The sequence below is a fragment of the Amphibalanus amphitrite genome, unplaced genomic scaffold, assembly GCF_019059575.1.
Source record: "Amphibalanus amphitrite isolate SeventyFive unplaced genomic scaffold, NRLGWU_Aamphi_draft 000579F_arrow, whole genome shotgun sequence".
Taxonomy (NCBI): domain Eukaryota; kingdom Metazoa; phylum Arthropoda; class Thecostraca; order Balanomorpha; family Balanidae; genus Amphibalanus; species Amphibalanus amphitrite.
In genome coordinates this window covers 272330-414400 of record NW_024882073.1, presented here as the reverse complement: position 1 = coordinate 414400, position 142071 = coordinate 272330, and the positions used below count along the sequence as shown (strand labels likewise).

At 48.0% G+C, this 142071-nt stretch overlaps 8 protein-coding genes across 13 annotated transcripts in view; 5 read left to right on the top strand and 3 right to left on the bottom strand.

Annotated features, from left to right (window-relative positions):
- The window catches only part of LOC122394197, a gene marked incomplete at its 5' end in the record, with an annotated part of 14068 nt that extends 11569 nt beyond the window's left edge, over positions 1-2499 (top strand). The window contains one exon of the mRNA XM_043390919.1: positions 1-2499. This exon is cut by the window's left edge and continues 282 nt beyond it.
- A 46331-nt stretch (positions 2500-48830) lies between these two features.
- LOC122394212 (translation machinery-associated protein 16-like) lies at positions 48831-53109 on the top strand. The gene is made up of 5 exons (XM_043390943.1): positions 48831-48987; positions 49857-49939; positions 51692-51832; positions 52418-52572; positions 52875-53109. Exons 1-5 carry the CDS (start codon positions 48985-48987, stop codon positions 53084-53086), a joined length of 594 nt encoding a protein of 197 aa, XP_043246878.1. The 5' UTR covers positions 48831-48984; the 3' UTR covers positions 53087-53109.
- A 497-nt stretch (positions 53110-53606) lies between these two features.
- Positions 53607-62787, bottom strand: LOC122394211 (tetraspanin-5-like). 2 transcript variants are annotated; one of them, XM_043390941.1, is made up of 7 exons: positions 62462-62787; positions 62154-62348; positions 61660-61833; positions 60803-60931; positions 60199-60249; positions 57681-57797; positions 53607-56099 (listed from the first exon to the last, which is right to left on the bottom strand). In XM_043390941.1, the coding sequence occupies exons 1-7, from the start codon at positions 62546-62548 to the stop codon at positions 56031-56033; spliced, it is 822 nt and encodes a 273-aa protein (XP_043246876.1). In that variant the 5' UTR covers positions 62549-62787; the 3' UTR covers positions 53607-56030. The 2 variants fall into 2 exon arrangements, with proteins under 2 accessions (XP_043246876.1, XP_043246877.1); XM_043390942.1 differs by lacking the exon at positions 57681-57797 and adding an exon at positions 59281-59397 and having other exon boundaries at positions 62462-62735.
- Positions 62788-69469: 6682 nt separating this feature from the next.
- Positions 69470-83556, top strand: LOC122394209. Of its 2 annotated transcripts, XM_043390936.1 has the most exons (6): positions 69470-70073; positions 79287-79510; positions 79935-80155; positions 80843-81044; positions 81444-81566; positions 82014-83556. In XM_043390936.1, exons 1-6 carry the CDS (start codon positions 70041-70043, stop codon positions 82771-82773), a joined length of 1563 nt encoding a protein of 520 aa, XP_043246871.1. In that variant the 5' UTR covers positions 69470-70040; the 3' UTR covers positions 82774-83556. The 2 variants fall into 2 exon arrangements, with proteins under 2 accessions (XP_043246871.1, XP_043246870.1); XM_043390935.1 differs by having other exon boundaries at positions 69747-70073; positions 79935-81044.
- Positions 83557-83630: 74 nt separating this feature from the next.
- LOC122394210 (pre-mRNA-splicing factor RBM22-like) lies at positions 83631-104701 on the bottom strand. Of its 3 annotated transcripts, none has more exons than XM_043390938.1 (10): positions 104355-104701; positions 91773-91826; positions 91379-91477; positions 90974-91051; positions 90395-90481; positions 90002-90219; positions 89509-89615; positions 88722-88848; positions 88088-88248; positions 83631-85128 (listed from the first exon to the last, which is right to left on the bottom strand). In XM_043390938.1, exons 1-10 carry the CDS (start codon positions 104406-104408, stop codon positions 84932-84934), a joined length of 1182 nt encoding a protein of 393 aa, XP_043246873.1. In that variant the 5' UTR covers positions 104409-104701; the 3' UTR covers positions 83631-84931. The 3 variants fall into 3 exon arrangements, with proteins under 3 accessions (XP_043246873.1, XP_043246874.1, XP_043246872.1); XM_043390939.1 differs by lacking the exon at positions 104355-104701 and adding an exon at positions 104160-104251; XM_043390937.1 differs by lacking the exon at positions 104355-104701 and adding an exon at positions 95596-95748.
- Positions 104702-104731: 30 nt separating this feature from the next.
- LOC122394208 (histone H2A.V) lies at positions 104732-107492 on the top strand. The gene is made up of 4 exons (XM_043390934.1): positions 104732-105000; positions 105110-105187; positions 106395-106508; positions 106878-107492. Exons 1-4 carry the CDS (start codon positions 104998-105000, stop codon positions 107076-107078), a joined length of 396 nt encoding a protein of 131 aa, XP_043246869.1. The 5' UTR covers positions 104732-104997; the 3' UTR covers positions 107079-107492.
- Positions 107493-113004: 5512 nt separating this feature from the next.
- On the bottom strand, positions 113005-121103 carry LOC122394207 (adenosine kinase-like). The gene is made up of 8 exons (XM_043390933.1): positions 121025-121103; positions 120705-120784; positions 120030-120293; positions 116003-116148; positions 115640-115810; positions 115136-115286; positions 114612-114692; positions 113005-114345 (listed from the first exon to the last, which is right to left on the bottom strand). The coding sequence occupies exons 1-8, from the start codon at positions 121042-121044 to the stop codon at positions 114218-114220; spliced, it is 1041 nt and encodes a 346-aa protein (XP_043246868.1). The 5' UTR covers positions 121045-121103; the 3' UTR covers positions 113005-114217.
- A 267-nt stretch (positions 121104-121370) lies between these two features.
- Positions 121371-129497, top strand: LOC122394206 (outer mitochondrial transmembrane helix translocase-like). 2 transcript variants are annotated; one of them, XM_043390930.1, is made up of 9 exons: positions 121371-121547; positions 122319-122487; positions 122638-122762; positions 123371-123544; positions 124460-124584; positions 124912-125108; positions 126090-126195; positions 126621-126708; positions 127311-129497. In XM_043390930.1, exons 2-9 carry the CDS (start codon positions 122341-122343, stop codon positions 127489-127491), a joined length of 1143 nt encoding a protein of 380 aa, XP_043246865.1. In that variant the 5' UTR covers positions 121371-121547; positions 122319-122340; the 3' UTR covers positions 127492-129497. The 2 variants fall into 2 exon arrangements, with proteins under 2 accessions (XP_043246865.1, XP_043246867.1); XM_043390932.1 differs by having other exon boundaries at positions 121380-121547; positions 122336-122487.
- Positions 129498-142071: the final 12574 nt, after the last annotated feature.

Below are 142071 nucleotides of genomic sequence, written 5' to 3'. Positions count from 1 at the left end.
CTGGGTCGACTTCAGTTGTGTTCTACTGAATTCGGTATAGACGCCGCGCGAGAAGGAATGGTCTGCTGGAATGACGCTTGTAGGGTCTGATGAAATCGGTAGAAACGGGTGGAATGTGTACGACGGAACGTTGATGTGATCCCTACTCATTGCTTGATATGGGTTAGCAGTTGTTGCGTTCATTGAGAGAGATATTGGTAGAAGGTACCGGGTGTTTCTAACTAGTGACTGATGCTCAGGCGCTTAAGGCGTCAAGAAGGTAAACCTCAGGCCAGACATGAAAAATCTCGGGAGCGCAGAGCGACTACGGACGGGCCAGGCCTTTCGAACATACCGTGTATCATCCCACGACTGCTGAAGGATCTATGGCACGATTTCAGTCAGTTGGTCCGCGTAAAACGTGCTAGAACATCGAGCGTTTCACTAAGCAGCCACATCTCTTCACCACTGGGCGAGGAAAGAAGTGTGACTGACGCGTCCATTTCAATGTCACGCACACGCGAATCGTCAGAGATGTGACTCTGCAGGGATGAGCACTTTTCTGACTGTGGCTGATGGACGCTCAGTGCTAGGCTAAACACTGAAGTCAGCTGAGATAGTCAGTGAATAGGAGAGGATGAAGTCCGTTTCTATCAGGAAACTGACAGTTTTTATGTTATTTGACCGGTACGGATGTCATCCTCGATAGAACGTGTGAGGTCGTGTGGCGTTTTCACGAGTGGCGGGTCGATAAAGGACTCCAATAGATGACGCGGGCGCCATCTGTAGCTGATTGAAGCGCTTCACGATCCGACGATGCGCGCAAAGTGTGTTTCGCGGAACTGCTGGTCCGAATTGGCGGAGAACCTCACGACGTCTGTCGCAAGTGGGCTTGAGGTCTTGGTTGGTGAGAATACCACTGTAGTGCGGACCTTAAAAAGATATTGTGTGATGAGGTATGATAAGGATACGTCGTGATCAATCCTCAGACGCGAACTCTTTGAGAAGAATCGTACTTGTGGATGTATGCGCTCGTAACAATACAGTGCGTAGCTATTGCTGAGTGAGTGGTACATTGATGATGGCTATTTGAGCTCGTAGCAATACAGTGCGTAGACATTGCAAGTGAGTGGATGTTGCAGTCTTGTATCATCCTCGTGTATTGCCATTGACCTCCGTAACAGCAGTGTGTGACTGAATGAGCACGTGAAATTGGTGTGACGACAGATATTGATGTGAATGGCGGACGGGAAGTAGTGTTTGCTTAGCGACTGTTGTCGGATTTTTGGAGACTATCAATCGCTTTAAGCGCTTTACTTTAATGAAAAACGCACGTCAAGCCTCCTCAATACCTTTAACCCTGGAAAGCTGAAAATATCATCTTACTTTCCTTTTTGACTTTCTGTTTATTCATATCGCTCGTCTCGTGCCGTATTTATTTATTTTTCACCTAGCGCTGAGTCAGGCATAAAAATCAGACTAATTATATGCAGTTACTTGAACTTTTGGAACTCACCGAAAATGGCTATTTTTATATGGTAGTGTAGTATGTGTTGCACATGAATTAATTATCGTAAATCATTTATAACGGGTGGAATATGTGTTCAAGGGTATATGCTGCGCTGCCCGTTCAGTCAGAAGGAATGTTTTGCAGATAAACTCAATGCAGACGCAAAAGTTAGCATAAATCAACTGACGCCCGGTATATGATTGTTAGGCGTTGCCTAGCGCTGGACCGTCCGTCCAACAACAGTACTCCAACGTATGGCACGAGACTGGGCTTCTTTTGACTTCTTTGTCGCTATTTTTGAGACACTACCAACGCCGACGGCGCTGATTTTGGGAAAACAATAGGCCACCAATTGGCAAAGGTTATCTGTCAGTTGATCACTTCATGTGGTGGATGTTTGCGAGTGTGCGCGTGTGTTTATACACGCGCACACTCGTGAATGTATTTGTGAATATGTGCTTGTGCATGTGTCTATATTTGTGAATGTGCGTGTGTATCTATATTTGTGAATGTGCGTGTGTATCTATATTTGTGAATGTGCGTGTGTATATTTGTGAATGTGCGTGTGTGTTTGTATCGTATGCGTTTGATGTGAGCCAGCAACAATGCTCACGCAGAAATGGAAGGCGGGATTTCACTCAGCTTATCATCACCGTATCTACGCTGGTTTATTGACTATGGTGTAGTATCTGGATTTTTACTGGTTAATCTATAAACAGTGCTGGCGTTAGGCTGCTTAGATATTTTACTCAGATGCAAGAAAACTTATTTGACGTCAACCTCTACCCCAGAAATATGATGAAGTAGACTCGTTCACAAACGGATTATGTTATGAGCATTGAGCATCATTTTTAAACCCGTTAGTACTATGCGCTTTTTTGCTCAGTTCTCTTGGGTAATTGATTCTGGACTAATATATTTATTCAGGCACACTGCGTGGGTACCTATTTCGTTGCTCGTGTCATGAATTGTCACCACTTGTTTTTCGCATGAAATAAAGTTGCAACTGATCCATGTGTTACATGCGTGTTCAGTTATTTATTGCTGAGAGCCACTTCATCCACAAATTACGAATAAGTTAAATTGATTCAATATGGATACATGAGAGCTCAGTAGCTTCATTTCTCAATTTGAGTGAATTCATCTAATAGAAATGCTCGACTACGTCTAGAATCAATAGCTAGATTCAAAGCTCCTCGTCTTTCATGGGGTATAAACCTGAAGAGGCAATGCTGGGCATTGCCGGACCGCAGGTTGTTTGAAAAAGAAAACGTCAGAAAAGCATCAGGGGCTGTTGGAAGCAGGAACTGATCAGTTCGCGACGCTCTACTAACCGTTCTCTAGCAGTGTGCCAAGGTTGAGTGAGATCGGACAAAGAAATGGACGCCTAGAGATGGAATAAAGTACGATTTTGGATGGAGTAGATTGGGGTGGGTTAGGTTGGATGAGGTTAGGCTTAGTCAGTTAACAGGTGAGGTCAGGTCAGCTTAGGCTGCTTTTTATCGATGAGTGCTTTTATCCTTGTGTACTTTATCGCCTAACGTACACTTGCGTAGGAACATTTGCGTACGTACTTTCACGATACGTACTTTCGTCCGAAAATCGAAACAGACTGCAGACATGCCGACTGCAGCGTCATCTTCATCCGAGTAGCCTGGCTGTCGAATTGGTGCTGCAGATAGCGAGGAAGCTCAGCTCCATTGAGCTGGAGGCCGCAGGTAGCGGTGCCGCTGTAAGTCAGCTGACATAGAGGGCAGCACTGAGCATTCACGGAAACTGTCAACATATGATAACAGCATTAGTATGTACAATATCGGTGGCCTAAGGTCAAGTGGATTTGCGACTTCTCCAGTATAAGTCAATGGGAGAAAATTGAAAGGCACCTCTTTTGGACGAATGTCATAAACACTAAAAACACCGAAATACAGGTAAACATGACACACTGAACCGGAAAATGACACCCGTAACCTTTTTTATGTCTGTGAGGTCATCCCAATCACGAATGATATCTAGCAGTTTTTTTCGCTAATACTTTTTGATAGAGGCATGCTAGAGCAATGAAAACACATAAGATTTGTTCAACTCAAGTTGACGTCAAGTGACGATATGGATCGCCAGTGATATGCAACACGACCTTTTCCGGTCAGGTCATGACTTTGGCCTGAGGTCAAATTTTCACCTTGATCATTCAAAATCAACTTATAGTCAATGAGATGCCTATCAACGGGAGAAATAGGATGCAGGTTACAGTAAGCAAGTTTTGTATGTATTTGTATTTGTTTTTGCGTCAGCAGACCCGCCCAGTACCCGGAATTCGGTGAAGGGTAAGTAGACCAACTATACCCTCCCAGAACTATCTCAAGCACCGCACAGATAGGGTCCAACGATATGAAAGGGGCAATACAGGGCATCGCCGGACCCCGCAGGTTGTTTGATAAACGCCAAAAACGCACCGCAAACAACGCAAAAACAAAAACAAAAAATTGCCCGCACCTGCCGCCCGCCACCAAACGCGTGGATTATGTCATCTCCATCCTCCCGGTGGGGATGCGGAACTGACGGCGCAGAGCGGGTTTCCGACCGTCATCTCGCTTGTCTGATTAATGACAGCCACCGTTCCGTGCTTCTATCCTCAGGATACTGAAATCCTTCTCCTCCACGCCGCAACCCACCTCCGGGCTGGACAGGCATCTTTATCTCATGCGGGCTGCTCCCTTGGGGCGGCGCCGCTGCTCCCGAGGGGCGCACCCCGCAGCCGGGTGCAGTGAGTGCCTTGGGGCTGGGTGGCCTGTCCTCTGGACGGGCTCAGCCCCGGCGACTCACTAGGGTGCCTGCCCAGACCAATGTCTCCCCCTAGTTCCTATCATCCCCCCGGCTCTGAAATGGTCTTGCCAGACCGAAAGGGCCTAACCCAACAAAACAAAAACAAACAATGACAGCCGTAATCCACCTGTCACCGATGTCTGCCGGATGGCACCTACTGAGCGGGTAAGAATGGGGGGGGGGGGTTAACCTGTCTGCCGATGGTTAAAACTATGGTTGCGGGTAGGTACCGGGTTATTCACCGGTATAAATTGTATAAATTGTGATAAATTGTTTTCAGCGTGCTATCAACCGTAGCACAATTGTGAACGAACCGGTACGATGGCCGCGTATAGTCTGTTTCAAATCAAGCTTGTGGTCGGAGTTCCTTCAGTAATTCGCTCCTCCGTTCAATAATTTACGTACCTATTTGAATGTAAGAATGTAATTTACGTGTGCAGAAATCACGTACCATGCTTTCAGCAGGGCGCTTCGGCCGCAAGCTTGACATGGAACAGACTATAGTACCTAAGCTCAGAGTGTAATGCTATTTATTTCGCAGTGGTAAGCTCTCGGCTTTTACTTCTCATAGTTACACTGAAACACATGAACACTATTTCAACCCACGCTGAGGAGTCTCTGTTTCTCATCCACTCTGCAATTATCAGTGATGACTTCACAAAAATTCAACCCATCCGGCCTCATTACGTTGATTTCATGCAACGGTCCTTCTGCGTGGCTAGTCATGGTTCCAATAAAGGACGACTATAAATAGCACTATTTTCAGTCCAGTCCATTCCACCAATGTCGTAATCAGCATATACATAATAGCGGGCGTCATGCTCAAATGTTATATATGATGCATAACTACAGTTGCTGCTGCGTGGTCATCGCACCGCAACTGCGCAGTACGCGCTCCTCGAAACAAGTGTCCAGGCGTACCGGCACGCACACCGCTCGGGCAAATCAGTGGGACTTTGAAGGGAACATACCACTTTTAACCCGCGCCCCGAAGGGGGGGGCGAAACGCCCCCCCCCCTGTCCTTTTCCGTCGATATCTCCTAAACGGCTGCAGATATCTCCACCAAACTTTCAGGACCCCTCCGGGCATCACTTTTACACATCGTTACCAAAAAAAAATCCAGAGGCTATGATAGGTTGGCCACAAATGACGTCAGAATGACATCATATTCTGCCATTTTCGACCGAAAAAGAGCTTCGCGAGATCTGTCAGGCCTACAGCTTTGAAGATACAGAAAAAAAAATGATCAAGACATAAAGGTGTAGAATTGACAGGGCTACAAAACTGCTGTCTCGGAATTTTACGATTTTTGAATTTTGACCCCCAAAAATAAAAAGTATTTTTTTGGATATATTAGCCAAAAAATCAAAAAGTTTTTGAGTTTTGAAAAAACGGAATATATATATATGATAGTACCTACCGTCTTCTATATACGTTCTGCATACCAAATTTCAGATCAATTTATGTCAAGTTTTAGCAAAAAAACACTTCAAAAATGAAGACGTCAAATTTTAAAACTCAATTTTTGGCAATTCTGGACCACGTAGGGCAACAAAAAGACCACCATTAGACTCCCCGTGACGAGCTGCATCGAATCGATACCCATTTTTTTATGCAAAAATACCAACTTTGAAATTTGACCTAATTTGACCTGACCTTGACCTGATCTTCTCCAGAGCGTAACTTAACCCTCGCGGGCCCGGGGGGCGTTTTTCGCCCCCCCCCCTGGCGAATATTTGCGATAGCTCCCGAACGCTTAGGGATAGGAAGGCGAAACTTTCAGTACCTTTTCTCCCATCAATTTGACATCTTCTGAAGTAAAAAATTTGGACCTAGCCCCCCTGATGACGTCACAAGGTCCATTTTTCTAGACCCCTGCACGGCAAACTTCGGCGTCACAGACGCAAACTTCAAATAGCTGCTAAAAATAGAGTTTTAGAGATAAAGACAAATTACGAGCACGGTTGTGTAGCGTTTGACCTAGAGAAAAATAGAAAAATAGTTTTGGTGACCTGAGGTCAGAGGTCAGGTCAACGACCCCGAAATGCGGTTTTAGTTTTTCGCAAATAACTTCGACAAAAATAGTCCTAGAGCTACGGCAGTGGTACCATCGCATTCGCCTTGTCAAGCCGCGTCGAATGATATATATTTTGTTCGGAAAAGGTCAAATTTTATGTTGACCTCATGTGACCTCGAATGACCTCTGGTTGACCTTGACACATGAAAGGTCGTTTATGATGGATTTGTACCTGCTGAACACGAATCTGGCATCTATTTTCCTCTAAGCCTTCATTTAGAGCTTCCGGATTGCAAAATTGTCTTATTTATTATTACTAACTTGAATCAGTGAAATAGCCTCTAGCAGGGGTACTCTTCTGTGACATTGACCTTTGAGCAGCCTTGTATCGTAAGATGAACCACAAATAGGGAACTGATAAGCCTCAAAACATTTCAAAACATATTGGAAGTTAGCACGCAAGATATGCGAAAAAGTGCCAAGTTTGAGGTCAATTTTGAGCGTGACCTTGACCTTGACCTTTCACTTTGAGCACATTTTCAGAATCCTCAGATTCTCTTCTTTCGTTTGACAGCCAATTTTGCCGGTTTGATGCAGCCTGCCGTCCTCTAGAAGGCTTACTTTGAGATCACTACACATGTGGCGGTTTTTGCCTTTGACCTTGACCTCTGACCTTTAAAATTGACCTGAGGTCAAAAATTTTAGGTGCATTAGAATCGTCTCGTAAGCACCTTTCGTTTGGTATCGCTTTTGTTTCCGTAGCTCCCTTATTTACGGAGTTAGACAGGGGGGGGGGGCGAAAAACGCCCCCCCCCCCCGGGCTGCGGTGGTTGGGATTACCCCCCGGGCCCGGCCGGGTTAAGCTGGCTCAAAGGCTGCTTGACCAACAAAATCGCATTTTTCATGTAAAATGGACCATAAAACATGTATCACACGACACATTCATATTATGACCCCCAGTGACCTGACCTGTGTCTGACCTGGTATCAGTGACCTCAGATAGCAAAGTATGTGTTTAACGAACAATTTACTATCGATGATTTTCAATAAATTACCAATTTACTCGATTTCACAACACATTTCTTGAAATGCCTGTGAACGGTGAAAATCCGACTTTTGACCTGACCTGTGACGTCGTCAGTTTGACCTAGGTCAATGAAATTTGGTCACGAGGTAGTTCCTCGGTGGGGCTATCGAACGCAGTTTGAATTTTGAAAATCGGCCGGTAAAATTCCGAGATATTAGGGGGGGCCGAAACGCCCCCCCCCCCTTACGGGTGATAGGGTCCGCCGATAGCCCTACGGGGCGCGGGATAACACGGAGTTTGAACTGGAATAATAGTTTTGTAAATTGAGCTGCGACTAGCACAAAGCAGGCATTTTTAGGGCCCAACGATCGACATAGGCAAACTGCAAAGATATGTTCGCATTAGTTCGATTCAGCAAATTTCTAGTAACAGAGTTCTTGCAGGAATGTTAGCTCGGCCTCTAATTTTAAATCAATTTTTGTTTCGATCCGGCAACCATAATATTAGTCAGGGGAAGGAGGCCCAATTTTGGGCCAAATAACGCAAAATTGGGTAGAGCTTAGCAAAGGGTGGTTTCTGGGACAAAAATGACCGCTGAATCCGAATCTGACCGGTGCGCACCTCTAACTAATGTTGCACCACTTTCAGAGCACGTGCAATTGCGTGGTTCATCTTTTTTGGAGAATGGTACCTTTTTAATGAATTGCAGTGTAACGTCGTTGATATTTGAGATATTGTTTTGAGATTTTGTCCCTGTGCTACAAACTCATGGCGTAATTGAAAGCTGAAGTTTTGCAATGTTCGGGCAGCCGATGACGTCACCGTGACGTCATTTACCTATAAATGAGTTGAAAAAGTCGTCTTGTCCTTAAAGCATTTAACTTTATTCCCGTCGTATGCAAATCAGAGAAGGGAAAATAATCAAACATGATCTATGAACATTTCTGAGTCGGATCATGCTAAAATCGTTTTTGCAGAGGTACATGTGAGTCACATTGAGAACGTGACAGTCCAAGTCATCACCTGACAAATTTGGTCAAACTGGATGAAGTAGTACAGCAGATTAATGAATCATATATGATTCTGGGTTTTGTGTTCCAAGAAAGCCATAAAGAAAAGCAAAAACAAAGTCCCAAAGTCCCAAATCGTCAGTTGTAAAGGCTTGCGTTGCCAGGTAAGTACAGGTCATTTTCAGCACTACCGTCATTGGCCGTAGACCTTCACGCAACCTTGACACCCACCATACTGAATGGGACCAACATCATTGCACATGTTTGAACGTATAAAACCGCAAAAAGACTGCGAACGCGCGAATAATGTTAGGACATGAGCACACAGCCGAAGACCTCACCCAAAGCGAGCATTGATAACACCGGAAAAGGCTTCACCTTTTTGTAACTTGTTCGCCATTTCTGTCGACACCCGCCTGCTACTATATCCCAAACTTCGTGCCCGTTGTTCTATATGCTCTGTGTGGAAGTGTCCTCCCACGCGTGTGGCGTGCGCACGTGAATACTGGGTTCAAACTAGAGATGTCAATCGGATACCAACTTCTTGGTATACCTACCGATATCAAACCGATACCAACTCGGTATTTGGTATTTCAATCCTAATGTGCTTGGTATTTTGCTGGTATCATGAACCCTCGGTAATGTTTAAGAGGCTAAGAAATCGGTAAAAAAGATGGTATTTTCGTCATATTCCCAACTTGGTTTGGTTTCGGTATTTCTCCACGGTTTTGGTTGGTATTTGGTTTGGTATCGGTATTCCGATTTTTCGTAATTTACATCACTAGTACAAACTGACAAATCAGCACGTAATTGGTGAACTGACAGAGCTGAATGAACAGCTCGTCCCCGTGATGCCTTTCATCCCTTTATATATCGACAACCCTCGACCGAATGGCAAGCGGCCTTGAACGTCGGATAGCTTCATCTCTTCAATCATGAATGCATGATTCCTGAGCCCTAATGTTATTGATGCATGTGGGTGGCCTACACTGCACGTGTCACGTGTCAAGTCAGAGGTGCTAAATTTTTCCACTTTCAACCATTGGCACTCCTTTTGGGCGACAACTGAGCGAGCAAGCTAGTGAGCCCTGCACGTGCGAAAGTACAATGCTAGACCCCAACTGACTTCTGGGGAGCGCCCTGCTAGCACGTCCCTTTAACCAAATTTGAGTTAAATCGTCTCAGCCGTTTTTAAGATGTTTAGAGTGTAGAGTATACATGGTAAGACTCATTTAAAAGCCAGTACCGTAAACGGGGGTGACTTTGCCATGTTTTCAACTTTAGACGCTTGTATTCTTAAAACTTGTTAACTTATTGGGATGACTCTATGTTCAAAACACGGGTGAAGATTAGCTCTTTTGGTTTTGCTAATATCGTATCTATATCTTGCCTAAAAATATAAATTCTTAAGGAAAATGAGTCGTGGCAAAGTTAAACTGAAAAGGGGTGACTTTGCCACTATGCCAAATAATGTTTTTGTAACGCTAGCTGAAATACTTTTCAAGCATTTTTGTTCCATTGTATGAGGAAGGACAACCATCCTTAATTGTTTGATAGGAAAAAATAAAACAATTCGAGGTTTTTTGCTTTTAAACAATGTACAAAAAAGGAAAGATGCCTTACTTTTATAATACATTATATTTGTTGAAAATAATAGAGATTTGATAGTAAATAGAAACTGGAAAATGGTTCAGAATAGATAAATAACCAAAGATTTTATTGTATCGGTACTCTAGGACCTTTCCGCTTTTTTTCCAGCGGCAGAAAGAGGACGTTCTTGCGGGAACATACCGACACCCTTATTATCAGCGTTTTGATCTATAAAATGATACAGATTTCTTCAGCCAGTTTTTGGGCAAACTGTTGTAGATGATCATGGCTGTGCTGAAAAGTTGGGCCCAGCTTCATCCAGTTTTTTATTTTGGTAATTTTTGCCTTTCTATACTCCCACTGTGCATTCCTGTGTTAATGTTCAGCATATGAACTTTTACGTTTTAAAAACCAGTTTGGAGATCAAAATGATGCTACATTTAAAATTTATTTGGAATTGCATCGGATAAGTATTTCATTTTTGCATTGATAACATGGTGGCAAAGTCACCCCATGTGGCCTGCAATTCACTTGGAAGAATCGCCACCAAAAATGTTAGCTAAATGAAGTGATAAAATGCCAGTTTTGTTGGATATGCTAACTTAACAGCCTTGTCATGATCAACCATACCAAGTTTCAGCATCACAGTTGGTCTAGAACATGGTTAGATAATAAAAAGTTCGGACCTCTTCAAATTTGACCATTTCAATGACTCAAATCAAATGGAGCCCAGTTAGGTACCTATTTAGTGGTAATTTATCTCTCATTGCTGGTTATGTTGGAAGACCCATCAATTATCTTTCATTTGTACATAAAACATTATTACATTCTTCGTAAAATATCACTGGAGATCACCCTAAAGCATTTTTTGAGAAGCGTGGCAAAGTCACCCAGCAAGGCAAAGTCACCCCCGTTTACGGTATATATGTAACAGGCAATGTGTGGAATCAGACATTCTATAGAATGCCGAGGCTTTTATAGAATACCTGACCGACGAGGCAATCTATAGAAAATCCCTAGGCATTCTATAGAATACCAAAGTATTCTGATTGTCCGAAACAACACTTCGAAATTTAGGGGTCAGTGGCAGTAATACTATTTGTTTACCCAATTTTCTTTGTTGGCTTGGGCAGGTCGTCACATGAAACCATTCAAGGGCAATGAGATGAGAGGAAGCTAGGGAGAAACTGGGCTATGCCGACCACCAAATGGTGCGCCGCAAGCAGCAACTGATCCAATCCCGTTGGCACGGGAGAGCCACGGCGCTAGGGACAGGCCAACCAGTCGCTCATTTACCCTCGGAGGATTATGCTGCTACGGATGCGAAGCTGCACTAGTAGAGTGTTGGCTGGGTGTGTGGACCGTAAGCTAGAGTCGAAAGTGATTGCGAATGACAATGGGTTTGTTCAGATGTTAGAAATGACGGTGAAGAATATAACAAAAAGTCACACTTATGTCGCCATATGCACTTCGTGTAACTATTCTCAATACATATACATGGACACTGGACAGCTCAACCTACACTGAAATGTCAGGGAATAAACTGAATAAATGGTTCATTATTCCACGCCCGGGCGGTAGCCCGGCCGTAACAAGAGCTGGATTAAGTGTTGTTCGATCTCCCCTTCTAAATTGACTTCTGAGCTATGCGGTGTTCGAAAGGTGGTCAAAGTTATGAAATTTTACCTCAGTAATGCTTTTGCAATGTTCGAAAGGATGCCAAATCTAAAACAAATAGCAGCTAAGCCATTTTTAGGTCAGGTCAATTTTTGCTCATTTTTGACACTGTTTTCTCCAGTTTGACCTTAAATCGATGGCATGTCTTCCAGAGAGCAAAACTTCCAAAAATGGACGCTTTAGCTTTTTTGCACGAATTTTTTACCGAAGGCGTTTCCGATATTTACACTACCACCATGGTCTTTCTAGCGATAAGATCAATACTCTGTACTCTCAGAATGAAAGCTTCAAAGATGCTCTACATTTTGACCTAATAAGGTTAGACTGAATACGTTACCGGAAAATTTGAGTGAATGAGCATTTAAAAAAGCTGAACCCAAGGTAGCCTGGCGGAAAACAATAATGTTGCATATCGGTCTGTACTTAAAATCTTTTACAAAATACACTCATTTGTTGGAAAGATGCGTGTATATCCCAGGCAGTCTATAGAATGCTTGAAAATCAGGCATTCTATAGAATGCCTAGGGATTCTATACTCTATAGAATGCCTGGTGAGTGGTGGGTCAGGCATTCAATAGAATGCTTGATTCCACACATTGCCTGTAACTAGTGATGTCAATTACGGAAAATCGGAATAACGATACCAAACCAAATACCAACCAAAACCACGGGAAAATACCGAAACCAAACCAACTTGGGAACATGAGGGAAATACCAACTTTTTACCGATTTCTTAGCCTCTTATACATAAGTGAGGGTTTATGATACCAACAAAATACCAAACACATTACGATTGAAATACCAAATACCAAGTTGGTATCGGTTTGGTATCGGTATACCAAAAAGTTGGTATCCGATTGACATCTCTACCTGTAACATGCATAGTTCGACCCTACCTATATAAAAATGAAAATGAGGGATTAACTGATTATCTAAAGCGTTAGGCGGCACGGGTGGACATCGATAGCAGCGCCTCTAGCGGTCACTAGGGAAAGCTGGGCTGTAGGCGACGAAATACCGGCTGAGTTGTTACACGTTGAATAGGTTTATAGACATCCGTCTTGTAAAAAAAGTTGAACTTTTGCCTTTAATATTTCTAAACGCAATTTTAGAAGTGATCTTCACATCTTGCAAAACCGTTTAGATTATTGTATTCACTTCAAGCCTTCCTTATTGTTCTTGATGATGCTGGAACTATTTATAATTAGTGTTAATCTAGCTTAGTAAAGTAATATATTGTGCAAACGATGGAAAAACACAAAGGGAAGTTTTTAGATGCAATTTTAGCTAATAATTGATGGTAGAATCTTTACACAGCAAGGAAAAGTTGCATGCTAACTGGTAATTTAAAGCTCTTGGGGCCAGATGTTTTCTTCTTTCCTTACGTCGCCCCAATGGCCGCGAATACACTTGTGATAACGCCTATCGGCTAATTCACTTTAAAACAAGGCTTTTAACGAAAAGTTCGAGAAACATCATACGATTTAAATTGGGTAATTCGGATCACGAGTGCCCATGGAAACGTAGTCATAACCGCAGGTTGTTTGAATTAGACAAAAACTATTCGTTAGAATGGTGTTTTTCTATTGCAAAACAACCGTAGATGGAAAGTGTCCAAAAATAGGCTGAGCGACCTCTAGCGATGGTCACCTAGCCAGACGATCGGTGGGCGGCAGCTCGATTCAGAACATACACACCCTGCGGGCAACGGTACTAAGACAACGCCTATAGACATTGCCAAGAGTTACTTTCCGCCCGTTGCGTCATTGTGTAATTTACAATGAACACGGCGGTCTGGGCGCGGGCGGAAGCTCGCGTCTTGCCAGTAGCGGCGGAACACCTTCAATTAAGGGGGGGGGGCACTGCCGACTTTTGGTCCCATTCTTTCCATGCAACGCCCATAGGGCTAATGTTAAAATTTGTGCCTCGGTGCCCTTCCCGTTCCGCCGCCTATGGCGTCTAACGCGTAGACTGCAAGTCACCAAGGCACGCCGTGCGCGGGCGGAGGTCCGAGAGCACTGACCTCACCGGATGAGTGCCCTTCCCGTTCCGCCGCCATATGACGTCTAACGCGTAGACTGCAAGTCACCAAGGCACGCCGCGCGCGGGCGAAAGTCCGAGAGCACTGACCTCACCGAATGATGGCCGGTGTGTGAGTGTAGGTAGACCGGGGCAAGTCTCCCCGCCGAGGTAAAACGCCTCACCAATGTTTCTCGGAACTGGCAGGGTTCTGGGAAAACATCATCTCTTCTATAAAACGTGCACTATATGATCATTATATGAGCAGACTGGAAAGAAATTGTGATGACTCTTTCGGGAGATATAGCCAAAAATGTGTTTTTTGAGTGATTTTTATGTTTTGTTGTCAGATTATGAATCATGGCGTTCTTTTATGGTCCACATTAGGTTAACGATTTTTATGTATTTTGAACAACTATTGTCTAACGCTTATCATGCCGGGTTGGTTCGTGTTAAATTATGTCTTACTGGAGTGCAAGGCGTTGTTCTCTGACCGAACTACGTGATGGGGTAAAACGCCCCAGTAGGTCGCGGGGCAAAAAGCCCCTGGGGCGTTTTACCTCTTGTGTTGTTGGGGCTACCCACTTTCTAATGTTCGGTAGCTGGCGAACAGTAAGTTTCTGTGCCTTTATGTGTATTTTTCTCAGCAACTGGATGGCAAAGGAAGTATTTTGTTAACATTTGCATTGCAATAATTTATTATTTGGTCTTATGAGGTAGGTGAAAAACCTGCTCATACAACAGTGTCATATGCTGAGCACCTGACAGGATGGAATGTGCTAACTTCAGTGCCGTGCCTCCAGAGGTCTAACGGACCTCTCACATAAGATTTAGCCAACTACCATGTTAAATCTTTAATCTAAGGTATGGGGCTACTTGCCCCAGGCCGTGGGGCGTTTTGCCCTGGGGTTGGGGCAAAATGCCCCATTTGCAGTTGCTTCACAAATCACTCCCTAGCTTGGAGTCCGATCATAAGTGAATCAATTTGAGGGGTGCAATTTAAAGTAAAATGTCCAAAGAACGCATTGAGCACAAATTTGGCCTTACAGGTGATGTGGGACAAAATTTATGTAGCAAAATAAATTATCTGGGGCGTCTTGCCCCAGGCTACCCTACTATAGCCTGACAAACCTAAAAAAGAACAGAGCTAAAGGCCGCCCCACACTGGAACTCGCATGCGGGTTGCGAGTTTTCGGGTTTTCGGGTTTCTTCAAGATCAAATAATACAGTCTAAGCTGAGTGACCCACACTACCATCTAACAAGCGAGTATGCATGTTTTTAGCTTGCGAGCGACCTTGCATCGCATTCCAAAAGTTGATTTTGAGTCAACTTTCAATTTTCCTCGCTGCGAGGTCTGCGAGTTCTGCGAGGTTTGCGGGTTTTTCGTTGGAGTCGAATTTTGGTTCATTGCGCTGGTATTACGACTATATGTAATTTTCTGAAGGTGTACTGGCTTCACTGCATTCATGAAGTTACCATAAGGGAGCGGTCTAATCACTCTATGAATTCAAGTACACCTTTTTGCAATTGAATTTAACCATTGGCCATAACTGTTTGAGGAGCCATTTCGACAATCGGCATTGAACACAACTATTCCGGCGTCGTGTGTTTCATTTCAGCCATTCGACAAAACAGATTGAACACTGAAATGAGCGATCTGCAAAACAGTTTGACACTTCGCCATGACTTCGGCAATAAGCAAAACTCCTCGGCATTTGGTGATATCACTACAGCAATGTTCAAAACAGAATAAATGGATATCCAGGCTGTTCCATTCTTCGCAACTTGAGCGTGAGCATTATGGGCATTTCTTAGCAATAAGTCAGCCGTTCTTTATAGCTTCTTTCTAAATGGAACGGTACGGTAATTGTCAGTCAAGCCATGCAGTACGTGTATCTTACCGGCGAGCAATGCCAATCAATGCCGCCGACATTTTTGGCTTAAAATTACCTTTGACGTCATTTAGTCAACAAGAAAAAAACAATGTGCTCCTCTCGGGTTTTTGTTTTTGCTTGCAATGTTTTGCTTGAAATGCTACACATACAGCTGAAATCAATGTGTGAAATGCATGCATTGAAGTCATTTCCGTCAATGCACCATACAATTCCAACCTAGCACGCCTACGTTGGTCGTTGGGCACTTCATTACACATTTTTTAATTAATTCGCCTATTCAAAGACGACCTCTTTATTGACACATCGAATAAACGAACTGTCCTCATGGCGGAAGCTGATGAACACCATGCAATTGCACATCTGCCATGACGGTCGCCTTGATATCCTGGAACTCCCTTATGAGGGCAAGGTTTCGCCAATTCATGAGGCCTATCTCATTTCGAGCCCCAGGGCAATACCGTTCACCTGACTTAGAATGAGCGTAAGGTGTTGTTTATCTGTTTGGTGTGGGACTTACGCTCACAAGGAAACATGGTGAGCTCCCGGGCTCAGCCGAACGTACATATATGCTGGGTGTGCCGGCTGAGTTCGGTCTTGTCCAGTGAACACTTACTGGCCGCCCGGTGTGCTTGTTCCATCATCCACTCGGTTATATGAGGGACATGTCAAGGATTGGGCCCCATGACCTGCTCCGTACCCCCTGCGGCCGCCAGTGCACGCGATCATTTGTTTCGATCATTGCTGATCTGTTTTTCTGAATGCTGAAATTTCCATAGACGGTTTTGGCCAATCATGAATTTCCGGCTGCTCAATGACGAATAGTTTCGACCATTGACGATTTGTTTTGCACAATGTTGAACCATTCGCTCAATGTCGAGATGTAGAGGAGGATCGCCGAACAGTTTTGCACAATGGTGATTCTTTGTGACCAACCGCCCATTTGTAGCGCCATCTATATGGCGAATGTGTACAAATGTTTTGCCCAATGGTCAAAAGCTAACGCAAAAAGGTGTGTTATGCCTGCAAACTCAAAACCCGCAAACTCGCAACCCGCATGCGAGGTCCAGTGTGGGGCGGCCTTAACACTATTTCTGGCGGGCTCCGCCGGGACAAGAAACTGGCGGGGGGGGGGGCGATTCGGCCCCCCCCCCTTCAGATCTCGAAAACTACACATCGCAGCGACAAACGGCGAACGGCGTTTGATAGGTCGTTTAAAGATCTACAACTTTTACATAAAACATTTTCAGGTCAGGTCAATATTGAGGTCACCAGAGGTCATCAACGATAAAACGTTTTGGAATTAGTTACCTATATAACTTTTAAACTAAGAAACATAGAGACATAAAACTGATACATTTTTTGTTGCTCTCGCCGAGGCGATGCGAAATAAGTATGTGATGACCTTCACAGGTAAATTTGACCTGAGGTCAAGGTCAGGTCATTCATCAATGAGGTTGTGGGGTATGGTCATGCTGCATACCAAACGACGCGCCTTGACCAGGCGAGCAGTTTGGTACCACTTACAAGTCTTTAGCACCATCATGTCGTGATTTATTGACAGAAAAACGATTTATGACGTCACATGACCTCAAATGACCTTTGCCGGTGCCCCTGTCAATTAGCGGCACCAGGATCATCACCGATGAGATAATCTTCCATAATACTGAAAGAATTGGGTGGTTTTGACTCGTTTACACGAAGCAGGAGGCGTTTCAATATTTTCCTACATGCCGGGGTATGTCTTAAGCACAGCACGAGCCGGGCAGTAAAACTATGACCAAGAAACTGCCGGTATCAAAATGCCATGTTATTTGATAGGCCGGGCAGGAAACAAAAGTTTACTGCCTGGGTTTACTGCCCAGGGCAATGACCTCTAAACTACAGTTTATCGCATTAGCTCAGAGGTATAATTGACAGGGAATGTATAACTGACATCATTTTTGCATATTTGCCGCGTAAAATTAGAAAACTAACATTTTTTTGGTAAACATACTATATCTGCTCTGCTTATCAAGGGTTTTGAAATATTTTGTATTGGTTACAAAGCCGAAATTATGGTAAGATATGCGCCTAGAAATCCATTACCGCTTGTTGTCTTATCTTTGTTTGATATGTCCACTGATACCTTGGGCCTTGCCTTGGGCCTAAGTTATTGCGTTATTATTTGACAGTTGTAGTCCTTTCCTCGAAACAAACACGTAAAATATGGAAAATATATAATGTATTTCACGAAATTCTAGCCATAGGGCATCAACAAAGTACGATTACATAAATAAAAAAAATGCAAGAGCACTGGAAAATTCACGTTTAATCACTAGGAATATTATACCTTCTTGTTCTTATGTCTTGGCAAATTATTCATGTATTATGTTCCTTGGATATCCAGTTGTGCCATTCTGAGTTGATATTTTCAGACGCGATTCTTTTTGAAGTAAGGTATTTTGATGCATTTTCTTCTATAAATTTCCTTTATCCACAGCAGTAGCGCAATCACTGTTAGGAAATTATGGACAAAACAATTGTATAAAAGTGTCGCCAAAACCTGTCGAAACTACTTAGGTATGCGGCATGTAGGAAAAATCTTACTGACCTCAGCCGTACGAAATTATTTGGAAACTCGGCTTGCAAAATTTGACTCCGGCCCTCGTGCTCCGCACTCGGGCCTCCGTCAATTTTGCAAACCTCGTTTCCAAATAATTTCGTCGGCCCGGTCAGTAATATATATTCCCATAGGCTTGCAATGTAAAGGTCACGAGTCTGGCCTGACCTCAGGTCACAGATATGAAAATTCTGAGATATACAAATTGCACATACTGGTGCCCTAACTAAGGCCTGAAGAGAAAAAATTGATCGGTCAAAAACTCTAGCTCTGGCGTGATTGCAAACTTTTCTGAGGTAAGGTCACCAAACCGCCTCTGGTGACCTGACCTGAGGTCAGATCAATTCAAAATTTTCAGAAATGTTGCGTAAAAGCCTTTTAGGAAAAGTCAGAAAATTTGAGTTTCCTAGCTCAAAGCGTTTGGGAGAAATAACCAAAAAACCTCAGGGGGGCTCCTGAGGCCCCCCGCCAGGAATAGGGTTAAAGCGCCCGAATCAGTTAGCACGAGTTTTGATCACTTCAAATGCATATTAAAAAAATGTGTGAAAATATGTGAGAGAAAATCACTGAGAAAATATGTTCTCACAGTATAAATGCGCATGCATCAACGGCTGTTGCACTTTGAATCCGTTCTTTCTTAGGTTTGTCGGACTATAGGTACGTAGTACCTACATCTTTTGGCGTTTGCTTTTGACAATTGGACAAAATATTCGTACACATTTGCTATATAGGTGACGCTACAAATGGGCGGTTGGTCGCAAAGAGTCACTATTCGGCGGTCCTCCTCTGCAACTCGACATTGAGCGAATGGTTCAACGTTGCGCAAAACAAATCGCCAATGGTCGAAACCATTCGTCATTGAGCAGCTGGGAATTCATGATTGGCCAAAGCGGTCTATGCGTAGCTCAGCATTCGGAAAAAAATAGATCAGCAATGAACGAAACAATTTATCGCGTGGATTGTCGGCCGCAGGGGGCGTGGAGCTCGCGGGGTCCCTGCCAGTTCCCTCATATGACCGAGTGGATGATGGAACAAGCACAGCCGGTGAGTGTTCACTGAACTAGACCGGCCTCAGCCGCCGGCACACGCAATAGTGTAAGTACTATACATACATAGTGGTTTCTTACTCGCAATATTTAATGTAAGCTCCGAATACACCGTTATTCAGAATGATAATTACTTTCCTTAAAATTAAAAAAAAAAATTGGTGGACAATGATGCCATACACGTGCTTAGATCGAAATCGGATAACTGTGGCCCCTGCCTGCCGCAGCCTATGCCTGTTGGGTTCCAATTTGAGTAGCAGTACTGACGAAGGTAGTGGGCACTGACCAGGGCTGCGGAGTTGATGAATTTTTGGTAACTCCGACTCCAACTCCGACTCCAGCTTTCAATACCAACTCCCATTCCGGCTCCGGGCAGAGCTGTCGACTCCTACCGACTCGAACTCCGACTCCGACTCTGCAGCTCCGCCAGGTCTGCGGAGTCGATGGATTTTCGGTGACTCCGACTCAAACTCCGGGTTCGGTTTCCAAAATTGACTCCGACTCCGACAATGACTCCAGTCAAAATTGTCGATTCCGACCGACTCTGACTCCGATCCAACTCCGACTTCGAAAGACTCCGACTCCGATTCCTTATATCCGAATCCGACTCCGCATTCCTGGTACTGACAGTACCACAGAGTAGCAGGTTCTGACACAAGTGTGATCTCAGGATTTTGTGCTTGGCTTATGCTAGAATGCTCTTTTGTGTATATGTGTGTTGAAAACTTGGCGAAGTGGTCAATACAAATTGTCTTTTTAGGGATTTGTGTTTTTTCTTTCTTTCTTGAAATCGGTAACTCGGTAAATTTTGGCGAATCAGACTCCGACTCCGACTCCGACTCCGACTCCGACTCCGACTTCGCAGCCCTGGCTGGTCTGTAAGCACTGCAAACAAGGCCCTATATACCACTGCAAATGCTGCTTTTTTGCTCAAATAAAATGTGTATTTACATACGAAGATGTTCTAGAAAACTTCCAATTTTAAAGAGACTACAGTAAACTAAAAAAAAAAAAATAGCGCTTGTAAGGACCCAATAGGTGGGTGCCTAAAGGGTGTCTCAAAAGTTCGTTGACATATTTCCAACGACAATTAAACAAATAAGAACAAGCAGAAAATCTAAGGTGTTGATGTCTTTGTGTAAACTTGACAAAGATGTATGCTTTGACAGCTAATTAGGAATGCTTGATACCAAATCCTGCGCTGTAGCTCCAAACATATGTGCCCATACCGAATTGCGTCGCTCCAACAGCTGCCGGAGGCTGTTAAAAGGTTTCCTGCTTTTAAGCTCTTGCTGGGGAATCTCCTGCGTCCGAGGTAGGCTTAACGAGCTTCTAGGCAGCATCTGTTTCTCCCTTAAAGCTGACAGCTTGCATCGACACTATCCATGAGTATTTTGTAGCCTTGTAGGCATTCTCAGGAGCCATTTTAATCACGAAGATTGGCATCGATATCCCAACCAGTAAAACGCCTTTTGGGCGAAGAACGAGCGAGCGAGATAGTGAGCCCTGCACGTGCGGAAGAGCGAGAGGGTACTTCCAACGGGCTTGTGCAAAGCACCCTTCTAACCGGTCGCTAGCGGTGTACCAAATTTGAACGCGATCGGCCCAGCCGTTCCTGAGATCTGAAATCGGCATTCTGCACGTGCGCACGTGCAAACGGGGTTCAAACTGACTTTTGCACGGCGCCCTACTAACCGGTCCCCAACCGTGTACCAAATTTGAGCGCAATCGGCCCAGCCGTTCTCGAGATTTGGAAGCGCCCCCTGCACGTGCGCACGTGCAGTAGCACCCTAACCGCAACACATGGGAATGCATTGCCTGGTGGGTGCCTACCTGTATGCCAAGTTTCAGCGAAATCGCCCCAGTAATTACCGAGTTATTGAAATGGGAACAAATTTGGCACCTCTTCTTTTTGTATTTTGCACGTGCATTGGGGGTCACTCACATAGATCAAGAGTATCCGACCTTTGGTAGAAGGGATGCAGCTACCCTACAAAAATTACCGCGAGACAATCGCCCAAGCGGCTGCTGAGATATGAGCCTCTCAAAATTACGACTTTTGCAAAACAGCCTGAACACCCTTGACTTTTCACGTGGCACGTGCCACGACGGTCACTGAGTTGTATCAAAAGTAGTCAATTACGGGGTAGAAGGGATGGGGCTACCCAGCAAAAAAGACCGCGGGCCAATTGGTCCAGCGGTTGCTGAGATATAAGCCTCTCAAAAGCGTTACAGGCCGGGCCGGGCCGGGCCGCTCATACTGAGATTTTTCCGTTATATTGAAAAGACTTCGCTTCGCTCGCTGCGCTCGCTCGCTCGTAATCAACCGTTTTGAAGGGAGAGGTCAAAAGCAGTAAAATCCGTTTCAATAGCCCTACTTTACGGTACCTCTTTTATCTCATTCATCAACGCAGCGGTAATCAACTTAGCAATTAACGATTTTTCTTTTACAATTTAGCGATTTGTTGATTGCTGTATATACATGGTTACCTACTCTGGCCCTTCGCATTTTCAACCACCTAAGTTTTTGTTGCTCGCTCATATCAGATTTGTTCATGCCTTCAGTAGCCCTCGAGTGACCGCTAGAACACAATCTATGTAGGTATGTTTCGGGTCAGTCACCTACCGCTAGAGCGGGCCGCGGGCGGCCCTCGCACGCATATTAGGTGTATGTACAAAGAGGAACGCACATCCGCCGGCGCGACCGGTCGGTCGCCGGCACCGTTCACGCATAGCCGCAGGCGAGTCTAGGCACCGTTATGGAAGGACAGCCGGGTCGCGGGGGTCACCCCAGGCGGCTGACACACATGGAAGACCCTGAATTATAATTGGAAAACAATTGGAACTTTTTTGGTTATATTACTTTAAGTTGGCTACACATGTGTTTCGATGTAAATCTTTTTCAAGCCATAAAGACAAAATAAACTAATGTTATACTTTTCAGAGTCTCAAGAGTAATTGTATTTTTTATTTAAATGATGGCAAATATTTCGACCCCCATTGAGGAGCCTTTTTCAATGCCCTACATGGAATAATGGAATTCCATGTACACATGGAATTCCATTATTACATGGAATTCCATGTAATTTCGCATTGAAAAAGGCTCCTCAATGGGGGTCGAAATATTTGCCATCATTTAACCCGCGCACCGACGGGGGGGGGGGGCGGATATCCGCCCCCCCTGAGGTTTTTCGCGAATAGCGGGAAAACCGCGGCGCGTAGCGCCGCAAAATTTGGTATGACTATTCCCTTATCAATTTTACACATGGTGTGCAAGTTTGAACCTCCTACCTTTTAAGGTCAGTTCACCAGGTCACTTTGAATGACCCAACCTCAAGTCACTTTTTTGCAACTTTGTCACCGTGCCAGAGCTACAGTAGATGTCGGAGGCCTTTGAAAGTCGCAGGATGTTATTAGGTCATAAGTAGCTACAATTTGTATATCTCGGAATTTTGATATCGGTGACCTAAGGTCAGGTCAATTTCGCGACCTCCCCATTATAAGTCAATGGGGGAAAAATCAACTCCCTGTTTTTACCACTAAAACGGGTCGGAATGGCCCCATTTACCATACATGACTTCATATACGATCAACCTTCACTACCTTGAGGTCTGTTTTGCTGTTGGGCAGCTGTGAGGTCATGTGACGTCATCAAAGGTCACCAAAGGTTTTTGGCCAATAACTCCGTACAGGAACAAGATACAGACGCTTGGATGGTCTCATTGTGTTCAGCTCGTCAAGACGCATCGAATGATATACATGATGACCTCGAGGTCACGTGACCTGAGGTCAACCTTTGACCTTGACCTTTCGAGGTCAACATATATATCATTCGATGCGGATTGACGAGAGGATCACGATGATGCCCTTAGTTTGTTCCTATCTTGACTAATTCGAAAGTTATTCGAGAAAAACTCTCTCCATATTTAGCGCCGCCATTTTGACTTTTTCGACCCCTGTGACGTCATCTTTGACCTGACCTGAAAATGACCTTAGTAAAAATTGTAGATCTTGACCGTGCGTATCCGATGCCGTTTACCGCTTGTCGCTATCTTGCTTCGTTCTCGAGATCTTAGGGGGGGCGGTCATCCGCCCCCCCCCCCCCGTCGGTACTAAGTTGGCGCAGACCCCCGTCGGTGCGCGGGTTAAATAAAAATACATTTACTCTTGAGACTCTGAAAAGTATACCATTAACTTATCAACCTGAGTAAAAGATAAAATGACTTTAAAGTCCCACTTAACAAAATAAACTGTAAATAATTCGCCTAAACATCAAAGTTCTTTGAGTGATGTTTAGGCGAATTATTTACAGTTTATTTTGTCTTTATGGCTTGTAAAAGATTTACATCGAAACACATGTGTAGCCAACTTAAAGTAATATAACCAAAAAAGTTCCCATTGTTTTCCAATTATAATTCAATTTGTCTATCTATATCAATGGAAGACCCTAGATATTCAGTGATAAGAGACCAGTACAACGCCTTTTGGGCGAAGAACGAGCGAGCGAGATAGTGAGCCCTGCACATGCGGAAGGGCGAGAGGGTCCTTCCAACGGGCTTGTGCAAAGCACCCTTCTAACCGGTCGCTAGCGGTGTGCCAAATTTGAACGCAATCGGCCCAGCCGTTCCTGAGATCTGGAAGCGGCATTCTGCACGTGCGCACGTGCAAACGGGGTCCAAAATGACTTTTGCACGGCACCCTACTAACAGGTCCCCAACCGTGTACCAAATTTGAGCGCAATCGGCTCAGCCGTTCTCGAGATCTGGAAACGCCCCCTGCATTTGCGCACGTGCAGTAGCACCCTAACCGCAACATATGGGAATTCATTGCCTGATGGGTGCCTACCTGTATGCCAAGTTTCAGCGAAATCGCCCCAGTAATTATCGAGTTACTGAAATGGGAACAATTTTGGCACCTCTTCTTTTTGTATGTTGCACGTGCAGTGGGGGTCACTCACATAGATCAAGAGTATCCCACCTTTGGGAGAAGGGATGCAGCTACCCTATAAAAATTACCGCAAGACAATCGCTCAAGCCGCTGCTGAGATATGGGCCTCTCAAAATCATTACTTTTGCAAAACTGCTTGAACACCTTTGCAGGCGCGTAACCACGAATCTGAAGTTACTGGGGACCACATGGAGGGCCGCGAATACCAAATATGATATTTCAGGATCAGCCTTCGCCGGAATGCGTGTGTGTGTGTGTGTGAAGGGGAAGGGGATGGGGGCGTTTTTGGCCACACCTGCCAACTTTTTTTGCGCATGTAAGGAAAACCGCGGCGCGCACCGCCGTGAAACTTGGTATAGCTTATGATATATCAATTTCGCATCGTGTGTGAAAATTTTGACCCCAAGTCACCTAAGGTCAGGTCACCAGGGCAGGGCAAGTAAAGTAACCATGCCTCTAAAAACTTTGTGACTTTGTCATTCCTATAGTTTACATCCCAGAAGTTTGAAACTCGAGCTTTTACGTGAGGAAATCAGTATGAAAAATTCGTATACCTATCTCAAAGTTTTCACATCGGTGACCTAATGTCAGGTCAATTTTACGACCTCTTCATTATAGGTCATTGGGAGGAAATTGAAATACTTTTCTTTTGGCCGAAAACACATTCAAAAACCGTGACACAGGTAAACATGACACACTGAACCGGAAAATTGCACCTGTGACCCCTCTATGCCCCTCAGCTCATCTTAGGTCATGAAACATCTCCAACAGTTTTTTACCACAACTTTAGGTAGAAACATGCTAGAGCGCTGAAAACAGCATGAATGTGTTCAGCTCAACAATACCAATCAAATGGCATGCAACATGACCTTTTCCCTGTCCAGGGGTCAAATTTTAAAGTTGACCTTTTCAGGTCAACTTATAGTTCATTCGACACGTCTCGACGAGACAAACGCGATGCCGGTAAAATCAGCGTCATACAAGTTTTAAGTCCAAAGCTATGATGCAAAAACCTTTTCCGCAAAAACGCCAGCCTGGAAGCTAAAACGTTGACCTTAGGTCAAGTCTGCGAGCATTACTCAGAAATGCTTTTGAAAGCGCTATCGAATGCGCTTTCCCGCAGCATTGCAACTCTATTGGTTCCTGACTTATGCGCCGATTTGTGAAAAGTTGTCAAAATTTGGAACAAAATTTCGTGAAAATTTTACAGTTGGTGACCTGTAGTAACCTCAGCTATGACCTGATAAAAAAAATGATGTAGGTAATTCTGGAAGATACTGTAACGAGCTATCTGTTGCTTCTCACTTCGTCTTTCTAGCTTGCTTACTTTCCGATATAACCTGGTGTGGCCAAAAAGCCCCCCCCCCATGGCGAAGTTGGCTGAGAGGCCCACCCGGGTGCTGGTTAAACAAAACATCCATTAGTTTTGTCTTACGCTGACTACATCTTTTCACGTCGATTTAGAGACAATATGTCGCTATTTAAGCAAATTGAGGTCGTCAGTTTTACTGGGGACGGTCCCCAGTAACCCAAAAGCTACTGGGGACCGGTCCCCAGTGTCCCCAGTGGTGGTTACGCGCCTGCACCTTTGACTTTTCACGTGGCACCAGGCGCGCACACAGGATTTTTGAATGGGGGGGGGCACGACCTTCGAACTGGGCCCCCCATGCCGAAGGGCCCCCCAAAAAAAAAATACGGCCCACGGGGCTATATTTCGGTTGGTTTGAAGCTTGAGCAATTGGTTTGTCAATGCATGGTAGGTAAAACAATTATTTCGGTACCAGCTTAATTTTCAAAACATATATATTTTTACGCTAGCATGTTTTTTTTAGCTTTTTTTTCGCGGACCCCGGGCCCGCGAGTCACCCGGTGGCCCGGGGTCAGCTCAGGCAAGGATGTATCCAGGACCTTTCGATGGGAGGAGGAAGGCACGGTGGGTCCAGTCTCACTGGCAGACGGGTCTCTTTAAAACGGTCTTTGCATGAGAAAATGTGGAAAATCGGCAAGCAAAAGTATCATTTATGCCCGAGGAGTGTGCCTAATGTACACTAATGCCTAATTTACATGGTATTTTACGAGCGAGCGAATCGAGCGAGCTCCTCAGAGTCACCGGTGTGTGGCGCGCTCAGAGGTGCCAGTGAAAGGCCGTCAGATGCGCTGGTGTTGGGTCCTCACAGGCGCCGTTGCGGGGTCTTAGGGCTTAGAGACACTGGTGGGGCCATCATTGGCATGTGTGTGGCCCTGCAAAATGGCCTGCAAGTGGAAAGTGGCCCGTCATAGGCTGGCAAGGACACTCGGAGGCTGGTAAGAGGCCCTCAGAGTCACTGGTACGTGGCCCTCAGAGGCGTCGGTGTGGGGACTCTCAGAGCCGCCGATGTAGGCCCTTAAGATGCGCTGGTGGGGGTCCCTTGGAGGTGGGGCGAGGGGCCTCGCAGGTGCCGTTGTGGGTGCCTTTAGAAACACTGGTGTGGGCCGTGTGTCTGTCACAGACGGATGTGGACTGTGGAGCCATAGCAGCCAATCCCTCGTTGGCCGTTACTAGGGCCCTGAGCGGCCGGCGAGGTCTCTCAGAAACCGGCATTGGGCCTTTATGAAGATAATTGTGGCTACATAGGAGCCAATAACGTGCCCCCACAAGCCCTGTGGTGTCCTTCCGAGTTGAAGTGCGGCCAGCGCGAACCCTCTGCACTAGCAACTGGCGCCGCAGAGCCCCTCGGTTTTGAAGGAACCCTAAACCCGAGAACGGGCACGTACCCCCTCGCTCCCTTGCTATGTCACTGAATCCAAGTGATTAGGGGCCCTTTAGGTAATCAGGGGCGTTTCAGATGACCAGGGGTTTTCAATTGATCAGGGGCCCACCAGGTAACCATGGGCCCCTCTGGTAACCAGGCGTTAAGTTAAGTAACGAGGAACCCCATCAATAACCAGGGCCCCTCAGTAAACGGGGGCCACTCAGGTAAGTGTAGGAGTCCCGCAGAAGGGCCGGCAAGGTTTCTCAGGTCCGTTTTTTGACAAGGCTCTTATTGACTCAGGTGCGAGCCCTTTGCCATCAGCAGGGGGCCCTTTCAAGCCTTTTGAGGGCCGTTTAACGTCTCTTGAGTTCCCATTGAGGCCTTCTAAGGGCTCTTTGAGCAGTCGAGGGGCCTTTGAGGCCTTTTGAGGGCCTCTTGACGTCAGCTGAGGACCGTTGGACGCCAGCTGAGGATCGTGTTTTTGGGCCTTCTGATGGCCATTAGACGCCAATGGATGACCCTCTGACACCAACTGGGGCCCTCTGACACCAGCTAAGGGTACTTTAAGTTTGACGCTAGCTCAGGGCCCTCTGGCATTAGCTGGGGGGCCCTCTGACGCTAGCTCAAGGCCCTTTGACGCTCTTTAAGGCCTTCTGAGGGCCCTTGAGGTCTTCTAAGGGCCCCTTGAGGTTTTCTAAGGGCCCCTTGAGGCTTTTTGAGGGCCGCTTGACGCCAGCTGAGGACCGTTTGTGACCTTCTGATGGCCATTTGGCGCCAGCTGGGGGCCATCTGGCACCAGCTGGGGGCCCTCTGTCACCAGCAAAGGACTCTTTAGAGCCTTCGGAGAGCCGTTCGACGCAAGGGCATGGCCCTCTGACGCCAGCTCAGGGACCTTTGACACCCTTTAAGGCCTTCTGACGTCCGTTTGACGTTAGCTGAGGGCCCTTTGAGGCTATCTGAGGGCCCTTTAAGGCCATCTGAGAGTCCTTTGAGGTCATCTGAGGGCTCCTTAAGACCATCTGAGGGCCCTTTGACACCATCTAAGGGCCCTTTGACACCAGATGAGGGTCCTATGACGCTAACTGAGGGCCCTTCGAGGCCATCTGAGGGCCTTTTGAGACCATCTGAGGGCCCTTTGTACACGGTCTTCGGTGGTCTAAGGATTAGTCAGAGGCCCATTTGAGGCCGGGCCCCTTCCTTCGAGTTGGGCCCCCCCAACTCGAATGGGGGGGGCACGGGCCCGTGTGCCCCCCCCCCCCTTGTGTGCGCCCTTGCGTGGCACGTGTCACGACGGTCACTGAGATGCATCAAAAGTAGTCAATTACGGGGTAGAAGGGATGGGGCTACCCAGCAAAAAAGACCGCAGGCCAATCGGTCCAGCGGTTGCTGAGATATAAGCCTCTCAAAAGCGTTACAGGCCGGGCCGGGCCGGGCCGGGCCGCTCATACTGAGATTTTTCCGTTATATTGAAAAGACTTCGCTTCGCTCGCTGCGCTCGCTCGCTCGTAATCACTGTTTTTTCTTTTCAAAACGACCCCATTCTATTAAATTGAACTACCCATTAAACTATCCATTGAACGACCCTATTCCTGAACAGATGGGAAGTGCAAAGTGTAATTTTTTCGCAGCATATCGTAGCAGATTATATCTCCCATCCGTTACACATCTAATACACACTACATCTATACATCTAATACACACTCTGCAAACTATGTAAATAACAAACCCTCGTCGTTGCCCATGCATAAACATTCGCTAGCTTGTGGAGTCTTTCCCCAAGAGGAGAGCTTCTGCTTTGTAGGCAGCTCAAGCCTGTGTACAAGGTGTTTTTTTTTTTGTCTGAAAGAAACATATTCGGTTCAGTTTGCTTCTTGAAATTTTTAAAGATCAAACTGTAAATTTATTGACGGTTTTTGAGGGTCAATTGTTTTAGAATATAAAGATGTTGTGTTATTTCCCTAAAAAAATAGCACTATAGATGTTACGAAAAATGTTAATCGATGTTTTGCAGGCGCGTAACCACGAATCTGAAGTTACTGGGGACCACATGGAGGGCCGCGAATACCAAATATGATATTTCAGGATCAGCCTTCGCCGGAATGCGTGTGTGTGTGTGTGTGAAGGGGAAGGGGATGGGGGCGTTTTTGGCCACACCTGCCAACTTTTTTTGCGCATGTAAGGAAAACCGCGGCGCGCACCGCCGTGAAACTTGGTATAGCTTATGATATATCAATTTCGCATCGTGTGTGAAAATTTTGACCCCAAGTCACCTAAGGTCAGGTCACCAGGGCAGGGCAAGTAAAGTAACCATGCCTCTAAAAACTTTGTGACTTTGTCATTCCTATAGTTTACATCCCAGAAGTTTGAAACTCGAGCTTTTACGTGAGGAAATCAGTATGAAAAATTCGTATACCTATCTCAAAGTTTTCACATCGGTGACCTAATGTCAGGTCAATTTTACGACCTCTTCATTATAAGTCATTGGGAGGAAATTGAAATACTTTTCTTTTGGCCGAAAACACATTCAAAAACCGTGACACAGGTAAACATGACACACTGAACCGGAAAATTGCACCTGTGACCCCTCTATGCCCCTCAGCTCATCTTAGGTCATGAAACATCTCCAACAGTTTTTTACCACAACTTTAGGTAGAAACATGCTAGAGCGCTGAAAACAGCATGAATGTGTTCAGCTCAACAATACCAATCAAATGGCATGCAACATGACCTTTTCCCTGACCAGGGGTCAAATTTTAAAGTTGACCTTTTCAGGTCAACTTATAGTTCATTCGACACGTCTCGACGAGACAAACGCGATGCCGGTAAAATCAGCGTCATACAAGTTTTAAGTCCAAAGCTATGATGCAAAAACCTTTTCCGCAAAAACGCCAGCCTGGAAGCTAAAACGTTGACCTTAGGTCAAGTCTGCGAGCATTACTCAGAAATGCTTTTGAAAGCGCTATCGAATGCGCTTTCCCGCAGCATTGCAACTCTATTGGTTCCTGACTTATGCGCCGATTTGTGAAAAGTTGTCAAAATTTGGAACAAAATTTCGTGAAAATTTTACAGTTGGTGACCTGTAGTAACCTCAGCTATGACCTGATAAAAAAAAAAATGATGTAGGTAATTCTGGAAGATACTGTAACGAGCTATCTGTTGCTTCTCACTTCGTCTTTCTAGCTTGCTTACTTTCCGATATAACCTGGTGTGGCCAAAAAGCCCCCCCCCCCCCCCATGGCGAAGTTGGCTGAGAGGCCCACCCGGGTGCTGGTTAAACAAAACATCCATTAGTTTTGTCTTACGCTGACTACATCTTTTCACGTCGATTTAGAGACAATATGTCGCTATTTAAGCAAATTGAGGTCGTCAGTTTTACTGGGGACGGTCCCCAGTAACCCAAAAGCTACTGGGGACCGGTCCCCAGTGTCCCCAGTGGTGGTTACGCGCCTGATGTTTTGCTGTTATTATTGCGATAATCTGCTATTTTTGAAACTGGGTAATTGTTGTTTTCGAGCTTCTTGCCAATATCTAATAGTTTTGAGCGCATTTTCAGCTGCTTTCCAGTACACATTTCGCTGTCGCACCAGCTAGTCGTTCAAAACGCTGTTATTCTCGCATGGTTTGGTCCTTCAAAATGTCATACACTTGTGTTTTGGATGAACATCATGTTGTACACATCCTAGTCGACAATTTGCTATGTTGCAGTTCCGACATAATCATTTCCATTGCTCCTAAAACAGAGAGTTTCACAACCGACCCGATTTTGCGACATCCATTTTCATGCCTGACACCGTCAGACGTAAACCTTTTTTGTGAGCTCTTGAAGTTTCGAATGTAGTTGAAAACAATTATGGTTGAGGACGGGTGTTACCAATGCCCATGCAAATTTTGACGTTGTATTTCATATTTATTCAGAATTGTTGACGAAAAAGCAAGGCTGGTACGTGTCAACGAACTTTTGACTTTTGAGACACCCTGTACTGTGTAAAGGCGGGGCCGGTGTGTTGCGGTAAAGGTGTGCAGGCCGCCCGCCGGCGGTATCACGGCGCTTCTCTGAGATGGAGGACAGCCGGCGCCAGTCGGCGGCCGGCTTTCGATCGTCTTCGAGTTAAATCGTCTCAGCCGTTTTTAATAATCTGCCTTTCTAAATTAGCCATTATCAAGAAGCTAAATTCCCTCATCTGCGGCATGGTGAGGGATTGCTCATCAAAATATTTTTATCCTTATAGAAGAGGTTTATTTGCCATTGGTTCTACACTCTACACAGTCTACAGTGCAGGGATAGGTATTGGTATCTCGCACTGATCTGAGATGCAAAGATAAGAAATATATAATTGTGCATGGGTCTGCCGAGAAGATGAAAAATTATCAGCGACTGACGAGTGTGGTAATCTTTTAAGGAGGGACCGACCGAAGGTCCCGAGGAAAAGATCAAGTGATCTTTTCCCGGGCGGGGAAAGATCAACTGTTCTTGCCAAGAATGCTTAATTAAGATTTATCCTCGTGTCTTTGGCCAATGGATCTTCCGATTCGGTGTGTAAGAATTTGTTATCTTTGCATCCCTCTGAGATGCAAAGATAAAATCTCGAGGCTCATAGCCAAAAATCAAGAGCTCAAGTGATGGTGCGCCAATAACCGATTCAGTTTTAACCCGCGACCGCCTGGGGGGGGGTCGGATCCGACCCCCCCCCCTCCGTTTTTCTTGAATAACTCATGAACCACTTTCGCTATCTACTTGAAATTTGGCATACCTTCTCCCCCATCAATTTGACGTCTCCTGTGCAATTTTTAAGAAAAAATTTCCAAAAATTTTGGAGATATATCGATTTTAGTAATGTAACTACATGGCGTTTTTAGTCAAAAAGTGGTAAATGTTTAAAAAATCGCCAAAAATCAGGGTTTGAAGCAAATTGCAAAATAAAGACATCAAAAGACGCAGCTCAACGAGTTCTTTAAAATGGCTATCTCGGATTTTCCATAAAATGCGTTTTTCACCCCTAAAAATTCAAAAAACTATATTTTTTGGAAAACAGCTAATAAAATCCAAAATTTTGGGAAGTTCCAAAAAACCGGAATATATGTTGTAGAGCTCTATTAAAACATTAGATGCCCCAAATTTCAACTTTCTATCTTGATTTTTGACCCCCAAATTGTAAAAAAATAGCTCCAACATGCATAGGGCATGGTGACGTCATAAGCATTTTCGTGAATTAGAGGCTTTTGTGAACATCGCATGTGAAAACAAATGGCACCACTAGATTCCTGGGACAAAGCTCATTTAGAAAAGTGCATTTTTATGTCAAAAATAAAAAGTTGAAAAATTGACCTCTTTTTCTTAGCCCTCGTTTAGTTATGTATAGTATAAACGATTTTTTATGCTTTCAATGCACACTTATCACCAGCACAGTGACTTGGGGTCACATATAACCATTACCATCGGATTTGGCGTGAAAAATAAGCCATAAAACATATGTCGCACGCCCATGTAACAGAAAGTGAAAACCGTGACCTTTCGTGACCTGACCTGACCTTGACCTGTACCTAGTATGACCCCTATACGCACATGGTACCTTCACTAGGCCTTTGAGGTCATTTTTGGTGAGTTTCGAGCAGCAGCTATCGATTCCGCTGTCCGTAAGCCGATTCATGCAAAACCCCTGAATTTGACCTTTGACCTGACCTTGACCCGAAAGTTGACCTCAATCTTAAAATCTTAAGAGTGCTTTGGGAAGGTCTCGTAGAGACCTTTCGAACGCCGCCTCGCGGGGCTCGATACGACCATTGGTTCTCGAGATAACAGGGGGGGGGGGGTCGGATCCGACCCCCAACCCCCCAGGCTGTCGTGGGTACGGAAATAGCCCAGGCGGTGCCGGGTCACTGGCGGATCCAGGGGGGGGGCCACGGGGGCCATGGCCCCCCCCCAAAGGCCCTAAAGTGGCCTGTTTGGCCCCCCCCCCAAAACGCCAGAAAAATTGCTAAGAAAATATACCTTGATGGAGGTTTTTAGCCACTTGGTGAAGTAAAGCTTTCCACAGCATAATATAGAAGCAATATAGTAGCAGTGAGGGTCAGTCAAAAGTTGCGCGAGCGGAGTCGACCTTAAAAAAAAGACTGTTGTTGGCACGTGTTTATGGCGCGGCAGCTGGTAGTTGGCGGTGTTTCGCGTGGTGTGGCATCACTGGCGGATCTGGGGGGGAGGGGGGGGGCACGGGAGCCTGATGTGCCCCTGACAGGCCCGTGGTGCCCTTGCTAGGCCTGTGGTGCCCCTGGACCCTGGCAGGCCTGTGGTACAGTCCACAGCAGAAGTAATGTGGGGTTTCAGTCATGGGTATGTTCTGCTTCTGAAGCTTAGGAACGATTAGCCAGACTACAATGAAACTTTGAATGTAGCTTATATGTATCGTCACCCTTGCAGCTGCAACTTTAGCTATTGACATCTTCTTTTCAATCACTTCGCATTAAACAATCGTCAGTCAAAGCCAACCGTTGAGTTTGGTAAAACCCTACATTACTTTAGCCGTGGGCTGTACCTCTGGCGGGCCTAGGGTGCCCCTGCTAGGCTGCTGATGCCCCTGGGACCTGACAGGACTGTGGTGCCCCTGACAAGCCTAAAGTGCCCCCAACAGGCCCGTGATGCCCCCGACAGGCCCAAGGTGCCCCTGCGTGATGCCGTGATGCCTGCGAGGCCGGTGGTGCCCCCTGCGAGGCCGGTGGGGCCCCTGACAGGCCCATGGTGCCCCTGCTAGACCGGTGGTGCCCCTGGCAGGCCTGTGGTGCCCCTGCTAGGCCGCTGGTGCCCCTAGGCCCTGACAGGACTGTGGTGCCCCTGACAGGCCCAAGGTGCCCCTGCAAGGCCGGTGGTGCCCCTGTAAGGCCTGTGGTACCCCTGCTAGGCCTCTGGTGTCCCTGACAGGCCCATGGTGCCCCTGCGAGGCCGGCGGCGCCCCTGGCAGGTCTCTGGTGTCCCTGACAGACCTGGGGTGCCCCTGACAAGCCTGTGGGGCCCCTCACAGGCCCGTGGTGCCCTTGCTAGGCCTGTGGTGCCCCTGGCGGGCTGGTGGTGCCCCTACTAGGCCGGTGGTGCCCCTGACAGGCCTGTGGTGCCCCCGGGCACCAAGGGGGTCATGACCCATGTGGTACCTTGGATCTGCCACTGATGCATAATATATTGATTTGTAAAGGCGTTATGGCTTATGCAATATGCAATTGCAGGCACTTGGTATCCCTCACTTATCCCTCATTGGGGCTCTGGCGGGCTCCTGAGGGCCCACGTCTATCTCCGGGAGCCCATATAGACAGGCTCCTTTGGGTCCTTTCAGTACACTATAGCATAAGAGGTCTCCATGCGAGTCCTATACATACATCTGAGGGCGTACCCTGATGTCTGAGGTACCCTGTAATGTCAGCGACGCCTGGGTAGGACTCAGGTGCAGCCGCCGTCATGGGACGGGGCTGGCCGCTACCCCGGGCCGGTCACGTCACATGCTTTCGCCTCGGACCGCTTAAAACGTAGCGCTCGCCGTCTATCGGAGGCTCCGTGGCTGGCAGCGTCCGAGGTAGGTGACTGCTCCTGTTATTTGGCTTGAGGGTTGAATTCCCTCACATCGGGTAATTCTTGTCCAAATTTTAGTTGCGCGTCTATTCTTTAACTGTTGCAGTCTGTTTGTTGTTTTGGCCCTATGTTGTTTTGAATAATAACGTCTTCTAAATCTTGTACATCTTTTACTACGGAGAGCCGGGAGTATGGAAGTATTTGACGGAGACGCTAAATCTCGCACGGTTCACCGTTTATATTTGGCTTAACCGGAATTAGCTGTTAAAGAGCCTGAGAACTGACACCAGCCCGATGGGACCGCGACCCACCGCGTGGTTCAAAAGGCGCAGCATCCCACTGGAACCAGAACCGATCGATTGTTGTGCACTGCACTGGGTGGCAGACGGTGCGGCACACACTGTTATTAGAGTTGCAGGCGTGTCCTAGACACGAGCCTCGTTTAGCAACAACGTAGTATGGTAGGAACCCACCTTCCGTGTTATTACATAATGGTGCGTCGAGCCGGGAAATCGAAGGTGTCAGCATTCGATGACGGCACAGCTAGCAATGGAAGGCAATGAGCGATCACCCTTTCTTGTGAACCTGTGCTCGAGGTGTCGCACTGGATGATGGACAGCTTGTGTCAGGGGCTATGAGCGATCATGTCTCTGTGTAAATCTAAGCCTGAGGTGCCTCGTTCATTTCTCTTAGTAGATCACCGCCAAAATTGATGTGTTCGACTGAAAAACCCTTAGTTAGTCCGCTCTAATGGACATTTTGCAGAAAGGGTTTAAACTCGTCAGGTCAGGCATCCCTCGTCCTAGACAATAACGGGAATGCACTTAACGACCCCTCTCATTAAGTCAAAGCCTTAGAAGCCGTCCCTGAGCGTCAGTAAGTCGAACACTAAACCTCCGTTAAATGCACATATTTCCTCAGGGAAGGGAGGGAAAAGCGCTGCCAGCCGACCAAATTGCTAGGAAAATTTTGCATTGAGACTGCTTGGGCAAAATTGGGAGTGAATGAGTGAGCGAGTGAGTAAGTAAAGATGTAACGATCTGTGTAACAATAAGTATTATGTATTAATGTGTATTGTGTAATGTTATTGTTAATTTCATGTCCTACCTTACGTTGCTAAATTTCATCGCTTTAATTATCGTTGACTTTCTCGACTGTTACGATGAATTATTGATATTCTTTGATCTGTCTTTGTACCACGATGAGCGTTGCAAAAAGAACTTTGTCTGCCGATGCTTTGTCCTTCTGCAGGAATTCATCGAGCCGTCTTGTTACTGCTGTCATCTCAGCGGTTAGTTTTTCGTCACTTCCTGGGTATTCATTGCAGATGTCAGGCCAACACTGAGTGAGTACCGCAGGGATTTACGATTTACAATAAATTCGCCTTCATCAATCCACTGCCTCAGCGCAGTCATGCATTTATCTCTGCAGATTGTTTGAGCTGCGCTAATTGGATCTCATTTACTTTGTCAAAATTAAAATAACATTTTCTGGCTCTTCATAATAGTTTGCGTTGCATCTCTGTCGGTCAAGAGGCTCGGTCAGATCATATTTCCATTGAACGTTTCTTTGCCATCGTGGTGTAAAGAAAAATAGCTACTCGCTCACTTTTGAATGGTCGCAGACCACCCTTTCAGTGGGAGAACTCTGCCAAAACCTTTCCCTTTTATATGCCGAAGAGTTCTAAGTTTTGTGTTTTGACTTTTGCGATGAACAGACGGTCATCAGACGTTTCAGTGAAATTACTCCGTTCACCGTTTAATCTGGTCTAATAGCAAATCGGTCATTGCTAGTTCCTTCTTTCTGTTAGTGTCAATTCATTGCACGAAAACTGTCTAACCGTTTCTAAATTTTATTATTCGCCCCTTGCCTATAATTGCTCACCGACGGATTAGCCCGTGGTCACCGGTCACCGATAATATCAGTAGGAGAAAATTGCTCTCGTGCAACGTTTAAATTAGCCTGTCTGTTGTCTCCTATGATTTCCTTATTGCCTATTCATTTTAATACGTCGCTACTTACTTTGGGTTTGCAGGGGTTAATCTCAAACAAAGGGTGCTGTCTGTAACCGTCTAATTTTGAACCGTTTCCAAATCTAAGCAGCATTGCTAGTAAATGTCAAATAGTTACGCCCATATATTTAATTTGAAATGTTTCCGGGTCTCAACCACAGTAGCCAGTTACTTTGGGTTTCAACGAAACTCGTCGTATAGTCGTTTATCGTTTGTCAAATTGTCTCTAGATCTTCACAGTCCGTTAACAATTTTATGTCCCCCAATTGTCAAGCCGGTACTTCAGTCATTTCCTTGCGTCTACCCCAAAATAATGTCACTAACGATGCGACAGTCATTTCAGCTCGAGTCGCACGCAATGTTCTTCCCGATAGTGCCGGCTAAGCCGTCATTATTTTGCTCGTTTGAAACATAAACGAATATCACACGGCCCGTTTAAATGATTCGCCGATTTAAAATTAGCCAGCCTAAAGAACCCCGCTCGCGCTTCCGCTGTGCGACGCCGAGAAATTGCTCCATCAATGATTTAGTTCATCTCAAGCCTCTTATAAATAACCGCCTCGCCGCCAATATGCAGTTCGTTGGTAATCCCGCCACTGAAATCATCAAGGTGTCTGTTTACTAATAAAGTCTTGCTGGTTTTTGCGGATCGACATGTCAGTTGGTTTCCTTGGCACGGTCATTGGCGGATGCCAATTGCCAACCAGGCTAAGCAATAAGCATCTTTTAATATTCACCATTCAACGGCTGAATGCAGGTCTACCTACACCGTCTGTGCTTGCATTGATTAGAATAGTGGCCAAGAATTTTGCTCACGACAATGACGCCCATTCGCCCAGGAATAATTAGCTCTCAAACATTCCCATTTGCCCATTCTGTGATTTCATGCGTGTCTGGCGCCGAGACTTACTGCACATATTATCAGAAGAAAGACCAACATTAGTCTGTCTCCTTTCGCTGCTCATTTGCTAAAATAGTTACCGTTTTTCGTTTTATATGACTCGCTTCCCTCCGCTTCTCGAATGATACGGAAGCGCACAAAAGGTACTACGGTCTAATAAAAAGATTGTGACCGAACCCTTTCCCGTGCCACTTAGCCTATCAAGTAGGTTCTCTTGAAATATTAGAAACGTTTCCGTCTTAATGAAGACGCCCATTTAGGATTATACTTGATTGGTTAACCCTTTAAATTTAAAGTTTGGCTTTGCATAAATTTATGACATATCAATCGTTTCCAATGACTGTGCTGGGATTTAAACTGTTCGTAATGTAAGGTCAACTCTGCGATGTCGTTAGGAGGAATTTTCAGTGATGATTCAATATTTGTCCCATTTGACTTTTGATTATTGTCTCAGCATATTGTTAACTGTGTGCTTTGCCTAGTTGCCATTCAGGCAATTATATTTCGGACAAAGCAAAGGATAAAGTTGACGGTAAATCGTTAAACGTGCTTACTGCAAAATCAAGTGCATACTGATAAAATCGCTAAAACATGGGGTGCGCCAATCACTGAAGATTGTCATACTTGCCAGGTGCTGGCCACTGGTCTGAACAATTCTTCTTGCATTTCAATTCTTTTAAAAGTAAATTTTTAATCCCCTCGGCCCTACAGGCTTGCCATTAAAGTAGTGAGCTCCGAACTGTGAACTTTGTCATCTTCCAAGTGTCAGACCCACAAGTCAGCAATCATCCTGCCGTGTGGCTCTCTCCCGGAGTTAGCGCTTCTCTCCCCGTTATCTGCCATCAAATATAATCGGTTGGTTGGTCCCTCGCCGTTCGCTCCACTGACGGTTTCAGAGGAATCGAGTTTCACCAACCTCTCTCACCCGGTCCGGCGCGACCCAGAGTTGCCTTTTTACCGCTCGTATCTCGGTCACAAACCAGAAAAACCGGTCTTAGTGCCCACGGCGCCCAGCCCGACCGGACGGGCGGACCGCTAGCCGGTCCCGACCGGTGCGGCTAAAGAATGTGAGCACCGGCCGCATAATCGGTCAAACTGAGTCAGCACATTTTACCTTTGCTCTGAATTAATTAACCGAATGCCACTTTAGGCCTCGCATCATTCAGTCTCTGGACCTCTTCTCAGTCGTAAATACGCTGTATATTTAAATAGCCTCTCACTCTCCCCACCGTATCGGCTGGCACTCTCCACCTAAGCCCAAACTAGCCGTTTGTTGGCGGTTCTGGGAGCTGGACCGCGCCACTCTGCCGCCGCATATGCTGACTCGGTCGGAACGATAATGATAACGGTCTCGCCGACCTCGACTAGTTGGCGGCCAACAGGGATGGGTGACCTGGAAACCTTGGTCTGGTCCACAGCTTGGGTCGTACTTGTACAGGCTGTGCTCGCTTATGTAATCTCTGGCGACACTCTCATAAGTACATGATCAAGCTCTTCGTAGGTAATCCCCCAACTCTCACATTTATCAATTGCCTTCTGTTCTCTCTTTCAAGTACATAACTAGAATACAGGTTTACGCGATAACTGTATAGGTTCGAGATATATTAAGGGGATGATCAGTTTGGTTGTCAAAACTTCTAGGTTTAATAAGTAGAGTTTGGTAGTTTCTTCATTAAACTGTATAGTAGGTGTGTATGGCTTTTCGAGGAGCAATGGAGATCCGAATGTTGGGACTTTGAATTGTGAAACGCCGCCCGCCCGCCGCAAAACGCAAATAACGCAAAATGCGCCAAAGGCACGCCCGAAATGCCGACGCAAACGTCGTAAAAAAATAAGGAATCGCCCGCCCGACGCAAAAAAAAAAAAACGCAAAAACGCCGCAAAAATAAAACCGTTCGCATCGCACGCACGCTAACCGCCAACCGAAAACGCCTAAAAATCGCCCGCCCGCCACCAAACGCAAACACCGCAAAAAAGGCGTCCACTCGCCCGAACGCAAACACCGTAAAAAGGAAACAAAAAGCGCCCGCCCGACCCCAAACCGAAAAACGCGCAAAACGCACGCCCGAAACGCCAACGCAAACGTCGCAATAAATTAAAACAAATAAAAAATCGCCCGCCCGCCGCAAACCGCAAAAAAACGCAAAAACGCCACAAAAAATCAAAACCGCCCGCACCACCCGCCCGCCCACCGCCGAAAACAAACACCGCAAAAACGCAAACAACGCCGCAAAAAAACGCCCGCATCGCACGCCTGCCCGCCGCCAACCGCAAAACGCCGCAAAAAAACGGCCGCCCGCCGATAAACGCAAACACCGCAAAAACGCAAACACCGCCGCAAAACCGCCCGCATCGAACGCCTGCCCGCCGCCAACCGCAAAACGCCGCAAACGCCGCAACAAAGGAAACCGCCCGCATCGCACGCCCATCCGCCGCCAATCGGAAAAGACGTAAGAGGCCCTACCGTACCCTACCAATATACATACCCAACCCATACCCTAGTCCTAACCATACCCTACCCATACCCTACCATACGTTTACCTTATACCATACCATACCCAACTTTACTTTACCATACCCAACTACCCTACCCTACCCAAACGGCAAACCCACCTCTACCCTATACCTTACCATACCTATACTTTACCCTACCCTACCCATACCCAACACTACCTCCATCCTTTACACTACCCTACCCATAAAATACCCTACCCTACCCTACCCATACGTACCCTACCCTACCCTACCCTACCCTATCCAAAGCCTACCCTACCCATACCCTACCCTTCTCATACCGCACCCTACCTATACCCGTCATACTCATGCCCTACTTATACTTGACCGAGGGGTTTTACAAAATGTGAATCCTATCGTCCTACCTGTTCTTGAGATATGTATAAATAAGCCCCCGCACGTGCGCCCGCGCTTACTGAGACTCCAGATGACTTATGTGAGCCACCTGTCTAAATTGTCCCTAACAGTGTACAAAATTTGATTGAAATAGACCCAGGGATTCATCAGATGTAGAAGCGGACACCCTCACGTGCGCACGTGCGTGAGTCCACCCCACCTGTGACACATGGACCTACATCGCTTGGTGAGTGCCCTGCCTGCCGACAGTCCAAGTTTCAGCGCAATCGGCCCAGAAACGGCCGAGTTATATGCAAATACAATTTTCAAGGGTTTGCAATATCCCTAAGCGGGCGGTGCCTTCTAGCCTATGCCGTGCTGACTGATTGGCAAAAGTGCAATGACATGCCGGCTATAAGCCATCGATCGGATTTCATCGGAAAATATGTCTAACGTTAACAAAACACGATGGAATGCCTGAGTCATTTTCACGGAAGTTTATTGACTTTTTGATAATGTTTTGTGTGGATATTGGTCACAAAAGAATGCGCTATCCGAATATGTGTGTTTTATGGTCAATTTTCAACGTTTTCGATACGTTATCGTGTTATAAACGACAGCGCACTCGGCGCGCATCAAACTTTCAAATAAATTTTTCATTATTAAGGAAGTGGTAGTTGCAATCACTTTTTCTTTTCATCTATTGTATCACACGTGCAATTACCTAAAAACTGGTACCGCACCGATTTCATTCGGTCAAACCGTTTTCAAACGGCACCGATTTTGCCTCCACGAGGCACGAAATCGGTCATTTTTTCACAACAATTGGTCCTGATGTGCACGTGACGCGACCAACGTTGTAAAACCATATCAATACGCTAGCTTTATCTCTCCTCTATCGATCGGTGGCAACCGCGTGTCGCTGTGACAACTGGTCGTCAAGATATAGGCCCGGAAAGGAGCACGCGTCGGACCGATTTCGGCCGACGGCGCCGTTTTTCGCGCCCCGTGTTAAACCAATGGCGAGCGTGCCTCGTGCTCGCGACGCCGCCAGAGACGCACCCCTGGTCGGATCGCGCCCAAATTTTGATACGATCGTTCGATTTGACCACGCTTGTCGACTGCCAAATTTCACGCTCCTACATGGCGCCGTTCCGGCGCAAGACACCCAGATGTGGATGACACTTTTCTTTTGTGACACACAGACGTACAGACCGACAACTTCTCTTTTATAATATATCCGACTAGAATACAGGTTTACGCAATAACTGTATAGGTTCGAGATATATTAAGGGGATTATCAGTTTGGTTGTCAAAACTTCTAGGTTTAATAAGTAGAGTTTGGTAGTTTCTTCATTAAACTGTATAGTAGGTGTGTATGGCTTTTCGAGGAGCAATTGAGATCCGAATGTTGGGACTTTGAATTGTGAAACGCCGCCCGCCCGCCGCAAAACGCAAACACCGCAAAATGCGCCAAAGGCACGCCCGAAATGCCGACGCAAACGTCGCAAAAAAATAAAGAATCGCCCGCCCGACGCAAAAAAACGCAAAAACGCCGCAAAAATAAAACCGTTCGCATCGAACGCACGCTAACCGCCAACCGAAAACGCCTAAAAATCGCCCGCCCGCCACCAAACGCAAACACCGCAAAAAAGCGCCCGCTCGCCCCAAACGCAAACACCGAAAAAAGGAACCAAAAAAGCGCCCGCCCGCCCCTAACGCAAAACGCACGCCCGAAGCGCCAACGCAAACGTCGCAATAAATAAAAACAAATAAAAAATCGCCCGCCCGCCGTAAACCGCAAAAAAACGCAAAAACGCCGAAAACAAATCAAAACCGCCCGCATCGCCCGCCCGACCGCCACCAAACAAACACCGCCGCAAAAAACCGCCCGCATCGCACGCCTGCCCGCCGCCAACCGCAAAACGCCGCAAAAAACGACCGCGTGCCGATAAACGCAAACACCGCAAAAACGCAAACGCCGCCGCAAAAAACCGCCCGCCCGAATCGCACGCCTGCCCGCCGCCAACCGCAAAACGCCGCAAACGCCGCAACAAAGGAAACCGCCCACATCGCACGCCTAACCGCCGCCAATAGGAAAAGCCGCAAAAGGCCCTACCCTACCCTACCAATATACATACCCTACCCATACCCTAGTCCTACCCATACCCTACCCATACCCTACCCTACGATTACCTTATACCCTACCATACCGAACTTTACCCTATCATACCCAACTTTACCCTACCCTACCCAAACGGCAAACCTACCTCTACCCTATCCTACCCATACCCAAAACTACCTCTATCCTTTACAATACCCTACCCATACAATACCCTACCCTACCCTACCCTACCCTACCCTACCCTACCCATACCCTACCCTTCCCATACCGTACCCTACCTATACCCGGCATACTCATGCCCTACTCATACTTGACCAAAGAGTTTCACAACATTTGAGTGCTGTCGTCCTACCGGTTCTTGAGATATATAAATGGGCCCCTGCACGTGCGCACGCGCTTACTGAGACTCCAGATGACTTATGTAAGCCACCTGTCTAAATTGTCCCTAACAGTGTACAAAATGTGAGTGAAATCGGCCCAGCCGTTCTTGAGATGTAGAAAGGGACCCCACACGTGCGCACGTGCATGAGTCCACCCCACCTGTGACACATGACCGTACATCGCTTGGTGAGTGCCTTGCCTGCCGAAAGTCCAAGTTTCAGCGCAATCGGCCCAGAAACGACTGAGTTATATGCAAGTACAATTTTCAAGGGTTTGCGATATCCCTAAGCGGGCGGTGCCTTGCAGCCTATGCCGTGCTGACTGATAGTCAAATGTTTAATGACATGCCGGCTATAAGCCATCGATCGGATTTCATCGGAAAATATGTCTAACGTTAACAAAACACTGTGGTATGCCTGAGTCATTTTCACGGTAGTTTATTGACTTTTTGATAATATTTTGGGTGGATATTGATCAGAAAAGAATGCGCTATCCGAATATGTGCGTTTCATGGTCAATTTTTAACGTTTTCGATGCGTTATGATGTTGTAAAGGACAGCGCACTCTGCGCGCATCACACTTTCAAATAAATTTTTCATTATTAAGGAAGTGGTAGTAAAAATCACTTTTTCTTTTCATTCATTGCATCACACGTGCAATTACCTAAAAAATGGTGCCATACCGATTTCATTCGGCCAAACCGTTTTCAAACGGCACCGATTTTATGTCTACGAGGCACGAAATCGTCCATTTCTGTACAACAAAAGGTCCTGATGTGCACGTGACGCGACCAACGTTATAAAACTATATCAATACGGTAGCTTTATCTCTCCTCTATCGATCGGTGGCAACCGCGTGTCGCTGTGACCACCGGTCGTCAAGATATAGGCCCGGAGAGGAGCAGGCGTCGGAGCGATTTCGGCCGATGTCGCCGTTTTTCGCGCCCCGTGTTAAACCAATGGCGAGCGTGCCTCGTGCTCGCGACCCTGCCAGAGACGCACCCTTGGTCGGATCGCGCCCAAATTTTAATACCATCGTTCGATTTGACCACGCTTGGTGCCTGCCAAATTTCACGCCCCTACATGGCGCCGTTCCGGCGCAAGACACCCAGATGTGGATGACACTTTTCGTTTGTGACACACAGACAACTTCTCTTTTATAATATATCCGATTAGCCATCTGCCCTTTGCATTCAAATGGTGGTTGCTTCTTGCTAATGGCCACCCTATAAATAATTCCTATCCTCACACAACCCTTTTGCGATCCGAGCCAATCCGAGCCAATCCAAGGAAAGTACGAAGAAAGTTCCTAAGAAATGTCCTACAATTTCAGGTAAGTATGTCCACGGTCCGCTTCACGGCCTCTAGTCACTGCTGCCCTTAAAATGAATTGAACGTTCAAGCGTGGATTAGCCATCTGCCCTTTGCTTTCAAATGGTGGCTGCTTCTTTCTATTATTTAAACCCCTTTATATTATTCCTATCCTCACACAACCCTTTCGCGATCCTCTGCCAATCCGAGTTCAATGAAATAAAGTTCCTAAGAAATGTCCTACAATTCCAGGTAAGTATGTCTACGGTCCGCTTCACGGTCTCACTGCTGCCTGTGCAATCAATTGAAAGAGGTTTTGTCCTCGACTTTCGGTAAGGCAGTCAGTCACAAAATTGACACTTTTAAGTGAACTGTTTTACCTACTTGACCATGCCCTACGTAGCGGAATTTTATTCGTTTTGGCGCCGTTATTGTTCGGCATAACGTAGCAATTAACTCCCTTCCCGGCTGACGTTCAGGCCTTTAGTAATTTCTCCTGGGGTTTGATCCTTATACCGCTACGTTCGGAAAATGGTCTTTAATGATTTCTCTTTCAGGTGATCTTCGGCGCTTCCCAGGCCAAATATTAGTCTTGTGATTCGTCAATGTCATCAGTCTCGACTCTGCACTTCCAATGTCAATATGCCTCTTCGGTCTTCAATTTCATATCGCAGGTGTCTTAAGACACCTCTTTCAGTATTTCGCCACTGTGCTTTCTCCTACTCAAAAACACTTTATTCACAAGTCTTGTTAGTGTATGTTGATGTGTGTAATGTATATGTATTGTGTGAGTATGTATTGTGTGTAATGTATTTGTGTTAGATGGTAAAGTAGATTTCTAGCCCGCAGACTTTCGTCATGACGGTTCTTCAGCGGCTCGTCCTGGTTGGCTCCGAGACTGCTGCCAGCATTCGCCGCGGATCTCGCCGGGCGGCTCCGAGGCTGCCAGGCCGGCGGCTGACGAGCAGGCCAGCTGCCGCCGGAAGAGAAAGAGAGAAGCCGTCGCGCCGCCGCCGTCGTCCGCCGCCCGCCGTCCGCCGTCCGCCGCCCGCCGCCCGCCGCCCGCCGCCCGCCGCGAAGGAAGAGAGAGGTGAGAGAGAAGCGTCGCCGACAGAAGGTGCCGCCCAGAGGGTGTCGCCTGCCGCCGCCCGCCGCGGAGAAGAGAGAGATAGAAAGGTGTCGTCCGGAGGGCGCCGCAGTTGGTGTCGCCATGAGCGCCACCTAGCGCCGCCTGAGGAGGTGTCGCCAGCGACGCCTGTTGGTGTCGCCATGAGCGCCGCCAGAGGAGGTGTCGCCGCCAGAGGAGGTGTCGCCATGAGGGTGCCACTTAAGTGTCGCCCTGAGGGCCCCGATGAGGGCGCCGCCACGAGGGGGCGTCGACGCGAGCGCCGCCAGACGGAGAGGTCGCCGACGCGAGCGCCGCTCCGCTGACGCTCGGCGCGCTCCTAGCGCCTCGCACGAAGCCGCCAGCGCCTCAGCCGCCTCTCGCGGCTGTTGCCGCCGCGCCCTCTGCGGCGCTGCGACACGCTGCTAGCGCCTCACGCGGCTGCTACAGCCGCGCAATCTGTGAGCCGCTGCCAGCGCCCCACACGGACCTCCTCCAAACCGGTGTACTGGGTGCCGTCGATCAGGATTGCCGTCAACACCGCTGCAGTGGGGTGAATCAGAGACATTCGACATGCTGCTTGCACCCCACGCGGCGGTCATGCACTCTGTGCCACGCTGCCAGCACCAACGCGCGGACCTGCGCTCGGTAGCGCCACCCGCGGCTGCTGCCGTCGCGCCTGCTGCTGCGCTACTAGCGCCACCGCGCGGACCTGCGGTGCGCTGATGGCGCCTCACGCGGCTGCTGCCGCTGCGCCCTCTACAGCGCTGCGGTACGCTGGTAGCACCTTGCGCAGCTGCTCCGCCGCGCCCTGCTCGGCTCAAGGGGGCGACCGATCCTGTCCGAGGCCTAGAAGCTGCTGGAGCTGCGCTCCTCCCGCGGGGCACCGGGCGCTCAGTGCGGCACCAATGCGGCTGGAGGTCCGACGGTGTACGGAGACTGCAAACCGCGCAGCTAGTGGGACGGCAAAGTGGCCGACGGGCGACACCGAGGAGGACCCACGCCGGTTGCCTCGCGCAGTCGGTGCTGACTTGACATGGGATATTGTAGCTCAAAACAAAACAAAAATGGAATAGCTAAATAATGTCATTGTGTGTTTGTATTCTTCACGTTTCATTAAAACAAAACAAAAAAATGTGATAGCTAAATAATGTGGTCATTGAGTGTCTGTATTTTTCACGTTTCATTGCTGTGCTTCATTGAGGTGTCATTAACTTGCATTTCGTACTTATCGCTTGTCATTATCAGTTGTATGCTATATTAATTTGTCTTCATTTGGCCTCATTTTATAGCGTTCTGCTTCTGTTTTAACTCGCTCGCGTTACAATGATTCTTGTAAACATTGCATACATGCACCCTCCCCCGGAGTAAGGGGATTTAAGCCCCCTCCCGGAGAAGGTGGTATGTATGTAATGTCAGCGACGCCTGGGTAGGACTCAGGTGCAGCCGCCGTCATGGGACGGGGCTGGCCGCTACCCCGGGCCGGTCACGTCACATGCTTTCGCCTCGGACCGCTTAAAACGTAGCGCTCGCCGTCTATCGGAGGCTCCGTGGCTGGCAGCGTCCGAGGTAGGTGACTGCTCCTGTTATTTGGCTTGAGGGTTGAATTCCCTCACATCGGGTAATTCTTGTCCAAATTTTAGTTGCGCGTCTATTCTTTAACTGTTGCAGTCTGTTTGTTGTTTTGGCCCTATGTTGTTTTGAATAATAACGTCTTCTAAATCTTGTACATCTTTTACTACGGAGAGCCGGGAGTATGGAAGTATTTGACGGAGACGCTAAATCTCGCACGGTTCACCGTTTATATTTGGCTTAAAGGAAAAGGGCCACCTTTAACATGGGGATTGAAACTGAGATAGCCATCTTGTAGCCCGTGTCCGAAAACCTATCTGTTGAACTCCTTACGGCCGATTTCGGCCTCCATTCGTAGTTATCGGCAATTTTAAAAGAAAATACGCCAGGAATGCGTCCTTATCCCAGGAATGCGTTCTTATCCGACAATACAGCCACCCGCGGCGAGGCTTTGGTTTTTTACCAATCAGCTCCAACCAGCTCAGCTTTAACCAATCAGCTTATCTGACACAATCAGACGAGTCTGTCTTCTGAACGCTGATTGGCTTGAGTGTGACGTCATCGCTATGCCATCATACAGTAGGTGCCGTAGAGAGTATCAACATAGTACCAATATGTTAAATAGTTTTAAATACTTTTTCGCGAATTGTGCACTTCTGGCACCAGTTTTAAAAAGAAAATGAAAAATAATAATGTCAAAATGAAAAACAACGATATCTTCATATTTCACGAAGGTGGCCCTTTTCCTTTAACCGGAATTAGCTGTTAAAGAGCCTGAGAACTGACACCAGCCCGATGGGACCGCGACCCACCGCGTGGTTCAAAAGGCGCAGCATCCCACTGGAACCAGAACCGATCGATTGTTGTGCACTGCACTGGGTGGCAGACGGTGCGGCACACACTGTTATTAGAGTTGCAGGCGTGTCCTAGACACGAGCCTCGTTTAGCAACAACGTAGTATGGTAGGAACCCACCTTCCGTGTTATTACAACCCAACTGCAGCTCCAATGGTCTCTTCTTACACTGGCGGATCCAGGGAGGGGGCATTTAGGGCCATGCCCCCTTCCCAGAGGCCTAAAGTGGCCCGTTTTCCCCCTCCCCCAAACGATAACGAAACATAGTTCAATCAGGGCGTGGCCCAGGAGCCGAGTTAGACAGGGCTGTTTTACCACCTCCGGCCCGCAAAGGGACCCAAGCACTGACTCGAAGCGGGTTAAAGAGACACTCCCACCTTCAAAAAAGTTAATGAATTGGCATGAAAGTGATGACGCTAGGTTCAGAAAGGGCGAAAACGAATATCTACCAAATTTTATTGAAAAATATTCACCGGTTTTCAAGAGATTAGACTTTTGTTTTTGTTTACTTTTTGGGATATCCGCTGCTGTTCCTAGCGACTTTATTTGAAAGTGCGGCATTTGTTGCGCGCAAAGCAGCCTATACCACCGCATGCTACCAAACGTTTTAGTAAAATATTAAAAAAATCATTAGATCTCCGCTGACGTCACACATTCAGAGGGGTATCCAAAAGCATTAGCCCCTCTGAATCAAAATGCTGCAATTTGAAATTCAATATTTCCGATTTAAGGCATTTCTCGATGTTGTGAGTGCGTGCCGAAACCGGTAATTGTGAGCCAGGGACCCCATTTTGGCTATCTCAGCTCAAATCTAATGTTAAGGTGGGAGGGTCCCTTTAACTGGTCGATAAAAACAATGGTAAGTGTTTACAAAGTAATATAAAGGCATGGGTCGGGTGGGCTACCATTTATATATTTTTCTTTTCAGTTAAAAAAAATCATAGTGTCAGGGCTGTGACGAAAAATAAGTGGCCTAAATCCGATGAGAAAACAGGATTTGGGGGTACCCTAGGTTTGGCTCCTGCATGAGTTGGCCCCCCCCCCCCCAAAACGCAAGCCTGGATCCGCCAGTGTGCCGGGTTAAGGGTTGTAACTTGATTAACTTGAGTTGTGATGAAACTTTTGAATTAAAAACAAAATACTCCAATTCTGTTTTTACCTAAAAATACATTTGAACATAATACTATATAATCTAAAAAACAACTAAAACTGAGAGCTAGTGCAACTATATACCAAAAATCATCCCAGGATATGGCTGCGCTCAAGCGCGGCGTAGCTGGCGCTCGTGTTTCAATACATTGGTACCGCGCAAACCACGCGTCGAATGTCGTTCATCGAAGTTGTCCACGCGGTGGTTATAGAGCTCCTCCGAGAAGAATGTATATAATTTGACATTTGAAATATTAAGAAATTAAGAAGCAAAGAATCTCTTGAGTAGCACACAACATAATGGTAAGCTGTCTGATTTTGTCATCTTGCCGAATTGGAATGCAAGGCCGTTCAAATAAGTGCTGATTGCGTTGGTATATAGGTACCTAACCTAGCTTGCCTGTTTCCCTTGTGGGTCATCACGTCATTATTCGGTCAGGGTGATCAGGTCATATAGCATTGTGATATACATTAATTTTGTAGCTTTTCGATTTTAAGCTACCATTAAAGGTTGCAATGTATCAGTATACATCATTACCACCTACAGGCTACATAGCACTAACCAGTCAGAATTTGGGGTATTAGTAGAGCAGACGTCACATGAAGGTTTTCCAAATAAGGAGAGGCGCTATACCCGGAGGTGCTTCTTTCTAACAAAACCTAAACAAACCACACCGAACGTGACCTTACCTAACATACAACCTACAACCTACAACTGACAAGCCTACAACCTAAAACCCTATACAAACCTACCCTACAACCTACAAACCAACAGCGCATATCCTTGGTTGGAGGACTTTTGTGTGATGTCTGCTCTACTAATGCCGAATTGGATACAGTGCTGCCGTGCTGTCATGGTTCGGGGTGGCACCTCCTTTGTGTGAAGCAGATAAAACCTGCAGCAAGGTTCTTTGGGCAGAATGAATCATATCAAAAATAGCTTTATTTTGTCTTGCAAGCATCGACACGAATGATTTGGAAAGCATTGCCTGGGGACGAGAAGGCAATGTGCTGTTCCCAGGAAGGAAACACCAAGTCTTTACAGGTGGATGTAGCATTCTGGATGGCTAACAAGGAATTCGCCCCTAGCCCAGACCAATTCCCTCCACTAAACTCATTGTCTGGGGGTGCTCTCTACTTTGCTGCTCTGCTCATTTTAATTTATTTTACAGGGCAAGCTTGAGAAGAAAAAAGAGCCCAAGCTGGTTCACCCCAATAGTAGAAAGGCTGCTGCAATTGTGAAGAAGAAGATAAAGTAAGTATACCCAAACATGCATTGTTAGGTACTTTAAAGTAATCCACACTCATAAGATATAGCACAAGCTTTTAACCCTTCATTCAAAAGGCATTATACTGGTACTTTTACAGAGCGGTTTTTCTTGAGTTCGACCCTCACTGCCTCACTGGACAATGTCTTTCTTTTTTAACATAGCACACAATTTGCCGAGAAAATGAGTGGGAAAATTGGTCGGTGCACTTTGTGTGAGACGAAAATATTGTCAAAAATTATTTTGAACACCGATAAAGTAGCGTGTAGCTTAAATACCGTGCAATTGAATATTGATTGATGAGTTAACCCGCGCCCCACTGGGGTCTGCGTATAACACGCCCTACTGGGGGGGGGCTATTCATAGCCCCCCCCCCCCTTCTAACTCCGAAACTAAACTACTGTGCCGATCGTCAAAATTCAAACGGCGTCTGATAGCCCCGGAAAAACTGTCGAGCGAAATCTAATTTCATTGACCTCGAGGTCACCGATGACGTCACAGGTCAGGTCAAAGTAAAAATTATTAGCATTTTGGCTTCTTCACGTTTTGGGCTCTGGCCGCCGTCTTACAAGTCAGATCAGGCTCATTTTTGGTTCACACACTCGTGAACAGATGCTCTAGATACTCTGAGGGTACCAAACTTGTACTTTGATTTTCAGGTCAAGGTCAGGTCATCACAGGTCACGAAAATATTATATCATCCGTCGGTCACGTGACACATGTTTTATGGTCCATTTAGGCCAAACATTTCGAATTTGATGTCGTCTGTGTCATTCGAGGTCATTTTGAGTCAAATTTAGCTTAGGTCAGGTCACTTTCAGGTCAAAAAAGGTCAAATTTTGAAGTTAAAATTTTTCAACAAAAAAGGTGTCTGTTGGATGCAGTTTGAGCTCAGGAACACGATGGTGCTATTTATATTGGCGTACGACGTCGAATTTGTGCTGAAAAAATTGATTTGAAAAATTAATAATTGTTAATTTTTTGCAATAATGCGTATAACTTGGCCATTTTTGAAGATATTTGGCTAAAACTTGCTAGAGTTAATCATAATAATGTGTTCTATCACATATATTCCGGTTTTTTCGAAAAGTCAAAACCTTTTTGAAAAAAATGTAAAAATATAAATTTTGAATATTATTATATAAAATTTTCGAAATTTTCAAAATTTCCAAAATCCGAGATAGCAGTTTGATAGCGCAGTCTATTCTGAGTCCTCTCATGCAAAGAAATTGGATCTAGCTTAAAAACTGAGCTCTTGGGAGCGATTGCCGTGGTTCAATGTTTTGCGTCGAAATCGGCCGAACATGACGTCACTGACGTCATTTCCGGCCGACCTATGGTAGGTACGAAGTTCAAATTTTGACACAAGGTGTCAGATTGATGCAGCCGAAGGTACTGAAAGTTTGGCGTTGATACGTCAAACGGTTTGGAAGTTATTGCAGAAAAACGGGAGGGGGGGGGGGCTATAAATAGCCCCCCCCCCCCCCAGTGGGGCGCGGGTTAAGTGATGATTCTCGACAAGTAGAGTATCGCTGTGATATAGCCAAATACTCATTGTGAGTCCGGGAAATGGGAGTCAAATACAAACAGTTTTGAACAGGTTAATCAACATCTGTAAAAAGCAGTGCACGCTAACCAGTTTTCCAAAATTATCTAACAAACCTTGTGTCTTGTTTAGAGTGACGATTACAGTGAGGGTCGAACTTAAAACGAACGATGCATCTTTTGTTGCCGCTCAGGACAGCGCGCAGGGAGCAGAAGAAGGAGCGCGGACACCAACACCTGAGGTTGCTGTCAGAGAGGCTCGTCTGGTTCAGGGACAACCTGCCAGCTGAAAAACAGAGGTTCACGGTGGAGCAGACACATCAGCTCATTGAACAGTGAGTACCTATACAGGCAGGCGAGGGAGTAAGAGGTAGGGTAGAGTAGAGTAGAGTAGAGTAGAGTAGAACAAAGTGAGTGAATGGTCGAGTGTAGTGTATTGGGTGGATTGGGCGAGCATGCTTGAGTGAAGGTGTAGGTCAGGTTAAGGAAAGTGGGTAGAGTGAATAGGGAATCCCCTATTCACGCACATAGTCAGCACCATCCCGCCACAGCAGGCTTACCCCCCACCCCCCACCCCAAGAGAGTAGGAAAGCATGAGGGTGCAGGGTTTAAGAAGGTTGAGATGGGGTAGGGTGAGCATCTCTTCAACAAGTCACGTTTACTCGGAACGTAATGGGCTGGCCCATTTTAAAGTGAAATATTGCAATGCAAGATAAATGTCAACCACGGTTCATGCATCCTTCTGTGTATGCGTGAACTGCATGCTCAAATTTTCATATGAGATAATGAGAGTCTACATCATCGTATCATGATAACAAAACCAAAACTTTCACATCACTTACTATTCACGCACATAGTCAGCACCATTCCCCTACAGCGGGCTAACCCCCCCCCCCCCCGCCCGTACCCCCTCCTTACAGATATATCGCGCGCCACACTGCTGAGCTGGAGCAGCTGAGGGGTCGTGCTGCACCCCGGGGACCCGCCGGACGGCGCGCCAAACCCCCTCAGAGGCTGGCCGCACTGGAGGCTACCCTGCGTGCTGAGACAGACGAATTCACACAGGGCGGCATTGGTGAGCGACAGGAGGAAAATTAGGGGTTGGTGTAAAACTAGGATTAGATGGTAATGAGAATATTCTCATGAGCCTGTCATGAAAATATGATGGCTGAAATTAGGGTAGAATTGGGAGAAAAAATGTTGGATTATGGTTGGTTGAGTTTTGGCAAATTAGTTATCTAATCCTATCGAACATGCAAAAAGATCGCCTTTGCGCGCTCATTATAAGGAATTTTTACATAAAAGAATGCCAAATTACCGATTACGTGGACTGGCCGCAAGTGATTCGGCTGACCTTGACCTCCCGTGACCCTGCAGAGGTGGCTGACCTAACCAACGAGGAGGCTGTTCTGTACCTGCGCGCGTGGGACGGACAGGTCAAACTGGTTCCGCAGATCAAGACCCGACGCTTCATCCGTGGTCGCCTGGCGGAACCAGCAGCAAACAAAGCTTCGGAAACTGGCCAACAGATGGCAGAAGAGGCTGTCAGCGGCGAGTCTGAGACCGAGGAGATGAACGGCGATAGCTGATAACAAATATAGAACGACATATGTAAGTCTGTGTGGAATTGCTGCAATACGCGATGTAAGCGTCATGAGCTGAGACAATGTTTCGATTCCTTGCTGTTGATTGGAGTTATGACACTTTGCGGGCGCGCCGGCCGCATCCATAGCCGACCGTGCTGTTTACAGACAGCTCAGAGTCGCAATTCGATCATGGTTGATCATGGCCCAGCCCGGTGCGACGCCCTGAATCTCGATAAAGCAAATGGAAGGATCTGCACCAAAGTGAGTCCCAAACCGATCTCCCGATTGTGATTCACGAACGGGACGACTAGGTTATTACGGACAGGAAATGAACGTTCAATATCTCAAAATTGACAGGTCTCGTATCTCAATGCATTTACAGGAAATCGAGTCTCTAAATTCGCCCTGATCAAAAGAAGCAAGCTAGTGCTTTAACGAATCTTCATTTAACAGAAGTTCTTGTTTTATCAAAGCTTTGCTGCATTATGACTCGTCCCCTTCAACAAAACAATCACAAGCAGCATTTATCTCGACCAGTGCATGTATTATATAAAAGCTGAATAAACTACCAACACGACACGGTAAACCAAGTTCTAAGAAGCTAGGCGCACGGGCATACATCAGTGAAAATGTGCCATAGAAATATAGAATAAAGCAAAAGTGAACCGGTTATCACCGTACCCATTGTAGTGTGCGAAACTAACGGAGTTGATCTTAAAGCTAGCATATAGACACTTAACTAGACATTTGTAAATAAGAATCCGCAACCAAGCATCCAGCAAACGTTGTGTCTGTCTTATGATTGATCGTAATCGTTTGACTTTAGCCCATGCGGTAAAACAGTCAATGAAGCGAAATACACATAACTTAGGCCCTTTAGAACGACGGCGAAGTAAAAACGTCGAGTGTTTTCTGCGCATTCGTTAACATTTTTACAGACATCACAGCAACACGTCTCCTTGATGCAGAGTTTGTGCGAACGCTAATATCTACACCGCTGTACCGACGCCGCGTTTGAGTGTATCTAGCTCCATTCACACACATTGCACTGGGACATTCCAAGGCCGTGAAATCATCTGCGACCGACACTCGGACGAGGCTAGACCACGCCATCGGCGAATGATAGGTACTAGTGAAGTGCAAATGTGAGTGTGCATGTGGTTGTTTTCGCAGCGGAGTGCACCACGAGGATACCATGCAGTGTGGCGCGTCATTCGAGCACCCCAGAAGGGGACGGGCGCGCACACATCTCCAGCCACACACGCAAACGGAGATGCAGACAATAAACGCTCACTTAAACCACGACTACGGACTACGCATCGGACGAGTGGATACACCCATTCACTCGCACGGCATTGACGTCACGCTCCAATTCAAAAGGTTAGGCTGAGTATAACTCCGCGATGCATGAAACACTACCAAGATTTGGGAGAAGGTCCAACCGAAACGCTTACATCGAAACTGCGGCGATTCGGCGTTAGTTTTTCGGCGCCGTTCGGGAACATTTGAGCGGGAGGTCACTCTCACTAGCTAAACTCACACGCTTATGCTTCGGGACGTTGGCATATACAGAGCTCACACGATCTACGCTAAGTAGTACATAATCTCAGCGACTTTACCCTATACATCGTGGAGCTCGACACGAGTACGATCTCGGACATTGTTGTCATTCGTACAGCACGTGCTCAGGTCAAAACACGACCGTTTTAGTACCGTTATTTTGCGTTAACCTAAGATAGGCGCGTAACGCGCGCAAACCCTCACTTCTGACATGTACTCAGACATAATGTTGTCAAGCACAGTTGTTTCACACTCGAACGCCTTTTCAGATGATCAGTATCTACCAATGGACACTCAATGCTCGTCGCGATAAGTCCAGCGCTGACCAACCCCAGTTTGATTTTTGTCGGTACGTCTTTCCACGAGTTGTATCCACCACGAGTACCATTCAGAAGATGAATTCACCACGAATATCATTCAGAAAGCTTGGCGATGAAACAGCACCCTCCTTGGCCACTTCCGAAAGGAATGAGATTCGACTGTTCTGTCACGCCATCACTTTCCACCAATCACCGAGCAAGGACTCGACCCGCTGACCAATCAAAACTCGCGGCAGTCTATCCCGACCAATCCGGTCGGCAGATCTGACGTCACACTTTGGCGATATGAAAAACATCTGCCAGAGCGCCAGCACATACTCGAGAGTAGAGAGCTTCACGTCGGTCACAGAAGAAGTTTCCTGGAAGACAGGAAGCTGGAGTGCTTCCGTAACGAGATAAGAGTTGGCAGCAGACCATCCGGCGCAGAGCAACGAACATGTGGAGGATGGATGCAATGGAAAATGTCAAGGACAATGAGAGGATAAAGTTGGCGTAAAAACGTCCCCGTAAATATAGAACGGAAATTGACCCAGTCCACTAACGGACATAAATAACTTCAAGCACAAATAATGCTTGGATGGGCAAATGCTATGGCTAAATGTACCCCGAATAATGGAAATATTCACTTTGTTGACTCAAATATTTAAGCCGAAAAGTATAAAGTACTGGATGATGGACAGATTTGGTAAAAATAAGCTCAGAGCCTGTGGAACAAGTTCCGCTTTACGTAAATTTTGGCTTTAGATATCCCATTGAAAAATTCCACTAGTACCATAAAATCCAATAAAAATTTTCCTAGCATATCAATATCGCCTTTAAATCAACCAACAAAAAAAAATATATTGAGCGATTACTTATTCATCATCCCAGCGGCTGGGCGGCGGCCGGTCAGCATGCTGACCCCGGGACAGGTCAGGACAGAGGAGTAGAGTCGAGGGAGAGAGGTGGAGCGCCGGCGGGACCACACGGGACCATGGGGCCGGTCACGGGACCATGGGGGCCGGTCACGGGACCATGGAGACCGGTCACCGGACCATGGAGACCGGTCACGCCCGCGGCACACACCGTCAGCGCCACTTGGACTTTTGGGCGAAAATGTCCGCGCGTAGATTCTGCGCAAAGCAGATGCCGAGAATCTGAAAACGGGGGAGCGGTGTCAGCGGGGAGTGCTACAACCTGCGAGTGGGGACATCTGCTAGGGATGGCTAAATTTGGTGAAATGAAGGCGATTGCTGACACTTCACGTAAAACGCAAAACCGTTCGGGAGCCCTGTGCCAGGTTAATGTATTTCACGGAAATTCGGTAACGTAATTTTCCGATACGTAAAGATTAAGAATTGCAATTACAGGTGACCACTATAGAGCAAGCTTCACCCATCCATATGGTCTATTACCACGTGGTCTCCATGTGAACAGTACGCTTCACACAGGGCAACGGTTGTGGGTAAATACACACAGAACACCAAACTACAGTACTTCTACCAAGCACAAACTACTACAACCAGTAAGCAGGCAGAAACGTTATACCTATTGCCTACCAAGACGGCGCTTTGGTGGCCCGTGAGGCTCTGTTTCCTTCGAGTCTTATTCGATGTCTTAACCCGCGAGTTGCTGGGGGGGGGGGGGGCGTTAAACGCCCCCACTTTTTTCGCCGGGCCATAGCATAAAAACGGCGCGCCGCAGGCGCGCCAAATTTTGGGTACCTGTAGGGAATTGATTGAAGTTTATTGTGACAAAGTTTCAAAAAAATCGGTCGGAAAATTTTTGAGATATCGAGGTTTTAGTGACGTCATGATTTCTGAGTTTTCGACCAAAAACGGCATATGTTCAAAAAATCATATAAAATCACAGAATAGACATACAGACATGCCGTAAACGCCATTAGACTGCCAATACCATGATCAATCAAATGGCTATCTTCGATTATTGATTATCGTTCCGCATTTTCCATAATCTTGAACTGAATCTTGGCAATTTTTCGTGACTTCTTCACGACCATGATACACGCATTTCTTAAATTGAACTTTTTGAGCCAAACACGTACAGATATGATAAAATGAATGTCACCATCGTGTTCTACGCCTCAAATTACCTATAAAACATGTGTCACAGGCTGCGAATATCAGTTTTGATTTTCGGGTATATGTGCCTGCCCGGTTGACCTGACCTTGACCCTGACCTATGCTTGACTGACCCCTACATGGAGCTGACACTCTTTTAGGCCTTATATGATGGATTGTGCACCGTTTTGACAGAGTTTATGACGAGAGGTGCCCATTGGGAAGTCCTGAAGTCCATGCTACTGAAAGCCCGATTTCAGGTGTTTGACCTGACCTTGACCCGACCTGTGACCTCAAAATTCAACTTTTAAGTACTCCTCTGAAGCGTCTCGTCGCGCTCTTTCGTTTGCCGCCTCGTGCGTTTCGCTGCGCCTATTGGTTCTCGAGTTATCGGCTGGGGGCGTTTAACGCCCCCCCCCCCCCCCCCCCCAGCAAACGGTGGGTGGCGAAATACCCCAGCAACTGCCGGGTTAAGTCGTCACACTCGAAGAAAAATTACGTATTCGCTATCGATTCCAAGCATGCCAACTCTCCAATACCTAGCAGATAAAAACGCGCTTTTCTACGCCTACAGGAGTCAAAGCCACGCCCATTCCTACTTACCAGAGATACAGCCACTCCCATTCCTACCTGGGACGAAGCCACGCCCCTACCTACCTGGAGGAACGCCACTCCCACAGCCACGCCTGCTACAACCAGAAGATTTCGTTCGACCCAAGCTTCTCCGGCCGGTAGACAGCCCGTTTGGTAGATCTTATTGGCAGCGTCATGCGGCTGAAACAGCGCCGACGACGCTCATTGGCTGTTCAGACGGCTGGCCGCCGTTCATTGGTCGACATCGGCGCACGACGGTCGCTGATTGGTCGGGAGATGAGTGATTCGGAAGACGATTGGTGAAAGAGGTTGATTCTCAAGATATGATTGGACAAGGAATGCAGACGCAGGATGGGAAAATCACGTGCAAATGAATGAAGAGTCGCCGCCATGCAGAGAACCGATGAGACAGATTGATCCTTTCATGAGAACCAATGCGCGCGGGGAATAACCGAAAGAGCCCTTGTTGACGTTGTGTTAGTTGTGTAGCATGCAAGGAATGCAAGGTGTGTGGGCCATGTGGGCCAGAAGTATGCGGTTGGGATTGGATGCATGCGGTGTACGGTTCCCTACCTCTAACTCGGAAGAAAAAAGAGGTCGTACCCGTGGATATTCAACTCTTCGTATCCGAAATCGTAGTTGTTGTTTGTTGTTTACCGTTTTACCTTTTTACCTCTGAAGTAGGTATTTGACGCCATTCGTTGGTTTGTTCGTGCCTTCGACGCGAGTATCTCATAAGTTCGCCACTCAAGACAAAATTCCATCGGCTCTCTTCGTCCTCATCAATGTCTTCTTTTAACGAGCACATTATTGTCCTTCTCTCACTACCCGGTGACACAGCCGGCGACTGTCAAAAGACAAATCTGACACCAGCCCCGTGAATGGGTTGATGGCCCAATCCACTGTTCAGTTTCCATATCTTCTGGAAGAAACTAAATGCAAAAGCCGAGCGTAATTTTAAGAACAAGATTCGCAATTCGACAAGGAGAGGAAAACCTTAAGTTCTATCGCTGTCTATACTTCTGAGAGAATCTTCATTTCAGGATCATACTGCTCGCGCCTCAAACGAAGAAAGACAATGGTTGTGGACAAAGATCCAATTGAGGCGATCCCTACGTAGTGCAGTGCTTCGTTTTCCAAATACTGCAATGGTCACGAAGTGACTGAGTCTCGTTGAACTTCTGACATGCTTACGATAAAGAGTTGACATCGCATAAGGAAAACATCATAACCTAAAGCATGCTACATTCACTATCAATTTAGATTTCATGGAGTTACATTGTAGCCAAATATGCTTGTTCCATTTACAAGAACATAGAAGACAGCAAATACCTCAGCAGAACGAATTCTAGGAGAGCATGAGAGCATCTATTCGGAGCCAAAACTATGTTCAAAAAGAAAAGATCGCGAACATTCAGAACGACCTAACCTAACTGCTAATTGTCAGCCACCAAGAAGAAAAAACAAACAAAAAATAAGCCACAGCAAATTAAAGGATACAAAGCTCAACAACCGCAGAGAAAGCACAAATGCCAGGAATTAGCAAGCACAAAAAGGCAAGCGAGCGAAAAGAGTGCAGTCTCCAACAACAAAAGTCAACCGGTAGCCCTGGTGGCGGCAGCTCATAACTGAGTTTCTCTTTCTGTCCGACAGATGCCAGTACCTGCAGCACGGCCATAGCGACCGTGGCGCCGGCGATGGGCACGAGGTTCCGCTCGGCCCACTCCTCGCCGGCGCGCAGACAGCCGTTCTCGTGAATGACGGCGCCGCGCTCAGATTGCTGCCGAACGAACCACAAGTTCGCCGGGTCGCCAACAGAGGGCAGCAGTGCGGTTAGTGCGGGGAAAGCCCAGTAGGCGAGAAAGCAAGCGTGATATTGGGCGAAGTTAAGACATGTTATTGGGGGAGTTGCTATTATAGCGTGTGAGTATAGAGGGAAGTGAAGGGGACATTTCACCGAGTGAGTGAAACGCGTATGCCTATGCATTTATTCTGCATAGCAAGTGAAGTGCAACTCCTAAAGCATGTGCGTTTTGTGCTTAGGGAAGAAAGGATACACCTGAAACAGTTGTTAAAGTTGGGGTGAATTATGAAATATTTATGTCTAAAAGATGAGATGATGCACTTTGAGCTGTAGGACAAGGATACACCAGTATGAAACATATGGTACGGTAACCAAACAAGCACAATGTCAAAGCGTCGCAAAATAACGATACTTATTTGCAAATTGCAATTGCTTTTCCCGCAAGAATGAGCACTAAATCTTAGCTTGCAATTCAAAATACGAAAAACATGATGAAGTTTACTGTTGTAACAACAACCACAAAGCAAAGTTCTTAAGAAAAATGTGCAAAAAAACTATCGTATTCTATCAACATTCAAGGTGTATGATCAGTGTAAATACAAATTGCAGATTTTTTGTCGCGCTTAGCGCTGTTGTTTGCTTGTCATCAAAACGTATCTAAATCATTCATGCATCTCCAGTCCAGCAAATATATCGCCCGAAAATCCTATCACTTCTATTGGCCAACTAAACCTAACCTCTCTGCCCAAATTAAGTGAGTGACAGATGTGTACTTACATAGTCGGGGCTGCGCACCCCATATCCGCACTGTTTGTTGCGTATTATCTCCTGTGGAAGGAAACGCAGCATCAGTCTCACTCTCAGTCTCAGGCCCAGTATCAGTGTCAGTCTTACGTGCTCTGTGACGAAGGATGGAGTTTGGAAGATAGAGTTACGCACACGAAATAGTAATGGACTTCGTACAGGCTTCTTGGTTCTTTGGGGCTTTTGACATGCTTTCCCAGTTTCGCATATTTAGTCATTATTTGCATCGTTAAATGGTTCTACACTACAGGTAGGTAGGTATATGGAATCGTTGTCAGAGTAGAATGTGCCACCAAAAGGCCTAGCACCCATAGCAAAGTACACATGTATTATGTGGTGGGACCTGAGAGTTGCGCGCGTTGTAAGAACTTGCATTGGTTAACGTCACACGATGCAATTTTCCTCGGAAGTGGTATGTCATACACTACCTCAAAATCATGACATTGTCACCAGACACTCTATTATACATGATCATCCCCGTTTTTAGAGCAGACTGGGAGTTACCTTGGACTAAACCACCAAATCTCCCTGTGTGGATGGAAGCTCAGCTAATTTTCCGTTTCCGTTCGGCACTCACGTTTTCATCTCTGACGCAGCAGCTGAAGGGCACGCCGCACGCCTCGCTGCTGCCCACTTCGACGGCCGAGCAGTTGAAGTAGCGGTTGCCGTCCCAGTCCTTGGGGCCCTCCACACCGCAACAGTGCAGCTGCAGGGGAGAGAGAGAGAGAGAGAGAGAGAGAGAGAGAGAGAGAGAGAGAGAGAGAGAGAGAGAGAGAGAGAGAGAGAGAGAGAGAGAGAGAGAGGAGAGAGAGAGAGAGAGAGAGAGAGAGAGAGAGGAGAGAGAGAGAGAGAGAGAGAGAGAGAGAGAGAGAGAGAGAGAGAGAGAGAGAGAGAGAGAGAGAGAGAGAGAGAGTCATTTTTCTGAACAACAATGGTTTGACGAGCATTACATACGGACTGATGAGTGATGTGATACCCATGGTTATCTGTTCACATGTCAAACAGCGGTATTTTGGGAGCAGCACAGTCACAGATAACATGAGGTAACAGAGGCATCCAGTCAGAAGCATTTGGGTAGCATGAATAACTCCTGGAGCACATAAAGATAACCTATAAATTTTGAATCCAGTGATGCATGCTGACAACAGCAAGTGTATCCCTCACAATGCACCCATGATTATTCCCATAGGATTATGCCCTCCTGGATTCAGTGTATCCATTTTCAGTCTTGGATCCACATGTATCCTTCCTGGCTCACTGATTGTTCCTGGATCCTATTTATCCCACTAGACCAGGGATCTGGTGTATTCCTCTCTAGTATTGAATCTGTGCTCCAGTATATTCTGATAGCTGGATTCAGTATCCCCCACTCACCCATCCCTCCTGGATCCAGTAGGTATATTCTCATAGCTGGATCCAGTGTCCCCCACTCACCCATCCCTCCTGGATCCAGTCAATGAGGTTCTGCTGATCCGGATCATCCCGGTAGTGGACGATGAAGGCCCTGAAGCCCTCTGTGGCCTGCTCCTTGAACCAGTCTTTGAAGATGAAGCACAGGATGCCGCTGGTCATCTCGATCAGCAGCAGGATCGCCAGGCAGATGGCGTACTAGTGACAGAGAGAAAGTCAGGTCAGATGAGACAGGTCAGACCAGGGGGCACACTGTGGGGTAATGGAAATACAATCCATTTCTGCAGCCAGGTGGTCCAGAATACTCTGTTCTCCTTAGCAAATATATATCTACTCTGACAGCCACAATACCTATTCTCCATTGGCTTGGGCCATTTAGCTTCATGTTGGGATAATTATAAGTGATCTGAGCTCTTAAAAATTAGCACTGCCTTTTAGTCAACTCATTGTTCTAAAACAGGCTGCCTCCACATGCTGGCACTTGCTTAGGTTAATACCAACCAAAGCTGGGTACTCACAAAGGCCAAGAGGCAGGTGTTTTCTCGAAGGGCTCCGACACAGCCAGTGAACCCAATGATGAAAGTGATGGCGCCAACGATGATGAACGCAAAGGCCGGATCCATCGGAATATGTGTCAGCCGGCTGAGGTTGTTGAATGTGTTCTTCTCTGACCACGCCCATACTCCGATGGCCAGGATGGAGAAACCCAAGAACTGAAAAGAGGAAAATGGTCAGATTTGACTGAGTAAGACATGACAAAACCATGACTGAATAACATTCCTAGAAATGCAAAGCCATAAGATGTTAAATAGTTTAGCAGACTCACCCAAAATATGACGTTGAAGCCAAAAATGACATATTTCAGACAGCAGCTGACTTCTGTTCTGTCTCGTCTTCGCCTGTGATTCGCCATTGCCCTAGCTTCGGGCTGCTATAAACTAGGCTCGAAAGCCCGGAAGCAGACTTCTAAATGATGCGTATTTCAGCCAGGTGAATGAGCTGTTAAATGACGAATAAAATACTTATTTCACTATATCTTAGCTTATGCCTTATACGACAGCTTCCAGTAACAACAATTCCCAGCACAAACAAGGAAATGCAACGAATGCGACGCGGAAAGTGAGTAAATGCCGCAAGGTTGAAGAAAATCGTGGCTGCTATATTGTAAAGGTGTACGCTTGAAAGGCAATTTTGCGATTGTAAAGATTTCAATGAACTTTGGTTCATTCTTATTCAATAAAATGTTTTACAGATAGAGTGTGTTAGAAGGGTAGTATCCGTAGTAAACAGTCTACCAACGTCATTGCTACATTTAACCCGCGCCCTGCTGGGGGTCCTGGATTTCCACGCCCTGCTGGGGGCGTGTTTGAACACCCCCCCCTTGTAACTCGGCTCCTGGGCCACGTAGCGATACGCGGAAGGCGGCGTTCGAAAGAGCGTCAAAAATAATGACGAAATCACTTCGGTCAATTTTTTGGTCAGGTCAAAGGTCAGGTCACCAGAGGTCATTGAAGGCAAAATTTCGCCGATTTCCAGGTCGAATGTCGAAAATTTCCAAGAAGCCAACGCATAACTTGGGAACCAATAGAGCTACAGCGCCGCGAAAAAGCGCATTCGATAGCCCTATTAACGCCCTTTCTGAGTAATTCTCTCAGATTTGACCTAACGTCAACGGTTTTGCCTGCAGGGGGCAAAAACTGCAAAAATAGCCGATTTTTTCGAACAGTTTTTCTGCAATAACTTTTGACCCAAGCCTTGTACGAGCTTACTTTTACCGGCATCGTGTTTCTCTCGTCAAGACGCATCGAATGAACTATAATTTGACCTTGAAAGGTCAACTTGAAAATTTGACCTCAGGTCAAGGTCATGACCTGACCGGAAAGGGTCATGTTGCATATCAGTCGATCCGTATCGTCGAGCTGAACACATCTAAGGCGTTTTCATCGCTCTAGCATGCCTCTATCAAAAGTTATTTGCGAAAAACTGTTAGATACCATTCGTGACCTAAGATGACCTCAGGGCATAAACAAGGGTCACGGACACCATTTTCAAGTTCAGTGTGTCTAAAACACTTGTAATTCGGTGTTTGGGAGTGTTTATAATGTCTTTCATCCAAAAGAGGCGCATTTCAATTTTCTCCCATTGACTTATAATGGGGAGGTCGCAAAATTGACCTGACCTTAGGTCATCGATATCAAAATTCTGAGATAAACATTTTGTACATGCTATTGCTCTTAGCAATCGCTGAAAGTTTCAAAGCGATCGGTCACTCGGTGTAGCTATGACAGACATTGAAAGTTTTTATGAGGTGAGGTCACTTCCAGTGACCTGGTGACCTGACCTTGAATGACCTTGGTCTGAAATTTTCACAACATGTGTAGAATTGATGTATGATAAGGTGTACCAAAAACGGCGGCGCTCCGCGCCGCCGTTTTTGAGATATTCGCGAAAAACCACAAGGGGGGTGTTCAAACACCCCCCCCCCCCAGCAGGGCGCGGGTTAACAAACGTTGGCGTGGGTCTTTTCGAACTGAACCCGTACGGCTACCGTAGCAGCCAATAGGTAGCTCAGTTGGCAAGATCCAAGACTGATACCCTAGTTTGATCGGATGCCCCCCACCACCACCACCACCACCACGGGGTGCTGTAGATTATCCGCCTCGTCAACTTACATTGATGGATTGTGGTCGATTGTAGTAAGTAGTACCTAACTATACCGTTTACGGCCTATTGCATAGCGCTAGACTCCCCGGGCCAAGTTCAAGGAGAGCCAGATTTCCAACTTTAAATAAATCAAATGTCCCGGCGCTTGAAGATAAGATTCCTGATAAGACATTAGTGAGTGGCTGTCATAAAGTCATTTGCGTCATCTAGGGGCGGTCGCAGACTTGGAGTTTGGGGGGGGCCAACTTGGCAAAGGGGCCCCTGCGCTGACCCGGGGGGCCCGGTGCTAGCTTAAAGGGGCCCACGGGCGTAGTGTACGGGTGCAGAAATCTAGGCCATGGCCGGTGAAGCGGGGGGGGGGGGGGTAGGGAGCGGCACCCAAGCGGAGGCTCATTGAGAGCTTTGAGGGTGCACCATGTCGAAAAGGTACCGAAAAGTGCATTTTGAAGCACTGATTATGTCAATAATTCACGCAACTGTGAATGGACTACCGCAAAAGTAAAGGCGGCTAACTTTGCAATTTTCTTTGCAAAAAAAAAACTTAACCATTTTTTAAGATCATCGTTCTAAAACTTTTAACAGTGGCTCATCGGTATCTGTTCACACATGTGCTCCGACTTCCGTTTAATCTTTTTTCACTTGAGCACAAATGCAAATTTTGAAGACCATTAGGTACAGTAGCAAATGCTTCGAAAGACGGATAGTGGGCAAAATATCCTAAATTTGTCGTGCTGCATGGAAAGTAGTGTTGCTGAGGAAAGGGGGTTTTGTTCCAGATTATTGTGGATGCAGAATACATTGTCTGCACTCACTGCAGAATTATTGTTGGTGCAACTGCGCCCACTGCACCCATGGTTCCTACACTTATGGGCCCATCGATAGCGCTTCGGCGATACCTATCGCCTAGAGGCTGCAATGGGGCCCTTAGAGTACGGTGTCAGACCCCCAGAGGCCGGCGTTGGACCCAAGGGTCAGCGAAGGGCCTCAAAGGCCCCAGGTAGGGCCCCAGAGGCTGATGTGGGCCTTCATAAGCAAGTGCGTGACGCCCAAAGGTAAGGTTTGAGCCCCCCAGAGAACATGATAGGGCCATCAGTGGTCGGTGTAGAGACCTCATAGGCCAGTTTGCGGGCCCCTCAGAGGCGTGGGGCCTCAGGTGTCGCTATGAGGCACTTAAAGACCGGTATGGGTCCTCAGAAGCCGGCATCGATGGCCTTCAGAAGCCAGTACGGGGCACTCAGAGGCACATAAGCGCAGTTTCGGTCCCAGGGACAGAAATGGGACCATCAGAGGCCGGTGTGGGTCGTGGGACCTTTAGAGGCTGGTTTGGGCTCTTAGGGGCCAGTTTAGAGCCCTCAGAGACCAGTACAGGGCCTGCAAAGGGCAGTTTGAGACCATCAGAGACCGAATAGGGCACTCAGAGGCTAATATGGGTCCTTACAACAGGCCAGCATGGAGCCCTCAGATGTTAGGGTGGGGCCCTTAAAGACCGACATGGGCCGGCGTTGGACCCCAGAGGCCAGAAGAGGGCCCTCAAAGGCCAAGATGGGCCCTCAGACTAGGCCGATGCGGGCCCTTAGAGGCCGGCATCAGGTCTTCAGAAGCCCGTGCGGGGCCCTCAGAGGCTAAGGTGGGTCCTTACAGGCCAGCACGGGCCCTCAGAGGTCAGTGTGGGGCCCTAAAGACCAGCATGGGCCGGTGTTGGACCCCAGAGGCCAACAGAAGGCCCTCAAAGGCCAAGATGGGCCCGCAGAAGCCGATGCTGACCCTTAGAGGCCGGCATCGGGTCTTCAGAATCCAGTGCGGGGGGCTCTCGGAAGCTAATATGGACCCTTACAGGCCAGCATGGGGCCCTCAAAGATCAGAATGGGACCCTAAAAGACTAGCATTGGCCGGCGTTGGACCCCAGAGGCCAGCAGAGGGCCCTCAAAGGCCAAGATTGGCCTTCAGAGGCCGATGCGGACCCTTAGAGGCCGGCATCGGGTCTTCAGAATCCAGTGTGGGGCCCATAGAGGCTAATGTGTATCCTTATAGGCCAGCATGGGCCCTCAGAGGTCAGTGTGGGGCCCTAAAAGACCGGCATGGGCCGGCGTTGGACTCCAGAGGCCAGCAGAGGGCCCTCAAAGGCCAAGATGGGCCCTCAGACGCCGATGCGGGCCCTGAGCGGCCGGCATTGGGTCATCAGAATCCAGTGCGGGGGGCCCTTAGAGGCTAATGTGGGTCCTTACAGGCCACGCATGGGCCCTAAGAGGTCAGTGTGGGGCCCTAAAAGGCCGGCATGGGCCGGTGTTGGACCCCAGAGACCAGCGGAGGGCCCTCAAAGGCCAAGATGGGCCCCAGAGGCCGATGCTGGCTCGACATCGGGTCTTCAGAATCCAGTGCGGGGCCCTCAGAGACACTTAACCCGCGCCCTGCTGGGGGTCCTGGATTTCCACGCCCCGCTGGGGGGGGGGGGGGGTGTTTGAACACCCCCCCCCCCCTTGTAACTCGGCTTCTGGGCCACGTAGCGATACGCGGAAGGCGGCGTTCGAAAGAGCGTAAAAAATAATGACGAAATCACTTCGGTCAATTTTTTGGTCAGGTCAAAGGTCAGGTCACCAGAGGTCATTGAAGGCAAAATTTCGCCGATTTCCAGGTCGAATGTCGAAAATTTCCAAGAAGCCAACGCATAACTCGGGAACCAATAGAGCTACAGCGCCGCGGAAATGCGCATTCGATAGCCCTATTAACGCCCTTTCTGAGTAATTCTCTCAGATTTGACCTAACGTCAACGGTTTCGCCTGCAGGGGGCAAAAACTGCAAAAATAACCGATTTTTTCTAAAACAGTTTTTCTGCAATAACTTTTGACCCAAGCCTTGTACGAGCTTACTTTTACCGGCATCGTGTTCCTCTCGTCAAGACGCATCGAATGAACTATAATTTGACCTTGAAAGGTCAACTTGAAAATTTGACCTCAGGTCAAGGTCATGACCTGACCGGAAAGGGTCATGTTGCATATCAGTCGATCCGTATCGTCGAGCTGAACACATCTAAGGCGTTTTCATCGCTCTAGCATGCCTCTATCAAAAGTTATTCGCGAAAAACTGTTAGATACCATTCGTGACCTAAGATGACCTCAGGGCATAAACAAGGGTCACGGACACTATTTTCAAGTTCAGTGTGTCTAAACCACTTGTTATTCGGTGTTTGGGGGTGTTTATAATGTCTTTCATCCAAAAGAGGCGCATTTCAATTTTCTCCCATTGACTTATAATGGGGAGGTCGCAAAATTGACCTGACCTTAGGTCATCGATATCAAAATTCTGAGATATACATTTTGTACATGCTATTGCTCTTAGCAATCGCTGAAAGTTTCAAAGCGATCGGTCACTCGGTGTAGCTATGACAGACATTGAAACTTTTTATGAGGTGAGGTCACTTCAAGTGACCTGGTGACCTGACCTTGAATGACCTTGGTCTGAAATTTTCACAACATGTGTAGAATTGATGTATGATAAGGTGTACCAAAAATGGCGGCGCTCCGCGCCGCCGTTTTTGAGATATTCGCGAAAAACCACAAGGGGGGGTGTTCAAACACCCCCCCCCCCCAGCAGGGCGCGGGTTAAAGGCTAGTCTTGGGACTCGAGAGACAGAAATGAGGCCACCAGAGGCCGGTGTGAGGCTCTCAGACGCCGGTTGGGCCCCTGAGGCCGGTTTAGGGGCCCTCAAAGGTCAGTGGAGGGCCCTCAGAGGTCAATACGGGTCCTCAGCGGTCAATGTGGACGCTTGACCGCCACTGAAGGGCCCTCAGAGGTCAGTGTAGGACCCTCAAAGACTGGTATGGGAGCTGTTAATAGCTGGCGTGGGTTTCTCGAGCCTCGTGACAATCGAATACGGGCCAGGGCCCCATACGGCCATAGGGGCCCATCGGTTGTTTGGGGGGCCAAATGATATGATGGCCCCCCCTGATTTGCCTTTGGGGGGGCCATGGCCCTGATGCCCCCCCCCCCCCCCTGCGACCGCCACTGGCGTCATCACAACTTTACATAGACAACTTCAAATCAGATAAAACTAGCGAGCGGACAGGACAATTCAGGACATAAACTGCCGGCACGGGCAAAGGTGGAGATCTCGGGGTCGACCGTCGAGGGGGTCAGCCAATAGGATCCCCCTGATTCTGAAAACGAATTACTGTTCTGTAAGTCAGTTGTGAATTGGTACTGCATTCAGCCCGCCTCCATCTGCCCGGTCTGGACCTCCCCCTCCCCCCTGAAATTTTGACAGATCTCCACCCGACCATCCCTGAACTGCCGAATAGAATGATGCCTTTTACCTACCTATGCAACATAATCTCCCTTAACCAGCTTCATGACCCGAGACCTTGACTTAAACTTGACCTGAGGTCAACACCTTAATTTGATTATCCCCCCCAAAAATGTCAATTTCCGCCAAGGCCATATATAGGATTTCCGCGAAGCTATAGGAGCAATGGGGTAGGTAGATTCACCTATGAGAGCGAAGGCTACCCCCCCCCCCCCTGTTGGAGGCGTGTGAAGGAAACCAATAGGTTCGACGAGAATCAAAAGAGCCCCCTTCCGCCGTAAGCGACTGAGGCTTTACCTAGGTTTCCCCATGAGTTAGGAATGTAGGCAGGTATGTAGTATGTACCTACCGAATTGTTTTGTTTTGTTTTTAAGCGAAAATCGGACGTTTTTTGGCTTCGGCGACGTCAGGTTACCCAATACCCGGACCTTTGACGTGAACTGACACAGCTGCCGAATTAGAGGGGCGATCAGACGTTGCCCAACAGGAAAACAACAACACCAGTCTTGCTAAACAGAGGTGCCAAACAAATGCCTTTTTTATTTTGAGGTAGAAGTAGCTGTGATCTGTGTGTGCAAAGTCAGTGATGGCACACACGGATCGGTTTGAAAACCGTCTGTTAGAAAATCCCGTGATGCCCAATTACGACATTTCAAGTTTGTCAGGAACGCCTTTTATTTTTCAAATGATCAGCAACTTCCATTCTCTAGGAAGACGGGTAGATTTCCGTTTCTGGGAACCACAGTTGCATGCCTCACATCCCGCTGAGCCGATGCTGCTCACTCTGCCTTGTCACTCTCACCTACTGGTGATGCAAACGCGACGCACCGGTATCGCCGCATATCTCAACAGGGACCCGCCGAGCGCCGTGCTCTAGCGACCGTCTCTCAGTCCAGGCGTTAGGTACTGAGTCGTGCTGAGTCGAAAACGGCTGGGACGGGCTCGCGCAGTCCTCGCCGGTACTAGGTGCATCGCCCACCAGGCATCTCAACCCATTCACCCCAAACGGGTGTAGCCCGCCCCCGCTCAGACCTGTGCCTTTTCTCCAGTCTGACCTCTCCGATGGCAGGGGGTGAGGCTGTCTATGACCGGGCCGGCCGGCGGCTCCTCATGGGTTCACTTTCACCGCCTGGTGACGGCGGCCGGGGCAGCCGGCGGCGGCCGGCCGGCCGGCCGCAGCGCGCTGACCCACATCCCGGCAGCAGCGAGTTCCACTTTCCTCACAACTGGCGGCGGAGTGCGGCGAGCAGCACGTGCCTGCGAGCGGTGGCCGGCGCGCGGATCAGAGTCGCCGGGCTGTGCGCGCTGCCAGAGACGGGCATGAGGACGAGCCGGGTGCTACGCAGTGCTAACACGTGCTAACGAGTGCTAGCGGGTGTCGGCGAGTGCTAGCGGTCTGTCGAGGAGTGATCGGGAAGTCGTGCTGACCGGGCCGACAGTCATGGAGCTCTGCCTACTTCTGCTCGTGGTTATGGTGAGTAGAGAGTGCCGTTGCTTACCCAGCTGTGCTAAATTGTCATCTGACCTGTTACACTGTCTTTTGACCTGTCACATTGCCATTAGACCCGTCACATTGCCAATTGACTTGTCATTGTCAGTTGACCTGTCACAGGCATGTGACATGTCACATTGGCAGTTGACCTGTCAAATTGTCATCTGACCTGCCAGATGACCTGCTATTTTGTCTTATAAGGTGATCCATATATTTATAAGGTTAAGACGACCTTATCTTTATAAGATCGTCTTATACTGTCATCTGAGCCTGTCAGACAGTGATCAGAAATCATGGGTCGTCGTAATGTCCTCTGAATTGTCAGACTGTCGTATGACATGTCAGATCATCATTTGACATGTCAGGCTGTCATGTGACTTGACAGGACAGAGCAAGAGAGAAAGAGAGAGAGAGAGAGAGAGAGAGAGAGAGAGAGAGAGAGAGAGAGAGAGAGAGAGAGAGAGAGAGAGAGAGATGTGCCGTCTGAGCTAATTTTTTTTCTCTCTCTCTCTCTCTCTCTCTCTCTCTCTCTCTCTCTCTCTCTCTCTCTCTCTCTCTCTCTCTCTCTCTCTCTCTCTCTCTCTCTCTCTCTCTCTCTCTTTCTCTCTCGCTTCCAAGGCAAGCACCTGTCGTTGCAGACTGGATAGAGGAGAGTATAAGAGTAATTATGCTGTCACTTCAGCTTACGTCTGGAGAGCACGCGATCAGAGTCAGCACCTCACATCAATCGACTGGGGAGAGCGAGCTTTGAGTGGGGACAATAGTTCCCTAGTACGAGATTACAGGCCACAGATATGGGATAAACGGCGTTTGCCAGACAGGGCAGTTTACAGATGATTAGGTAACAGACGTTTGTCATGCGTTTATGCTGGACGGTTTCTATTGACACCTATTTTTGTCGCATAGGTATGAAGTCTGCGAATACTTCCGAACTACAAGAGCATCCTCTGCACTTTTCGCAACACTTGGTCTCACTTTTTTTTTGTTTTTTTTTTAGAAGCTTTCGTGTTACATCCAAACGTCGGTTATCACCATCATACCTATTTTCCAGCCCGTCGTCGTTTCTCGTCACGTCGACGCGTTGCCTCAGGTCAGTGCGTGACCCATAGAGCATTCTGTCAGTTTTCGGCGCCGTACTGTGCCCATTGAGGCTCGTGAGAGCTCCTGTACGTCTGCGTGCCCTCAGGCGCCGCTCCAGGGCAGTGCTGACTGACCATAGTCTCACAGTGGACCGTCTCCAGTGAATTAGCTCGCAGTCAGCTGAATTCACACCACAAATGGGTCGCTACTGGGGTGTAACTTAATGTGCGCGTGTGTGATGGTTGTAGTTTGTTTGTAGATTGTAGCTTCCCTTTTTGCGGATTAGACCGTGGCAAATTTGTTGAAGGATGTGGTTTGCATTCCTCGTTGATATACCATACTTATCTTCCACCCTTCAAAGAAATGTGAGCGTGACATTGATTGGTATGTCAAGCTTCGGAGCTGCGGTTTGACCGAGTTTTGTTTCGTGTTGCGTCACCCTTCTGTGGGTGTTTCTTTGAGTCATCCACTGCTTGGCACCGATCCGTTATCGACAGAAATGGCGCCCTGAGCTCAAAAGCAGTGCACGGCATCCAGTAAAGGTGCAGGGCCCAATGTTCGCCTCTTTCTGTTTATTGGTTGTAACTTGTAAGGACGGTGCTCTCTCGTTCTTTGGCAAATGATTAGCCCACTAACGCTGTCGGCCGTTCGGAAACATTCGAATTGTGTTGAACCGAAGATTTGTCTGTACATTTGATGAATAATATCAAGTTCAAGGCCGGCACCATAGCTTTACCTACATATACCATCGTGCCATTGCTAGCGATACATGCAACACATCTAGGCTGTGCTGGGCCATCATAAATCAAATGTCATGTAGGCATTTTCATCATCACTGCAAACAAGTTCTCAGCCCCCTGAGGTTTCTCGTACGCATGCTAAGGCGTTCTTCTTGCATCGACCTAGCTTGCAAAAACTTCATCCCTCGTGGGCAAAATGTGCTGGGGGGAAGGCGGGCGTCTGTTTTGCTGCAGCTGAGGTCAACTGCGTCAGAATAGTCATCTGATGTTGGCACTTTGCCAGGTTAGCACGGCACTGAGTTGGCGCATTGCCAAGCCAACACAGCTGTCAGCGCTAGGTAGCTCGTTGCTGCAGGTTGACACAATAAGTATTGAAGCTACTGTGTCAATTGGACTGGAGTGACAACACGGTAAGCGATACTCCGGCGATACAGCAGCCACCACGGAAGTGTCACACCTAACAACGCACGAGATAGCGTGGATAACAGTGGCCTAGTGACTGAAACCGCCGTGTTTTTAGAGTTCAACTGAGGTGAAACTTTCACACCACAGCTACCTCGCAGAAGAAATGGAGGCCTAACTCATGGTGATACGCCGACTCTAGCTGCTTGGATCGTCTCAAACCAGTTTGTCTGATCACTAGGGGCGGAGCGGAGAGATTTTCATTCGAATTGCTACTTTCACCACACCTCAGACGAGTCTGAGCAGGTGGTTTAATGGGATGTAAGCCGAGTCCTTTATTATCCCCAACAACGCAATCAGGCGTTGCCCTTTTAAGGAAAACGGTGCTACCATTTAGATTCGCATACCTACCCGCATACCTCCGCTACGGGGTCCGGCGTCGCACCAGCTCCCCTAGTGCGTGGGAAAGGGGTGGGCGAGGGGCTGGTCCCCAGGTGTCATGCCATTCTCTTCTATAAATAGCTGATCCATTAGGTGGAAAGTTTTGGCCCGTGTCCAACGCAGGGGACCACGGAAAGCCCCGGCTCATAGGAGTCTTGAACTGAATCAGGATCAATTGCTTGTCGTGTCGATATAATGTGAGGATGGAATTGGCCACTTGTTATGTGTTCAATGATTGTTTCCCGAATAATGGCCTAGTGACAGTCGTTAACAGCTCCTGTCTCACCAGCTCGGCGCGGTCTGCCACCAGACTGGTTACGGAGTGGTTAGACCGGCTGGCAGAGGACCAAAAACACGCGGTACCTCGTGGTCCGGACTCGGCCAGCCATCACCCCTCCCACTCCCCCACCCGGCCCTACCCCTCCCCTCCCTGTGCCTCGCCCTTTCGGCCGCAAACTGTGTCATAAACAGGTCCATACACCGGGTAGTTATTAGCACGGAGAGGCCGCAATAGGCCGTACAATGGCGGGGATTAAAGCGTTTATGAGCGGTGTATGGCGAATAAAAGAGAGAGAGAGAGAGAGAGAGAGAGAGAGAGAGAGAGAGAGAGAGAGAGAGAGAGAGAGAGAGAGAGAGAGAGAGAGAGAGAGAGAGAGAGAGAGAGAGAGAGAGAGAGAGAGAGAGAGAGGAGGGAGAGAGGGAGAGAGAAAGAGAGAGAGAGAGTTAAATGTGAATACAACACAATGCAATACAATACCGTGACGGCATGGTGTGAGGACGTATTCAACATGACATTATGCCTTGATGGCGGTTCCAGTTGCTATGGAAACCAATCCCACAGCTGCTTTAAGTTCCTGTCCAACGATCTGATACTCATAACGGCCCTCAATCACGTACATTTCCATGCTGATTCATCCTTGCATCAGTCGAGTTAAAATTGCGGCGGAAAGTACCTACATCACGGCACGTTCGAAAGTCGATGCAGAAATGCATGTCCATGTCCAATTGCCGGTCGTCGCTCCGTCATTGCGGAAAGGTTCGATGATTGCGGAAAGGTTCGACCAATGCAGAATGGGTCGGTCGGTAAGACTCGGACAGAGACACACCGCAAAATGTCACTCAGAGACAGATCAGTGGTCGATCTCGCCACCGCTAGGCCAAGTTTCACTGGTTCTCAGTTTCCTTGTGGTTACGGACCGCTAGGCAGAGCTGAGGCGGTTTTCTCAATAGGTGACACGCAGTTTATCTTGCGTTCTAACCTCTTATCAGTATTTGAGCGGTGTGACATAGATTTCGAAGCAAACTTTTTGAGGATAGTTGATGCTTGATAAAGGCATCGAGATAAAGCTAAATACAAATATCTTCCAATTCAGGCGCAAGTTTGACTTCCAATTCCAGTTTGATATTATTCGTTGAAAAGGTACTCAACTGGCTACTTAATACCTACCTACCTATTCTCTATAGTTATCCGACACCGGGCAATTTACCGGCGTTCATCAGCCGAATAACCCGCTCTTTATTCTACAGGGTGTCCGGAAATTGATTGCGCACTCTTCTAGTCCACTTTACAAGGAAACGAAACATGCATGGGTCATGGTTTGCTTACCGATATTGCCTCCACCCAATCGCACACGCTCCCTCATACGGTCGGGCATGCCACACATCAGGTTATACAGTATCTCTGCACTAATGCTGAACCACGCTCGCTGGAGGTTTCTTATATACGCCTGCTCGGTGGTAGCCGGCTCCATCATGTCGAGCTCGTTCTGCACGATAGCCCGTAAATTCTCGATGGGAGACGAGTCAGGGCTGTTGCCCAGCCATACACCCTTGTCCCAAAGCCCTGGGAAGTTGTCCCAGCACCACCGTTGAGTGCTGGCGTCGTGATGAGCTGAAGCACCGTCTTGCTGGAAGATCGCCTCGGACATCTTCGGGAGCAGCTCGACCTGTGTTGGCGCCCCCGTCTGCCTCTTCCGCTTATCGCGGACGCTGCAGACTTCTTCAGAACTCCTTCACGTAGTACTGGGCCGTCACGGCCTGATCGCGGGGGACGATGTGGAGCTCTGACAGGCCCTGATGACTCATCATGGCTCAGACCATGATTTTCAGCGGCTGCTTCACCGTGTCGATGGCAGGCACTTCAGCGCTGCTGTGCGCCCAGACGCGCTCGTTCTGGCGATTCAGCGGGTGCATGAGCTCGAACACAGACTCATCGCTGAGCAAGACGCGCCGCCAGTCCTGAATGGTCCAGTTCTTCTGCTCCCGGGCTTCTGGTTCTGCTACCAGACGCTTCCGCTTCTGGGCTTCGGCCAGTTTTGGCTGCCGGCGCAGATTGAGCGGTTTGAGACCCAGACACTTGGCCATGTAGTTGTGAACAGTGGTCTTCGACACCGCTTGACCCTTCTCAGTCAGCTTTTTGGCCAGTTTCCGCATCGATTGGCGTCTTTTCAGCACGGCCTTAGCGAGCACGATTTTGGCCACTCTGCTCAGCGCAGTTTTTCTCCCACGGTCCTTGCGATTCTCCAGTGCTGCACCGCTGCGGTCGAGAACCAGTCAGTATTGAAGGGTCCGGCGAGATACGCCCACTTGTCGGGCAACATCGCCTACCGTCATTCCGGCTTCAACCATTCCAACCGCGCGGTAGCGCGTTGTCAAAGTGTGCTCCCTCACTATTCTCGATATGGGGTCCGCGCGCGAAGACTACCTCTCGGAAAGCAACCTGTGGCCACTCACTGCGGCTGTGGTCAGGTCACCTGCTGGGTCACGTGATCACCTGACACGCTGGGGTGCCCGGGGGCGGGGTCGCGAACCTCCCTAACCGGTTTGGCGGGAGCACGCGCGAGATACGTGAATATGGACAGTGCGCAATCAATTTCCGGACACCCTGTAGTTACCCTCTTATTCAGAAATGCAGTCTCCAGCCCATTGGTGTTACTGCCTTGTGATGTGAGGAGGGAATGCAGTCTCCACGCGCAGGCTGGGCAAAAGTACGATATGATTCTGTTCCTAAACGCAGTCTCCCGGGAAGTTTCCGGTTTCAAAGTTGTGTAGCACTTTGCAGTCAGTCGGTTCACCTAGAAAATAATTTTCTATGTTAGAATTGCGTCGGAACGAGAAGATAAGTGGGCCATAGGCGATTGTAGAAATTGACCTATGAAGCTTGATCATGATAAAGTATTCGTCTTCCATCATTAGGAAAACCAAGCAACTTACAAGGGATGGTCAACTTTATTTACGTTACCGTTTGAACTACGAAAACATGTTTTCATTTATTACATAATTACCTGACTGTAAGTAAGCATTCGGCCATAACGGGAAAGTCTGGTCCTCGAATAAGTACCGGTCTCCCTTTCATACGTCACCGACAAGTGAATCCTGTATAAATGCATACGGATGAATCTGTGGCCCGCTTGGGCGCCATGAGAGCGAAAGTGAGCCCTGTTCATCCAACCTCGTACGACCAAAATTGGCCTGCATGGTCGGCTGGCGTGCGCCACGGATCGTGAACAAGACACCGCTACCGCTGCTTCTTCATAGCAGAAATCTTCTGTTTCATGCTTTAGAAAGGATGTCCGGAAATGACTGTCGTCACTTACAGAATCATAAAGTGATACCTATGTGTTTGGAGGAAAACAATCAGCCGGCTTAGTATGTATTGTTACGAAGAGTTGTGGCGAATGCACATTGGTCACATAACACAAACACAAGATTTACGAATTTAATGTTCTGTTGTACCGAACTCTCCAACAACGTTTACACTTACGTTCGTCATAGGTCTTCGTTGAGTGCAATGCCCTTACTTTAGCCCAGAGCACCAAAAAGTCTAACTAATTCCATGCATGACCACTTTCTTTTGCGTGTATTTTGGCGGTGAAATTTCTACGCCGCACCATCCGTACTCTCAAATCTGTTGAAATGCCCTTTCTGCAGCGAGTTGCCAAACTCCAAATCCCTCCCAACTGTTGCCAAATTCACCGACAAGTTTTCGAGCGTCCGCTTTGCCGAGTTGCTGCGTCACTGCTGGTGAGCGACCTTCAGCTTTTCCAGGATTTACCAGCTGGCCTGTCCTATTTTCTGCCGTCCCCCTGCCTCGTTGATATTCAGCGTTGACCTATCTTCATCTGACACCATGCGGACCTATTCCGGTCGGACCAGGATCAACTAAAAGTGAAATGAAGCCCAATGCGGCAGCCTGTGCCCCGGTGACGTAGCGACTACTTGTGACGTCACCCCCGAGCCACGTGCCGGGTCGTCATAGCAACGCGATGAATCACGCGTTAGGTGGTTAGCGTCCTTGTTGCGTAATATCTGCCGCAACAAAGGCTGTGCGACGTGCGTCGTCCTACTATCCGCGCATCTTGGCGTACTCCGCGCACCGGGCTCTGCAACAATTGGGACCAGTTTATCCGTTTGTGGCTCTGGCTTGTAGTGTTTGATGAGTAATAAAAGATAACCAAATGTTCGATTTTGATACATCTGTACTGAAGGATGAGACAATAAATTATCGTTTTATGGGTGAAGGCTGATCCGGTTCTTAAACCATGTGTGCCCGTGTAACGCATTTTTATTACCATTAGATGCAGTTAAAAGTTATTGTTGATTGCTTGTAGACAAATCTAAACAAAGTGATCGGATTTTTTATTCAATCGAATACCAATGCCTAATAAAGTCGAAAAGTAGTTTAGTCAACATAGACATTAGGGATAAGCCTATACGAGAAGTACATATACCTACGAGAACCTCATAAGGTATACTATATATGGCCTTGGGTATACCGAGTATGCAAAGCTTGTCGATACCGTTTGAGTCGATGGGAAAGCGATCGACGATCGCCTGCTCATGCGGGAATAAATCTAGTCGAGAGCGTGACAAACTTCAAGCTAACACCTTCAACACTAGAAATCGGTCTTAGAGAGCGAGCGTTGCGTGCCGAAAGAGCAACAAATTCGGGGACAGCACGCTGCACGATCGTGCAGTTCGTGCTCAGATGTAGCACTCTCTAGACCAGAGTGACTTACTCTCGCGCTGGTGGTGGCATCACGTTTTCTGGCAGAAATCGTTTCCAGTTTCTAATACAATTTCGTGCACCAAGCTAGCACGTTCCACTATGATTTGACCCAGTCCTTGGAGTGCGTAGACTAATGTAGGTCGTTATTTCACGATGGTTAGGACATACATAAGACCCGTCTCGATCCGAAAGTGGCACCATCACATCGCACAAGCGTTTTCTCTGCCAATTACGTAACGTGCAATCTGGTGGCGGCTACCCTTCACCAGAAGAAGAACCAGTATCAACCAAGCACTCATGGCAAGCATTCTTGCTCAACTTGCGCCAAAAACCAGACACACTCGCGCACCCGGATGCCGCTTTACAAACGCGCTTCCGAACGAACCTTTACGTTCACTTGTGAGTGAGGATCTCCGGGATTGCGCTATCGCTGGGCTGGGCGGTAGGCCCGGGACGGGTGCCCCAGAGATCCGGGTGCCCGGACCCCGCGGGAACCCCCTCCCCTCCCCTCCCAGTTCGGTCACTGTCACTTTCTCTGCTGGCAAGCGTGGCGGCACATGTCACGTGAGGTCACTCGATGCTGCGACTGGATCACGATGTAGGATCACATATGTCAGCCGGCAGCCGCGGTGTATTTGGCTGTGTGAAGAGGATTAAACGGTTTATTATGAACGTAAGAGAAGCGATTACACTGAGCAGTTAGCGTGCTCTTTAAAAACAAGTTTTAGAGAAGACATTGAATATCTATTAGTTATGTAGCTCCAGGCTCCTATGTCTCGATCTTACGTGCCTATTATTTGGTAGTTACATGAACTAGAATACCTTTCATCACGACACTGCGCTGCAACGACCGGTGTGCGCCAGCCAAAACCACACCGTACTTACTATGCAATGTAAATCAAAGCAGCGGATGCTCGCCCAAAAACATCCACCACTCCACAAACAAGACCTCGTCGAGTCAAGCAGATGCAGCTCTCGACAGTAACCATGGCAACACCCTGGTGTCGCGCAGGTGCACAACTGGCTGGCGATTTCACTTTTATTCTCGGCTCCAGGCCGTCGTTCGGCCGTTGCCTGTCTCGCACCAGACAGCGTTTCTCGTTCACAAAACGCTTTCGTGACGAGCTTCGATGCTTCTGAGGCTCGTGAAGCTCTCATCGTTTACGATCCATTGCCACCAGCGAAATGCGACGACGGTGCTTCGTGATTGTGGCTGAGATCTCACTGGCGTTCCGTGACACAGTTCACGGTGTGTCGACGGCTCGGAGAAACTGAAGTGTGACGTACCTCTTAGCAGAGCACGATACTCGACGGGAGATACAGAGATCGAAACATACATCGGGCTTAAAGCAATTGGTAAACAATAGCTTGAAAAATACACGCCCAAATGAAACTTGAATCCCCACGTTTGCACTAACTCCGTCCAGTGCCCCTCTCTACGACTCAACGTGAAATAATTGAACACAGCGTGCAGTACTCCCGCTCCCATGCCACATGTCTAACCCCCCCCCCCTCTTCCAACAGGCGGTAGGCGTAGCCAGCACCGACAACAACAACAACAACAACAGCAGCGGCGGCGGCGGCGGCAGCGGCAGCCCGTTCCCCAGCCTACAGTGTGGCCCAGTGAACCGGCGGGGTCGGCGCCTCTGGGGGAAGCCCCGTCCGGTCCACCCGCCGTCAGTCTGCGAGAAGTCGGCACCGAGCCGCGGTGCCGTGCTCTGCGACGAGCCGGGAGACGATTACCCCTGGTAAGATGGGGGTAATAACTACTACCCCTGGTAAGATGGGGGTAATAATTACTACCCCTGGTAAGATGGGGGTAATAAATACTGCCCCTAGTAAGATGGACCAAAGCCAAATGACGGCTGTCGCTGGGGAGGAGTTACTGCTATCAGGCAGTAACTACTCACTCCTCATAAGAAGGGAGCACCCCATCTTGGTGAAATGGGAGAAGGGTCGGACTCGGGAAGATGGAGAGGTACCTAAAACAAGGGGGCATGAAGTATGAATTGGGGGATGCTCACCTTATATAATAGTAAAACTACTAACAAAAGAGATGAGTTACCATCAGCGGATCTTTCTTTAGGATAGTTGCGGGAAAATACCTACTTTATTGTATGGTAGCAGTTGCACGACCAGCCTATTCCTCATTTTATGTTTTTACTTTCACAGGGAGGCGATCGACAACTACCTACGCCAGTCCAGCGACGTCGTCAAGAAACGCGTCGAGAACACGCTAAAAGCCAGCAGAATAGTGGCTGCCAACGCAGTCCGCAGACGAAACGCCCGCTCGGCTGATCAGGTGGTCAAGGATAGTGACGCCCAAGAGATCACCTTCGCTACCGATTCCAGCGACAAGATCAGAGCAAAGAAGCATATAGATCCGCCACCAGGTAATTTGAACAATGCGATGACTTGGGAAGGCTCCGGGACCCACGACGACACAGAGACTGACCCGACATCTATCGGTGACAGTGCAAACTTGACGTTCTCTGAGGACTCACTAGAGGGCAGTGGGGACGAGACGACCTCTAATGAGGATGCTAAGGCGACCAATGACGACCTGGACTTCTTAGTGTCGTACTTTCTGCGAGATGAGCCTGTGGACGATATGACAAAAGACGCCATCAAAGACATGCTGAAGTTCCGCAAGACGTTTGTGACCCCCAGTGGACGTGAGGAGATACTCGCTCCCCCGACTCAGGCGTCCGACAAACTGACTCAGACTCGGACTCCGACTTCAACTCCGACTCAGACTACGACTCCGACGACTGTGACTCCCAGTACAGTCGAGCAAGCCCCAGCCACTGACTCAGACGATTTCCGCGAGAAAACAACAATCGCTCACCCTAAAAGCACGAAACCTAGCAAAATAATCCGCCTGGAGCCTGCTAAACGATCAGAAAGTGACGTTGAGCTGAAACAGGCTGCCCCGAATCGAAACCCCCCAACAGACGTCCCTGAGGATGACCTCTTGGCCTCTACATCTGACGAAGATCCCGTGGCAGCGATGCCAGAAGCTCTTCCTCTTATTGCCAGTCCGCCAAAGATTGTCCACTTCAACCCGCCTTCGGTTACAGTGCGTCAGCGCGTCACCGTTGCCAAGACAACGCCACCGCGTCCAACCACCTTCGGCCCGGAGCTGGACGACTTCACTGAGCTGGTGTACGCTAGCGGCACCCAGCGGCAGCCTGAGGAAGCTGAGGTTGCGCCGCCGGCCACTCGAGCACCAGCGCCGCCGCCGCCGTCTACAGTCGAGCCAACTCCGGACCCTTACACACAGTGAGTATTGCGTGGCATGAACCTGGTATACCCGATGTGGGCCTTCTGTTCATATTTGGTGTGCATAGCGGGTAAGTATCTTTTTAGCCACTATTATCCAACAAACTTTCGAATCAGAAAAGCGACTGTAGTTGCCCCGTGCGGAGTCGCAAACGCAATACGCCTTCCAGTGGAACATACAGTAGGCACTAGGCCTTCTCCTGGTGCATTCTCCTGTTTGCCCTCATTGTCATATGAAATACCACACGCAGCGAGCCAGAGTACGCTCAACTGTGCTGAAAACACCCCAGGTACTGGACACTTGGACACCTTGCCCTGGAACAACTCAATTTCCCCGGATCCAACGTGTTTACGTCTGGAGTGCTGGCAGCGTATGTGACATCCCTGACTTCCCCTCAGATCTGCCTGCGACTACTGGGAGGAGCTGCGGTCCCCGTTCTACGCCATGAACACGCACAGCGAGTGGAAGACGCTCATCAACATGCCCAACTACGAGACCTACATCCACATGGAACACTGCAAGTAAGTGTGTCTAGGTGACTTCGATCGAAGTCAAGGTGACTTCGATGGCTGAAAAGTCGTGTGTCTAGGTCACCCCAAGCGCTGAAACAAGTCGTGTCTGGGTCACCTCGAGAGCTGGAACAGGTCGTGTGTTCAGGCTGAAGTCAATATGAAACCGATGGGGAGCCATTGGTAACTGTAGAATCAGTGCACTTGATTGCGGTGTCCTTAGCATCATTCTCATTAGAAAAGGTTAGGTCTTCGGAATTGGCGGAGGTGCTTTAACATTCAGACGTGACCTTCTCCGACCTCCCACTTGTCGACAGCTCTCTGAGCATTTACGGCTCATTTTACGTCCACAATTTGCCACAACTGGAAGAACTGCGGCCACTTACGCGGCCAGCTTGCTGAGCCCTTGCCTTCATTTATCCCCAACTCTAACATACCCCTCTGTCTGTCTATTCACAGGGAGGACAAATCGCAAGGACGCTGCGCCGAGGGATGCCGATGTACGCAAAAGTTCACCATCCGCAACATGCCCGTCTATGATCGCGACATCAACGGATGCGACGTTATCTACATGGACGAGTTCCTGTTCCCATCTCACTGCGACTGCAAGTGTCTTCCGCCCGGGTATACCCTGTTCCAGAGACCGCCAGAACCCACCACTCCGCTACCTGAGGTGGCGGAGTTTTCCGAGTCGGTCCCCGAGGGATGGCTGCCTGAGAGGCCTACCACGGGGAGGAACGGCCAGAAGGAGAAGGAAGAGGAAGAGGAAGAGAAGGAGGTGGTAAGAGAGGAGGTGATAGAAGTGGAGGAGGCGGATGGAGAGGAGGAAGTGGTGGTAGTGGAGGTGGTAGAGAGGGAGAAGGGTGAAGAGAAGCCAGTGACATCTGTTGGCAGTCCGGAGAAGCTCAAGTCCGACTCTCCACCGTCGGGTGATGAAGAACGATCCGAATCTCAGGAGAAGGGGACGGAAGAACGACGATCACAAGCACGGCCACCGCCTCCGGCAATTCGGCGTCACGTGACCGTTCGACCCCGGCCCCGACGGCCCACAGCTGGCCCCAAACTGCCCTCCCCGCGCCCGGCAGCCGGCCCCCTCCGCTGGGAACTGTTGGCACAACGCCAGCGACCGGAGCGCCGCGCGGCGGCAGACAGCGAAACTAGCCACAGAAATCGACTGCGCGGCCCGGCAGAGGCGCCCGCGGAGCTAAACCGCCGGTAGTGACATCTGTCGGGACGGAATGAAACTAGAGCTTGGCTGTGCAGGCGCTGCAACTAGCGGCGCTGCGTGTGAGAATGGCACGCTGAGAAACCTCGCGCGTGATACAAACACTACCATTGGGAGCGACGAACTTCGGGCCAAGGCATCACTTATGAGTGATCAGACATTCAGCAAAAGGCGTGCCCTGTCGCCACGCCAAGCCATTGTCATGGAACGATACTTGTGGTAGTGTAAACCGCGAGATGGACGTATACCAGCGCTGCCGAGCTACGCCAAAGTGTGTGCCTACTGCCTTTTATCCCCAGTGAGAGGGCACGAGAGAGAGAGAGAGAGAGAGAGAGAGAGAGAGAGAGAGAGAGAGAGAGAGAGAGAGAGAGAGAGAGAGAGAGAGAGACGCGTGCACAACTTTGCAGCACTTCACTTGCTTTACCTGCCCCAGTATGTTTATCCAAGTTTCATCACATGTACCAATATACCCCAGTGTGATGCGAGTATTAGATATTGACTAGTCTGTATTTACAAATGACAGGGCCACGTGAAAAGGGTTCAGATATGTTCGGATACGTCACAGCCAGTTTTGATGAGCGATTTGCCCATTTTCTGGGACTCATGTTTATACCTGCAGTGTTTTTTATTGCGTCGCGAGTGTTATGTGTAAGTGTACATTGTATACATACCGTCTTCCCAGTACTGTTTTACATTTGTACCATACTTATGTGTTTTCAGGCTGAATTGGCCACTTATTGTGATCGGATGTCGTAACAAATATAACCGGACGTTGATGCTACAATTGTTTAGGACTCGAACACACGATGATTACTTTATTTTCTCGTGACTGCTTTTTGTAAAAACCAAAATCCGTATGTGTGGTGTTTATTGGTTTCCATGAAGAGCACAAGATGATTCAGGATTTTTTTCCGGTCTAGAGGCCCACGTGAATATGGCTTTAGATCTCTTTTCAGCGATATACACGCAGTTTACATCAAACCATTACGTACAGAAAACAGAAAGAAACGGTGACGTGCGACCAACACTCGCGCTGACATGTAGCGTCTCACATAATACCACACACACAAACACACGCATCTCAGGCCCACGGACCAAGCGAGCAACCGACCATCTACGAGTTTACAACAGTACAAACATGCCCACCATTTAGACAGGGTGTGATCGAAGCGTCCACTCGCTTCCACGTCAAGTAGGGTGCCTCGTTCCCTTTTGTTATTCAGCCTACATCAAAGGAAGGCCGTATCTCGGGCGATCCCAGACAAAGCAGGTAGAAAACTACCCTAGTTCTGGGTGTCTGGTTCATTGTTGTGGCTAAAAAGATCAGACGCTTATACAGGGGAGCCCTCTGTCATATAGAGCCCCGTCAGCCTGATCAGATAACAGGATAGCGCTGTCCTCACGTCAGTTGGTAGTTGACTCCCGACTTCCTTATTCTTTCTCAGTAGAAACGTCATAACTCCTATTCTCTCTCCTTCCTCACGAACCCCGCGCTGTCTCTTGCTCGTCTCCCTTTCACAGTTTGAGCCACCAACTCTGTAGCTGAATCAACCACCGTCTGTCCTGCCTCAAAATAGACTTCCAGCATCCCGCCTTTCCTTGCAGTGACTGTCCCGACTTCAGGGGAAGAGGCTCATCGAAGAAGACTCAAGAATGAAAGGCTGGGCAATCGATCGGACGCGCATCATCAACAAAATCCCCATCAGGAACCGGTTCTTAATTCATTACATAGAATGTGTGAAACACATAATCAAAAGGGATTCATTGTTACTAATGTTAAATGTGTACGACAATCACGTATTTTACGGCAAAGTACCCACAGCATAAAACTGTTCGACAACGTACGTTTTGTTACGGGTTTGACAGCTACGCCAGTCTAGCATCTCAAGTCAAAGCCATCGACATAGGTTCGCTTCCTGTCGATAGCATCCTTCGTCTTTTCAGGAAACTGGAACAAATTTGGGCAAACCAGCCGCCAACAGCACCTCTTGAAACGAATCAGACCTAATCCAAGCGCACAACAACCGACCGACATAAGATGACAACAGTCCTAGCCAGCGGCGGTGGCGGCGCAGACACGGTGTGGAGACGACGCAGAGACGCGGTGCCTGGGGTCGAGGGAGACAGCGGCTGCGGCGGGCTCTAGCCCTCCCTACCTCCTCGGTGGCTGACTGGGCCCGGCCAGAGCGCCCATCCTGCTCGGGTCCTGAGACGGATAGTGTACTGCCGCCAGGAAGGCCGGCGGGGGCGGCGGCGGCGCCAGACCCGGAGGTGGCCTCGGCGGCATCAGGAACGGCGGCGGTCCCGGCGGGGGGCCGTGCGGCGGCGGCGGCAGCGGGCCCGGCAGACCTGCAGACGAGAGAGGAAGAACGGGGTTAGATGGGGCCAAGCAGACCTGCGGACGAGAGAGAAAGGAGGACGTGTTGCCGATTCATTCACTGATTCGTTCATATTCAGTCCATGATTCATTCATTTATTTATTCTCACATTCATTCATTCGTTTCAATTCGCTCGATATTATTTCTGCAGATGTCAGCGTCTTATTTTATGCAAAGAGCAATGGATGTCTTATTAGTTTCTCCTTCCTGGCAGATCTTTAAATTTTCAAATGTCTCGATTATTGTCTCGCGACCGTTTTTTTTTTATACAATGACCTTTGCCATCGATTGAAGGTCACACATTAAAAATATTTTCATTGCACAAGCATGAATGTTCGTTTTTACTTCAATATATTGTGAAAATGAAGAAGGCGTCTCATGTTGCAGTTTGCAACTGAGGAGGGGAGTGTTAAAGTAAGGTGGAACTAGGGGTGAATTGGCGTAGGTAAGGGGGGCTTTGGGGCGTTAACCCGCGCGGGGCTGGGGGGGTAAATTTTACCCCCCTCGCGAATTTTTGCGATATCTCAAAAACGGCGGCGCGCAGCGCCGCCAAACTTTCAGTACCTTTTCTTACATCAATTTGACACGTTCCCTGAAAATTTGAGCGAAATCCGTCGGAAAATTTTTGAGAAATTGACGTTTTAGTGACGTCATGTTCGCCATTTTCGCCTCAAAAACGGCAAAAGTTCAAACGCCGCTAACATCTTCATTTTTAAAGGAATCAAGACGTAACAAAAAAGGTTATACGTAATTTTACTTTGTCTATCAAATGGCTATCTCGGTTTTTTGAAAATTTTGGATTTTGGGCTAAATGTTTTCAAAAAACTGACTTTTTTGGGAAAATTATTATAAAATCCAAAATTTTGAGTCTATCGAAAAAACCGGAATATATGTCAGAGAAGTGGTCTATGTGCACCTACATACCAAATTTTAGAAGAATCGGTTCAAAAATGTGGGAGTTATTCAAAATTTTATGACGTCACGACACACAAAATTTTTGAAAAATAACTTTTTTGGAAGTTCTAGACCTCGTACGTAAACAAAAATAGCACCATTCGATTCGCCGTGAAAAACTGCATCAGATAGACACCTTTTTAGGCCTTAACAACCAACTTCAAAATTTGACCTCACTTGACCTGACCTCGACCTGAAATTCATCCAGAGGTGGTCCATATCACTTATTGAGTGTGCCTATTGAATTCTATGAGTAAAATGACCCATAAAACATGTGTCGCACATGCCCTTTTCTATATTTTGTTTTTTGGTGACCTGACCTGACCTGACCTTGACCTTGACCTCTGAATGATATTGTATGCAACGAATATTGTCTTGGTAGCCTAAGAACACGTTTTGGGCGATCAGTCTCAGTCCATGACTCCATTCTTCGGCAACTACGGTGCAAGGCCGATACTGTAGAAACTTGCAATTTGTACCCTTGACCTGACCTTGACTTTGACCTCAAACTTTAAATTAAGTACATGTTTTTAGTAGTTCGTGATGAGAGCTTTCGATTGGCGTTTGAATTTTCCAAATCGGACCATTAGTTCGGGAGATAACAGGGGGGGGGGGGTAAAATTTACCCCCCCCCCCCAGCCCCGCGCGTTCGGCTGGAGACCCCAGCCCCGCGCGGGTTAAAGGGAGATAATGACCTTTTTCCACAAAATCTGAGTTAGGACCATTTTCTGACAAAACACAACAAGTTATAATGTAAATTAAAACCATTTTGCTCAATTCGGTACCTTGCCGCAAATATCTCAACTTGAAGTCACGTTAGCGGGGAGCGCTGAAAATGACCGTTGAATAAGTACTTACATCACTTTTTGGTACTTGCATGTAATTTTGTAAAATGAGCGTATTCCTTACATTTGATCTTCATCACATCTAGTTAGTTAATGGTCGTCTATAGTGCCTTCAAAAGATATTCATGGTTTGGGGGTGGTTTATGTCTAAATTTACGCAACTATTTTTCCTGTTCATCATCTGTCGCCATATGCTGCTATTTTAGTAGCAACGACTCAATTTTGAATCGGTCCCGCCGACTGCACAATAAAAGAAGATAGATACAACACTTTTGCGGCATCACTGAAAAAGTTATGCAGTACTGTTATCAAAATTATCATAACACCGTTCGACAAATCTGAAGTCTTTTTGAAATAAATATGCTTGTATTTTTCGCTTCAGGCTCTGACGCCAAAATAATGAATTTCGTAGTCGCAATCGCAAGATTTGGCTGCGTTTCTGGCGCATGCCGTTCATTTGTGGCGCAAAATAATACTTGGAAACAAAGAAGAGTAGGCACTATGTACCCCGAATTAGAATCTAATTAATTCTAAACCGAATTAACTCTAATTCAAATTAGAATCCTTACAACCAAGCAACAACAAAGCGATAACATAAACAAAAACCCAAGCGTCGCTGTTTGAAACAAAAGCGCCATATACTGCGACTTTTTATAGAGAAGGACAACGCATTTCGGTGGGTGTTACAAGTACTGCAAGTACTGCTTCTTTTTTGCAAAAATAAAAACCTTTCACATACGAAAATGTGCTAGGAAATTTTCATATTTTATAGAAACTACAGTAGAAATAGTATAGATGTCGAGTAATTCTTATTTAAGAAAAAAGAAAGCTCATTATCTCCCTTTAAAGAAGAGCTCGAGAGTGGCTGGCATACCTGGCGACCACGCTTGCCTCCAAGCATCGATTCAAAATGAGTGGTCTACGCCACAGAATTAAACCGATTCAGCAACAAAAACATCACCCCGAAAGGCGACAACCCACACCGTCTAGGAAACACAAAACCACACCCGTCCACAGGTGCGACTTGCGAGCATTTCACGTTCATCTCTCATTTGAGCCTGTATACCGTCCTTTGCATCCCAACCCAAAAGAAGCGTCCCCCCATACACACTCTTTTCCCACCAGTCTCACCTGGCACGGGTTCCAGCGGCATGCCCGAGGGTCCAGCTCCGCCTGTGTACGTCTCCTCTGGTCCCTGGCGGCCCTGACTGCGGCCCCACTTAATGTTGAGCCGCCTCCCACGGATGATGAGCTTGTTGAAGGTGGCCTCCGCGGCTGCCTCGGCGGACGATCTGCGTACAGGGAGGAGCGGTGGTTAGTGAGGCACGCGAAGGTGTGGGGGAGCGGTAACGGGTGTAACTTACACTATAAGAGTCGATAAGACCGGTAGGACCTATTCCCTAAAAGTATGCAAAACCTGAGCATAGTGACTTCAAAGTAATGGCGGTTGGAGTCAAAAACACGCCTATAGTTCTTCCAGTGCAAAGTGTCACATGCACGATTTCAGCCTAAATATATACCTAACTGAGATAAAGTAAGAAGGGATGCTATATCACATCATATCCCAAACTTAGTTTGACATACCTACGTTAAATTGATAGACCCTCATACTTCATGATAGTTTTAATCTCACTTCCATTAAATGCAAGTAAGTGAGACCACTTCTGTTCGGAAATTACACCTATACGAATATGACAACCATGCTGAATGACTAGCTTCCAATAGGCCATAAATGTGAATGGGCCGGATTCAAACACACACATACCTGGACACATACTGGACGAAAGCACACTGATTTTTGTGCACCACGGTGATGTTTCGGATCTCTCCGTACTGGTAGAAGTGGTCCTTCAGCTCCTGTTCGGTGATGAAGTTGCCGTCGCCTAGGTTACCTGCGCACATGTGGGAGAGCATGTTAGATATGCAAAAAACGGAAATGCACTGGTCATGAAAAAAACGATGCACGAACCAATTGTGTGGCCCATTAGCCCTGATGGGCCGCATATTTGACGCTGAACGTTTCTTATAGCTTGGTGATGACATTAAAACGAAGGTTCGTGTCCGCATGTTACGCATTACAGCAAAAAAAAGGTACACGATCGTTACTAAGAACGCTAAATGCATATGATCAAGGATTGACCTGTAAGAATATAAAGACATCGTTGACGTGAATGGTTGACGTTGATGGAACAGTGAACACGTATGTCGGCGAGTCGAAAGTGCGACCTGAATAGGCAAATCAAATTACGAAAAGACTGAAGAAAGGGGACAACAACGCAAAGGAAACAAGGACTAAGCAAGGTTGTAACGGTTGGGAAGGTCGATCCCTCAGGACACAACGACAGAGTGATCGATCAGTGACGAGAAGAGTCACAAGCACGACAGTCAGGATAAAGACAGAATAGACATTTGAGCAATCACGGTCATTCAGTATCCAGCCTATGAGGTATATCTGAGGTGCTGTTACAACTAGTTTCGTAGATAACATGATTCATGAAAATGATGAAATCTATGACGAAGACAAATTACTTCGAATACGCCTCCGCACGTACCGACATAGAGCGTAGTGATGCTCCTATCCTCCGGAGTATCCAGTCGCGGCATGGCGGCCGCCCGTCTCAGAAGTTTCTCTGCCACAGGGTCGTTCACGCCGTAGTACCTGACGGGAGAGAGGCGACAGGTGTTAGAGATGAACGGACTCCAAACGAGGGAGCATGCACGCAATTGAGGCGCAGGAAAAATTGTTTGAACTGTGAAATGTGGTTGTTTGGAAAATAAATAAATGAGTCTGTGAAGTTTCCCGAAAGAGCGAAATAAACTGACGAAACTTCGACAGAGAAATCATAAAAGGAGCTTAAAACAACAGCTAAAATGCATTACTTAGTTGATAAGCGATAAATGCTAACAACAATCATTGGCCTTCAGTTACACATAAAAATTCACATTCCCCGAAGAATCTGTCACCTTCTCAATGCCTTGTCTACCTCCACGGCAATGTGTTCTGAAAACACCCCCCCCCCCGCCCCGTCGCCTCCCGCCACCCACCTGTCCTTGATGTTCTGATCTGCCAGCGGATCATCCGGATCGGTCGGCTTCTCGTGCCGGTAGGGGCACTCCTCGCCGCGGCGACACTCGCCCTTCACCCAGAAGCTGCAGATATGCGGCCGGTTGCGCTTGTAGTAGGGCGTGGTGCGGGCCAGTTTTAGCAGCAGGTCGCTGGGCGCTGCAGATTTCAGCGCGCCGGCGGGGTTGGCGCCCTGCAGCTGAGGGGGGGGGGGGGAGATAGGTGAGGTGCAGACAACACTGTAGAGCTCATGGAAAAGATAGAACGAATTGCACCCTATTCCCCAGCTGAAAAATGAGCACATTTCATTCAAGCACAGTCAGATGTCTGCAGTGTTTAACTTAACAGCGGCTAACCAAATAAAAGATACCTACCTCTGCCTCCTTGTTCTGGATGTAGTACTCCTTGTTGACATCAGACTTGGGTATGTCCTCCTTCATCTTCAGGGCCGCATCACGCACCTGAGGTCAAAGGTTAGAGGTGAGGTCAGAAGTGAGAGGTCAGATCAGAGGTGACACGTCAAAGGTCATGGGCTGTCATGGATTGTACTTCTAGCATCGGTGCTGATACATTGGCTATCGGCTAAAGCTGTGTTTGTTTGCACCAAGGAATGAATGTCGTTCGAGTCATCTACCTGGCGACACTCGGGTTACAACTGACGGTTGCCGATGCAAGGCCGGCGCGCAGTAGAGCGAGATCACACATGTGTCGGGCCACGGTAAACCGCCTGCTAAAGTGCGTTCATATTGGAACGAGAAAAAAAACGAAAAGGTGATACGATAAACGTTGCTTTCGCCGACACCCGGACAACAAGGTCTATTTTACTGTCACTTTCAATTATCAGATCACTAGTAACTGCTGTCACTACTATCATCAGGCTATTTTATGCGTCAGTGACGGGTATGCCACCCTCCAAAGCCTCATTTCACATCGTCTGGTCAGTTCAATCTAACCTGAATCGGCAGACCGTACTCGAGGTCCAGCAGACACGTCTGACAGATGTTCTTCAGCTTGGCACAGGTCTGACACACCTGAAACACATGGAATAGTGAAGTCAGATGTCAACTGTGTCACTTAATTGCTTTCAACTGGGTGGCAGGAAAGTAAGCATCCTAAGCAGTAGGCAAGGTACCCTGGGGTGTTTAAGGACATAGCACACCTCTAGTATGGTGAAAAATCTAACACCCTCCTTCATTTCCACCACTTATAACCTACTGTCAACAAAGACAGTACCTAACTATTGCTAGATGTCCCCTGGGCTGATCTGTGCCGGGATCCTCAAACAGCGCATACATTACACAGCCTCTCTCCACCCCAAAATGAACCACAGCCACAAACTGCTGCTGCCCTCAACTGACCTCTGTTTTCTTGAAGCGCATCCTGGCTCCTGGGCACCACCTGAACACTGTGAAGGGCCTGGTACAGATCTTGCACTCCTTGCCATACTTTTCCTTGGTCTGAGCATGGGGGATAGGCTTTGTCAGTCACTGTTCAAACAACACAATCTGCACTTGGTTCAAACATCAAGATCTCCACTTCACACATGTATTTGATTAAATCTATCAGAGATTCAACCAAAATACATGAAACATGTCACAGTGTGCAAGCATTGAGGTTGCAATTAAGTGTTTAGCAATAGGTACCAAACATCTGGAACAAGAAATCAGCAAGAGATTCGACTGACACAGATACAGCATTAGGGTCTTTCAGGCTATGATAAAATGTTAGACAGAACCAGGGAGTCTAACTCACCATTCTAATGTAGGGGTTGTCTCCCAGACATGTCTGGCAGAGAACAGGGAATTCCTGTGAAAGAAAACAGAACCCATTTATTATTATAGGTTAGGAATCACAGGAAGATGGGGCATGGCCTACAGACAATAGTAGACTTTGTCCAAACTATTCTGATGGCTGACCCATTAAAAATTATATTCCTTATCTATTTAAGAAATTCAAGTAAAAGGGGCATTTCAAACTTCATTAGCACCATGGAAAATAATCACCCAACTCAGACGGGTCTCAATAGAAAAGGAAAAGGCATTCAACAATTGAGCACTGTAATGTAAAGGACATATATCACAATTGTGACAAGAAGCACTGCCATGTGAAGTCACTAAGCAAATGCAACTTTGGTCAGATGTGGTATGTGGAGGTGGGTGCTGCTTTGCTTGAGTTGATGGGGGGAGGGTGCAGGATCAAATTTGTTATTACACTAACAATATATTATAAATTATTCACTTATATAAAAATCAAAATGTCTGTACGTATGTATGTATGTATGTATGTATGTATGTAACGCGTCAGTCACGCTTGGCGGGCTATTGCTCCGGAACGGTGCGGGCTACGGGGGTGAAATTTTGGACTTAAGTCGGACGCGTGCATCTGTTTGTCGTATTAAATTTTGGTGGGGGTGCGTGCAGCGGTGTGCACGTGGCGGGCGCATCTTTGCAGCATTTTGGGCCGCGGCCGGCGCCGAGCAGTGAGCACGTGCCCTAGGCTCAGATTCTTCGCTGCGAAAATGATATTTCTTCCCGTCATGAAATAAGATGCCTTTAAGAAACAGGTAGATCGGATCTTTGAGATAAGCCCACTTTACAGATCTGACGCGCATGTGACATTTCTCAACACTCACATGACTATTCTGATGAATTTTGTGTTTTGCAATGTTTTCACCCAACCAAAATAATAAAAAGTTCAAAGTGTATTTTGAGTGGCAACGCAAGCAGTATTTGGGTAATTTCACAATAAAATATCAATAAACTGTCCTAATCAAGTCACGTGATGCTACCAGATTCTGTGCTCAGACCATATCGTGTCTGTTGGGGGTCGGAATTAGAAAAAAGCTCTTGATTGTCTTGGTAGCGCGGCAAATATGAATGTAAACAACGATGGCGTATTTTAGTCTATAGATTAGACCAGGATATTTATCCAAAGAGTAATAAGTGTTTTGTTTTCAAGTGTTGTAAGTAGTTCGTTTTTGTTGCATATTCCGTAAATGTACCCGATTACGTGATTGTCATGCGTCGGGCGGTGTCCGCTAACGCAGCGGCCCAGCGCCGTCGTCGGGCCCGTATGGCCGAGGCGGAGCGACAAGCTGAGGCCGAACGGAACGCGGCCCAGCAGCGAGCGCGCCGGCAGAGGGAGGCGGTGAGGGAGGCCGAGGCCGCTCGCCAGCGGGAGCGCGCGGACGACGACCGGGTGCGACAGCTCAACGCCGAGAGGCAGCGCGCGTTCCGAGCCGCACAGGAGGAGGGAGCTAGGCGGGCGGAGTTGGAGGCCAACGCTGAGCGCCTCCGCCAGCAGCGAGCGGCGCAAGATGAAGAGGCCAGGCGGGCGGAGTTGGAGGCCAACGCTGAGCGCCTCCGCCTGCAGCGAGCGGCGCAAGATGAAGAGGCCAGGCGGGAGGAGTTGGAGGCCAACGCTGAGCGCCTCCGCCAGCAGCGAGCGGCGCAAGATGAAGAGGCCAGGCGGGCGGAGTTGGAGGCCAACGCTGAGCGCCTCCGCCTGCAGCGAGCGGCGCAAGATGAAGAGGCCAGGCGGGCGGAGTTGGAGGCCAACGCTGAGCGCCTCCGCCTGCAGCGAGCGGCGCAAGATGAAGAGGCCAGGCGGGCGGAGTTGGAGGCCAACGCTGAGCGCCTCCGCCTGCAGCGAGCGGCGCAAGATGAAGAGGCCAGGCGGGCGGAGTTGGAGGCCAACGCTGAGCGCCTCCGCCTGCAGCGCGAGGCGCATGAGGAGGAAGCGACGCAGGCCGAGCGTGAGGCCACCGCGGCGCGCGTCCGTCAACATCGCGAGGAACAGGACGAGGACGCCAGGCACGCTCAGCGTGCTGAAGACGCCCGGCGCCATCAGCAGCAGCGCGCTGCCGCCCGTGCGAGGCCAGCCTCGCTTGCGGCCCGCCGACCGGCGGACGTTTTGTCCGGCGAGCAGGTGGTGGAGGCCGATGATGTCGGTGCGATGGTGAAAGTGTGTGCGTCGTGCGGAGCCCTGCGGTGGGCGGGTGAGCGCGCCACGTTCTGCTGTGCAGGCGGCAAGGTCCGCCTTGACCCGCTCCCGGCCCCGCCGCCAGTCTTACGCCGCCTTTGGACTGATGACACCTTAGAGGCGCGCACCTTCCGGCAGTACGTCCGGCACCTCAACTCAGCGCTGGCCCTATCGTCTTTGTCCGTGCGTGAGGTGCCGCCGCCTGCAGGCACCGGCGGGTACGCACCGTGTGTGGTGGTGCAGGGGCGGCTGTACCACCGACTTGGGCCGCTGGAAGTCCCTGAAGACCGGCCACCCTCCTTCGCCCAGATATACATCAGTGACCCGCTGGCCGAAGATCCGGAGGCTGAAGCGGCCATTCGACTCGGTCATGTGCGCCTGCCGGCAGCGACCTCTGCCGCCGTGCAGCACCGGCTGCTGGACCTGCTGGGACAGCTTCAGGCCATGCTGCGCCAAGTCAACCCCTGGGTGCACGATTTCATCATGGCTGCCGAGGTCCTGGCACGGGAGGTGGAACACCGGCAGCTGATCATCAGCGTTGCAGCCCGACCCGCCGGCGAGCACGCGCGCCGCTACAACGCCGCCGAGGGACTGCGCGAGGTGGCGGTCCTCATGGGAGAGGAGCCCGGACAGCACGACCTGGTACTGCGCCGCCGAGCTGATGGCGGGACCGGCGTGCTGCAGACCATCGATGAGAGCCACCGAGCGTGTGACCCACTCCATTTCGTCCTCCTGTTTCCACTGGGGACTACAGGGTGGCACCCGGCGATTGCTCAGGCGCCGCAGCCCGGCAGGGAGCGGCAGCGAATGGTGACAACGCTCCAGTTTTACGCGTACCGGCTCCAGATCAGGCCCCACCAGGACGACAGCCTCCACCGCGCCGGTCGCCTGTTTCAAGAGTTTGTCTGTATGGCCTACGCCAAGGTCGAGGCCATCCGGCTGAAGTACATCTCCACTCACCAGCGCGAGATCCGGGCGGACCTCTACCAGAGCGTCCGTGACGCCGTGGCGGCTGACGCGGAGCTCGGCCAGCAGGAGCAGCCCGAGGAGGGACGTGAGCAGGCTGGTGTACCGGTCGTCGGGAGACGAGTCGTTCTGCCGGCTACTTTCATCGGTGGACCCCGCCATATGAGGCAACGGTGAGCTACGCAAACAAACACCAATCTTAAATTACTAACCACTATTTTGTATTCGCTGAAGTCTTATTTGCACTATTACCACTCATATTAAATTTGCTTGAATGCATCATAATGCACTCAAATCAGCATAGCAACGTTAAAAAAAAACGAACAAACACCTGTGCTCACATTTAACGAATAAGTTAGTATTCGCCAATTCATTTTTGTTTGGACTATAATCTGCCTACAGGTGCCAGGTGGTCATATTTTTGGTTCTACGACAAATGTCACTTTCAAACAACCGTCAACAGCTTTGTGTTTGGACTATTTTCTGCCCATAGTCATGCTTTTGGTTCTACGGTAAATTTTACCTTCAAACAACCATCTAATATTATCTACATTTTTCCTCAACTTTGCAGTTACATGGACGCCATGGCCATCGTGAGGGCCAAGGGGAAGCCGACCCTCTTCATTACCATCACGTGTAATCCGAAGTGGCCGGAGATCGCAAACGCCCTGTTGCCCGGACAGAAGCCCGAGGATCGACCCGACTTGGTGGCTCGAGTGTTCCACCTCAAGCTCCGCCGCATCATCGGGGACCTGACCAAGCAGGCCGTCTTCGGCAAGCCGAGCGCCTTCATGTGGGTCATCGAGTTTCAGAAGCGCGGTAAGTCACAACATGGCTTTGACAGAAATCCCTGTACAGACATGAGCTCAGTCGCGGGGGGACGTGACACGCACCCAAGCAATATGCACATTTATTCCGATTTAAAGCTCACGCCTTAACGGCCAAATAAATATGATCGAAGAAGTCAACGTGAAAAAGATTTCGTCGTGTAAAGTTCATAGTGCTTCGCGTTGTTTTACCTTTTGACGGCGAATATAAATTCACTTATTGTTAGACTATCCCGCAATACACGGCTGCATGGCGGGTTGCCTAGCTTCTGTCGTATTAACGCAAATCATCTGCGACAATCGGTTGAGCTATACCAGTCAGAAATGTTTTGCGTCGCTTTAGCTTCTGAGGGCGAATATAAATTCACTTATTGTTAGACTATCCCGCAATACACGGCTGCATGGCGGGTTGCCTAGCTTCTGTCGTATTAACGCAAATCATCTGCGACAACCAGTCGAGCTATTCCGGCCAGTACAGGCGCTGGCGTTTCCATATAATTCACTTATTGTTAGACTGTCCCGCAAGACACGGCTGCATGGCGGGTTGCCTATAGCTTCTGTCGTATTAACGCAAATCATCTGCGACAATCGGTTGAGCTATACCAGTCTGAAATGCTTCGCGTTGCTTTAGCTTCTGAGGGCGAATATAAATTTACTTATTGTTAGACTATCCAGCAATATACGGCTGCATGGCGGGTTGCCTAGCTTCTGTCGTATTAACGCAAATCATCTGCGACAACCAGTCGCATTCCGGCCAGTATAGGCGCTGGCGTTGCCATATAATTCACTTAAAAGTTGAATCTGAGGGCACCCATTTTGTAACATAAAGTCCGTGGCAGTGTATTAAAAATGACAAAATACCGCTGCGTGTCAGTTTGCTTACCCTCTACCATACTAACGTACCGAAGCTACGCATCTTTAAATATCAGTCAAGCGATTCCAGGTCACACTAGAACGCATCAAAATCGTGAGTCTGACATTTTCTTTTTGTTTGCAGGCCTGCCTCACTGTCATCTCCTGCTCATCCTGCAGCCGGAGGACCGGCCTCGGACCGGCGCCGATGCGGACACGATCGTCTCGGCGGAGCTGCCGGACCCCACCGAATCGCCGCAGTCGGCCCGTCTGCAGCAGATTGTCCTCACCAGCATGGTTCACAACGAGTGCGGCGCTGCTCGGCCGACCGCCACCTGCATGAAAGACGGTCAGTGCTCCAAACGGTTCCCGAAACCGCTCTCCCACGAGACCATCTGGCAGGAGGACCGCACGTACCCCCAGTACCGGAGGCGCGGACCCGAGGACGGCGGCCAGCAGGCGGAGCACAATGGGAGGATGGTGACGAACCAGTGGGTCGTGCCCTACAATCCGCTCCTCAGCCTTCGCTACGAGTGTCACATCAACGTGGAGGTGTGCTCCTCTGTGGACGGAGTTAAGTACATTTTTATGTACATTTACAAGGGCTCCGACCGGCAGATGGTCCGCGCAGATCAGCTGATCGAGGCCGGTCAGGACGAGGTGGCAGCCTTCCGAGACCTCCGCTCCATTGGTGCGAGCGAAGCATGCTGGCGGCTGTTCAGCTTCGAGATGAGCGACCGGTCACCAGCGGTGCTGGCGCTACAGGTTCATCTCGAAGACCAGCAGCTGATCTTCTTCCAGCCTGGGGAGGAGCGGCAGGCAGTGGCTGGGGAGCCGCGCCACACGCAGCTGACTGCCTGGATGACCTACAACCGGGCGTCGGCCGGCGAGGACCCCGAGTGCCTCCGGGTGCTCTACCCGGACTTCCCCCAGAAGTACCGCTGGGACGCCGGCCAGAAGCGGTGGCACCGGCGCCGCAACATGCAGGCGGCGCCCACCATCGGCCGGGTGGTGAGTCTCACACCCAGGCACGGGGATGTATTCTACCTCCGGGTATTGCTGCATCACGTCCCCGGCGCCACGACATTCGCCGATCTGCGCACGGTGGACGGCCAGGTGTGCGACACACACCAAGAGGCGTGTCGGCGGCGTGGCCTGCTCCAGGACGACCAGGAGTGGGCGGAGACGCTGGCTGAGGCCGTCCGCACCCAGCGCCCCGGCCAGCTCAGGCAGCTGTTTGTGGTACTGCTTCTATTTTGCGCGCCGGCCGATCCCGCAACCCTCCTCCACCGGTTCCAGGCAGCAATGGGAGAAGACTTCGCCCACCGCCACCCAGAGCTGCCGCCGGAGACGGTGACGGGACTGGTGCTACTGCGCATCAGCGACTCCCTCCAGCGGGCCGGCAAGACGCTGGAGGACTTCGGCCTGCCGCCCGTGCCAGCTGAACACCAAGCAGCGGCCGCCGCCTTGGAGGGGGCCGAGGAGCTGCGGCGCCTGCCTCCCATTATACGGGAGGAGGTCGACTTCGACCGTGCCGACCTTCAGCACACCGTCGACCAGCGGCTGCCAGGCCTACTGCCGGATCAGCGCCAGGCGGTGGACACGGTGCTGGCCGCGGTCGACGGCCAGGAGCCGCTCGCCCTATTCTTGGACGCGCCAGGTGGCACTGGCAAGACATTTACTTTTAATCTTCTCATCTCTGCGGTGCGAGCCAAGGGCCTGGTGGCACTTGCCGTGGCGTTCAGCGGTATCGCCGCTACACTGCTGGACAGCGGGAGGACTTTTCACAGCCGTTTTAAAGCTCCTCTGCGACCGGACGACACCGTCATTTTCAACATCTCCGCCCAGAGCGAGCTCGCCCAGCTGATCCGGTTAGCGCGCCTCATCGTGATGGATGAGGCTCCGATGGCGCACCGGCACCACATCGAGGGCCTCGACCGGACGCTGCGCGACCTGACGGGGTCCGATCAGCTGTTCGGCGGCAAGGTGGTGGTGCTGGGCGGCGACTTCCGGCAGGTTCTGCCTGTCGTCCGGCACGCCAACCAGGCAGGCATCGTGGACGCCAGTCTCCGCCGCTCGCCGCTGTGGCGCCACTTCAGAGTGCACCGACTGCGGGAAAACATGCGCGCCAGGCTGGCGCAGGAGGAGAACCAACAGGCCGAGCTGGAGGAGTTCTCCACCTGGCTGCTGCAGCTCGGCAACGGCGAGCTGCCCACAGACGCCGATGGACGGGTCACCCTGCCGCCGGCGCTGGTGCTGGAAGCCGAGTTGCCGGCCGTCATCGACTGGACCTTCGGCAACCTGACCGACGCCGACAGCATGGCGTCCCGCGCCGTGCTGGCGCCCACTAACAGCACCGTCGACTCGGTGAACAGTTATGTCACCGACATCTTCCCGGGCCAGGCCGTGGAGTGCCTCAGCGCAGACGCCACCGTCGGGGAGGAGCAGGAGCCGGTACCCCAGGAGTACCTCAACGGGCTGTGTGTGCCGGGCCTCCCGCCTCATCACCTGCTTTTGAAGCCCGGCATGCCGGTCATCCTGCTCCGAAACATCGACCCGGCCAGGGGACTGTGTAACGGCACCCGGCTCCTGGTGGTGGCCGTCCACGGCGGCCGGCTCCTGGAGGCGACCGTGGCCTGCGGCAGCGCGGCCGGCCGCCGGGTTCTCATCCCCCGCCTGACGCTGCAGCCGCCGGACGACGCCTTCCCGTTCGAGTGGCGGCGGCGCCAGTTCCCGGTGCGGCCCGCCTTTGCGCTCACAATCAACAAAGCGCAAGGTCAGACGCTCCGGCGGGTGGCCGTCCTTCTGCGAGAGCCCGTGTTCGGCCACGGACAGCTCTATGTTGCCGCGTCCAGGGTCGGCCGCTGGCGGGACCTGCGCTTCGTCCTGCCGCCGGGCAGCGGTGGACGGACCGCCAACGTCGTCTACCGGGACGTGCTGTGAGCCGGCAGGACACCGCCCAGTTTCTCTACCCGCAGGCATCGGTTACGCTTTGAACCACCTGCGGGGTCTCTTTTCTGTTAAAAAGAGATCCATCTGCAATTCATTGTGGCCGCCTCCTCGTGGCGATTGTGGGTAACGCTAAGAGCCACACAAAGCACAGGTGAGAATTGATTTACGAAATGTTATAAGTCACTACTTAATTTCCACTATTGTGCCTAATTACTTCAGTCCAGCTGGATTTGCTAATTGCGATTCACTCACGGCTTAGTATGTACCTGTGCCTGAAACGTGACTATGTCTGAAACGTTATTATAAACATAACCTATATGTAGTAAATTATTTGAACTACACATCCAAGTAGCTTATCAGTCTGAATTGGTTAGGTCAATGACCTATTTATTTGAATTGTATCCATTTGGACCGCACCATTCACCTTTTCGCGTACATCAAGGCTTCTAGAAGTCACTATTACACAAAACCATTACTACTCGAACTGGCCAATTATGGGCAAGCCATATCCTCGCGACGCGAAGCAAGCGGCTTGCCGCTTGTTACATATATAAAAATCAAAATGTCTGTATGAAACGCGTCAGTCACGCTTTAAGGGCTATTGCTCCGGAACGGTGCGGGCTACGGGGGTGGAATTTTGGACTAAAGTCGGACGCGTGCATCTGTTTGTCGTATTAAATTTTGGTGGGGGTGCGCTTGCCGGTTTGCACGTGGCGGGCGCATCTTTGCGGAATTTTGGGCCGCGGCCGGCGCCGAGCAGACGGCACGCGCCCTAGGCTCAGATTGTTCGCTGCGAAAATGAGGGAAAACAGAGTCGGAGGTCGTTGACCTTTGGCAATGAATACCGGACCAGGGCACCGCCGGCCAAGAGGAGACGCCAAATTTATTCTGGCCATAACTCGGCCGCTCCTGGGCCGATTTTAATGAAAATTGATTTATTACGCTGCGCGTAATGCTGTCCCTCTAGTTATAAATAAATTATATTATAAATTATTATTAGTCCTGTGTTATTACACAGGACACACACCATTTTTCGAGGCAAAGTGGTGCCCAAAAGTGGTCTCGTGTCTGTACACAAACATCAGTAGTTTAAGAAACAAAATTGATGAGTTTGAGGGCCTAGTGGAAGAGAAAAGCCCCGACATTATAGGGATATCAGAAGTGTGGTTGAAGGATCGCTATGTGCTGAATGGTTACCACCCAGTACTGAGGCATGACAGAGATGCAAATAAGAAAGGTGGGGGAGTCATGCTGTTTGTAAGAGATTGTTTTCAGACTACTGAATGTTCTCAGTTAAATGAAATTGGCTTTGAAGAATCAGTGTGGTGTACTATACATCTGTCTCATGCTGAAAAGCTTCTAGTAGGGGTGTGCTACAGGTCCCCAAACTCCTGCAAAGTAAACAATGACAAGTTGATACTACTAGTTAAAGAAGCCATGCAAATGAAGATGAAAAATGTTATTATTATGGGTGATTTCAATTTTCCTCGTATATGTTGGGAAGATGGATACGTTGAAGGGCCAGGGGATAGTGAGGAGGCAACTTTCTTTGAAACTATGCAAAATCTGTACCTTCAGCAGCATGTTAATTTTAAAACTCGCTACAGAATCGGTCAATCTCCATCAACATTGGATCTAATATTTTCCAACCGTGGACACTTAGTAGATGAACTGGAAGCTAGTCAACCCTTGGGTAAAAGTGACCATGTTGTGATTACCTGGAATTGCATTTACGAAGAGCATGACAAGATGAAGGCATGTGAATTTTTCAAGAGATACAACTTCGGCAAAGGGAATTATGTAGATATGTCAAATCACCTGAGAAGGACAGAATGGAGTGTGATAAGCCCAATGAATGTGCAGCAAACTTGGTCCTTCATCAAAAGGGAATTGCACCTGGCTATCAGCAAGTATGTGCCCATTTTCACGAAGAAGACAAGAAAGAAGAAGATACCATGGTGGAACAAAGCTTTGACCAAAGAAGTGAAGAAAAAGCATAAAGCCTGGAAGGAATATGCGAGAACCAAGAGAAGTGAAGAGTACGAAGCATATGCTAAGCAGAGAAACCGAACTACTTGTATGTTGCGGAAAGCGAGGTCCGAATATGAGGCAAAACTTACTGAAGGCTTGAAAACAAACCCCGGTAAGCTATACAAATATGTAAGATGTCGTTCAAATGTGAGAGCACAGGTTGGACCCCTGGAAAAGGATGATGGGATGTTAACTGAAAACGATTATGAAACAGCTGAAGAACTGAATAAGTACTTTCAAACTGTATTTGTTGATGAGGATATGACAAACATCCCAAACTTTACCCAGGCCGTCAGTGATTCATCTGTATTGAACAGCATCACAATCACTTCCGAAGAAGTTCTACGCGAGCTACAAAAGCTGCAACCAGGCAAAGCAGGTGGACCTGATGAGTTACCAGCTGTGGTGCTAAAATCATGTGCTGAGGTACTGGTTTCTCCTCTGACCATGCTTTTCCAGAAGTCTCTGTCTGCTGGCGAGCTCCCTGGTGATTGGAAACAGGCATGCATCATTCCATTGTTCAAGAAAGGAAAGAGAGCAAGACCCAATAATTATCGGCCCATTAGCCTTACAAGTCAAGTTTGCAAAATGCTAGAAAGAATAGTAAAGAAGCACATCATCAACCACTTAGAAGAGAATGACTTTATATCACCTCACCAGCATGGGTTTGTAAAACACCGATCGTGTCAATCGAATTTATTAGAATCACTCGAGGATTGGACCAAGACAGTAGATGAGGGAGCAGGACTTGACATAATTTACCTGGACTATCAGAAAGCTTTTGACACTGTGCCGCTCAGAAGACTCTGTGTGAAGCTGCAAGGTTATAATATCAAGGGAGAAGTCCTTGCTTGGATATCAGACTTCTTGAGTAACCGTACCCAGAGAATTTCGGTTGGTAACAAGTTGTCCACATGGTCCAGAGTCAGAAGTGGGGTACCCCAAGGTTCGGTGTTAGGTCCTGTATTATTCATCATTTATGTCAATGAACTACCAAGCCTGGTCAGAAGCAAGATTAAAATGTACGCAGACGATACCAAGTTGTATGGACCTGTTAGTAATCAAAGTGATGCTCTAAAGCTGCAAGCTGACCTGGATATACTCACCAAGTGGTCTGGAGAGTGGTTGTTGCAATTCAATTTGGAAAAATGCAAAGTAATGCATTGCGGCTCCCAAAATCCTGGATTCACTTACACAATGAAAACAGTAACTGGGCGGCCACAAATGCTTGAGGAAACTCTTGTAGAAAAGGACCTTGGAGTGTACATTACCAACACACTGAAACCTTCATTGAACTGTTCTAAGTCAGCAAACAAGGCCATGTCTGCCCTCAGGGTACTGAGGCTGACCTTTGGTCAATTAACAGTGAAGAACTTCAAAACCCTTTTTTCGGTGTATGTTAGACCTCATCTTGAGCACTGTGTGCAAGCGGCTGGTCCCTATTTGAATAAGGACATGCAAGCACTTGAAAAAATACAAAGGAGGGCCACTAAACTAGTCCATGGATTGAAAAGAGTACCATATGAAGAACGTTTGAAAGTACTAAACATGACAAGTATGGAAGAAAGGATCAGAAGAGGAGATTTGATAGAAACATTTAAGATTCTTAAGGGGAAATTGAACGTACGCCCAGGTCAATTTTTCACTAGCCACCACGGAAGGACGACCAGAGGTCACCAGCTCAAACTTGAGATACGGAGGTCCAGGACCCAAGCTCGAGCAAAATTCTTTGCAAACAGAGTAGTCTCAGCATGGAACAAGCTGTCTCAGGAGATCATAATGTCTGAAAACACAAACACTTTCAAGAACCGGCTAGACAAGCTCAGGACCACTACGGCGCTATCCTCTCTCTTTAACATCCACAGTACCTAAGTTACCCAGTCTGGCCCAGTTTAATGCTCGAAGTGAGCACCGAATAGACCCTGTCTACCATAGCTCACTATATTAAACTTAAACTTAACTTAAACACCCTGCAAAAATGGTAAAATTGACCTTGTGCGCATAATATCAGATAAATTAATTGAAAAAAGGTCCAGAATATATTTTCGAACTTGGTTCTTCTTTGGTGGAATAAAAAAAAATCTTCAAAAAAATACATTTAAAAGAAGGTGTCGTTGACTGTGCAGCTCTCACTCAAGGCATTCAGCAATAAAAAAATCAAAAAATCAAAAAAATCTTTTTTTTATTCCACTGAAGAAGAACCAAGTTCGAAAATACATTCTTGACCTTTTTTCAATTAATTTATCTGATATTATGAGCACAAGGTCAATTTTACCATTTTTATTGATTACAATCATGCTCAACAAAACGTTGTACCATATAAAATTACACCCTGCCTTTATCTCTTGTTAGGTACTTACTCATTTTATATAACATTTTATGCACCATACACAGAGAAGTATGGAAGTGGTAATGCTATTTTTATAGCTATCACATATTTTCCGTAAGGCAGTGTGTCAAGCTGTGGGCTGCGGGTCAGTGCGGAACAGCAGTAATGTTACCAACGATGCTCAAGCTATTTATTTTCTACCTTGACCTATAGGAGAACCAGTGAGAGCTGCACAGTCAACGACACCTTCTTTTAAATGTATTTTACTTAAGAACGAAAAATCATCTATGCGATCTATTTCTAGGCCTTGTTTTAGTTTGATGTGGGGAATGGGATCAGTTGCCACTTCCACTTTGATTTTGCAGGGTGGTGTGACGGGATAGGCGGCATACTCACAGAGTCTTCCCAATTTTGTCGATTGTAAGTATTCGACCCTTTTGATGCAGCCATGGTTTCGAGTTATCTTCACCTGCCAATTTTAATTTGACAGAAATTAACCAAATTCACACAGCGCACTCTACACAAATGAACAAATTGAAATGCGTGTGAAGTAAACACTCGTGGAAATTTTTACATTTATGGCGCAAGTTTCATTTGTGAAATATCAAGTTTCAAATAAATAATATTTCAGCAATTTAAGGGCAGGATAAAGTTTTTTTGAGAGCCTCATTTTTACAAAATTAATTTTGAAAAATTTCCGACGGAGACATAAAGGGGAAGAGGGCAGAATCAAACACAGAAGTGTTTTGCCTCTTCAAAAGTAGTTCATTTTACTGGGAAGTTTTGGCTTCAGGAACAAAGATTAATATCAAAATTTGATACAAAAAACATTTAACAGCCTAGCTGGTCATTTTCCTCTTATTTGACTTCATACAAAATCAACTCCCGCCAAAATTTGACCCTGCTACTCTATGATTGGCGGAAATCTGAGATACGTCATCATTTAAATTCTGTTGTTGCAGTCCGTTGGTGGTCGTCGACCGGCGTTCCCGCGTTTTGGTGTTTTGTACAGTTTGAACCCAGCAATCACACATTTAAAATGGTTAGTACGATAAAATGCATGAGTTTTGTTTAATTGAGCATTAACTAAGCAAAACGTGGCTTGTGTCACCTGGCGGTTGTGCTGAGCCCCTTGTTTCCTCGATTCACAGGCGGGAGGGAAGGCCGGCAAGGACAGTGGAAAGGCTAAGGCCCGTGCAGTTTCGCGGTCAGCGAGGGCAGGACTTCAGGTATGTATATGTAAAATACCCTCTCTTCCATTCGTGCAACTGCGCTCAATTTTTGCTTTTTGTTGCGCAATTGGGACGTCAACGTTTTCTGACGTTTTCACCATGTAGACGTATATGGCGCAGTGATGCAATATTTGTTTTTGGTTGTAGATACTTTGTTAAAAGAAATGTGTTTTTAAATAAAAAAGATACTTCTAAGTAGATTTTAGATTTACTCCTCAGAAGATATTGTTTAATTGTAGTTTAAATAAATATTTACTGTTGTTGACCAATCTTATCGGACAACGGAATTGTAGTTATCATTTTCTGTGAACATGGCCTATCAGCATGGGTCATGGGCATTGGGCTGTGCTGCTAATTCAATTTTTCATGCATAAAATTTCCTTTTGGATTTTTGACCGCCCATTGACAAAACGTTGGATGCATTGCTTTCAGCTACTAGAGCTTCTCATTCTCAAATTTTAGTTATAGGTAATATTAATGAAGCTCTTGTTTGTATCCCAAGCCGAGGTAGCACATTGTTGATAGGCAAAAATGAAAGTGGGCAGTTCTGATGTGGTATATTTGCTTAACTTGAAAAATGTCAGTAAAATGTTATTTTGTACGGAGTTCAATTGCTAACTGATAGGTATGTTCTGGATTTTGTTCTGTGACATTTTGTAAATATATATTGCAAAACTACTCTCTTGGTGTTGATGGGATACTTGCCTTGGTTACCTCAGGTTAATAGGAGACTGAACTAAGCAGGATTATGCACAGAGACAAAACTACTAATTTTTTTGTAATGATCATTGATAGTCTGATGGTTGAATGTGAAACTTGTTGGCTCAATCAATGTACTCTCATTGCATTAGTTATTGTATGCTTCTCCATATCCTCTGTGCTTGTCAAAATTGGATAAATGTACCTTAGGTCTGTCCTGGCATGGATATTTCCTTATTTCTTAGATATCACTGCTTGGCACTAACTGCCAATTAGTATGTGAACATAAGTATTCCTACCATTTACTAACATTGATGGTATTTTATTGTCATTGTGGTCTGCTTGCAGGTTCCTAATATATCTTTAAGCACCTGTTTTATCATTAAGCCTAACTAGTGATTATATGGATCTGGTTCTGTCATTTACAATGCCTGTCTGGTGTTAGAGTCTCGTATGCTGCCACAGTTTTTGTTCCATTGCTGACACTGCTCCCTCCGCTCTTCAGTTCCCAGTGGGTCGTATTCATAGGCACCTGAAGAACCGCACTACCTCTCACGGGCGGGTTGGAGCCACAGCAGCTGTCTACAGCGCCGCCATCTTGGAGTACCTCACTGCTGAGGTGAGTCTTAAAGCCTGAACAAAACCATAACCAATATTGGCCGCTATAAGGCAACGCTGCGCTGACATCGCGTGGGTGTGTTTGGGAGGTGCTGCGTTGGGTTTTAATTTATGTTGTGCTCTCTGATCGTGCCTGTTTCGCTTTTTTATCAACCTACGATAAATTTGTTTGATCTCGTCGTTGGTGTTTATCGTCCAAAGCACTCGACTGCCCTCCACGTGCGCATTCCCAATTCGTACGTCGATGACGTGTCTTGTTTGCATAGAGTGATACGTTTCCCGCTCGTACCAAGCCACGCCCTCTGTCGTAGCGCGACTGTACTGCCATCTGTCGTTCGATCCCACAACTAATCCATCTCCGCCGTCACAGGTGCTCGAGTTGGCCGGTAACGCGTCCAAGGATCTGCGCGTGAAGCGTATCACCCCGCGGCATCTTCAGCTGGCCATCCGCGGAGACGAGGAGCTCGACAGCCTCATCAAGGCCACCATCGCCGGCGGTGGAGTGATCCCGCACATCCACAAGTCCCTCATCGGCAAGAAGGGCGGTCCGTCGCAACCTGGCAACAAGTAGACATCGCCGAGTGGTCATCATCTCATGTACAAACACTCATTCACCACGGACTGGGCCGGCACCAGCAGCCGCGGCCGATTTTAGACGGCGCATGCGCACCGCTGACCGCCATGCTAGTGCGGTGTCACACATGACCGGGCCGCCCCGTGTTTTAGATAGGCGCTACATGTCGCGGCTTCGGCTGGCACCGGTTTTAGCGCCATGATTCAGCATTGCCTCCATTCCCTGACGATTGGCAGTCGTGTGGTTTTTAGGGGCTCGCGCGCGGGGGAGTGGTTGTACGTCTGATTTGTGCGAGGTGTGTGCGCTGGGGCCCGCGCGGTGCGGCGCCGGACTCCCGGGGCCGACGCATTGCCTGGACCTGATCATCATCGCTCGCTGCATCATCCAATACAAATCGTTCGACCATTCTCATACGCGTGTTTGGTGGGAGGTCGAGTGCTTTGAGCGTAGCGCGTGGGACAGCTGATAAAGTAGCGAACTGATTCTGAAATTAGGCCGTTGTATAGCCATTTCCTTGATTGCCTTCACTTTTAAATGGACTCGTTCGCCTGTTGGTGGTGTGTGGACAGTCACAAATTAACCTCTTTAGGCTTTTCATGCCGTACTTTTCGTGAATACCATTGATGCATCTATTCTTAGGTCTCTTGGACGCCGAAACAGAACGCCCAAAACTGCTCTTAAGCTCAAACATTCGATACGAGTCGGTATTCACCTTCATATAGCTCGATATTGGAGAAGTGAGGTGGTGGGAACACCGGAAACAAAGCTAGCCCGCAGATGGCGCTCGTCTCGCCATTCACAACTGAGATCAATGGTCCTACACCGCGGTCACGGGGCAGCTGGCTCGCTCGCTGCTGTTCAAACGGGGACGCGCTATCCGCTGCCCTTCTGGTGCATGCGTGTGTGGGGGGGGGGGAGTGTGTGTGGAGAGGGGGCAGGTGGCCGGAAGTGTGCTTGCCTCACGCAGCGACGCTACTGGAAGGGGTCGAGGTGGCCAGTTGCGAGTACCCTGGGGCGGCCCCACCGCAGCCGGAGCGCTAATTAGCGACGGCCGAGGGGGACGAGTTTCTGCTGTTCGCCAGGCGTTACGCTGGCTCGGGCTGTGCGTGCAATAGAACTAGCCCTATATCGCAGAGAGCACCGATACGTTTGATTATCGATTATCGACCGAGGGTATTGATCGATGCACCACTTTCCACGTGTCACAGACATCCAACTCCTTATCGCAAACACGGCTAAAGGGCACCTAGCATTGAAATGCGGTCGATGGATAAGGATTTCCCATAACAATTGTAGCGGTTTTACAGGATACAGTCCGTTCATGCTACGGGCGAGATATTGTTACGGCTGCAGGGGGTTACTCTCATTGCACAATACGCAGACCACATTGTTTTTTCAAACGTTTCTAGCCCTACTAAACCTATGATCGCAGCTGGCAGTGCACGGAAAGGACGAAGCTAACGGCTAAAGTTGCCGCTGCAGTACTGCCGCTTGAAGTACTGAAGTATAAGCGACCTCTGGGTACCTCATCATGCTTCGCAAATGAAAACCATTCGGCAATCCACGCCACGGTGTATTGGTAAAAACTGATTTCGGACATGACCAAACGAATGAGAGAAAATCGCTCCGAAAACACCTGCAGGCACTGCAAATGACAAGTCCCTTCAAAGAACCTGAAAATAAATTGCACAAAATAGGCACGCGTAGAAACCACCTCAACGAGTGTTAAAAGGGATTATCAGGGTTTAAAAATTGAAAGGAATCGGCATAAATTTCCAATCAATGAACTCCCCAGACTCTGCCGATTCTAAATATATGCATAAAATGTAAATCGGTACCAAAATTTGCGAGATATAGCCGCTTCAAAATTGACAAAATTGTACTTACTCACGCAAAACAAGTACTTGGGCGGCCAAGTTGGCCCATCACTAAAATGTAAACAAAGAGCAGCCTTGGGAAATTTCGCCAAGGCCGCCGCACCGCACTGGCGATTTCCACAAGACTGTTTTGTTTTTGTCTGTTGTTTTTAGGGCCTTGCAACAAGATTTCAGTGCTTGGCATTGGATTTGGATATGAACAAATTGAAGATTTGCTTTTCAATAAGACAGCAAGAGTTATCAACATTGCCAAAGTTATTATGTGGGTGTGATTTGAATAGCTTGTTTGCTGATCATCAAAATCTTGATGTTAATATCATTTAAATGTGAACAATTTTCAAGGGTAAATTTGAGTGTTTTATTTCAATAAATTGAAATGTAAGTGCATCAGGCACAAGAGCTAAGTTTCAATCTGATTATTTTGTCAATAGTGTTGAATCTAATGTAACGTCTTGCGAGAAAGCTTACCTAAGTGACTGAAGAAAGCGCTACAGTTTTTCAAAATCAATGTTGATCTGTTTTTTTCGAAAAACAGGTTGTACAACATGATGTGACATGACCTCTGTGCCCTGTACGTCACCCCTGCTGCTGCAGCAGAGCCCCGGCTTCAACTATAGTTTGTTATGGGTGGGCTCTCCGTGAACGTCTTGGTGCATTTCTACATATTGTTGCTGTGAAAGGACGGTGCATGAAAAAAATATGTAACTTGTATGTTTTTTATTGCCCTGGTACCTACTTAGTGTATATTTTTGTTGTTTATGAGTGATAAATGAATATATTTTGAGGAAAATTGAGTCATTTCAGTTTTAGTTTGTGGAACAGAACAGAAGAAGCTGCTGAGTGCGGATCATGCTTCAATTGAGAGAATCATCCTCAGTTATCTACATATAAGCATGCTTTGTAAGCTCCATGCATTTTGCCAGCTTCTACTTGCTAGTCAAAGTTGTAAGAAGGGTTAGGGAGAACAATTGGTACACATGCCACCATGTGCAATCACCAAACGAATGAACGTGAGGGCCAAGTCCTTCACACAGCATGGATACTTATGTATAGGTACTGCACTAATGTATATGTTCATTATGTTCATATTAGCAACTCACCCAGGCAGCCTGCCTTGTGGTATTTCTGAGTTTAAGATTTTGCAAGACTCACACTAATCAATAAGGTAAATTATATTGATATGTATGGATGAACAATGTGCAAAGGGGTCGCACGTGCCTGCTCAGTGCTCAGCCATGGATGCACGTGCCTTCTCAACAATGGTCGTGCTTGCAGACATCTCCATGGACGAACAATGTGCAAAGGGGGGGGGGGGCGGAGGGGGCGTGCCTCCGCGGCCGCCTGTTGGCTCAGCCGCTGCTGCTGCTTGGCGCCGCTGCTGAGCGCTGCCGGAGACGCCGCTCGCTGCCGGAGCTGCCGGAACAGTCACCGGAGCTGCCGCCCGCTGCCGGAGCTGCGGGAGCCGGGCCCGCCGCCCATCTGTCAGGACCGCCGACGGCAGCACGCCCGTCTGTCAGTGCCGGCAGTGGACGCGCGCGGGTGCGGGCCGGGTACGGACGCGCGCGGGTGCGCGCCGGCTATGGACGCGCGCGCGCTTGCGTGCCGACGATGGGCGCGTGCGCGCGCTTGCGTACCGACGAGGGGCGCGCGCGCGTGTATGCCGACCATGGCTGCCGCCCGCTGCCGGAGCTGCGGGAACCGGGCCCGCCGCCCATCTGTCAGGACCGCCGACGGCAGCACGCCCGTCGGTCAGGGTCTGTCAGTGCCGGCTGTGGACGCGCGCGGGTGCGCGCCGGCTATGGACGCGCGCGCGCTTGCGTGCCGACGATGGGCGCGCGCGCGTGCATGCCGGCCATGGCCGCGCGCGTGCGCCCCAGCCATGGACGCGCGCTAATGCGCGCCGGCGATGGGCACGCACGTGCCTGCTCGGCAATGGATGAGCGACGAGCGTGCCTTCTCGGAAATGAGTATACATGCAGACATCTTCATGGATGGACGCTTTCAATATGTTCAATGTGTTGAGACGGATCTGAGTAAATTGGAGAGAAACTAGGATAGTTTTAGTCCTGCTCAACTGGTTCTGCCAATAAGTACAAACACCACCTTGCTGCCAACTGCTTACCAAATACCGCATCTGTTGTACCCTTGCATTATGCATATGTACATACAGAAACAATTACAGTCTGTTGAAATCTGAAAACATGCACTGCTGAGCACTGTGGATGAATCTGTATGAACCGTGTGGCCCAGCGAAACTTTCTGGACCAGGTTATAATTGACAGTGAATTAGTAATCAATCCTTGCGAAGAGAAAATAGATGATTGTGCCTTAGATGAGCATAATGAAGAAGCGTTCCTGAAGTTGAGTTAGTGCCTTTCCATCATCCATGCCAGATTGCCAAAACACACCATTTCAATACTGTCCCAAAAATATATTTCAAAACACTTATTGCATGGCTATACGCACCAGCTTACTCGGTCACCACACTCAAACCAAGGCCATATAATGGTAGTTAAGTAGACTCAAACACAGTCTACTGATACAAACGTCACTGGTCTCAAGTCTGTGCTCAATGCACCAGCTGTACACTACTCACAATACGTAAGGACTCAACGTCAGCCACCAATTTTCTACATCAAATTCACATCAGGTTTTCAAAGTAACAATGTATGTGCCACTTCTGTACTTTGTGCTATAAACACAGAATAAATGATATCAGTCAGCAATGCATTGCTCATTGTCAGCCAGTCTGCAAAGTCAGTCCGCAGGCTTCGCAAGTAAGTGCAAAGTCTGCGGAGATCAGTTGCTTTACACACCACCAATATCATGCTGCAATGTGCTCAAAATATGCCCATACACCAACCACAAAGCACAACCATGAAGCACCACTGATAACACTTAACCTCAAAGCACACAACATGATAATTTATTTATTTTGAGTACCTACCTACAGAAACAGAATGTCTCAAGGCCACTCGTGATCACTCCGAAATCTGCCAGTCGCTCAGCCTTGAACATTGACATTATTTCATCTGAAATCTATTTTCTTCACTTGATCAAAGTTGATCTGCGTCATACATCTTACACCGGATGTCTCGAATTATTAGTAACGTTCAGCACTTAGCATTAACATTACAAATGATAGGTAACTTTGATTCAACGTTCCATCCAAGCTTCTTCATTGCTGGAGCTATATCACTTTCAAGTTTAATTGCTTGAACTAAGACATTCTTGAATTACACTCGGGATGAGCTTAGTTTGAAAGCACACAACATATTTTTTTAATTATTTTGATAACCCACAGGATATCCAGAAGCTACACGCACTTGCACTGGCTACAAAGCCCACAAGTCTTGAACATTCAAATATGAATAGGAACAGCTTTGTTTCGCACAGATTTCGCACATGGCGGGATGGCGCCATTCCGTCCAACTCATACAGCCTCAGAAATTACAACAACACACTCAACTTACGGAATATCCGTCAAACAAATCTTATTTACGACGACACGAGCCAATGCTAACAACGCTTGCCAGTTGCGCTAGAGATATTGGAGTGGAGACGTCAGAGAAAAAAAGTCTTTAGATTTCTCCCATTTCCCCACGTAACGTTGAACGGCCATTGCGGCCTTATCTGGTATGCGACGGCCTTATCTGGCATAAAAAATATCTCTAGAAGTCTCTAGCTAGTGTTAAGCCTATGGACTTATAGGGAAATGTATCCGAGTACTTGGTACTGCCTTCTCCAGGTACTGGCTGGCAGACGGATCAACTTTGGAGGCCCACCATTTGGAAATTAGGCAATTTTGAGACGAATGACTTCGGATTGGGGCCTCAGCCACCTTCTTCTACACGTTTCACTGAGTAACTCCGAAATTTCGGAAAAAACCCTGATAATACCTTTAAACAATAGAGTTGGGAGAACGTAAGGGAAATATTGTCACACTGAAAAGGAATGCATTTCGACAAAACCCTGTTCCACCCGCGTAAGTATTGGTATCACCGCACCGAAAATGAATCGAAATAACACCGGGAAATAGAACAAGCCAACACAAATTACGTGTATGTCAAGTGGTAGACATGCATGTAGAAGGCATCCGAAACTGATCGTTGTCTGTTTCAAGGTCAGTCTACTGGTGTAAGGCACTGTAATTCGCTGGCTTGGCACACGCACGCCAAACCACGGAGCATGGCAGCGTATGAAGTGAGACAAATATCACCGAATTCATTTGCTGAGTTAGAGGAAGAAAAAGTGATTGTTACGTTACACACAGTGCACTTATAGGCATTAATTAGTTTTGTTAGTAATCGCAAAAGCAAACTGGGGTTGGACAAACCTGGAAACAAACTAAATGATGACGGTCAATGTTTGATGTTGACATTGGGTTTCCGAATACGGAAGTTATGTACTTACAAATAACACACGACTCTAGAGCTGTCAATTTACAAAATACGAGACAGGTGTCGAGTACAGGGCACACATAAAAGCCTCGGTTAGTGAATTGAGCCCCCGAGGCTACAAGAACAGAGTACTGTATGCTATTATGCACGTTGGATTGTACAGTCATGACCAAGTCGCCTGCGACTGTGGTGGGCCCTTCGTTATTGCAAATGACCATAACAATCTAGCAAGGTACCTGACAGCAGAGATGCAACGCCCAAATGACAATGCTCGTTCTGTTGCACGTGACATCCATCAATGTTTGTCCCTGAATCCATAGCAACCGTACGCTTTACGCTTCGAAGTGGGCACAATTTTAAACGACCAAACCGACAATACTGCACAACACGCGAAAACCGTGCACAAATACACCCAAACGTGTGAAGTGTTTCACACCCTTCAGATTCCGACTGAATTCACACTCGTCCCGGTGATAACCGTAACAAAACGTTATCAAATACACACAGACAGCCCATGGAAGTCAGAAAACAACGGCCGTCTGTCCAGATTCCAATACATCGGTAACAAAAATCCACCGTCCCTCGCGCAATGGATCTACCGGCTCCTGCCAACGCCGGAATCGATAACCCCGCAAGACACGCCCAAAACCCCTTAGCCACAACGGCAGTAGAACACGTCCTAACAAGGTTGCTCCGTTTGACAGTCACCCTCTTCCAGCAAGCAGAACCGTTCGTGTACGATTTCCACGTCTACCCTATCCTGGCGTATCCATACACCCTTCTGGAGTGTAATATTACACACAATAAGAGTGTAACTAGTAACTATACACACTCATCAGGTGTAACAGTTAACTACCGGTTACTCGGTGAACTCTGGTTTCTCGGGGAAGGTGCAGCCCTCACGCTGGATCACCACCTGAGCGGCATAGGTACCGCAGCGAATACACGTCTCCAGAGGTCGCCCGCGGATGTACTGCGCGAGGAAACCTGGAAATACACACACGAGGGTGTAAATGTCACGAATGAATATTGTCCGCGGCTGAACTGGACAAGGAAACCTGGAAATACATGACAAACGGGTGCAAAAGTACGTATTCTGTGAATGATCACGGATAAGTTGAACGTTAATGAGTGTGCGTTTCGTACGATGTGCTGATCATGTAGGCCGTACTAGCTATGCACTCATCGAGTAACCTGAGATTTCACCCACGGTGTAACTTTACCCCCTCCCCCTCGTGTAATAATACACTCACCGCCCACGAAGGCGTCTCCAGCTCCGTTGGTGTCGATCACGTTATCCACCTTTCCCACGGGGAAAGTTTGCACCTTTCCGTCTGAAACAGGTGGTAACATGTCAACATCAGCACCGCTCTCTCATAATACTAAGCTTTCTATCACATTAATATGGCGAAACGGCAGAAAAGGAATTTCTCAGATTCTCTCTAACGGTGATCATCACGGGCAACGCAGCATTGACGAAATAATGAGCTTCCTGATGATACTGTAAAGCATTTCCCCCGAAAGAGATTTTTTTTCTTCCCTTTAACTATTGTTTACAAATTTAAAGGTCTCTCAGACAGGCTTAAGCAAAATCCAAGCATCAGCTGAAATTGTAAGGAAATTCGTGTAAGACGACGGCGGGACATTTATATGGCATTGGTTTAGACTTGACGACCAATAATCTTGAATCACCTCTATAAATAGGTTTGGGTTCACCTAGTCACAAACGCCCTAACGCGATACGACGAAACTGACACAAAAACTCTCGTTGACCCACCTTCTGCCACGATGACGTCATGCTCTCCCTGTGTGAAGACCACCATGCGCGGCCGCTTGGTGTTGACTTTGGGCAGCGCGGCAGCCTTCAGGGCGATCTCCTTGATGTCGGTCGTGCCAAACTTCTGCTCCGTGGAGAAAGTCTCCGCCTCCTGTCCACAAAAGAAAAGATGGTAGGTAAAAACAGCACAAGAAACATCGGTAATACAACAGTTTAACAGTGAATAAGTGCCTGACGGATTGAAGGCGAGAAGAACCTAATGACCTATAAATGGATTTTAACTGGAGCTTGAATATTACAACTGTAAAAGCGTAATGGGTACATTCAAAATGTCCTGCAGGTTTCGGTACCTTGTGTAGACCACATAACGTTCGGGTTATCATGTTATGACTGAACACCATAGGACAAGTTTATAAACGCAAACGATTCGATGAAGCATCTATAATTACGCCAAAAGGATAAATGAGCAGTTTCTGCGACGTTCTACATAGTCTGCCAACTTACCGACTCGTTTCCGAACAGGATGTCCACGTAGGGGAAGGCCTTCATCTGCTGCTCCTTGAAGAACTGACTGAGGAATGGAGCACTGAGGTTCATCATGAACGGCCGGTTCTGTTCGGCGGCGTACCGTCCCACCTCCAGAATCGAGTCGATCGAAACCGTCAGGAAGAAACCCTGTGGGAGGGGGAGAACGGTCACAGACAGGTCATCATGGAGCATGTGTCTAGAGGCTACAGGCTACAGGCATTTAGAGGCTACAGGTTACTTGCTTTAGGATAGCGCAAACATTACACTTCAGTGCAAGTAAATTGTTTGGTAGTGCTTCACACATGCAACGAAATATAAGAGACTGGTTGCTGAACCTACCGAGACATAGTAGAACTGGGCCTTCTGCACCAGTGCCCAGTGCGCCGGGTCCTCCAGATGAGCAGTGGTGAAACAGTTGGCCGCCGCCAGGTGGGCGCAGAGTGAGCGGCATTTGCCACCCTGGGTGACCACCACAGCACATCGGCCTGTTGGAGGGAGGAGAGGGAGGGGTCGTCAGGGGGCTGCGGAGGAAGACACTGGGGGAGAAGGTGGTTGCTGAGTGATCGCAAGGTGCAGTAGAATTGTAAATGTTACCTACGTGCAAAAACAAAAAATGTTGAACACATACAATTCTACAAAAATGAAAAAAAATGTTACGTAGTCTCCCCTCCAGTAACATAAGATGGGATTTCAGATAACTTGTTAGCATGTGCCATGTATATCTTTGGCCATGATAAGTTATATTTGAGGGTCTTTCATTGCCGTTTGCATAACACTTCGCACGAGTCGAAACTCAGCATAGCTGCAACACTGTTTCAAAGTTTTAAATAAAGAAAAACAGTTTTAAGTTTTAACACCAACCAAATGTGATAGCCCTAGGTTTGATTGTTCTAAAACGGACAGCATTTATAGGCAGGACATTATCAGTTGGCAACTTCCTCTCTATCACCCGTGTTAACTCGTTCAACCATCGGAATGATGAAATCCGGTGACGTATCAGCAGCAGTAAGGTCATCGTTGATAAATTACTGGCAGTATGAGGCGCCTATCTATGCATCCCCTGTAATCGGCGGGAGAAAAAGGGGTGATGCTTACGCAGCAAATGGCTAACCGTCTGAGCAGGGCACTACATTGCTTATGACTTGAGTTGAACTCGAAATATGCTGCGAAGTCAATGCTTTCACGTGAAAATGCATGGACAAGAATGAAAGAAAAACATGATCATTTTCGATGCAATTTACATGCAACCCACTCAAAACGCAGGCAACAGAATGAAAACGATACATCTACCCTTTAAACGTTAATAACGATTCTACACGTTCATTACGATTCCATTACTCCTATAAAGATCAATCTAAATGCTGCACGTTCAATGAATTAGTCCCACTAAACAAGCTATATCCGGATATCATCAGTTCAGTCCGGATCCATCTAGTATTAACTGGCTCAATCCAGTTACCATTGAGTTACGCCCACCCAATGACGTAGACCTGGCGGCAAGGCCATCGGGAAAAGTCAGGGACTATGGCACAGCCCTGGGTACGCCTCTGGGTGTATTTATACAGGCTCAGACACACCCTCCGACACACACATATACAGCGGTGCGTTCACGACGTTCTAAAGCATGGAGGAAGAGCCTCGGTGTCCTCTCTCCCGAGGCTGCCAATGTCAGAGGGTTCAAACGAACTTGTCACACCCTGGGTAGTACGCCACTGGCCCGCTCCGGCCCCAATAACGTAGGAAGAGGCGGGGTCATTAGGGACGCGGCGACGCAAAATGAGGTACCGGAATATACGGACGGAATACGAGGCTTTCTCAGAAAGTAAGCTTAATAAATTTAAGGAAATGAGCTCGACGAAATATATTTCCATCGTTGGGAATGATAAGATAAAGCATAAGCGACTAGCGAGGGAGCTGATCCAATTTATCAAAAGTCCACAGACCACAATTCATAAATCGAGAAGCCAGAAGGGGTGCCGAGTCGAGCACCCAATAAATTTGCGAGGGTAGTTCCTACTTTAGCATGTTTTTGGGGCCTTGCTTGAGTAAAGTCCTTGCTAGCTCGCCGAGGAAAAGACCATACGCCAGCCCCCGGCTAGCCATATTAAAATCGAATTGTTTAGACTAGCGGCACATGTGTCTCCGACGAAAACCAGACACTACCCAGCGCATAGCGGGCGTGCGACGACAAATACACTGCACTTGGGTACGTCCTCGAGAATGGAGAGTCATGGCTTGGCAAGCTTGATGCACTCGAGTTGAGATGAATTACATAATGAATGAACACATACTCAACACCTAGCAAACTGTGGTTTTGTAGTTAATGAAACGAAAGTCCAATCAACTCTAAACCTCCATCTACCTATTACATAACTTATTTATCTCTCGTCCTTTTCAAATCAGACCTATTCGTTGGCTTTGTGTATGCATTTATGTCGTTTTGGTCTCCATATTCCTTCCATTATCATACCTTCATAACTTCACTATTACCAACCTCGACGAAATATCCTCGTCTTTTCCCAACCCACCGAGTAAAATCCCACGCCCACTGTGTCATCTAATACCGCGTTTTCTCTGTCTGTCTGTGTGAGCTTATGTGTCCTGTCTATCACAGCCACTTGACAGCCCCGGGCGGGACTGTCACAGATAGGCCGACTCGGGGCCCCGATCGCACGAGAGGAACGGAAATATGTCGGAAAACGCAAAACAATGTTGAGTAAGCGCTCCTACAGGGTGTCCAGAAAAAACGGATACTATTATTTTTTGCTGTAATTCCGAAAATAAACACCGCACATTTTAAAATGGCACATGCTTGTATTCGCAAAAATATGGCAAAACAGACAGCAGGTGCCACATGGCATGTAAACCCTTTGGTTAGTCGCGGCAGCTCCTCAAAGCAGATACTCAATGTGAGCGGCCTTCCGGCGGATCAGCTCCAGCACTAGCACGGTCGGCAGGTGACTGATGGTCATGTTGACCCTCTCGGAGGGCAGACAGACAACTTTCCAACGACGCATTACAGTGCTCATGAGTTTTGCCAAATCTTGCACTATAAGCACATGAATTTGGAACAAAATCGGCACGTGCGTTAATAAATGCGACTTAATTTCCGTAGTATCTTTTTTTTCTGGACACCCTGTAGCTAGAATTATCTGGCTCCAGCGTGCATTCCAAGGTGGCGAAGTAGCATGCAACATTGTTCAATTGCCCCCTTGCAAACACCATGTAACTGCTAGTCTAGTAGGACACAATGCGAACAGCGAACTGTTTAAGATACAAATAGGAACGAGATTATCGACAATACCTCACGATAGGACGCCCCAATAAGACGAGCCACAATGGATTACCGACATCGGCGATAGCCAGCTAAATTCAGTGTCGCTAAACATAGCGACATTAAAGCTATGTCGCTCAGCATAACTGAAGTGCTTCGATGATGATGATGTCTGTGTCATAAACAAAACCACTTTCAATGATGAAACGAGCTGTCATTTAATTAGAAAAGAAAGAATCTATTATTGCCAAGTCACGGTCGGCCGGCGACGTATCAAACGATAAATCACCGTATCGAGCCTACGCTCGAATCGCCACAAACAGCGGTAACATTTACGTTGGATGAGATAACATCTCGCTCTTTCTCGAACGATTCCGACAAACTCAAGGGCCAAGATGAGATATTTACGGCATGTTATACCAGGTCATGAGACACATGATTAAGGCCAGAATAGATTCAGCCAACCTTTATTCACAGGGCCAAGGACGCAGAAACCTTTTTTATCCGATAGGTATAGCTATAATTATAGCATGATCGGTCCGTCGCGTCAAACCCCTCTGACTACCGCACGCAAGTTGAAATTTTATCGAGGAACATGGTGTAAATTCCTGTAAGAGGTAATGCAGATCATTTTCAATCAAATTATCAATAGGTTTTGTAGGTAGGTATCGCTGGGAATGCAGCTATCGCGCTAAAGCCTGAAAGACAATTATCGTACCTAATTTACCCGCCATACGCCCAACTTTTGATGAAAATCAGCGGTGAATCGGGCGCGGGCGGGACTGGGTGGTGGGTCCGTGGTGTCATTCGCAACAGGCACTGCTTAGCGGGGCACCCGGGCCCGTGGCCAACCACTCACCCTTTCAGATAAACCTATCTCAGTTCAGCATTCAGAATAACAAAACGACGGGAAATCATTTTCGATATGTTCAGCATTCAGAATAACAAAACGGCAGGAAATCATTTTCGATATCGACGAGCTCGAAATTCTTCGGTGATTATAAAGCATCACGCTCTCTCGAAATTCTTCGGTGATTATAAGGCATCACGCTCTATCATCGAGGATCGTAAACACACCAGCGCGCTGCTTACCTGTGGGTGTCGAGTCGTTGTACTGGTAGACCACGTTGACGCCCGCCTTCCGCGCGGTGGCACTGAGGGTCTCGCTGGTGGCATCCCTTCCCACACAGCCGAAGAAGGTGCTGGTGTTGGGCCGGTCCAGGAGCCACTGAGCTGTACGCAGGGTGTTCTGGGTCGCCCCGCCGGCAACGTAGTTCACCTTGTACTTCTCGACCATCTCGTCGTACATGGGCATGTGTTTATCGTCGGCCAGGATGGCATCATCAGGCTTCATTCCTAGTGAGGAAAGGGGATCGATCATATGAGTGAGATGTCTCTGAGTGGGCAACTTCACTTCTTCAGTATAAATTCAAACATTTGTTGGGTGGACAGACTGATGAAGTCAGTCTGTACTTAGTAAGCTTGTAGTGCATGCCCTGACCTAAACTGCAGAAAATTCTGGGTAAACCTTACAATAATCTTGCATGAGCAAGTGACTGAAAAACCCTCGAGTGATCAAAAGGTTTGCAAACCTTCGAGTGAGAATGTCTTCCAGTATGCATTCATGCAGTAATTAAATACCTTTTCACAGAAATTTTCATCCACAACTCCTTTTAATATTTTTTTGTTTACTACCAAATATGGTCACACAAAAGCAGCTGAATGATTCAAGATTTAAGGTGTTCAATTAGCAATACATAGTCATACCATATTTGTCAAGGAACTCCTGGTCGCCGTGGGCTGATATGTCCAGCAGTGGGTTGCCCATCCCAAAGAGGATTCCATCACTGAAACAAAAATAAAATGTCAGCATCCTTTCCAGGTTTGCAAGTTAATTCATATAGTTCTACTATTTGTGGGCCTTAGATTGGTGATATGTTTTCACTTTTCAGCGGCCTACAATCTACTTCGAAACTCTGCTATATGTTAAAGCTATGTGGACATGCTTTATTTACCACAGAGGTTTAATAAATATAACCCAAAAAGGTAAGAAACCAATTAATTAGCATGCAGCCACGTGGACTTACGACAGCTCGGGTGGAGACATGACGAACCACACTCGTGAATTTCAGTCGACTGAGGACGTTTACAAACTGCTCATGAGCTTTATCAACTACAGTCGTTAAGTTTTCACCAGCACTATTTCCAATAGCACAAATCAAGTGTATTTTCATGCATGATAGAGTCTGTAATTGATTTTTTTTCCCTTCAAAATAACCTATTCAAATGTATTTATGTCTATATAAGACAGTAACTGAAGATTTTGCATGTAAATTTATCGTATAAAATAAAAATGTTGAGGTGCACAACTCCGGTGAAACACTTTCTATCTCTTCCTTTACAGTAATGGCGCAGCAAAGACAATCATCATCTGTGGTGATTCCCCTCGTTGCCCTCGGTCAAAGCACGGTATACATATAGAGAACTTTGGGTCAGAGTTGAAGTAGCCAAGAAAGTTGAGATTATTGATTCGAGGTGTTGCTGATTGCTATTTTCTAGTTTTTTTTTTTGCCTGTCTGTTGGATTTCAATAATTCCGCATATTCCAAGGGTAGGTACCTTAGCCTTCTAACTTTCCCCAACCCTCGGTCCTTTCAGCAGTGAAAAAGGGGTATTGGTATAGCTAACTTAAAACTTAAAAGTGACTCCAGAGTTAGCTTGAATGTCATATAGCTTTTAGATTTGTTAAGTGCACAACTTCAAAATCACCAAATAATTTTAAGATTTAAAAACTGGAATGTGTATGATGCTCATTAACTGATATCCTATTTCAGTCGGGGAAACTATGGTAAAATCTGCTATTTTTAGCAGTCTGCTATTTTTAGCAGAAATCTGCTAAAAATGGGTACGCATGTGACGTCATCGTACCCAAATATAGCAGATTTGGGTACGGCCCCATACAAAAGCAGATCTGCACCCTAATTGAAGCAAATGCGCATCAAATGCCTGGCAGATTCATGGTGAGAATAGTGCTGAGAGTGATCTCTGCTATTTTTGTTCAGATCTGACTATTTTCAAATTCATTATTTGAAAATAGTCGGATCTGAACAAAAATATCAGAGGACATTCTCAGCACTATTCTTATCATGAATCTGCCAGGCATTTGATGCGCATTTGCTTCAATTAGGGTGCAGATCTGCTTTTGTATGGGGCCGTACCCAAATCTGCTATATTTGGGTACGATGACGTCACATGCGTACCCATTTTTAGCAGATTTCTGCTAAAAATAGCAGACTGCTAAAAATAGCAGATTTTACCATAGTTTCCCCGACTGATTTTGGTACACCTAGACTGAGGCCCCTCGCTCTGATTTGCATGTCAGAGCCTCGTCTTTCACAGAAACCATGCCGGACAGAGCATTTGACCGCTCAGAGCTGCTTAGTCTCTTGCTGCGGACAGCTGTCGCATCAGCCATCACCTACCTGGGTGTAAAATGGGCTGTGGACATGATGGACCCAACTCGGAAAAGACGACAGGAGGATAAGAAGAGGGTAATTTGAACTTTTGTGAATTGGGTACAGTTAAGGGATGATGATTAATGGATAATGATCATGCCTTTTCTGTTTCAATAGACATTTTTGAACTTACCATGATCCATGTCAGCATAGCCAGATGAGTGACAAGTGTTTGATTTTTGCTAGGCTGAACGTCTGATGACTCGTCTGGGTATTGACAAGAACGTCCATCTGACGGATTATGAGATGTCGATCGCCTGTCAGCTGGTGGAGCCGGTGTCCATCCAGGTCTCCTGGGACAGCATCGCCGGGTGAGAGGTGCCCACGGCAGCAGCCAGGGTGACGGAGGTCAGAGGTTGTGGGGATGATTGTCGGTGCCTGATTGAATTACAGATTAGATTACAGATATATTCAGACAAGGTCCTCTCAATAGTGAGGCTTTTCACATGTCCACGTCATGATAGTGTGATACAAAACGAGGAACAGTGTGCAGCACGCATAATTCCCACACACGCACCCATACATGCTATTGCTCATGTCTGTTGCTTAGACAGCGGCACCTTTCGGATGTTCGCCCGGTACGACAATGTCCCTGGTTCTACTCCAAGCTCGTTCGTTGAAATCCCTGTAATCAGCTGGATACACTTCAGGGAATAAGTACCTAATATATTTGGCAATTAATGTGTTCAGTTTGTGATGTCAGTGCCTTCCTTAGCATTGCATGCTGGGGATTCCGAGATCAATAGATCAGATTTCAGTTGCATACATGCTTTGCAAAAATAACTGAACGCTTTCAGGCGAAACAGTCCTCTATTTTATCTCCTCCGGCTCCCCTACCCCGCCCCCCCCCCCAAAAAAAAAATATTGTCGGCCCCCGGTACTGAGCTCTGACCACCCCTATCTCCCCCCCTCGCTCCAGACTGGACAGCGTGATCCAGGAGCTGAAGGAGACGGTGATCCTGCCGATCCAGAACAGACACCTGTTCCGCGGCAGTCAGCTGATTCAGCCGCCAAAGGGTGTCCTGCTGCACGGACCGCCCGGCTGCGGGAAAACACTGCTCGCTAAAGCTACCGCCCGCGAGGCCTGCACTCGGTAAGGAATTCTATTCTGGATTGGGATTGGGATGGAATGGAGGAACAGAGCCTCAGCCATAGTCCACTGTATGGCTTTTTACAAGATCGGGAATGAAAGAATACAGAGAAACAGACCGTGTGTGAGCGAATTGAAGGGGGATTATTTTTTGTGTTTGAACTTAGTACCGTTTTCCTTTTGTCGTGCTAGGCTAGCTCCAGATCCCCTGATTTGTCGTTGACCGGCATAGCTTGGAGTGCAGCCTAATCACATCTTCCATTCCCGATGGGATGCAATAGCTCAATTCATCAATCCTGACGTGCTCCTAAGATTGTTTCAAATAAATCGTTCTTCTGTCACAGGAAGCTGTCGCTTTCAGCCTGCCATGCATCATTGTCTCAAAGGCAGTCTGTCCATGCAACGTTTAGAGAGATTTGTGTGGCAATTGTGACATCGTTCATTCTTCCGATCCTAGAGTTGACACATATGAATGAAAGTCTGAACTTGACTTTGAGTGCTATAGATTTCACCCAAAAGTGAGAAAAGATAAAAAGACTGTTTATTACAACGCTTCTTTCCCTCACCTTCTTGGTGTGCGTAATTAAATGGCCTCAATATTACGCTTATCGGCTAACTACGATTAATCTAAAGACGGCCTGACGTTTCGTTCATGGATTCACTTACTCACTGCATAGTCTTTCACCGACACAGTAACATACCCCGCGTTCGATGTGTCTCGGACGACGAAGATTCTACGCCGTCCGGCCAATCACGTTCCACAACCGCAGCCGAGCCCCCGCTGACCTAGAACGGGATTGGCCGGACTACGTAGAATCTTCGTCGTCAGAGAGACATCGAACGCGGGGTTAGTCTTCGCCGGTGTGACATGGTGTGGTCTCTCATGGTCTCTCAGTACCGTGTCATGGTCTGTGGCAGGTTCATCAACCTTGAGATCAGCAGTCTGACGGACAAATGGTACGGCGAGTCGCAGAAACTCTGCGCCGCCGTCTTCTCGTTGGCCGTGAAACTGGAGCCCTGCATCATATTCATCGATGAAATCGGTCAGTTTCAACGCCAGAGTCGGGAAACAACAACTGTCTTTAGTTGTCTCTACCCCACTGAAATGATTGATGTGTAATTTGAGTACCTAGATGGTTATGAGTTAATGGTTAAAAGTCGCTCTTTTTTTGGTGAGTGAAATTTTGTTGGAATTGGTTTCTTTCTCGTCATTGGATGTTGAAGTGGAACAAAGATTATTTTACTTGTAGCTAATAGCTTAAACGATTTTTTTTTTAATCAGCAGGCTCCTACGATCTTACTCATTCTGATCTAAAGCATCTCCTTCCGTTTGTCTTTCCATTATTTACCCGCCCCCTGGTACCCCTCAGACTCGTTCCTGCGCGCGCGCGCCACACACGACCACGAGGCTACAGCGATGATGAAGGCCATGTTCATGTCGTTGTGGGACGGCCTGATCTCAGACTCTGAGCGCTGCGTGCTCGTCATGGGCGCCACCAACCGGCCCCAGGACGTCGACAAGGCCATTCTGCGCCGGATGCCCGCGGCATTCCACATCGGCAAACCGGTAGGTGGGGAGAGGTGGGAATATGGCAGGAAAAGGGTGTGTGGACGTTTTGATTTAGGTAAATGAGGTTGTAATCAGAGGTTTTTTGGTTTGGGATGTAATCTCTAAAGTTATCTAAAGAAGCCTTTGTTAAAAACCGATATCGATGGCAGGTAACAGTTTTTTTATTTGCAATTTGGGTCGCTTCCAAGATTGATGAAAACTGCGAAGTCATGAATCCGTCTGAACTATCGAGTGAAGCTTGTTATGATGCATAATAAGTGTTCGAGAGAAGGAATTCGATAACCAGACGTCAATTTGTCAGCTCTCGATTCTCGACAATGTGTTTTGTTTGTTACCTTGACTTGTCAAGATGAACGAAATAATCTGACGATAGCTAGATTATTTCGTGATGCTTGATAGGTATACTTTGCATGTATCTTTGTGTACATACCCCTTGTGACATGTATGTACCTATGTGTGTATGTATGCATGTATTAACATCAAAAGAATTCACATATAGCGTGGCGATTACGGCTTAGATCCGAGTCGTAGGTAACGAGTATGCAGGTAGGGGGGAGAACACTCACCATACATCAGCCATCCATTGCTTGTTTTTTTTTTTTTTTTTGGGTTAGGCCCTTTCGGTCCAATAAGACCATTTCAGAGCCGGGAGGATGATAGGATATAGGGGGAGACATTGGTCTGGGCAGGCACCCTAGTGAGTCGCCGGGGCTGAGCCCGTCCAGAGGACAGGCCACCCAGCCCCAAGGCACTCACTGCACCCGGCTACGGGGTGCGCTCCCTCGGTAGCAGCGGTGCCGCTCCAAGGGAGCAGCCCGCTTGAGATAAAGTTGCCTGTCCAGCCCGGAGGGGGTTGCGGCGTGGAGGAGAAGGATTTCAGTATCCTGAGGATAGAAGCACGGAACGGTGTAGCCATCCATTGGGTACCCTTACATGCATATATGTATCCTAGTACGACCCCGGCGTGTTTCGTTTCAGACGCTGCCTCAGCGGAAGTCGATCCTTCACCTGGTGATGCGGGGCGAGTCGGCCTCGGACGATATTGACTTCAACCGGCTGGCCAAGCTGACAGACGGGTTCACAGGTAAGGGTGTCCGTAGAGTCGTCGTGGCATGTGCATTGTGCAATGGCTTCGCTCGGTTTAAGGTTATATCTGTGTCGAAAATCATATCAAATGACGTTAAAAATGGGATCGATCGTAAACCCTGACCATTAGTATGTCGTTGAGGATTCCTCGAATTCGTGAATCTCAGTGAATTTGCTCACGTCCTGATGCCGTCTAGCAAAGATGATTGTATCTATGTCGCCCTCGTTTCTGATGATTCCTTTACAAAGCACTCTCTTTCCTATCATATTTTGACTGATATTATCTTTTGTTTTCAAAACTTTGATGTGATTTGCCAGGTACATAATGTATATTCGCTGTTACTTGTGACTCCTACTTCTGTGTCTAGTGCTGTTGTATCCGTATTCTCCCTCATTTCTGACACTGCCCGTTTGCTCGCGCAGGTTCGGACCTGCGCGAGCTGTGTCGAACGGCCGCCATCTACCCGGTCAGGGACTACATGACGTCCCCAACAGCGACCGTGTTCGGCGGGTAAGATGGCACGACAGGGGCGCCACGGAACGCTACCCGGGGGTGTGAGGATAGTGCGTGTGTAAAAACGAACGTATAGGGAAGGCATGTGTGGGGTGTAGGAAATGGAATGTTTTAAAAGTTGTCATGACATAGTGTCTCATGCAAGCTGCAGTACTGCCGTCGAAATAATCACAAGTTGTCGCTGATTTTTCACCGTGAAATGATTCAGTGTCTTTACTCCAACTGGCAGAAAGCTTTCTTAATGCGTTTTCTTTTGGCGTGTTTCCATCTGTCGGACACCATGATGATTCCTCTATCTTCCATTGCAGCTTGTTCAGTCTTTGTGTCTGAAGTTTCACTCCGAAATCTTCACTCTTATACCTTTTTTGTCTGACCACTCCCTCGGTAAGATTTCAAATTAACGCTCTCTGCAATATTTCACTTTGTCATGCTAGTGGTCTCCCCATAAAGCTCATTTTGCTAGACTAAGCATACAGCAGTAAACACTTTGCTCTTTTCACCCCGGTAGACTAACTTTTTTCTGCATCTCACTCTGGTAGGCCACATCTTTTCTCCCACATAATCACTCTAACTGCCCCCCCCCCCCCGGCCCGTTTCAGACTCGCGGGCGCCGGTCCGGTCCCTGACGGCCCGAGTTCGGTAACCAGAGAGCTGAGCCGACCTCCCACTGCCCAGCTGCGACCTATCACCCAGGCCGACTTTGACCGGGCCATCTCCAAGATGAAGGAGTCCAAGTCCCACACCGGGGGCCTCCTCTCCACTGACGATATGCTGGACTAGTGACTTAGGTTGTTTCCCCTCTAGGGAGAGAGTCAGGGCTAGGGAGTTCACGTGCGAGTTGTGATGCAGAAATGAGTGTTGTGACTCGTGAGGTAAAGCAGGTAGTTACCGAGGGGTTAGGGGGTCGTGCGAGAATTCTAGGAATTTTTCGCGACAATAGATAAGGTTTTGGTGTGATTTGGTAAAAGAAGAGATCAGGCAACGCTGTTTACGTCGGTGGGAATGGGTAGCGATTATGTAGGTTCCGCCTTAGTTTTGTTCTAAATTGCTGATGCAGCGTCACAGATAAGCTGCTGCCACTGGCGGGCTTGGGACACTGGGCCAAAACCTTCGTCCGATTTCTTAAAAATGCTCAGACTGACTAGATTTTCTGCTTTTGATCAATTTATGATAATCATCAAACGATTCGAATCCTGCGGAAATTATCTGCAGCTCTAATCTCTAAAATCTAAAGGACTTTTTATTTTAGATAAATGATCTTATTAACGAATTGTGTAGTTTCGTGAACGATTACGAATTCAGGTGTTCAATCGTTGTGTAGCACCACCGATCGCCTCACAAATCACATAGTTCGCAACCCTTCACCAGCGTAAATTTAACTGAAAAATTAAAGTGATTTAAATTGATTGCAGCCTTGTCGTGCCATGTTTTGTGAAATGCGCTCGTTAGCCTTGCGCTGATTAGTGTAATTGAACTTGTGAGGCTAACGTCCTGCTTCCCGATGTAAAAATCGCAGGGTTGATTTACAATAGCTTCGCTAAAAGCCCAATTGCTGTAAATCCTTGAAGAACATCGATCATATTGTTTTATGCTTGCAGACATGAATGAAAAGCAGCCACTGCTCTAATTAAATTCGAAATTCGCCAGTTTCTGTGTAGCTGAGTGGCTCAGTTGTAAGCGCATTACGAAACAATGCGGTATGTAGATTCCAAACAGACTGCGTTGTGAATCGCTTACATCTATAGGAGCATTTACTAGGGGAATAATAATAGAAAGATTTCCCGGCAGTCGGCTTAACTTGCTTTGGGCTCCGTGTTTACGTCATTGAATTCAAATTGGTTGCTTATTTTGTTAGTATTGATTTATTTTTCACCATGTGTAGAAAACTGGGCATTTTAAGTTAAGTTGGTCCGGAGCATCGGTTTGCATCTGCATGTTACTCCACGAATATTACGATTACTTGAAAGAAAATAAGCATAAGAATGATCCTTAACTCGGCAGTGGTAGAGGTCCCTGTTGTTTGACACCTAGGGCTGTCATCAACCGTTGTTCAATATATAGATCCACAAATAGCTTCATAGCCGAGTGATAGGTGTGCTCGTAAAGTAATGTCGATATGGTCGATGATGTCGATAAGGAAAATGCCAAAAAAAAAAATCGAGCTAAGTTAGGAAATTGAGAGGATTACCAACTTCGTGTTGACTGAATTAACAGCCTTCCATACATCAGTGAGGATTCAGAATAACAACAAAATGCCAAGCACAGTAGAATTGAAATACCATACAGTAGCGGCGGAACACCTTCAATTAAAGGGGGGGGGGGGGCACTGCCGACTTTTGGTTCCATTCTTTTCATGCAACGCCCATAGGGCTAATGTTAAAATGCCAACATCAAAGGGGGAACGGTGCCCCGGTGCCCTCCCCGTTCCGCCGCCTATGATACCATATACTACGGTATTATCGGTTCGGTATCAGTGCACCAAAAAGTTGGTATCCAGGACATCTCTATCTCGTATGCGTACTTGCGTCGTAGTCTCCGAGTTATCAAACCAAGTGTCTCGGCGCTGACTTTTGCTACCATCCGCCGAGACACGTCGCTAGTGAACCAATGACGTCATTTGTCCCGGGACCGATGACGTCACGGCCGTCAGACACCGATACCGAATGTTTCTCGGCGGTGTTGGCGAGGCTGCCTGTGATATGACGTGCGTTCCTGTCTGCGTTTTTTTTTTTTTTGTCTTCGCACATATGCGCTGCAGCGGACAAATACATAGAATTCGACCCTTATTGAGTCTGTTTACTTTTGGTGGTGTTGACCGTTGACGTGTGGCGACGAATGACGATGGTTCAACGAAAAATATTCAGGCAAATCCAGAGAGCATTCCAAATACAAACACCGGCAGTAGCGGCGGAACACCTTCAACTGGGGGGGGGGGGGGGGGGGCACTGCCGACTTTTGGCCCAGCATTCTTTCAAGGCAACGCTCATAGGGCTAATAACCCGGTTTACTTAGCATATTTGACGAGGCTCTAGCTCGTTAATTTGGCGATAATTTCGATGCAGTGGTCTTAAAATATTTAGAGGGGATCATTTTGTAAATTGTTCAGCACCATTGGCATCTTTTGCAACATCACGGACGGAGATATAAGCTTGCAACAAACCCTATGTAAACCGGGTTAATGTTAGCCCTCGCCCGTATTCAGTGGCGGATCCAGGGGGGGGGGGGCAAAATGGGCATTTGCCCCCCCCCCCCAAACGGCATAATTTTAACATTACGCCTATGGACGAGGCATGGAAAGAATCGATAAATTGTTATGGTTTGCCCCCCCCCCCCCAAAAAAAAACTGAGCTGGATCCGCCTCTGCCTGTATTGGTGTTTTTCCAGCCGCGAATGTATAAGGAGGGGGCCGTTGGACCCCGTCCTTGCCATTTAGCCCCTGATCGAGCTAAAGTTTGCGAAAAAAACGAGCGTGTTGCCCGTGACGAGAGGAAGCCTATGATACCCAATTTTAGGGTCATAGGTCATTGGTTGACCTTCCAGGTCAGGTCTGAGGTCAGTGAACCAAAAGTCGGGAAAATCGGAACCTGTTAGAAAGTCGTCAAGAGTGGCTGCTATGGGGTTTTTCGGGAAGCTGATCACGAATGTCATGTTAGTTTTGATCACAGATGATGTCTTCATGCATTTAGGCCAGGTCGAGGCAGCATCAGGTCAGGTCAAACAGTAGGGGTCGTGCCGGGTATTCGTAGTAAGTGTCAACCGCCTCTGACAGCTTCGTAACTTGTTACGAAGGCACCAAAACTACTTCGTCGTAAATGTTCAAATGGTTGCCAAATTCGAATTCATCTCCAAAAACAATCTTAGAAACATACAAATGTGAGAAATTTGGTTTCCAGCTGCGTTGGACTGCGAAACTTTCGGAGCACTCCGAATTCCTCGGATAGACGGTGCCTGGGATAGACGGTGCAAGGCTACCTGACAGCTGACTTTTAATGACAAGCAGACGCCAGTGGTGAGCCTGTTCTGTCTCTGTCTGTCTTTCCCTACCTCCCCCCCTCTCTCTCTCTCTCTCTCTCTCTCTCTCTCTCTCTATCTCTCTCTTTCTTTCTTTCTCTCTCTCTCTCTCTCTCTCTCTCTCTCTCTCTCTCTCTCTCTCTCTCTCTCTCTCTCTCTCTCTCTCTCTCTCTCCTCCCTCCCCATGCATACATTATGGTGCGCGCGGCTCGGGACAGCCGACGCCCGGCAGGCTCTGCTCTGAAGGACGCCGTGTCCTAAATATGAGGCTATTATGTATGCGTGCCAGCGCGGCGACGCCATGAATGCTTTTAGTGCGTTTGTCGTAACCTTGTGGAACAAATAATGATTTAACGTTATCTTTGGAGCGATTTTAGACTTAATTCCTACATACTTCTAAAAGTACCGCAGCTTGCAATAAATTTGGTAGAATTATGAGACGTGGGGATCGGGGAAGGGTGACTTTACTCCTATTCACAGTACTAGCACAGGCGCACGGAGCCCTGCATTCTGCAATGACATGCAGGCAATGAACGTTGGAGTCGAGCCGTGACGCTCGAACCAATGGGCGACCAGCCGGAGATGCGCTCAGGTTTTGCTCTTCACCCTGGAAGGAGATGGACGGTGCAATGGTGGTCCGTCATCGATTACGACCAGTCCGGATCTACATATGTACATATGCTGGGTGCATCAGCTCAGGCGTCGGGTGTGGCAATGATTAAGCGCCACCTTCCAACGGTAACATCGTCTAATGCAATCATCTCTCAACTTCTGTCAGTTTCGTCCATGACATCCAGTCAGGTGATAAAAGAGCAGTTGACAGTATCAACGGACAGGTGGTAACTGGTAAACCTTTCGCGAGTCGCGATGGAGGCGCGACAGGGGTGACATATCGTGCATATCTTGCGATGGAGACGTAACAGTGACGGGATACCGGGCAGTGTTGCCAATCGGGTCTAGCAAGACCTGGTGGAAATGTGAAGGCAAAAGGTAAAAGGTCGTCAATCTTTACGGCGTTGGTAAATATATATAGGTAAAACGGTGTGATAGTGATTAGATATTAGATAGACTTTTTAACGAGTTCTACGAGCGGTTTTAGGAATATCTATAACTGGAATGAATGACATGTTATCTACGAAAGCGTAACATGGCTGAAGGTGGTAGTTGATCGGCGAACTAATCTGTTCTCCATTCCCTATGTATATAGTGTGGAAAACTTCGTGACCGGCCGTCCTCACATCGCCACTCCGAGCAGCGGGGCCGCCCGGACTCGGAGAGCGCGGCCAAGGTTGCGTCGGCCTGACGGCAACACCGGAGGCATAGACACGGCACGACGGAGCTGCACCTCTGGACCAGTCGACCACCGAAGACAGCGCGAACCAAGGCCAAGAGAACACGGCGGCCGGACGACGGTGCCCGAGGCAGGAGTGTGCCGCCCGGCCCGAGCGGTGGGGCGTGTGACGTCACGAGGCGCGCCCGGGGTGGGGACTGCGTCGGGGCTGGGCTGCTAAGAGCCTGAGGCTACCCGGCCCCTGGTCCACTCGTCGACGACAAGATGGCGGTGCCGTGTAGCTCCTCCTCCCGACGGAGGACTGGGGAGGAGGCGAGGTTGGCCGTGACCGAGTCGTATAAAAAGCGTGTGTTCGGCAGTTCGGGGCTTCACTTCCTTTCACTTGTGAGCTATTCTCCTGGGAGCTCTCGCTCATTCGTGGTGCTGACGCCGCTCGCGGTTGACGTCTCGACACTTCTCTCACAATGTAAGTACCTGGGGCCTATCTTCAACCCAGTTGGAGGTCTCTGACTGAATTCTTGCACTGCCCTAGTCGCGCCCCTGGCTAGCTGGCCGGCGGAGTGAGAGGGTTTGAGCCTGACTTCGGATCAAGACTCGGCTGTGGTCGGAGATATGTCTCAGGCACAGACACGCACATATACACACACTGGCCTAGGTAACAGTAATTTAGGATTTGGCCGCGGTACTGTGAACTGGGAACTGTGACAAGAGCGACAGGTTGGTTTACATGTCACTGTGAGTCGTGACTGTGAGACACGGTCTTTGGGACTTGACTCATTCCATTTCGGCTCTTCCGCTTGACTTATTTGGCTACTATATGAGTCAGTCCCACCCCTTTGGCAATATCGAATCGGTGTTATGATTTGGCTTGGTCATTGTTTCGGTTTTTGTTTCGGCACTTTGGCTATATTCACTTTAGCAGTGCACGGTTACCGTGACATTGCTCGTTTTCTGGCTCTTTTTGTTTGAATTGTTCGCTTTTATTTATTTCGGCCTTTTCAATTACAATACATAATTAATATGTATACCTTCTACGTTCTTTCTCGAGGTTGGAAATGATTGTGGAAACGCTGGCAATATGATGATTCGGACACGAACGGGTTTGTGGGACACATGGTTTTTGGTCGATCAGAATACCCCTAGACAACGGCTAAAGGATTGTTGAGTGTTAAGACGATACCCCTAGACAACGATGAGTAGGATTGTGCAGATGACACAGATTAGAATACCCCTAGACACACGAGGAATATTAGCAGAAGCTACCACAACAGCCAGTAGGCGGGCCTGAATCCATCCTTTCACCCATCCTTTACCCACTCTACATCCTCATCCTTCTCCCAGTCATCCTTATCCTTGTCCCCATCCCAAACACTACTTATAAATTCACACTGGTGGCTCTGGTCCGGGATGTGATCTTAATCAGTTCGATTAAGAGACCTGGAGATGCCTGTTTAATCGCCTTGTTTATTATTTTGTTTATGGTCATTGCTTCCGGCTCCGAACTGTAATCACCTTCAGTCTGGACTCGGCCATTAGTGAAAGTGATTGAGGACGGTATGTGCAAAACACGCACAAACAGTTTCTGAGGTCTGAGGGTCGGTTAATGTTCACAGTACCGCGAGCCTAAGGTTATGGTTGAAATTGAAAGTTACGGATACGGAATGGACACAACCATTACACACAGACAACGGGACTGGGAAGGTGTGCGGAGGGCGTTGACCTCTTCGCACGGCAAGGGTTACAAACACCTGTAACCATGAGTTATTCGGTGCCTTTGTTACCGTAAGGTATTATTCGGTAATGGTGCAAATTTGCATGTTGATCTGCTCGATCCAAGAGCCTGGATGTGTTCCTGCGTCAGCATGCGGTTGGGAAGTTGTGTGTGCCGGGGGTTGCAACTTGATCTGCTCGATCAAGAGACCGGGACGTGGTCCTGTGCCGACAGGTTGTTGAGAAAGTTGTGTGCGTGCTGAGATTTGCATCTCGATCTGCTTGAGCTAGAGATCTGGAGGTGTTTCGGATTCGGAATGATGTCAGGAAGTTGTGTGGTTGGCTTCTGATTGGGTATTTTCATTATAACGCTATTTCTATGAGGTTTGACGTTATTCAGCTGGATTTTGCTCCGCCTTCAAATGCTATTGTAACCGGCATTGGGAACATTTTTCGGCTAATTTTGCGGTTGTATGGCTTCCATAATATCTGGAGAATTAAGCTCAGCTAACGGCGGTTTAATTGGTTTCTTAGGGAATTTCGGACATAGGATCCATTCGATAATTTCATGTGACTTTATTCTGACTTGCGTTTACAGCAGCTAGCATCGCCTGGTGACAGCCCGTTCGTTTTTTCACGGTATAATTATCGACTAAAATTTTGGTTCTGTACCGTGAATTGCATCGGATTTTCGTCAAGCTTAAGACATTTCTTTGCTGGTTTCATTTGTATCTCAGCTTCCATTTTAAGAGCCTATTAAAATTGTACTTCGGTTCCGGTGGGTTTGCAGCATTGCAATACAACAATGTTCAATATATAGCATGGGAAGTGACGTTATCTCTTCTCGGTTGGTTTTGTTCCAAGGGCCTATAGTATGACGATGGCCGCGACACAGTAGAGATTTCCTACAAAATTGATAGAATATTTTATGTACCGTTCAATTATTTCAACAGGCGGCTCTCACAACTCCACTTTATCGGGGTCTCTGTTGGCGAAAGTGCAGCACGGTCGGTGAAAGCTTTCAGGTGGAAGTAGGACACCGCTGTACGCACACGCACTCGCCCAAGGCTAGCGGGGACGTGGTTACTGCGCGCCTCACGGTCAAGGTCACCACAGGCTGTTACACCGATTACACTGGACAGATTCACCGGAGGACAGCAGGGCAGAGTTTGTGAACACCTGGGCTGTGTCAACACCCGGAGTTGGAAGTTCATGAAATGTTTAACGTATTGCAGTAACATTTTATTTCAAAATAACAGACATTTAAGGTATATATTATAGTAAGTGCTATATTCAAACTAAAGCTTTTTTATCACAATTCAGTTAATGGTTAAATTTGCTGGCTAAATCTGGACTTTCCTTTGATGTGCATGATTGTGGAATTGAGTATGACCTTTCGTGTGTTACGTGCTAATTGATCTGTGACATGTGTGTGTGACGCATGAGAATTGATGTGAATGCTTAGCGCTTACAGCGTGACTAATGACACAATGACTAGACGATCATCCCCGTATCAAACAAAACTTTGGTCGACGGAGATTTAATGGATATTAGGTATTGACTTTTAAGAAAGTGTGAGGACCAACAGTAAGCTCAGCTTACCATGACGGAGCAGACGTAACGACGGTTTTGACGTATGTAATGTCTCACAGGATATGTGCAGGACAATCACAGACGGAAATTGTTACTTGGCAGGCGGATACGGTTATTATAATAATTTCGGCACTGATACCTAACGTAGGCACCGGGGTTAATGTGACGGTGATACGGGACGACTCGGCCGCCACGAGGTGGGGCCACCAGCACGTTGAAAGACTACGGCTGGCATGAGGTCATCTGGCGATCGGGTGCTTGGAGTGTCCGGACGTAGAGTCTTAGATAGGAGGATAAGTCGCCCAACTCTACGGGCCGGGAATAGCGTATAGGGGCAACTCCCCCTGGGCAATACGCGCTGCTCGGCTGCGCCTGATCAGCGAGCCCAGCAGTTTTGGACACTGCCAGTGACGAGGCGCCAGAGGGGTACAGATCGAATAATGGGTGACGTCTGCGTGACCCCACGACAGTCATTGGAAGAGAGGTTATCAGTTGCCCTCGTTTCCGTTTTCCTTGTTCTAGCGATATGGAAACCCGAAGGCGTGAAGGCGTCTGCCCGCGGGGTATGACGGAATTGGCGTGGATTGCCCACCCACGGCCCCTTCAGCGACGGGAGGAGACGAGAAATATTATCATTCGTGCCCGAAGCCGACCATTCGGAAGGTTTCGCTCGCGGCGGCGATGCCAATGGCAAATTTCGACTCAGAGACGATTCTCATGTCGAGGACAGGCTCGTGGCCATCTGCTTGACAGTGGTGTCAAGAGGTCATGAAAACCCTTGGGAGAGGGTGGAGGTGTGCGATCGAATTGGTCTGAGGGTGACGATTCGAAGTCTGAGGTATCTTCCTGCGGGTAAGAGGATGAGGAAGATGATGCAAAAAGCTAGAGACGACAGCGAGTCCGCGGACAGCTTGTCTGGGAAGAATCCCCCTCTACGCTTGCGTCAGTTCATGCAGCGGTCACGCTGGAGGTCCACAGGGACCGGTGACCACCAGGTCGCTTAAGTCCTATAGGGATATATAGGGCAAGGAGAGAGTGAGAAAGAACGTGCACAGTTCGGTGCATTTTGGCATTTTGGGCGAGGGTGCATCTTTTGTGTGCATCTTTGACGATCTAGCTACTGAGCTGGATTATCTTTTTATCTGGTTTGGCGTAACTTGCTAGGTGTTCGGAATCAGGTGAAACACCTTTGAACATTTTTTTTTTACAGAATTTGAAACAAAAAATGTAGGAACGATCAAGTGCGTTGCGGTCCAGTGGGCACGACATTGAATAGTCATGAGGACAGACCAATGTCGTTAGCAATGACCAGACGGTTTTGGGCTTTAGTACGGTGAAATATACGGTGAAATATTTTGAGGTCTCGAGAGGTTTTTTTTATGTCCAAATCTACCTAGTACACGTCTGATATCTTGTTGTGGATGAGCACTTGATAATTATCGATGGACTGGCAACCCAATTTACCCAGTGACCGCTACTGAATGTCATAACCGCTGATCTGTTGGCATGGGCGTTTGCAGAGATAGTCGAACCAAAGGTCGGCGAGATCAACTCAACCAGCGACTGCTATCCCATAAAGTCGTGAGTTTCCTTATAAGACAGCAGAGTGACTAACCCACTGTTGGGATAACGTAAAAACAACCTGTGAGAATGTAAACAACCAAATGGTCGGTTGGCTCTTGTCTCGACTAGCACGATGTCCTCTGACTACTCTGAGAGTGCAAAGGCAGAATATGGTGAGCAGTTGGCGTTCAAGGGTAAATGGTCGCAGGTGTCCTCAGTTCAACCCTTACGATGGCCAGTAATGTCACGAGCAGGATCTCAGCTTATCGGTGGCTAAGACCAGCCGACGTGGGATGACACAGCATGAGATGCAGTCAATCCCAAAGGAACATTCGTTCCCTGCCCTCAGGATCGGTCGACCCCATGCACGTGAGGAACACTTCACGAGTACTGGTACGTCGCTTACCGTATGCAAGAGTGGCAATGTTTACTCCTATGAGGGGTCAAACAGCACAAGCGAGACCAAGGCGTGACGGCATCTCAAGTGGTGTTCTGTGTGACTACCAAGCAACCAACCTCCCCGAGACCTTTGTCACTATTCTCGCCCCGCACACTCAATAAGTAGGGACGAAGACATCTGTCGCAGAAGTTCTGACAACAGATCAGCTCACCATTTCCTTGTATAACAGAACCCTCCCGTGAGGATCCAAACGACAGGGACAGCAGTACAATTAAAATGCAACTCCTGGAAGGAACGTACTTCCTGCCCAATTTGCAACGGACAGTGAGTGAAAGACATGCGGTACGCAGTACAGGTAAACGGTAAACCGTCCAAGCTCTAATTTATTCAGAGCTCATACTCACCTTTGGTCTGGTGGGATTTATATGATTGCTTTGCTTGGTTACAAAATTATGCTCTGGTGCAGCAATGGGAGCGAAGAAGGTTGGGTGCTAACGAATGGGGAAAAATAGGCTCTCATGTAGCCATAACCGATGATTAAACACACTTTTCGTTAGAACTGGTTTAGATTTACAGAGGCAAAGACAGCCAAACGGCGTGCCATGGACAGTGGACGAGAAAATGGTCATGGTTGTAGGTAATGTCGGTCAATGGACAAATGGAAACAACCGCATTTAACATGTCGTCGCATAATTGTATCGTTTTAGAAATTAGTTCAAAAGCACATTGGCGGTAATGCGAGTATATAGAAACAAATTGGTTCAGAACCCATAGGTGGTAATCATCATTTAGTTATAAAAAAGGGAGGAATGTGAGAAATTTGGTTTCCAGCTGCGTTGGACTGCGAAACTTTCGGAGCACTCCGAATTCCTCGGATAGACGGTGCCTGGGATAGACGGTGCAAGGCTACCTGACAGCTGACTTTTAATGACAAGCAGACGCCAGTGGTGAGCCTGTTCTGTCTCTGTCTGTCTTTCCCTACCTCCCCCCCTCTCTCTCTCTCTCTCTCTCTCTCTCTCTCTCTCTATCTCTCTCTTTCTTTCTTTCTCTCTCTCTCTCTCTCTCTCTCTCTCTCTCTCTCTCTCTCTCTCTCTCTCTCTCTCTCTCTCTCTCTCTCTCTCCTCCCTCCCCATGCATACATTATGGTGCGCGCGGCTCGGGACAGCCGACGCCCGGCAGGCTCTGCTCTGAAGGACGCCGTGTCCTAAATATGAGGCTATTATGTATGCGTGCCAGCGCGGCGACGCCATGAATGCTTTTAGTGCGTTTGTCGTAACCTTGTGGAACAAATAATGATTTAACGTTATCTTTGGAGCGATTTTAGACTTAATTCCTACATACTTCTAAAAGTACCGCAGCTTGCAATAAATTTGGTAGAATTATGAGACGTGGGGATCGGGGAAGGGTGACTTTACTCCTATTCACAGTACTAGCACAGGCGCACGGAGCCCTGCATTCTGCAATGACATGCAGGCAATGAACGTTGGAGTCGAGCCGTGACGCTCGAACCAATGGGCGACCAGCCGGAGATGCGCTCAGGTTTTGCTCTTCACCCTGGAAGGAGATGGACGGTGCAATGGTGGTCCGTCATCGATTACGACCAGTCCGGATCTACATATGTACATATGCTGGGTGCATCAGCTCAGGCGTCGGGTGTGGCAATGATTAAGCGCCACCTTCCAACGGTAACATCGTCTAATGCAATCATCTCTCAACTTCTGTCAGTTTCGTCCATGACATCCAGTCAGGTGATAAAAGAGCAGTTGACAGTATCAACGGACAGGTGGTAACTGGTAAACCTTTCGCGAGTCGCGATGGAGGCGCGACAGGGGTGACATATCGTGCATATCTTGCGATGGAGACGTAACAGTGACGGGATACCGGGCAGTGTTGCCAATCGGGTCTAGCAAGACCTGGTGGAAATGTGAAGGCAAAAGGTAAAAGGTCGTCAATCTTTACGGCGTTGGTAAATATATATAGGTAAAACGGTGTGATAGTGATTAGATATTAGATAGACTTTTTAACGAGTTCTACGAGCGGTTTTAGGAATATCTATAACTGGAATGAATGACATGTTATCTACGAAAGCGTAACATGGCTGAAGGTGGTAGTTGATCGGCGAACTAATCTGTTCTCCATTCCCTATGTATATAGTGTGGAAAACTTCGTGACCGGCCGTCCTCACATCGCCACTCCGAGCAGCGGGGCCGCCCGGACTCGGAGAGCGCGGCCAAGGTTGCGTCGGCCTGACGGCAACACCGGAGGCATAGACACGGCACGACGGAGCTGCACCTCTGGACCAGTCGACCACCGAAGACAGCGCGAACCAAGGCCAAGAGAACACGGCGGCCGGACGACGGTGCCCGAGGCAGGAGTGTGCCGCCCGGCCCGAGCGGTGGGGCGTGTGACGTCACGAGGCGCGCCCGGGGTGGGGACTGCGTCGGGGCTGGGCTGCTAAGAGCCTGAGGCTACCCGGCCCCTGGTCCACTCGTCGACGACAAGATGGCGGTGCCGTGTAGCTCCTCCTCCCGACGGAGGACTGGGGAGGAGGCGAGGTTGGCCGTGACCGAGTCGTATAAAAAGCGTGTGTTCGGCAGTTCGGGGCTTCACTTCCTTTCACTTGTGAGCTATTCTCCTGGGAGCTCTCGCTCATTCGTGGTGCTGACGCCGCTCGCGGTTGACGTCTCGACACTTCTCTCACAATGTAAGTACCTGGGGCCTATCTTCAACCCAGTTGGAGGTCTCTGACTGAATTCTTGCACTGCCCTAGTCGCGCCCCTGGCTAGCTGGCCGGCGGAGTGAGAGGGTTTGAGCCTGACTTCGGATCAAGACTCGGCTGTGGTCGGAGATATGTCTCAGGCACAGACACGCACATATACACACACTGGCCTAGGTAACAGTAATTTAGGATTTGGCCGCGGTACTGTGAACTGGGAACTGTGACAAGAGCGACAGGTTGGTTTACATGTCACTGTGAGTCGTGACTGTGAGACACGGTCTTTGGGACTTGACTCATTCCATTTCGGCTCTTCCGCTTGACTTATTTGGCTACTATATGAGTCAGTCCCACCCCTTTGGCAATATCGAATCGGTGTTATGATTTGGCTTGGTCATTGTTTCGGTTTTTGTTTCGGCACTTTGGCTATATTCACTTTAGCAGTGCACGGTTACCGTGACATTGCTCGTTTTCTGGCTCTTTTTGTTTGAATTGTTCGCTTTTATTTATTTCGGCCTTTTCAATTACAATACATAATTAATATGTATACCTTCTACGTTCTTTCTCGAGGTTGGAAATGATTGTGGAAACGCTGGCAATATGATGATTCGGACACGAACGGGTTTGTGGGACACATGGTTTTTGGTCGATCAGAATACCCCTAGACAACGGCTAAAGGATTGTTGAGTGTTAAGACGATACCCCTAGACAACGATGAGTAGGATTGTGCAGATGACACAGATTAGAATACCCCTAGACACACGAGGAATATTAGCAGAAGCTACCACAACAGCCAGTAGGCGGGCCTGAATCCATCCTTTCACCCATCCTTTACCCACTCTACATCCTCATCCTTCTCCCAGTCATCCTTATCCTTGTCCCCATCCCAAACACTACTTATAAATTCACACAAACTCGAAAAGTGAACCGAGGTCATCAAAGGTCAATGACCTGACCTGACCTTCAGGTGACCTTGACACTCACCCTAATGCATGGGACCAACATCATAACACATGTTTCAACGCTGGATGAACCACGAAAAGCCACTGCAAACGCGCGGGTAATGCCAGCCGACATACGCCGAATCGCGATTCTGTCCAAACATGGCCTCAAGAAATAGGTCAAAGGTCATTTAGGTCAGGGTCATAAAATTTTCAGAGTAGGTGTTAGAGGTGCCCTTTTTTGGGAATCCAGGTAACCCACCCCGCCCCGCAACCCTTCACCAGATAGCTACAACGACCCGCATGTGTCACTTCCGTGGTAGCAGCCCGCAAAAACCCGCATACCAGCCAAAAACCTTTTCCATATCCATTTTCTAGCCATATTTTTCTAGGACATCATAATGCATTTGTGAAGTATTTTAGGCCATGCTCCACTCTCCAGCATATTCATTTTCCATTTTAAAGGGGAAATTTTGTTTTGTTCTGGCGATGCAACCCGCTTAAACCCATGCGGGTTTTGTCTACCCGCGCTCATTGCGGCCTGGCGGGCCGATGAAAAGGCATCTTTAGTTATTAGTAGGTGTAGAATTGATTGATTCGAGGGTACTAAAAGTTTCGTCGCGATCGGCCGCTTTTTACGCAAGTTATTCGCGAAAAACCGAGGGGGAGGGGGTCCGTTCGACCCCCTCCCAGGGGCGGATCCAAGGGGGGGGGGGTCACATGGGTCATGGCCCCCCCCCTTGAGGCCCGGGGGCCCAAAGACCTGCCAGGGGCACCACCGGCCTATCAGGGGTATCACAGTCCTGACAGGGGCACCACAGGACCGCCAGGGGCACCACAGGCCTAGCAGGGACACCACGGGCCTGGTGCCCCTGGGCCCTGACAGGACTGTAACGCCCCTGACAAGCCTGAAGTGTCCCCGGCAGGCACGTGGTGCCCCTGACAGGCCTGAGGCGCCCCTGCAAGGCCGGTGGTGCCTCTGGCAGGCCTGTGGTGTCCATGGCAGGCCTGTGGTGCCCTTGCTAGGCCTCTGGTGCCCCTGACAGGCTTGTAATGCCCCTGGAAGGACTGTGGTGCCCCTGGCAGGCCTCTGGTGCCCCTGACAGGCTTGCAGTGCCCTTGGAAGGACTGTGGT

Bases quoted from the DNA above. Each gene is read 5' to 3' on its own strand.
- LOC122394212 (XM_043390943.1), top strand. The intron at 49,940-51,691 runs GTAAGTATACCC...GTTGCCGCTCAG, and splicing joins ATTGTGAAGAAGAAGATAAA to GACAGCGCGCAGGGAGCAGA. The intron at 52,573-52,874 runs GTGAGCGACAGG...GTGACCCTGCAG, and splicing joins ATTCACACAGGGCGGCATTG to AGGTGGCTGACCTAACCAAC.
- LOC122394211 (XM_043390941.1), bottom strand. From the start codon at position 62,548: ATGGCGAATCACAGGCGAAGACGAGACAGAACAGAAGTCAGCTGCTGT. The intron at 62,349-62,461 runs GTGAGTCTGCTA...TCCTCTTTTCAG, and splicing joins GCTTCAACGTCATATTTTGG to TTCTTGGGTTTCTCCATCCT. The intron at 60,250-60,802 runs GTGAGTGCCGAA...TTCCTTCCACAG, and splicing joins GCTGCGTCAGAGATGAAAAC to GAGATAATACGCAACAAACA.
- LOC122394207 (XM_043390933.1), bottom strand. From the start codon at position 121,044: ATGTCTCCACCCGAGCTGTC. The intron at 116,149-120,029 runs GTAAGCAGCGCG...TCCCTCCAACAG, and splicing joins CAACGACTCGACACCCACAG to GCCGATGTGCTGTGGTGGTC. The intron at 115,287-115,639 runs GTAAGTTGGCAG...TTTTGTGGACAG, and splicing joins TCCTGTTCGGAAACGAGTCG to GAGGCGGAGACTTTCTCCAC.
- LOC122394210 (XM_043390937.1), bottom strand. From the start codon at position 95,712: ATGATGCGGCGGAGCTTGAGGTGGAACACTCGAGCCACCAAGTCGGGT. The intron at 91,478-91,772 runs GTGAGTTAGACT...CCCCATGCTCAG, and splicing joins ACAACCCCTACATTAGAATG to ACCAAGGAAAAGTATGGCAA. The intron at 85,129-88,087 runs GTGAGACTGGTG...TCTCGTCTGCAG, and splicing joins GCCGCTGGAACCCGTGCCAG to GTCTGCCGGGCCCGCTGCCG.
- LOC122394208 (XM_043390934.1), top strand. The intron at 105,188-106,394 runs GTATGTATATGT...TCCGCTCTTCAG, and splicing joins CAGCGAGGGCAGGACTTCAG to TTCCCAGTGGGTCGTATTCA. The intron at 106,509-106,877 runs GTGAGTCTTAAA...CCGCCGTCACAG, and splicing joins TGGAGTACCTCACTGCTGAG to GTGCTCGAGTTGGCCGGTAA.
- LOC122394206 (XM_043390930.1), top strand. From the start codon at position 122,341: ATGCCGGACAGAGCATTTGACCGCTCAGAGCTGCTTAGTCTCTTGCTG. The intron at 123,545-124,459 runs GTAAGGAATTCT...GGTCTGTGGCAG, and splicing joins GCCCGCGAGGCCTGCACTCG to GTTCATCAACCTTGAGATCA. The intron at 125,109-126,089 runs GTAGGTGGGGAG...GTTTCGTTTCAG, and splicing joins CATTCCACATCGGCAAACCG to ACGCTGCCTCAGCGGAAGTC.
- LOC122394209 (XM_043390935.1), top strand. From the start codon at position 70,041: ATGGAGCTCTGCCTACTTCTGCTCGTGGTTATG. The intron at 70,074-79,286 runs GTGAGTAGAGAG...CTCTTCCAACAG, and splicing joins TACTTCTGCTCGTGGTTATG to GCGGTAGGCGTAGCCAGCAC. The intron at 81,567-82,013 runs GTAAGTGTGTCT...GTCTATTCACAG, and splicing joins ATCCACATGGAACACTGCAA to GGAGGACAAATCGCAAGGAC.